Source organism: Dendropsophus ebraccatus, chromosome 8, assembly GCF_027789765.1.
Source record: "Dendropsophus ebraccatus isolate aDenEbr1 chromosome 8, aDenEbr1.pat, whole genome shotgun sequence".
Taxonomy (NCBI): Eukaryota; Metazoa; Chordata; class Amphibia; order Anura; family Hylidae; genus Dendropsophus; species Dendropsophus ebraccatus.
Genome location: NC_091461.1, coordinates 103,661,960 through 103,806,138, shown reverse-complemented (window position 1 = coordinate 103,806,138; position 144,179 = coordinate 103,661,960). Strand labels below are relative to the sequence as shown.

The 144,179-nt window shown below is 43.4% G+C and overlaps 2 protein-coding genes across 2 annotated transcripts; both read left to right on the top strand.

Moving 5' to 3' along the window:
* The first annotated feature begins 40,407 nt into the window (after positions 1-40,407).
* Positions 40,408-49,788, top strand: LOC138800105 (protein kinase C delta type-like). The gene is made up of 5 exons (XM_069981913.1): positions 40,408-40,848; positions 46,490-46,752; positions 47,853-47,915; positions 48,257-48,539; positions 48,930-49,788. Exons 1-5 carry the CDS (start codon positions 40,408-40,410, stop codon positions 49,218-49,220), a joined length of 1,341 nt encoding a protein of 446 aa, XP_069838014.1. The 3' UTR covers positions 49,221-49,788.
* A 26,515-nt stretch (positions 49,789-76,303) lies between these two features.
* Positions 76,304-140,469, top strand: USP24 (ubiquitin specific peptidase 24). The gene is made up of 67 exons (XM_069981309.1): positions 76,304-76,688; positions 95,719-95,884; positions 96,897-96,964; positions 97,198-97,341; positions 97,433-97,555; positions 97,928-97,963; positions 98,116-98,181; positions 101,456-101,521; positions 102,173-102,247; positions 103,203-103,361; positions 105,526-105,640; positions 105,742-105,845; positions 106,334-106,441; positions 106,734-106,829; positions 106,901-107,062; positions 107,576-107,683; positions 107,797-107,946; positions 108,864-108,995; positions 109,617-109,728; positions 110,848-110,924; positions 111,032-111,172; positions 111,258-111,311; positions 111,610-111,725; positions 112,801-112,867; positions 113,233-113,343; positions 113,872-113,970; positions 114,378-114,545; positions 114,727-114,812; positions 114,902-114,995; positions 115,098-115,247; positions 115,835-115,932; positions 116,546-116,641; positions 116,726-116,954; positions 117,045-117,207; positions 117,506-117,661; positions 118,010-118,080; positions 118,588-118,748; positions 118,930-118,991; positions 119,826-120,017; positions 120,116-120,233; positions 120,347-120,491; positions 120,591-120,710; positions 121,372-121,497; positions 124,459-124,557; positions 124,860-124,942; positions 125,777-125,918; positions 127,788-127,907; positions 128,010-128,224; positions 128,305-128,429; positions 128,526-128,667; positions 129,019-129,166; positions 130,198-130,293; positions 130,411-130,514; positions 130,696-130,809; positions 131,098-131,194; positions 131,278-131,394; positions 131,750-131,842; positions 132,051-132,153; positions 132,284-132,387; positions 132,470-132,583; positions 133,414-133,479; positions 133,562-133,625; positions 134,431-134,509; positions 135,100-135,175; positions 137,705-137,791; positions 137,919-138,029; positions 138,241-140,469. The coding sequence occupies exons 1-67, from the start codon at positions 76,440-76,442 to the stop codon at positions 138,301-138,303; spliced, it is 7,701 nt and encodes a 2,566-aa protein (XP_069837410.1). The 5' UTR covers positions 76,304-76,439; the 3' UTR covers positions 138,304-140,469.
* The last annotated feature ends 3,710 nt before the right edge of the window (positions 140,470-144,179 follow it).

The following is a 144,179-nucleotide window of genomic DNA, read 5'->3' as shown; positions in this document are numbered from 1 at the left end:
GGAGGAACTTATTTATCAAAAGGGAGGTGCTTAATAGTTAAGGGGAGGGGCTTAAAGAGAACCAATAACCACAAATTATACTCAAACACAGTTATTTCACAGTAGGGAGCAAGTAAATATAAAGGAAACATAAAACAAATTCCCCCCTGGAAGCATTAGGGATGTAACTTCTGTCATTATAAGGTAAGGAAACCAAGGAAACAGCTCACTGGAGCGGCCATCTTGAGGCTGGCAGTTGTACACATAGGCCACACCCCCAGATACCAAACCTGTGTGCCAGGGGCATAGCTAGGATTCATGGGGCCCCATAGCAAAAAACTGTATGCCCCCCCCCCAAATGCGTCCCAGGGTGGGGGAGGGAGGGAAAGGATCATTTCAGCGGAGGTGCTGCACTGCAATGGGATATACATAAGGGTATTATATACATATGAGAGGGGTATATATGAGGGTATTATACACGTTAGAGATACCCATCTATTAAGTATATAATACCCTCATATTTACCCCTCTCAAAGGTTTATAAAATCTTTATATATGAGGATATTACTGTATATACATATGGGAGAGGTATGTATGATGGTATTATATGTATATATGATGGTATTATATGCAAAGATGAGAGTATTATATACACATTAGAGGGGTATAATATATCCTCATATATACCCCTCTCATATGTATATTGTACTTTCATATATGCATATAATACCATCATATACACCTCTCCCTTATGTATATACATTCATATTCTCATATATACTGTATATTATATATGAGGATATTACTGTATATACATATGGGAAAGGTATACATATATACATTTGAAAGGGGTATATATGAGGGTATATTACTCTTCTAATGTGTATATAATACCCTCATATATGCATATATACCTCTCCCATATGTATATACAGTAATATCCTCATATATAATATACAGTATATGAGAATATTATATACATATGAAAGGGGTGTATGTAAGGGTTAGGGTGGTTAGGCTGCAGGTGATGGGGACCTCAGTGGAGTGTCAGGTCTTTGTATAGGGCTCCACAGCTGCCCTGGGTTACACAGCAGCTAAACACATCAGACCATAGGGAAAGTGACAGTGTACATAAATAATGTATATTGTACCTGCTGGTCCTGACTGCAGTGAGGTGAGAACAGCAGGCCACGTTCCAGGCCGTTTACTAGAAGATGCACACTCCTCAGCGGGCTGAAGGCGGCTGTGTTGGAGGAAGGCAGCAGCAGTAGGCGAGTGACGTGTGCCGCACGGGACGGACAGCAACGGGTATAACTACTGTCACAGTATGGGCCGAGGGGGGGGGGCTTAGGTGGCGGATCGCACTGTGACAGGAGTTCGGTGGGGTCTAGCTGATCACAATGTCACAGTCCGGGGGAGGGGGGGCTCTGTGCTGCAGGACTTCAAGCTTGTGTGCACCGCAGCCTCAGCCTCTCAGCAGCAGCAGCAGCAGGGTCAGGATTCTGGACTGTAACGTTTCTCCAGTGTAATAAACCTGTCATGTGTGATACTGTCTGGGGAAAAGGGGTATCTAACCTACAATATCGGATACTACTGGGTCATTGTATCCAAACATAATAGTTTATAGACCTAACACCAATAGATATACTGTGTATCCAATCTGGATTGGATACACAGTATATCTATTGGTGTTAGGTGCTTGAATCGATACTGAGTATCAGTAAAATATAGTTTGTTTATCTATGCAATTTTCTAGGAATATAGGTGTTTGTTATAATAGTTTATAGAGTTCCCTTTGTGCCTTTGCATCTAAACGGAGCTTCCGGCAGGTCTGTACTTACTTGCTTTGGAACAGAGAGCAGAGTTAGAACAGGAGTTTTGAAAAGTTTTCCTGCCGCTCGAACGAAATGGTAGGTACCATTTAACCCTCTGAAGGCCAAAAAGAAAACCCTCCCCCCCTCCCTATTTAATAACTTTTTTTCTTTGTTTTTCAGATACAGGTATCCTGAGGACTACTTTGGAATTGGTGCACCATGTTGACGATCAGCATTTTTTGTATATAATGGTAAACAAAGTGTGTGGGGGTGTTTTTATATTAATAAAAAAAAATTATCTGCTGTATTTTGTTGTTTTTTCTTTTCAATTTAGACACTTCCTGATGCTATCTGATAGACAATGTCCATTACTAAGCTGGAGCTGTTATCCTGTAAAACGGCCAACACTAACCATACCTAGTTATTTTGTAAGTACTCACCACCACAGGGATACTAGGAAGAGTCGGGTACCAGCAGACCCAGAACAGAGCGCTCTGGGTCTAGGCAGTGGCAGGCTGGGAAGGGCCAAAATAAATGGCTGCTGCTGGCTGGTCATTTTTTTTTATTTATGTTAAAAAAAACATGTATGATCCCCCTCTACCATAACCAACCAAGTAAAAACCAAACAGCAGCAGCCTAGTAGTACCAGGGTGGGATAGGACCATTTATTTTGGCCCTCCCCAGCCTAATAATACCAGCCTGCCTGACATCACAACACAATGTTATATTCAGAGCGTGTGACCATCTGTTCTGTGTAGAATGGCTGCCACCCTGTGTGATATGGTAAGTGGCTGCTACATATGGAAGAGGTGGTGTAGATTATATGACAGTACATCTCTAGCATTTTAATTATTAAAAATGGATTAAAAATTGAAGCCAAATCAAATATCCTGGACTCCTCGTACATTATATAAATTAGGGTGAGAACAAAAACACTTTCGCTGAACCTGACAAGCTCTAGTGGGAGCATTGCATGGCCTATAAGGCTACATATATCAGCTTGGTGGTCTTCTCAAGGAGACACGTTATCCCCTCAGCCTCATAAAATACTGGCCCCAGCATAATACAGACCCTAGAGTAAGACCCCAGTATGAGGCCCTCTGTATAATACAGACCCCACACTGCTTTCATCTATTGCACTGCAGACCAATAGGAAATACTGTCATGTAAAGAGCATTTGCTACTCCATAGGGAAAATTACAATTCCTGCTACCATTGTTATCAGTCTCAGACTGGAGTGGCTCGGGCCCAACAGAGGAATTCATTCTTCAGGCCCATCGTTTAGCCCTGCCCCCTGAAACAGCATTTATAGGCTATGTTCACACAATGTATATTTTCTATAAATCACGGCAGTTAAATTGCAACACTGGCTGTAATTAATAGAAAATGTACGTTGCATTGAAGTCAGAGGAATCCCAGCCAGATTCCTAGCGGCCGCAGGGGTTTCACTCCCCTGGCTGTTCAGCATAGGTGTTGGGTGTGTGCACTGATTATTGATTGACAGCTGACTTACCAGTTAGCTTTCTGTATCTGGCAGGACCTGGAGCCTCAGACCCAATCAAGTCTGGGGCTGGGACTCCAGGCTCCATAAATATCAGACCTGTGGTCTCATTTCTTGCCTGCGATAGAACCTGGTTCCTCCTGTGTATCTTGACCTAGCATTACTCTGACTTTGTACTTCTGATACCTGACCTTTTGGCTTGGACCTCGAATATTCTTTGGATCACGATTTTCTACCTATACTGACTGGCTGTTACCGACTCGGACCTCTGACTTTCCCTTGCTTGTTTGTTAGTCTTGTCTCTGTTTTTCGTGTATGCACTTTGCCAGGTTAGGGAACGCCGCCCAGTTGTCCGCAGCTGTTTAGAGCTGTCGCGGCAAGCAGGTAGGGCCAGCTGGGGTGGGTGCCAGTTCTAGGGCTGCACTCGTCTTGTTTTCCCAGACTCCTAGCGGCCGCAGGAAAAACTGACATGTCAGTTTTTTGCGGCAGCTATTCCTTGAATAGCAGCAGCACAGAAATGTCAGTTCACACAATGGAATGTCTGCATATGTAATTACAAGACATGTTGGTCTATGTAAGAGGTTCTGAATAAAGTAATTTCCCTTTAATTCAGGTTGTGGTTATTTGCAGTTGTGTGGTTTTTTTTAGACTTTTCATACTAAGTAAAATACAGCAAGCTCTGTCCGTGGAATAAAGTCTCACTAGTGATGAGCAAGCTTACTCCAATGACTATTTCAGTTGTCAGTTGTCGCTCGGCAACTTTTTAGAATTTGTTCCTGCAGAAAATATTCCAATGTAATCTACCAAAAATATAATGTAAATATGTCAGAGATTTATGCAAAACACATTATAAGTGAAGGCACAGAATACTTCCAATGGGCATCATGGCAGCCTCATTTCTATGAGTTTAGCATAAAGTTTGATAATTTTTGGTAATAATTTTGGGATATTTCGTTTAAATATCGGCTAAAGGAACGAAATATCCAAAAAATGTTTACAAAAAATGTAATAGCTTTATGCAAAACACCTTACAAATAAATGTGGTAATATTTGTAAAAGCCGGTACTCCACCTGATTTCAATGTGTTTAGTATCAGGCTATAACATTATCACATTGAACTTTTTGTGTATTTCGTTACTTCAGAGGATGTTTCTACGAAATAAAAAAAATAGTAAAAAAACAGTAATTGCTTTATGCTAAACACATACAAATGAGGCCGGGAATGCACTTTTGCAAGTATTTAATGTGTTTTGCATAAGATATTATGTTTTTGGCTCTAATGTTTGAATAATTTGTTGTAATATTCCTTGAAGGAACGAAATATCGTAATATATATATTCAGACCTTTTTCTTATGGGTGATGATGGTAAACTGGGTCAATCAATGTTTGGGGGTGGTGTGTAACTAGCAGACCCCCTGGTAAACTGCTTGAGTGTCTCTATGTCTTCAATGTGGCTCATTATAGTAGTGGAGAATTCCCTCATTGAAAAATTACTTTTATTAGTAGAATTTTTGAATAAGGTGTAGGTATAAATAGAGCATTAGAACTTTGGGCTTGTATATAGCAGTCTATATTATATTTATGATTTGAGTGGTTGGGTATTATGTAATAAGCCTAAGGTGAACTATAGGTCACTATTCACAACTGCTCACATGAACTTCTTTGCTGTAATGAATTACTTCAGCTCTAATATTACTTAGTAAATTGCCATGTTTGCAAAAACATTCACTGTGTATTCACTGGCTTTTACTTTTTCAATTTAAATATGTAGTAATTATTTTATTTTATTTTTTCCTCCATGGATGTTTATTTCGTTATTTAGAACCAGAGATGTATGTCAATAATATCCTGATCCCTTTGGTGGGTCCAACAGATCACGATAAATGGTTGGGGAGGTCACTGGAGGGATCAGGAGAGGTGCAAGTGGCATCATGAGAATGGGGTCACCGCCACTAGTATGAATGTGGAATTAAGAAAGTAGAGCTGGTTGGTCTGAACGTTCCCAGGTTGGGAGCAGGAGGACCATGGAGGACCATTTGGAAAATCTGTAGGATGGATGAGTTAGTTGTGATTATGGAGAAAGATGCTGGAGATAATGGTAACAATGGCCATAAAACAGTGTGGTTGGGGTGTTGCTTTGCTGTCTGGAGCACGGGCTGGATGTCATGGAGCCATAGATAAAAACCTTATATACTGGGGAAGGAAGGAGGAGAGGAATCTAAGTAGGTTACATAAGTTTAGAGTGAGTTATTGGTGACGACGCTGGATTGGCAGGTTCTGTGCAAGTTAAAAAAAATGGAGAAAAGTAGATCTCTCTTCTTGATTATGAATTGTTGTATTAATTTAGCTTGATGAATGCAACAGATCGGGCAAACACTATTATGTTATTGGTATCTTTCTGCCTAATGTTGGTATGATATATGATTTTCTTTTAATTTTTTTATGGAGAACATAATAAAATGATTAAATTATATGAACACGTAGTAATTGGCTCCTAGATTTATATTCAGGTAACGCTGGATTACTTCATTACAGTTCTTGTTAGACAGACAATGTGGCAGAAGCTGCTCTCTGTTGGACGCTCAGCTCTCTGCTCCCGGGATTTGACAAGAAAAGTGTTTCTATGTGAGATGGTATATTACAGTATATGGGAGTCAGAGGCTATATGACCGTATCTATATAGCGCTACTGCAATGCAATGTTGCAACTACTGTGTTTGGCTGTTAGCCCAGCTCCTTCACTTAGGGCCCTATTCCACCGGACGATTATCATTCAGATTATCATTAAATTGTTCGAATCTAAACGATAATCATTTGTTTTAATAGCAGTTAACGACTAACGACCGAACGAGAAATCGTTGATTGTTTAATAAGACATGGACCTATTTTTATTGTTGCTTGTTCGCAAATCGTTCGCATTGAATAAGTCGCCGTTCGTTCGTTCGCAGTAGCAACGAACGCAATAGCGACGACAAGACGACCGCAACAATGATCATGAGTAACGATAATCTTTCCATGTAAATGGGCGAACGATTTCAGGTTTTTCGTAATAGCGGTCGTTTGGACCGTTTATCGTTAACAATTATGCGAACGATTATTGTCCGGTGAAATAGGGCCCTTATTCTAACACAAAAGTGTTTATATATAAGCTCTTATTTACAGCGTCTGCAAACAGGAGGTCATATGATCAGAACTGATTACTCCCACTGATCTCTTACTGGACGGGTGACATATATACCTCTGCAATAATGGTGGAGTATTAGTCACTTCACTATACTTGGGTGCTAGCCACCAAGATACTAGTCAGTCACAGACTATTTAGGATATTCCAGTCTCTAGTCACCTGGCGTTGGGATAAGTATAGAGGCTGGCCCCTGTCTGCTTACCTCACTATATGTTATTGGGCAGTGGTGGGCACTATCCCCCTATCCCAGCATTGAAGAATACTCCACTCCAGTACTGCGGACCAGTAGTTAATGCTTGCTCAGTTCTAGTAATCTGGTATAAATTGTGGTCATCTTACACATCTCTGTCCATAAACATCTGTAATTTGCATATCTGTTGCTTGGCTTTCCACTCTGGATGCAGAGTGAATGGCTTTTCCCCAAACATTGTCAAAAACTTGTAGACAAATGACCTGCACAGCAAAAATGATACTGATGTGTTACAGTAGCCGAGACACAAAACAATGAGGTGTGGATAAGCCTCCATTTCTCCAGATAAATCTGTGCAAATATGGACTGTGCAATGGTTTGTTTGTTTTATGTTTCTATGCTAAACATTGTTGAAAATGGGAACACTAGAGATGAGCGAGTAGTGAAATATTAGACTTGTAAATATTAGAATGCGAATCGAATAGGCACAGAGATTCGACTATTCGAACGAATAATCAATCCCATTAAAGTCTATAGGAAAAAAATTTGCAGCACTTGGATATACAAATTGGACCACTTGGAGGTCACCAAGTCCCCCATTAAACCTCCCTAAACAATGCAAACACATCCGGAATGACACTGGGACATTAGGGTGAGCATGCCTGCGTGCACCCAACACCCCCAAATCGCAGTATAATGCCACTCTCCGCAGTTGAGAAGGAAAATTATTTGCGAACGCTTTACAAACGTGTATGGCAATGTTCACACATTTTGTTGGTACTTCTTGCGCAGCCTTACATACATGATTCCAATGTGCGTACGTGCATTCGCGCGTATCACGCATCATGCTGTACGAACGTTACTGGCACAGTACGTATGACATGCCTTTTTCTGGGCTACTGGAACAGTACGTATGACGTGCCTTTTTCTGGGCTACTGGAACAATATGTATCATGTGCCTTTTACTGGCCTACTGGAACAGTATATATCAGGTGCCCTTAGGGGGCTAATGGAAAAGTATGTATAACATGCCTTTTACTGGGCTACTGGAACAGTATATATCAGGTGCCCTTAGTGTGCTACTGGAACAGCATGTATAACGTGCCCTTGGTGGGCTACTGGAACAGTATATATCAGGTGCCCTTAGGGGGCTACTGGAACAGCATGTATAACGTGCCCTTAGTGGGCTAAACCCGGCACACTATAGGTCACTTGTACACACAGGTTACTGGAATGAATACACCTGCTGATGCTGATACTGAGGCTGCTGTTATATCATCTGAGAAGTGCTTTGGATGCAGAGATGACTTTTTCGCTGGATCTTAGCCCTGAAAAGAACTTTTGGGTTCTGTAGTAAGCCTGCCTAACCAAAACGCTATTAAACCTATCTCTCCCTGCTGCAAAATCTTTCCCTGGCTAGGTTGAAAGCGCATCGGATGTCGAGAGGCGGGAGCCAAGTATTTAAGATTCGAGGTCATGTGGTTCAGCCATCCAAGGAGGGTAGATGCCGTTTTCGCACTGCGTACATACTCCCAGGGTCCCTCACGGCCTCCCTGCATGGTGATTGGATTTTTAAAAAAACGTTAACTGCGATGGGAGGGCTTTCGAATGTTTTCCGCATATTCGCTACACTACTTGATTGAATTTGAATCTTTCGAATACCGCAATATTCGATCGAATACCATCTCGATCGAATCGTATTCACTCATCTCTAGGGAACACCTATATTCCTAGGAGAATGATACATATTTGGATTGCAAAAAGACACCTGGTACCAAAATCCAACTAACCAAAACCTATATAGACTATGAGGGACATTTATCATTTCCGGCGTTTTTTATGCCAGGCTTAAAAATGTCCCCGCAGCTCCGAGCTCAGGGGATTTATGTAGAGGCGCATTGCCTCTACATAAATCCCGATTGCTTAGAGCCTCTCCGTGTGAAGATTTTGAGACCTACGCCATCTCAGAGCTGGCGTAGGTTTCAGTATAATTTTTTGTAGCAAAAAATGATAAATGCAGTGGACCCAGAGTCCGCGCCCACCACCCCCTCCCCGCCCCACTGGCGAAGGTGGCGTAAAATGGCCAGATGCAAATATTTTAGTTGCAAAATGGCCATTTGCGAATAAATTAATTCGCATCTGGCCATTTTACGCCAAAAAATACCACTTTTTGCTTGATAACTTTTCCCCTATGTGTCCCAAATAATGATTACAGTCACTGAAAATTCTAATTTAATCACAAAACTTTATTAAATCCATCAAAAAAGAAAAACATAAAAATAAAAGACCTGGGAGGTGGGAGACCCACTACTGGGACAAGTACGTCATGGTGCCGCGGTAGGTGCTCTTAACGGCACCGATCCCGGCTGCAATCTGCAGCCGGGCAGTGCCTCTATTAGCCGGCGCGGGTCCCGTTGCGCGCCGGCTAATTAAGCACTTCAATGCAGCTGTCAAACCTGACAGCTGCATTGAAGTGCTTTGTACTGCACGTCCCTGGTGTCTAGTGGCACGGATCACTGGGGGAGATCCATTTTTCTGGCCGGCCCGGGTCTCAGCGTCGGAGTGACGCTGATCCCGACTCGGCAATAGATTGCTCTGGCCTGCAGCAGGCCATAGCAATCTATCACCGATTACAATGATCTTTGCTGTGTATATACACAGCATTGATCTCTATGAGAGATCAGTGCTGTCTATATACAAGTCCCCCAGGGGGGCTTCTAGTTTATGTAAAAAAAAAAGTAAAAATATGTTTTAATTAATAAAAAATCCCCTCCCCTAATAAAAGTCCAAATCACCCCCCTTTTCCCATTTTATAAATATAAATTAATAAATAAACAAATACATAAACATATTTGGTATCGCCGCGCACGTAATCGCCCGAACTATTAATTAATCACATTTCTGATCTCGCACGGTAAACGGCGTCAGCGCAAAAAAATTCCAAAGTGCAAAATTGCGCATTTTTGGTCGCATCAAATCCAAAAAAAATGTAATAAAAAGCGATCAAAAAGTCGTATTTGCGCAATCAAGGTACCAATAGAAAGAACGCATCATGGCGCAAAAAATGACACCTGACACAGCCCCATAGACCAAAGGAAAAAAGCGCTATAAGCCTGGGAATGGAGCGATTTTAAGGAACATATATTTGTTAACAATGGTTTGAATTTTTTACAGGCCATCACATAATATAAAAGTTATACATGTTACATATCATTGTAATCGTAACAACTTGAGGAACATGCATAACAAGTCAGTTTTACCATAGGGCGAACGGCGTAAATGCAAAACTCCCCAAAATCAAAACAAATTCGTTTTTTTTTTCAATTTGACAGCGCAAATGATTTTTTTCCGGTTTCGTAGCATGTTTTATGGAAAAATAATGCCTGTCATTACAAAGTACAATTGGTTTCGCAAAAAATAAGCACTCATATAAGTCTCTAGGTGAAAAAATGCAAGCGCTATGGACTTTTAAACATAAAATGGAAAAAGCAAAAGCGCAAAAAACGAAAATTGGCTTTGACCTATAATAAAGTGCGAGTGCTATATCACAATGCTATAGTATGCTGAATAGAGTGTTAGTATAAAGTAAAGTCATGCACATGTAAACAATATGTTACCAAGGGTATCTGGGTCCCAGTCCGCTGGCCTCCCACCTCACTCTTACACCGTTTCATGTTAAATATCCGCAGATGGCAGCAAGTAATTGGTGAGGGGCCCATCTTTTAGGCTATGCATGGACAATGGCCGCCATCTTGAATGTCACCATATTGGATCAAGAGCAAGTTTGTGTAAAGGGAAGGTGGTCGTGTAGCATATCAAAGACAAGAATTGTCTCTGAAATTTGAAGCTGCTAAAATATTTGCCAGATATCTTGTGTTTCATAAGTTATCATTATTTCCAAAGTTAGCAACAGTTCATAATGATTGGATTCAGCACCTTCAGCTCTGTGTTCAGCACCATGGACAGCACACTGATCATGTCAACTAGCTGTGCATTGCAGTGAACATTATGGGGGAGATTTAGGGTGGTATTACAGGGGCCGATAGGGGCCCGATAATACCTGTAAACGAGCAGCGATCTGCTAGATCGACGCTCGTTTACTGGACCTATTACACGGCCCGATAAACGTTAAACAAGGGCTGCAGGGACATCGTTACCGATGTCCTTGCAGCCCTTGCTTAAAGGACAACTCCCGCGGGACCCCAAAAAAAAAAAAAACACAGACACACACAGACACCATACTCACCATCTCTCCGGTGACGATCGCCACTCGATTCGCCCGCCGTCCGCCTCTCCGTCGCCGCCTTCCGCCATCCAGCGATGTCTCCAACTTCCGGGTCCAGGGGATGGAAAAGGCTGCCAGTGCGCTTGCGCACCGGCAGCCTTTTCATTGGCTGGAGCGCATCACATGGCTTCCAGCAAGCTCAGCCAATCAGGGCTGAGCAAGCTGGAAGCCATGTGATGCGCTCCAGCCAATGAAAAGGCTGCTGGTGCGCATGTGCACCAGCAGCCTTTTCATCCCCATTCACTTTGCATGAAGACGCCGAGGAGGAAGAAGACCCGGACCGCCCCTCGGCTCTGACGTCGTCGTCACCAGATGCCGCCCCGGAGAAGAGGACCGTGACGATCGTAATAGGTAATGTATACATTCCTTAACTTCCGGGGTGGGGGGTCGGGGGTCCGAAAGTGGGGGAAGGGGGCCAGGCCGGGTATTTAACCACATTACAAAGTTATATAACTTTGTAATGTGTGTTAAATGAGCAAAAAAAAATTTTTGTGGGAGTTGTCCTTTAACTATATACATTACCTATCCACGTTCCAGGGCTGCTGCTGAGGTCTTCTTCTCTACGAGTCCCACGCGCTCTAGCTTCAGAGAAGAAGACCGCAGCAGCAGCCCTGGAACGTGGATAGGTAATGTATATCGTCAGTCGCCGGCCGCGCAACGCTATTACATGAAGCAACGCGCGGTCGGCGTCCGACGAAAATAGGTCCAAACCTATATCAACGATCAGCCGATGATCGTTGTCATAGGCTGATCGTTGTACTTATTACATGGAGCGATAATCGGCCGAATCGGACCAATTCGTCCGATTATCGTTCCATGTAATAAGACCCTTATCAAAGGGTGTAAAATTTAGACTGGTGCAAACTGGCCACAGCAAGCAATCACTACTCAGCTCTCAGTTCTGATGAAAGGAAAGAGGAGCTGTGATTGGTTGCTGTGGGCAGTTTGCACCAGTCTAAATTTTACACCCTTTGATAAATCTACCCCTATGTTTTTTGTTTTGTATTATATTTTCTGTGCTAATATCTTCGGAAACGCATACTGGATACGATTGCAAATCGAAGAGCGGCAATTGATTTTGGAGACAATTCTGGGCCTCATTGAGGTTGCAACATAGCCACCTTCCCAGTATAAAAACTTGTCCTTGATGCAATATGGTGGTTTTTAAAATGTTATTAAAATTTTAGCCTTCGCTTACAATATAGGCTCCCTCATCCAATACCCATCAGTTTTTTAATGAAGCATTGCCCAAAAATCCTAGGCAGGCTCCACTCTGTGTGACATAATCCTAATTCACATGTCCTCACTTTGTACATCAGTAGTGGTCCGCTATTCACCAACCACTCCAATATAAACACTGACCTGTGATGCACCTGAGTGTCCTATTTATTGGCGGCACAGATCACAGACTATTCATGGTTCCTCAAAAATTGGCGATGTGTGATCAGCAACATACAGAACTATGTTCCCAAAATTTTCTCAAAATTGTGGATCCGCTATTATTGTAACATTTGGCGCGCGTGTAAATGAGGCCTGACCCTATTATGTGTTTTTGTCAATTAAAAAAAAAACTGGAGCAAAACTGATGGCACATTGATGTTTTCCCAAGGACCTCACTGATACTCGGACATACCCTACGAAAAATGGTGAGTACATGAGGCGGCAATGAAGAGCACTATAGCTGTGTATTCATAGTTGTCCGCAATGGCACAAACATAATCAGAGGTAAATGTACATGAAAGAATAAATTTCTCAAAAACTACGCTGAGGATCAAGGTAAAAAAAAAGGACCCACATCCTCATCGCTCCGTGCTCTATGGGAAGATAACAATAGGCTGGATGCTTCTAATTTGCTGATGTGTGTTTCTACATAATGATGATTAGGAAGCTGTTTGGAGACATTACAGCCCAATGTTATATTCAGAGCATGTGACCATCTGTCCTGTGTAGAATGGCTGCCACCCTGTGTGATATGGTAAGTGGCTGCTACATATGGAAGAGGTGGTGGAGATTATATGACAATGCTGGAATTTGTAGTACCACAATAAATCTCTAGCATTTTAAGATTTTATAAAGTGAAAAGATGAAAAACTAAAGCCAATTCCAATGTCCTGGGCTCTTCGTACATTATATAAATTAGGGTGAGAACAAAAAGACTTTCACTTAACCTGACAAGCAATAGTGGGAGCATTGCATGGCCTATAAGACTACATATATCAGCTTGGTGGTCTTCTCAAGGAGTCACATTATCCCCTCAGCCAAACTCATAAAACACTGGTAACCTGACTAGGTATACAATGCCATCTCACATTTCCATCAGACCAGACCTGCATAATACAGACCCCAGTATGAGGCCCTCTGTATAATACAGACCCTAGAATGAGACCCCAGTATGAGGCCCTCTGTATAATACAGACCCTAGAATGAGACCCCAGTATGAGGCCCTCTGTATAATACAGACCCTAAATTGATGTCATGTATTGCGCTGCACATCAAAAGGAAATACTGTCATGTAGAGAGCGTCTGCCACTCCATAGGGAACACTACAATTCCTGCTATACTTGGTCTAAGTATCAGACTGGAGTGGCTCGGGCCACCAGAGGAATTCATTCTTGAGGTCCTTCCTTTATTCCTGCCCCCTGCAACAGCTTTATAGAGTATTTATGTTTCTATTTTAACCCTATTAAACAAGAAGCAAGAAAAATAAAAAATTAAAAAATATATATATGGAAAATAATATCACCACACATGTTCCTGCTGTTCCTGTACTGACCAGTATACAGAGATCAAAAATACCAACAATACCAGTATACATGGGGCAAATATTATCACCATACATATTACCATCATAATATTACTGACCGAATCCTTTATACTAATATTACCAATAATACCAGTATACGAGGAACAAATAAATGTTTACTATATAATACCATAATGCCGCCACCATTACTACTATCCTGGTACTAAACCCCAGCACACACAGACCATCATTCCCCCATACAGTGAGCACATAGTGGTAGATAGCAGCTGTACACAAGCTCTGTATATCAGATAAGCAACAAATAACTGTCCCCTAACCAGTTACTTCTCAGCTGTTACCAAACTACAACTAATATCAAGCGTTATCCAGCATTATAGTTAACATAAAATCAGCATAAAAATTAAACGGCGCAAAAAAAAAAAAAAAAAGATGTGGTGTGCCCAACACGGGAGGCGAACCCTTGCCCAAGGGGTTACTAGTCTGTTGCCCTTCTTTCTGAGCTATTGCAGCACCCACATGGGCAGTTGGAGCTTTAGCAGTGTAGTGATTACATAGGCTATGGATGGGCTGCATACACATCTGCCTCCACCACAGAGTGTTTTTACTGCAGAAAAACTGAACAAGGGGGTGGGCTTGATATACTTAGGGGAGGGGCTTAATCATCAAAGGGAGGTGCTTAATAGTCGAGGGGAGGGGCTAAAAGAAAACCAATAGCCAAAAATTGTACTCACACACAGATATTTCAGAGTAGGGAGGAAGTAAATATAAGGAAACATAAAACGAATCCCCCCTGGAAGCATTAGGGATGTAACTTCTGTCATTATAAGGTAAGGAAACCAAAGAAACAGCTCACTGGAGCGGCCATCTTGAGGCTGGCAGTTGTACACATAGGCCACACCCCCAGATACCAAACCTGTGTGCTGCAGGACTCCAAGCTTGTGTGCACCGCAGCCTCAGCCTCTCAGCAGCAGCAGCAGGGTCAGGATTCTGGACTGTAATGTTTCTCCAGTGTAATAAACCTGTCATGTGTGATACTGTCTGGGGAAAAGGGGTATCTAACCTACAATATCGGATACTACTGGCTCATTGTATCCAAACATAATAGTTTATAGAGTTCCCTTTGTGCCTTTGCATCTAATCTCAAGATAATTAGTCCTGTGCTGCTGACCCCGTGTATCTAATCCTGTGGTAGTTCAGATACGTCTTAGTGAGCCAGTGTATCTAAACCCATGAATATCTCTGACTTTGCATGTACAGTATGCCTGTCTGTGTGATGCTGTCTGCTCGGCAGGTGGATCTTACCTGTTCTTGTTTCATTCTGTCTATTAGGCTGTGGTCACACATACACTTTCATACCGTTAATAATTCAATTGCAGTAACAGATAATATAATCGCCATCCAGCCGTCCTTCATTGCTTCACTACAATGACACTCAGTTCGCGAAAATACTCTTTAGTGTATCTAAGCCTATCAGAATAATCATGGGATTAGATACACATTCCCAGTATTGCTCTATAACTGAGGGTTGGCTTATATACACACGCTCAGCCGCACACTATCACTTATAATGAGATTAGATGTTCTGGCAGAATTGTATCCAACATAACAGCCTTAGATACACCAGATCTGCAGGAAGTATTCCACATGTGGTACCTCACATAAACAGTGGTACCCAGGAGCCCATGGCCCCCAAACCCCCCATATTATGAGAGTGGCCCTGTACATACCTCCAGGGTCCACAAGAGGAACGTCTGATGTGCCCTGAGTGATGTGCTGCACTGAGGCGCTGTCCCAGGTGAGAGCACTGTTCTATTACATGTTGCCTTTAAGGCGCACACATATTTGACGACTGTCAATGTGACCAGGAGCTTTGTCTCAGGCAAAGTCTGTAGCGCGCATTGCCTGTGCCGGAGGTCAGATGAGAAGAGGATTGTGTTGGGGGAGAAGGAGCAGAAGCAGTGGGGGAGCGCGCTGGGGGTTAATTTTTTCTGTTATAATCATGGGGGCCATCTACTAAAAAGAGCAAATGACACGGGGCCATCACGGGAAGGGATCATTTACTATAAGGGGACCATCTACTATATGGGGGATGTGCAGAGAGACCTAATACTATATGGAAGCTGCACAGAGGGACCTAATATTACATTTTGCTAGTCAGGCAGCGCAGCAGATCACTCTAAGGTCCCAGGTCACTATGTCTGCACACTGGGGAGGGGGGTGTCCCAGGTTAGGTGGACAGCCCAGGACCCGGGGTACAGTTAATCCACCCCTGATGGTACCTCACCTAAAAGCTTCCTACTATTTGTTATGAGCGGCAGAATACATTTTCAAAACTCACGCGGCTCTGCACTCCTAAAGTTCTAAAGTGAGAGCAGTACTGACCTGCCGGAGGCTCCATGGGCTGCACTGTAATACACTTGGGTATATACATACTATGGAGCTTCCTGCAGGCCTGTACTCACTTGCTTTGGAACGGAGAGCAGAGTTAGAGTAGGAGTTTTGAAAAGTTTTCCTGCCGCTCAAACAAAATGGTAGGTACCATTTAACCCTTTGAAGGCCAGAAAGAAAAGCCTCCCCCCTCCCTATTTGATAACTTTTTTCTTTGGTCCTTAGGATACATGTATCCTGAGGACTACGTCGGATTCGGTGGACTATGTCGATGTCTGGCATTTTTTGTATATAATGATAAACAAAGGGTGTGGGGGGTGTTTTTATATTAATAGAAAAAATTATCTGGTGTTTTTTGTTGTTTTTTCTTTTCAATTTAGACACTTCCTGATGCTATCTGATAGACAATGTCCATTACTAAGCTGGAGCTGTTATCCTATTAAACCACCAACAGTAACCCCCTAGCTATTTCCCCAGTACCCACCACCACAGGGATACTGGGAAGAGCCAGGAACCAGCAGACCCAGAACAGGGCGCTCTGGGTCTAGGCAGTGGCAGGCTGGGAAGGGCCAAAATAAATGTCTGCTGCTGTTTGGTTCTTACCTGGCTGGTTATGGTAGAGGGATCCTACACACTATATTATTTTTAATTTATGTTAAAAAAACAAAAGAAAACATGTATGATCCCCCTTTCTACCATAACCAGCCAGGTAAAAACCAAACAGCAGCAGCCTAGTAATACCAGGGTGGGAGAGGACCATTTATTTTGGCCCTCCCCAGCATAATAATAGCAGCCTGCCTGACATCACAACACAATGTTATTTTCAGAGCATGTGACAATCTGTCCTGTGTAGAATGGCTGCCACCCTGTGTTATATGGTAAGTGGCTGTTACACATGGAATATGACAATGCTGGAATTTGTAGTACCACAACAATATTTCTCTAGCATTTTAATTATTAAAAATGGATAAAAAAATTTAAGCCAATTCCAATGTCCTGCGCTCCTTGTAAATTAAATAAATTAGGGTGAGAACAAAAGAAATTTCGCTGAGCCTGACAAGCTCTAGTGGGACTGAAAATAAAGACAAAAAGAGGCACAGGCGCCTCGTGTGATACCAGAGGTAAACGTGGAGAGTGTAGGGGTGGTATTGTGCTCACCTTAAAGCCACTTGGGCTAGTAGCGTATCACCCTAATTAGGGTATATATCCAAGTCGGGGTCTCTCGCTTGCTAGCTGGATTCACAGGACTGCAAAAGCTGGTGGTACCTCTAAACGGATGCTCCCAGGGGGGGGCCCGTGTGTAAACAACAGTAAAAAGAAAAATCCAAAAAAATGGTATCATTACCAGCGCTGTCACTGCCAGAAAATCCAATTCACCAGGCGAATGAAGAAAAACTTGTTTATTTGGTTGCACAAAGCTCTAGTGGGAGCATTGCATGGCCTATAAGACAACCATATATTCCGGCGTATAAGACAACTTTTTAACCCCGAAAAATCAGGGTTAAAGTTGGTGGTCGTCTTATACGCCGGGAATGGTCAACCCATACGGTGGGGGCGCTCAAAAATTGCCCCATCCCCACCGTATGAGATGACCACTATAAAAAAAAAAAAACATTTGACTCACCTAGGGCCTGTTCCTCCGGTACCGTTCCTGGCGCATGCAGTGTGACATACACTACCGGAGTCAGAGATCGACGAACCTCTCCCCGGCAGTCGAGCGTCTCATCAGAGAGGCTCGGAGACACTCGGCTGTCGGGGACCTTCGGGAGAATGAGAGAGGCTTAGGGAACTTCCGGCGCCTCTCTCATTCTCCCGAAGCTCTCCCGGCAGCCGGGGAGAGTTTCGGCGATCTCCGTTTCTAGCGCAGGTAGTGTACGTCACACTGACTGCGCCGGGAACGGTACCGGAGGCGCGCGGAGGCCGTACGCAGACACGTTATCCCTTCAGCCAAACTCATAAAATACTGGTAACCGGACTAGGTATACAATGCCATCTCACATTTCCATCAGACCAGACCTGCAGAATACAGACCCCAGTATGAGACCCCAGCATAATACAGACCCTAGAATAAGACCCCAGTATGAGACCCCAGCATAATACAGACCCTAGAATAAGACCCCAGTATGAGACCCCTGCATAATACAGACCCCACACTCATACATGGACATGGACACGTCCCTAATCTCCCCCCATATCGTGTCCCACTGTATATACACACTCATACAGGAGGATAATAAGTATATAATACACTGCTGTAGACATACACTAAATGGAGATATATACACACCCATACAGGAGGAGGATAATAAGTATATAATACACTGCTGTATACCTACACAGAATGGAGATATATACACACATACAGGAGGAGGATAATAAGTATATAATACACTGCTGATCACTTACACAGCATGGGGAGATAGATAAGCCAGGTATGCAGCCAGTGTCTGACTGGGGAACCTTGGGCCCACCAGAGGACATGATCCTTGGGGCCCACCAATGAACAACCAGTAAGACACAACAGACTGACCTCCGCTCACAATCCAGGCTATCTCATTGACTTAGTGTGATGTCTTGCGCGCCTGTGCTCTCCGCTAAAAGAAATGACATGTCAATTCTTTGAGCGGCGGCACGTGAGACATCACATTGAGTCAGTGAGGTAGGCGGGATTCTGAGCAGAGTCTGTGGTATCTATCTATCTATAATCTCTCTCATATCTATCTATCATCTATCTGATAGATAGGAGATAGAACAAAATAGGAGAAAGACAGACAAAGAGCACAAGTAATCTTACTTACTGAAAGACCAGGGGCACAGGTAGGCATGGAAAGGGCCCCTGGACTTAATTGTCCCAATAAAACGGCAACAAAATCGCAGATTGTTCGAGAAACAATCATAAATGTTAAACACATTCTCCATTTTTTTTATTTTGCACCTTTCATTCAGCTATAAGGAATTATGAACCCCCCCCCTCCCCCGTGTGTTTGCATATGTAAATGGAGGACATGTTGGTCTATATAAGAGGTGCTAAATAAAGTAATTTCCCTTTAATTCTGAGTCTGAGTTGTGGTTATTTGCAGTCATGTCTTTTTAGACTTTTCATACTAAGTAAAATACGGCAATCTCTGTCCGTGGATAATGTCTCACTAGTGATGAGCAAGCTTACTCCAATGCTGAGCTAATTCGGCTGTCAGTTGTATCTCGGCAAAAATATATTAATCGATCTTTATAGAATTCTATCCTGCAGGAAATATTCCAACAGAATCTACCCAAAATCTAACCTAAAAATATGTCAGACATTTATGCAAAACACATTACAAGTGAAGGCACAGAATACTTCCAATGGGCAGCATGGCAGCCTCATGTCTATGTGTTTAGCATAAAGCTTGTTCATTTTTGGTAATAATTTTGGGATATTTCGTTTAAACATTTGCTAAAGGAACGAAATATCCAAAAACACTTTTGCTTCATGCAAAACACCTTATAAATGAATGTGGTAATACTTGTAAAAGCCGGCAATCCACCTGATTTCAATGTGTTTAGTATCAGGCTATTACATTTTCACATTCAAATTTTTGAGTATTTCGTTACTTCATAGGATGTTTCTACGAAATTTCTAAAATTTGCTTCATAAAAAGTAATAGCTTTATGCTTAACACATACAAACGAGGCCCGGTGGAATGCCCGTTTGCAAGTATTCAATGTGTTTTGCATAAGTTATTAGGTTTTTGGATCTAATGTTTGAATATTTTGCTGTAATGTTCCATGAAGGAACAAAATATTGAAAATGATAAATTTAGACCTTTTTTTTATATTGGTGATGATGGTAAACTGAGTGAATCAGTGTTTGGGGGTGGTGTGTAAATAGCAGACCCCCTAGTAAACTGCTTAAGTGTCTCATTGATTTCAATGTGGCTCATTATTGGAGTGGAACATTCCATCATTGAAAAATTACTTTTATTAGTAGAATTTTTGAATAAGGTGTAGGTATAAATAGAGACTTAAAACTTTGGGCTTTAATAAAGCAGTCTATATTATATTTACAAATGGAGTGGTTGGGTATTATGTAATAAGCCTAAGGCGAACTATAGGTCACTATTCATAACTGCTCACATGAACTTCTCTGCTGTAATGAATTACTTCAGCTCTAATATTACTTCATATTGCTATGAGCCTGGCTGTAGTAAATTGCCATGTTTGCAAAAACATTCACTGTGTATTCACTGGCTTTTACTTTTTTAATTTAAAAATGTTGTAATTATTTATTTATTATTATTTATGTGTTTATTTTATTATTATTTTTTTTCCTCCATGGATATTTAGTTATTTATTTATTTAGAACCAGAGAAGTATGTCAATAATATCCTGATCCCTTTGGTGGGTCCAACTGATCATGATAAATGGTTGGGGAGGTAACTGGAGGGATCAGGAGAGGTGCAAGTGGCTTCATGAGAACGGGGTCACCGGCCTAGTATGAATGTGGAATTAAGAAAGTGGAGCTGGTTGGTCTGAACGTTCCCAGGTTGGGAGCAGGAGGACCATGGAGGACCACTTGGAAAATCTGTAGGATGGATGAGTTGGTTGTGATTATGGATAAAGATGCTGGAGATAATGGTAACAATGGCCATAAATCGGTGTGGTTGGGGTGTTGCTTTGCTGTCTGGAGTACGGGCTGGATGTCATGGAGCCATAGATAAAAAGCTTATATACTAGGGAAGGATGGAGGAGAGGGGTCTAAGTAGGTTACATAAGTTTAGAGTAAGTTATTGGTGACGGCGCCGGATTGGCAGGTTCTGTTAGAAAGCAAGTTAAGAAAAAATGGAGAAAAGTAGATCTCTCCTCTTTAATATGGATTGTTGTATTAATTTATCTTGAAGAAGGAAAACGATCAGGTAAACAGTATTATGTCATAATTGTAAGAGATTATATTGTTATTGGTATCTTCCTGCCTAATGTTGGTATGATATATGCTTTTCTTTTATATTTTTAATGAAAAAAATTATTAAATTATTAAATTATATAAACTCGTAGTAATTGGCTCCTAGATTCGTATTCAGCTAAGGCTGGATTACTTCATTACAGCTCTTGCTGGACAGACAATGTGGCAGAAGTCGCTCTCGGTTGGACGCTCAGCTCACAGCTCCTTGGGTTTGACAAGAAAAGTGTTTCTATGTGAGATGGTATATTACAGTGTATGGGAGTCAGAGGCTATATGACAGTATCTATATAGCGCTAGTGCAATGCAATGTTGTAACTACTGTGTTTGGCTGTATGCCCAGCTCCTTCACTTATTCTAACACAAAAGTGTTTATATATAAGCTCTTATTTACAGCGTCTGCAAACAGGAGGTCATATGATCAGAACTGATTCCTCCCACTGATCTCTTACTGGGCAGGTGACACATATATCTCTGCAATAAAGGTGGAGTATTAGTCAATTTACTAACTAGTTGAAATACTTGGGTACTAGCCACCAAGATACTAGTCAGTCACAGACTATTTAGGATATTCCAGTCTCTAGTCACCTGGCATTGGTACAAGTATAGAGGCTGGCCCCTGTCTGCTTACCTCACTATATGTTATTGTGCACTAGTGGGCACTATGCCCCTATTCCAGCATTGCACAATAATCAACTCCAGTATTGTGGACTAGTATTTTAAAGTGACTCTGTACCCACAATCTGACCCCCCCAAACCACTTGTACCTTCGGATAGCTGCTTTTAACCCCTTAGCGACCCATGACGTACCCGCCGGGACCCCGCTCTGAACGGCACCGATCCCAGCTGCAATCTGCAGCCGGGCAGTGCCTCTATTAGCCGGCGTCAAACCTGACAGCTGCATTGTAGTGCTTTGTATTGCACATCCCTGGTGTCTAGTGGCACGGATCTCCCCCCCCCCCCCCGCGCGATGCGATCGCGGGGGGGCGGGGGGTATCCGTTCTTCTGGCCGGCCCGGGCCTCAGCGTCGGAATGACGCTGATCCCGGCTAGGCAATAGATTGCTATGGCCTGCAGCAGGCCATAGCAATCTATCACCGATATGATGGATCATTGCTGTGTATATACAAGTCCCCCAGGGGGGCTTCTAGTTTATGTAAAAATAAAAGTAAAAAAGTGTTTTTATTAATAAAAAATCTACTCCCCTAATAAAAGTCCAAATCACCCACCTTTTCCCATTTTATAAATATAAATTATTAAATAAACAAATAAATAAACATGTTTGCTATCGCTGCTCACATAATCGCCTGAACTATTAATTAATCACATTCCTGATCTCGCACGGTAAATGGCGTAAGCGCAAAAAAATTCCAAAGTGCAAAATTGAGCAATTTAGGTCGCATCAAATCCAGAAAAAATGTAATAAAAAGTGATAAAAAAGTCGTATATGCGCAATCAAGGTACCGATAGAAAGAACACATCATGGCGCAAAAAATGACACCTCACACAGCCCCAAAGACCAAAGGATAAAAGCGTTATAAGGCTGGGAATAGAGCGATTTTAAGGAACGTATGTTTGTTAACAATGGTTTGAATTTTTTTAAAAGCCATCAGATACAATATAAGTTATACATGTTATATATAGTTGTAATCGTAACGACTTGAGGAACATGCATAACAAGTCAGTTTTACCATAGGGCGAACGGCGTAAATGCAAAACTCCCCAAAATCAAAACAAATTCTTTTTTTTTTCAATTTGACAGCGCAAATGATTTTTTTCCGCTTTTGCTGCATATTTTGGAAAAATAATGCCTGTCATTGCAAAGTACAATTGGTTTCGCAAAAATTAAGCACTCAAATAAGTCTCTAGGTGAAAAAATGCAAGTGCTATGGACTTTTAAACATAAAATGGAAAAAGCAAAAGTGCAAAAACAAAAATTGGCTTTGACCTTAAGGGGTTAATCCAAGATCTGTCCTGGGGTCTGTTCGGCAGGTGATGCAGTTATTGTCCTAAAAAACAACTTTTAAACTGGCAGCCCTGTGCCCAATGGCCGGGGCTTAGATTGTGTACGCATTAGGCTGGCACACCCTCTCTGTCCCTCCTCCTCGCCCTCCTCATCATTAGGAATGCTCCAGGCAGATTGTCTCCTATTCATCAGCTGTGTAAATACTGAACATGGGCTGGATCGTTAAGACACATGTGCAATGTTCAGATAGCAGAAAAATGTTCCAGTGGCATTCCTAATGATGAAGAGGGTGAGGAGGAGCGAAGGAGGGGTGGTGCAACGTTAAAGCACAGATACTACAAGCCCCGACCGTTGGGCACAGGGTTGCAAGTTTAAAAGTTGTTTTTTAGGACAATAACTGCATCACCTGCCGAATGGACCCCAGGACAGATCTTGGATTAAAAGCAGCTATCCGAAGGTACAAGTGGTTTGGGGGGAACAGATTGTGGGTACAGAGTCGCTTTCAGCTCTATGTTCAGCACCACGGACAGCACATTGATTGTGTCAACTAGCTGTGCATTGCAGTGGATATTACACTTTTTTTGTTTTATATTTTCTATGCTGATAACTTTGGAAATGAGAGATTGCAAATCAAAGAGCAATTGATTTTGGAGACAATTCCGGGCCTCTTTGCGATACAACATGGTTTTAAAAATGTTTATACAATTACATACTTAGGGCTTCCTCTCCCATTACCCATCAGTTTTTTAATGAAGCATTGCCCAAAAATCCTAGGCAGGCTCCACTCTGTGTGACGTAGTCCTAATTCACACGTCCTCACTTTGTGCATCAGTAGTGGTCCGCAATTCACCAACCACTCCATTATAAACACTGACCTGTGACGCCAATGAGTGTCCTATTTATTGGCGACACAGATCACAGACTATTTATGGTGCCTCAAAAATTGGGGATAAAAAAAGCCACATTCAAAACTATGTTCCCGAAATTTGCTCAAAATTGTGGATCCGCTATTATTGTCATATTCGGTGCTCATGTGAATGAAGCCTGACCCTATTATGTGTTTTTGTGAATTGAAAAAAAGTGGAGCAAAACTGATGGCACATTGATGTTTTCCCAAGGACCTCCCTGATACTCGGACATACCCTACGAAAAAATGGTGAGTGCATGAGGCGGCAATGAAGAGCACTACAGCTGTGTATTCATAGTTGTCCGCAATGGCACGAACATAATCAGAGGTAAATGTACATAAAGGAACAAATTTCTCAAAAACGACGCTGAGGATTAAGGTAAAAAAAAGGACCCTCATCCTCAGCGCTCCGTGCTCTATGGGAACGTAACATTAGGCTGGATGCTTCTAACCTGCTAATAGTTTCCCTATAACTACTGGTTCTACATTTCATCCACAATCGTTAGTTAGGCCACGTCTGGTTAAAAATGAAATTTCTGTAAATAAAGATGGCGGCTGCCACCAGACTGATGTGTGTTTCTACATAATGATGATTAGGAAGCTGTTTGGAGACATTACAGCACAATGTTATATTCAGAGCATGTGACCATCTGTCCTGTGTAGAATGGCTGCCACCCTGTGTGATATGGTAAGTGGCTGCTACACATGGAAGAGATGGTGTGGATTATATGACAATGCTGGAATTTGTAGTACCCCAACAATACATCTCTAGCATTTTAAAGTCTTATAAAACAAAAGAATTTAAAATTGGGTCCGATTCCAATGTCCTGCGCTCTTCGTACATTATATAAATTAGGGTGAGAACAAAAAGGCTTTCACTTAACCTGACAAGCAATAGTGGGAGCATTGCATGGCCTATAAGACTACATATATCAGCTTGGTGGTCTTCTCTAGGAGTCACGTTATCCCCTCAGCCAAACTCATAAAACACTGGTCAGCGGACTAGGTATACAATGCCATCTCACATTTCCATCACACCAGACCTGCAGAATACAGACCCCAGTATGAGGCCCCAGCATAATACAGACCCTAGAATGAGACCCCAGTATGAGGCCCTCTGCATAATACAGACACTAAATTGATGTCATGTATTGCGCTGCAGATCAAAAGGAAATACTGTCATGTAGAGAGCGTCTGCCACTCCATAGGGAACACTACAATCCCTTCTATACTTGGTCTAAGTGTCGGACTGGAGTGGCTCAGGCCACCAGAGGAATTCATTCTTGAGGTCCTTCCTTTAGTCCTGCAACAGCTTTTATAGAGTATATATGTTTCTATTTTTAACCCTCTTAAACACACAAGAAAAAAAAAAAAAATAATAATAAATAAATATATATATATATATATATATATATATGGACAATTATATCACCATACATGTTCCTGCTGTTCCTGTACTGACCAGTATACCGAGACCAAAAATACCAACAATACCAGTATATAAAGGGCAAATATTATCACCATACATTTTACCATCGTACTATAACTGACTGAATCCTTTATACTGATACTACCAATAATACCAGTATACGAGGGACAAATAATACCGCCACACCATGACCACATAGTACCATCACATGAGTAACAGAATAATAAGCGGTTACTATATAAAACCTCATGCTGCGACCATTACTACTATCCTGGTACTAAACCCCAGCACACACAGACCATCATTCCCCCATACAGTGAGCACATAGTGGTAGATAGCAGCTGTACACAAGCTCTGTATACCAGATAAGCAACAAATAACTGTCCCCTAACCAGTTCCTTCTCAGCTGTTACCAAACTACAACTAATATCAAACATTATCCAGGATTATAGTTGACATAAAATCAGCATAAAAATTAAAGGGCGCAAAAAAAAAAAAAAAAAAAATGTGGGTGTCCAACGCGGGGAATGAACCCTAGCTCAATGGGTTACTAACCGGTTTCCCTTCCTTCTGAGCTATTGGAGCACCCACACAGACCTGAGGAGCTTTAGCAGTGTAGTGAGTACATAGGCTATGGATGGGCTGCATACACATCTGCCTCCCCCACAGAACACTCTAACTGCAGAAAAACTGAACAAGGGGGTGGGGTTGATGTCCTTAGGGGAGGGACTTATTCATCAAAAGGGAGGTGCTTAATAGTTAAGGGGAGGGGCTTAAAGAGAACCAATAACCACAAATTATACTCAAACACAGTTATTTCACAGTAGGGAGGAAGTAAATATAAAGGAAACATAAAACAACGCCCCCCTGGAAGCATTAGGGATGTAACTTCTGTCATTATAAGGTAAGGAAACCAAGGAAACAGCTCACTGGAGCGGCCATCTTGAGGCTGGCAGTTGTACACATAGGCCACACCCCCAGATACCAAGCTTGTGTGCACCGCAGCCTCAGCCTCTCAGCAGCAGCAGCAGGGTCAGGATTCTGGACTGTAACGTTTCTCCAGTGTAATAAACCTGTCATGTGTGATACTGTCTGGGGAAAAGGGGTATCTAACCTACAATATCGGATACTACTGGCTCATTGTATCCAAACATAATAGTTTATAGAGTTCCCTTTGTGCCTTTGCATCTAATCTCAAGATAGTTGGTCCTGTGCTGCTGACCCCGTGTATCTAATCCTGTGGTAGTTCAGATACGTCTTAGTGAGCCAGTGTATCTAAACCTATGATAATCTGTGACTTTGCATGTACAGTATGCCTGTCTGTGTGATGCTGTCTGCTCGGCAGGTGGATCTTACCTGTTCTTGTTTCATTCTGTCTATTAGGCTGTGGTCACACATGCACTTTCATACTGTTACTAATTCAATTGCAGTAACAGATAATATAATCGCCATCCAGCCGTCCTTCATTGCTTCACTACAATGACACTCCGTGTGCGAAAATACTCTTTAGTGTATCTAAGCCTATCAGAATAATCATGGGATTAGATACACATTCCCAGTATTGCTCTATAACTGAGGGTTGGCTTATATACACACGCTCAGCCGCACACTATCACTTATAATGAGATTAGATGTTCTGGCAGAATTGTATCCAACATAACAGCCTTAGATACACCAGATCTGCAGGAAGTATTCCACATGTGGTACCTCCCATATACAGTGGTACCCAGGTGCCCATGGCCCCCAAACCACCCATACTATGAGAGTGGCCCTGTACATACCTCCAGGGTCCACAAGAGGAACGTCTGATGTGCCCTGAGTGATGTGGTGCCCTGACGCGCTGTCCCAGGTGAGGGCACATTTAGTTCACCCCTGGTGGTCCCTCACCTAAAAGCTTCCTACTATTTGTTATGAGCGGCAGAATACATTTTCAAAACTCACGCGGCTCTGCACTCCGTTGTAAAGTGAGAGCAGTACTGACCTGCCGGAGGCTCCATGGGCTGCACTGTAATACACTTGGGTATATACATACTATGGAGCTTCCCGCAGGTCTGTACTCACCTGCTTTGGAACAGAGAGCAGAGTTAGAATAGGAGTTTTGAAAAGTTTTCCTGCTGCTCTAACAAAATGGTAGAAAGAAAACCCTCCCCCTCCCTTTTTAATCATTTTTTTTCTTTGTTTTCAGATACAGGTGTCTTGAGGACTACATCGGATTTGGTGGACTAGGTTGATGTCTGGCATTATATATATATATATTTTTTTTTTTTTTTTTTTTTTTTAATGGTCAACAAAGGGTGTGGGGGTGTTTTTATTTTAATAAAAAGATTTATCTGGTGTATTTTTTTTTCTTTTCACTTCACAAGCTTAGTAGTGGATGCTATCTGATAGACAATGTCCATTACTAAGCTGGGGCTGTTATCCTATAAAACTGCCAATAGTAACCCCCTAGCTATTTCCCCAGTACCCACCACCACAGGGATACTGGGAAGAGACGGGTACCATCAGACCCAGAACACGGCGCTCTGGGTCTAGGCAGTGGCAGACGGGGAAGGACCAAAATAAATGGCTGCTGCTGTTTGGTTCTTACCTGTCTGGTTATGGTAGAGGGATCCTACACACTTCTTTTTTTTTATTTTATGTAAAAAAAATAAATAAATAAATAAATAAACAAACATGTATGATCCCCCTCTCTACCATAACCAGCCAGGTAAAAACAAAAGAGCAGCAGCCTAGTAATACCAGGGTGGGAGAGGACCAATACCAATTCTACACAGGACAGATGTGACCATCTGTCCTGTGTAGAATGGCTGCCACCCTGTGTGATATGGTAAGTGGCTGCTACATATGGAAGAGGTGGTCAATATCTCTAGCATTTTAAGATTTTATAAAACAAAAAGATAAAAAAATTCAAGCCAAATCCAATGTCCTGGGCTCCTCATATGTTAAATGAATTAGGGTGAGAAAAAAAACCTTTTGCTTTACCTGACAAGCTCTACAGGGATCATTGCATGGCCTATAAGACTACATATATCAGCTTGGTCTTCTCAAGGAGACACGTTATCCCCTCAGCCAAACTCATAAAACACTGGTAACCAGACTAGGTATACAATGCTATCTCACATTTCCATCAGACCAGAACTGCAGAATACAGACCCCAGTATGAGACCCCAGCATAATACAGACTCTAGAATAAGACCCCAGTATGAGGCCCCAGTATAATAAAGACCCCATATTGGTTTCATCTATTGCACTGCAGACCGATAGGAAATACTGTCATGTAGAGAGCATCTGCTACTCCATAGGGAACACTACAATTCCTGCTACCATTGTTATCAGTGTCAGACTGGAGTGGCTCGGGCCCAACAGAGGAATTCATTCTTCAGGCCCATCGTTTAGCCCTGCCCCCTGTAACAGCTTTTATAAGGCATATATATATTTCTATGTTGCACCCTTTTACACAAAAATGATATATATATATCTCACAGACCATTACAAAGTGTATACATCAGCTTTCCCAAGCTCCCACTTTACATACGTATTGAAATAACATTGGCAGCAGCCCTTGTCATGTCCAGCAAAGAGCTACCTACCCATGCAGCCGCCAGCATTTCTGCAATGTGTGTGTAAATCAGGAGCTTGAAAAAGTTGGGTGGTTTTTTTCCATGAAAAAAAAGTCAAGCTTTTTTTTTGTTCTTACTAAAACTGAGATTAATATATATGCAGGAGCGAGAACTATACACCTCATTTTATCAATGTTTTCCCCCAGCTTTCTAACATGTTGCACCCTCTTACACACAAAAAAAAACACAAAATAATAATAAGGGGTTACTATATAAAACCTTATGCCGCCACCATTACTACTATCCTGGTACTAAACCCCAGCACACACAGACCATCATTCCCCCATACAGTGAGCACATAGTGGTAGATAGCAGCTGTACACAAGCTCTGTATACCAGATAAGCAACAAGTAACTGTCCCCTAACCAGTTCCTTCTCAGCTGTTACCAAACTACAACTAATATCAAGCGTTATCCTGTTATGTGACTTGTTTAGTATGATGGTACATAGAGAGGATGGTGTATGCCAGTCAGTATATGTGTAGGCATTATGCTGTAAGGATGTTTCAAGACAAAGCTGTATATACTGTGTTATAGCTGGTGGAAGTGCTAGCATTATAGTTCACATAAAATCAGCATAAAAATTATAGAGGGGGGGGAAAAAAGACACAAAATGCGGTGTGCCCAACACGGGGCGCGAACCCTTGTCCAAGGGGTTACTAGTCCGTTGCTCTTCTCTCTGAGCTATTGTAGCACCCGCATGGACAGTTGGAGCTTTAGCAGTGTAGTGATTACATAGGCTATGGATGGGCTGCATACATATCTGCCTCCCCCACAGAGCGCTCTAACTGCAGAAAAACCGAACAGAGGAGGGTAGTTGGGGAGGGGCTTAACCGTCAAAGGGAGGGGGCCTAATAGTCAAGGGGAGGGGCTTAATCTTCAGCCAAGAAAAGTGCAGATGGAGGTCACTATACCGACACTTATGATGTAACATGAGATGTTTTTCTTACAATAATTGGATAATGCATTGGTATTTGATATATAGAGATAAATATGTATTTAAAGGAAATCCAAAGATAACTCAACACATGGTTATTAATGTCTAAACCCTTGGCAACAATAGTGAGAAAATGGCCAAATTGTACCCAAAAAGCCATTCCGGCTGCCAGGTGTCATGTGACTTGTTATTGTTACAATGTCTCAGGTGTGAATGGGGAGCAGCCGTGTTAATGTTGCTGTGATCGCTCTCACACTCTCTCATACTGGTAACTAAAAGTTCAACATGCGCCTAATGGCAAAGAACACTCTGAGGAAGTAATGGTTGCTCTACATAGAGATGGCCTCAGCTATAAGAAGATTACCGACACCCTGAAACCGAGCTGCTGCACCGAGGTCAAGACCATAGAGAGGAGTAACAATACAGGTTCCAGATACATCATTCTTGCCGCAGTTGACCAAAGATATAGGCTGAAGCGCACGGGCTCCACATCATGTCCAGAGGTTGTCTTTTCTAACTAGACGTACTGCCAGATGTGCTGCAGAGGATAAAGCGGTGGGGGGTCAGCCTGTCCGTGCGCAGACCATACACCGCACACCGCATCACATCGCTCTGCACGGCTGTTGTCTCAGAAGGAAGTCTATTCTGAAGATGATGCACAAGAAATATCAAACGTGTGATTTAAATGTGAATTTTTGACCATTTTTTTTCCAATTTTTGTAGAAGATGACCACAGTTAATTCTAATGATTTTTTTCCCCCAGAATTTACTAAAATAAAAATGATTCAACTTTTATGGTACAGGTAAATATTGGTGGTACTAATCATGTATGGACTTTTCATAACTTAAGTTTTTTATTTTATTTCTCTAATATGTATTTATTTTTCTAATATATATATATATATATATATATACAGTGGTGCCTTGGATTACGAGCATAATTCGTTCCAGGACCGCGCTTGTAATCCAAATCCACTTTTAAACCAGACAATTGCAGACAATTGGTTCCACACTCGAAAAATTTATATTTATTATTCTGAATAACATGTAAAACTAATGAAACAAACATTCAGAAACAGCAGAATATGTGATATTATAAGTTACTGTACAGTAATGGAGAGGATGGAAAACACAAGGACTGACAGAGACTGCAGGGAGCATGAAGGAATGAGCAGGGCAGATGTGAGCACAGTATCAGCACTCTCTGTCCGGGGAGAGAGGGGTTACAGATATGGAGAGATTACCTCAGCAGTCCTGTCCTCTGATGTGAGCCCCAGCCTGAAGTGGATCTGCTATGATTTGGAAGGTGAGGGCGACTTCCTGGGTCAGAGTACAGTGCTAAAGACCCCGCTATACAGACCATGTCCCTCACCACTCGCGCTCCCACCCAGTACAGGGAGCTCTTAAACCAAAGCAATGCTCTTAAACCAAAACACTCTTAAACCAAGTTACTCTTAAACCAAGGTATCGCTGTGTATACATATATAAAGAAGGCAAGTGAAGGACCGCATCTCCTCATCAAAGTGCTATTGCTTTATTGTGCCAGTTTGCATAGAAAATACGGTACAACATTTCAGCTCTATTCCATGAGCCTTTGTCAAGTATATATATATATTTCTAAAAGTTTTTTAGCACTCGCTCATTTTTTCCATGCTGTTCAAAAGCTCACAGACTTTAGGTAAATGAACCTGGCAGATTGTTTGTTTGTTTATGCAATTGTTTTCTGCTTATTTTTGTCCAACAAAAATTTGCTAAGAAATTATGCCAGATTAGGATTGGAATACTGACATGCTAACATGATTAGGATTGGAATACTGACAGCTAACATGATTAGGATTGGAATACTGACAGCTAACATGATTAGGATTGGAATACTGACAGCTAACATGTAACCAATCCCCCCCCCCCTTAAACAGATAAAAATATAAAATGGCACAGACGTTGTTAAAATCTGAGAAATAGTGCAAACACCTTAATAAATGTTAATTAAAATCTTACACTATGTGCAAATATGCCAAATTAGCAGGAATTCTGCAGACAAAGAACTTTCTATTTTTCAATTCACTTTCTAAATGGGCGCTGTCACTTAAAAAAAATGTTGTAGAGACATTTGAACAGTTTTGATAAATTGGGTGTCTTCAGGCTAGATTGCTAGAACAATCCTGGAGTGGTGTAATCTAAGTGTGATACCGAGACAAAATCCCAATGTAAGTCAATGGGACAGGCACAGAGAGAAGCGAGAAGAGACACACATTTCCCCTGCTAGTTCTAGTCAGCGCTCCTGGTCTGGGGACATGTAAAAAAGTGTTTCATTTAAACGGACCGGTACAAATTAAAACCAAATGGAAACCAAAGGCCCCAAAAATAGAGAATGTGCATACAAAGCTGCACCTTTACGGCATCAAATATAACTTAGTGGATAATTATTATGTCAGCTAATGCACAGAAAAGTGACACCATCTAGAAACACAAAAAGTGCAAGAAAAACAGAAATTCCAGGAGCACAAATCCTGTAAATACCCATACAGTGTCCTGTGCAAAAATACATTTCCATGTATCAGAGAACAAGCAAAAGAACGCTGCATCTAATCAGATTAGGCTTAGTCACAGCAACGAGAAGTACAAAAGCGAAAAATAGACATGTATAAGTAATAGAGATGAGCGAACCTGGAGCATGCTCGAGTCCATCTGAACCCGAACTTTCGGCATTTGATTAGCGGTGGCTGCTGAACTTGGATAAAGCCCTAAGGCTATGTGGAAAACATGGATATGGTCATTGTCTGTATCCATGTTTTCCAGAGAACCTTAGAGCTTTATCCAAGTTCAGAAAACACCTATAAAACTAGGACCAAAAAAACTATGTAAAGGACTATATCACTTGTCCCCACATGTCAAACCTAAATCAGACTACACCGAAAACTCATTTGGGGAACCCCAAATAATAAAAAAAAATATAAATTCAGACCTTAATCATCAAAATGCAAATTTTATTAAGTCAATCACAGAAAAAACAACACTAAAAAAAAGACCTGGGGAGGTGGGAGACCAAGTTGCTGGGACAAGTTATTTAAAGTGCCAGTGCATCCATATATATAATATTGTAAACTACATGTTATAATTCATCCAGCATAACGTGCATAATAAAGTGCCAATTGCTACAGTATGCTGATAAGAATCACATATAAATAGACAAATCCATATGGATGAAAAGGTAGTTACCAATCTATAACACAGGTCCCAGTCCACTAGTCCCCCACCTCACACTCCAACGCCGTTTCGCTCTCTTAGCTTCGTCAGGGAGTAATGAGGTGGGGGTCCAGGGGCCTTAAATATACATCCAGTGACAGTGATTGGCCATTGTATATGTATAACACCTGGGTTGCATAATACCTGGCGATCCTGTGACGCTGAACGCCGCACGCTCCGAGCCCGCCGGGAGGAAGTGACGTCAGGCGTGATTACGCCGTCCGCCACCCACGCCCCCCTCCCCACGCCTCAGAGCGCACGGCGCATGCGCACCGGATCGCACACGACCCGGTGGCCATCTTGGATGTGGGAACCAGTATGGGCAAATGAATAACACATAAATACATAATAAACATCAATCATTATCGCCAAAGCTGCATGATAAACCAAAATGACATATAAACAGTTAGCCAGAGGGGGAATGAGGTGAATGTGCAAGGAACAAATGTGCAAAAAAGAGAATAAAAAGTGCAATGTGCAAGGGCTAGTGCAAAAATGTGCAAATTAAAGTGCCAGTGCTGCAAATAAGGTGAATCGGAATATATGACAATAGTACACAATTGAAATAAATAGCATAAACCAAAATTAATAGTACGTGTTAAATGGTACTGTATGTGGAAAATGAAATGAGTGTGAGTGTTTAACCCCTTAAGGTCAAAGCCTATTTTCGTTTTTGCGCTTTCGCTTATTCCATTTTAAGTTTAAAAGTCTATAGCGCTTGCATTTTTTCACCTAGAGACGTATATGAGCGCTTATTTTTTGCGAAACCAATTGTACTTTGCAATGACAGGCATTGTTTTTCCATAACATATGCTGCGAAACCGGAAAAAAATCATTTGCGCTGTCAAATTGAAAAAAAAAACGAATTTGTTTTGATTTCGGGGAGTTTTGCATTTACGCCGTTCGTCCTATGGTAAAACTGACTTGATATGCATGTTCCTCAAGTCGTTACGATTACTATGATATATAACATGTATAACTTATATTGTATCGGATGGCTTGTAAAAAATTCAAACCATTGTTAACAAATATACATTCCTTAAAATCGCTCCATTCCCAGGCTTATAGCGCTTTTATCCTTTGGTCTATGGGGCTGTGTCAGGTGTCATTTTTTGCGCCATGATGCGTTCTTTCTATCGGCACCTTGATTGCGCATATACGACTTTTTGATCGTTTTTTATTACATTTTTTCTGGATTTGATGCGACCAAAAATGCGCAATTTTGCACTTTGGAATTTTTTTGCGCAGACGCCGTTTACCGTGCGAGATCAGGAATGTGATAAATTAATAGTTCGGGCGATTACGCGCGCGGTGATACTAAATATGTTTATTTATTTATTTATTAATTTATATTTATAAAATGGGAAAAGGGGGGTGATTTGGACTTTTATTAGGGGAGGGGATTTTTTTATTAATAAAAACACTTTTTTACTTTTTTTTTTACTGTAACTAGAAGCCCCCCTGGGGGACTTGTATATACATAGCACTGATCTCTCATAGAGATCAATGCTGTGTATATACACAGCAAAGATCGATTAGATCGGTCATAGATTACTATGGCCTGCTGCAGGCCATAGCAATCTATTGCCGAGCCGGGATCAGCGTCATTCCGACGCTGAGGCCCGGCACGGGCAGAAGAACGGATCTCCCCCCCGCGATCGCATCGCGGGGGGGGAGATCCAAGCCACTAGACACCAGGGATAGTGTGTACAAAGCCTCTAAGTGCAGCTGTCAGGTTTGACAGCTGCACTTAGAGGCTTAATTAGCCGGCGCGGCAACGGGACCCGCGCCGGCTAATAGAGGCACTGCCCGGCTGCACGTGTCAGCCGGGATCAGCGCCGTTCAGAGCTCTGAACACCCCGAGCGGCACCATGACGTATCAGATACGTCATGGGTCGCTAAGGGGTTAATGATGTAATATTGTGTATTAAGCAAAAAAGACTGTGCAAGTGATAAAATGTGATTATAGTGTAAAAATTGGCCATAAACTGTTATAAAAAAGCCCACTATGATCCCATATAAGCATGACATAAGTGACATGTGATATATGTGCATGTATATCAATTGCCAAGATGCCATGGATATGTGAATAGATGTAAACCCATCTGTTGTTAAAGGAAATTTGTATATACTGTATATATTATGCCGGTCCCTGGGCCACCAGTACTACAGGTCAAAAAAATTTTAATTTTTTTTTTCTATTTAAATACTTTAAAAGCAAGAGGCAGCATGACTCGATATATCAGATATTATTCATAAATATAATTCTAACCCTATTGTTGTCATGGTGAAATGAGAACTGTATGAAGAACTGCTGTTTAAGCAAAGAGAAGAGATATGTGGGGAACAGATAATATAATAAGGTTGTAAGGCCATGAATGTCAATCATTGTACAAACCAACCCACAAATTTAATGTATCTGTCTCTAATCCGTCTATCGCCCATAATCAATACATCGCCCATCTAGGCCGCAGGACAAGGAAAGAAGGTGTGAGACCATCACACTAAAAGCATAATGGCAAGGATGAATATGTATGTGCATGAATTATAGTAATACAGCAAGGGAAGAGGAGCACTCACATAGGAGGTGCACAGTAAGGCACCTGCATAAGGGATCTAGAACTGAAGAATATGTCATCGCTATGTGTGATAAGCACTATGTACCACTGATAACAGGTATAAATGTTGGTAAGCATGACATGTAATGTGAAAATTGCATATGAGATAGTACATAGAGTGATCACAACAAACGAATATATCCTGGTGGCAACTATACCGGTATTGGGACATATGCGGAAACATGCCCATCATATTATAAGTCAACATGCTGAGAATAGATGATCATGTTCATAAAAAAGATGCAAAAGAAAATCTCTCGTTCAAACCTCTCGGCTGTACGGTTTTCAGTACAGTCATCCATTTACTTTCTATTTGCAGTAAACGTCTTGAGATGTCACCGCCTCTGATTCCCAGGTTTACACGGTCAATGACACGGATCCTGACTTTTAATTGACATGAAGTTATTCCTATATATAACAGGCCACACGGACAAGATGCCTGATATATTACTCTCTCTGTTGTACATGTGATATGATGGACCACTTTATTCTCTTTTTGTCCTGTTGAGTCAAAAAAGCTGTTACCGGTATTCACATACGGGCAGGCTGTACAGTTGTTACTTAAAGGCTAGGTTCACACTCTGTATCTGTCTGGCTGTATTGCGGGCGGTAAATCATCGGCCGGATTTTTCCGGTTCATGCGTACGCTGGAAAGTATACGATATACGGCTGCACAGTGCACACTATGTATGAATCTACAGCCCGATCGTAAACGGACCCGTAAAAAATGAACAAGACCATTGTTTGCGGCTGGAAACGCGGCCGTGGATTGACAGGCGGTCCGTACGGAGTACTTCAAAAATAGCCGGCAATGATGCCAAATGCCGATGCCTCTAATAGTTAATATATTGAATTAATAAAACACATTTTCTTTGTAATAAAGTCCCTTTCGTTGTTCAATAATTTAATTCTAACGAATCCATCATTGTGCAATTAAATATACTGTTAAAATAAATATATATATAAATAAATGTATATTTATATATATATTTATTTTTTGACAGTATATTTAACTGCACAATGATGGATTCGTTTAAATTAAATTATTGAACAACGAAACTGATTTTATTTCAACGAAAATGTGTTTTATTAATTAAATATTAATTAGTACAGGAAGCTCCAGTAAGCTGTTAATTCATATTGCCGGCAATAGAGCTTTCTGTACTAATCATCACTTTACTTTAATTAAAACATCAAATGTTTCTTCTAATTATGTTATCACAATAGCATTATTAGAAGAAACATTTAGAATTATATGGCTAACACTAACCCCCCATTATTACCCCAGTACCCAATGCCACCAGGGGTACTGGGAAGAGCCGGGTGCCAGTGGTCCCGGAGCGTCAAAATTGGCGCTCCTGGACCGGGCGGCAGCAGGCTGGTAAGATTTAGGCTGGGGAGGGCCTAAACCAATGGCTCTTCCCACCCTGGTGTTACCAGGCTGCTGTCGTTTGGTTTTTAACCCGGCTGGTACCCGGCTCTTCCCAGTACCCCTGGTGGCATTGGGTACTGGGGTAATAATGGGGGGTTAGTGTTAGCCATTTTATACCGGCTAACACTAGGCCCCGACTTAGTAATGGATTCCGTCTATTAGACGGCTTCCACTACTAAGTCTATAAAGTAAAGAAATAAAGAAAAGACACAAGTTAAAAATTTATTTTATTCAAATAAAAACACCCCCACACCCCTCATTGACCATTTTATTAAAAAAAAAAAAAAAAAAAAAAACAACCGCTGGTCATCGACGTAGTCCACGTAATCCGACGTAATCCACAGGATACCGATATCTGAAAAACAAAAAGGGAGAAACACACAAAAAAACACACAAACAGGAGCACAACACCCATCATTGTGAGCGGTGTTGTGCACCTTACAGTATGCAGCATCTTTACAGATCGCTGCTTACAGTCTGGCCCCCAAGGGGTTAAGGGAGGATGTATTGCATCCCCCTTAACCCCTTGGGGGCCAGACTGATGTCAGACTGCACCCATTCCAGCAAGGAAGGGGTTAAGTGACCCCCCCTTCCTTGCTGGGAGGGGTGCAGTGCTGGGGAGGGGGTGGGGAGAGCTCTATACTCACCCCGATGTTGTCTCTTCGCTGGTCCGCAGCACAATGAAGTCACTGTGCTGCGGACCCGCTAATTATATGTGCGCTCAGCCGATCAGCCAATCAGCTGAGTGCACATATAATTCTAAATGTTTCTTCTAATAATGCTATTGTGATTAGAAGAAACATTTGATGTTTTAATTAAAGTAAAGTGATGATTAGTACAGAATGCTCTATTGCCGGCAATATGAATTAACGGCTTACTGGAGCTTCCTGTACTAATTAATATTTAATTAATAAAAACACATTTTCGTTGTAATAAAATCAGTTTCGTTGTTCAATAATTTAATTTAAACAAATCCATTATTGTGCAATTAAATATACTGTCAAAAAAAAAAATATATATATATATAAATATACATTTATTTATATATATATTTATTTTAACAGTATATTTAATTGCAAAATGATGGATTCGTTTAAATTTAATTATTGAACAATGAAAGGCACTTTATTACAACGAAAATGTGTTTTATTAATTCAATATATTAACCATGAGAGGCATCGGCATCGGCATACTGCAGAGGATCGCAAACCCCGGTAATAGCGATTCATGTAAACTGTTTCCCTGCTTTCCCAGATGCATCCAGAGGTGTTTGCATCACTTTCTTAAGATTTTATTTGTTAGTTTTAGTTGAACCAGATTTCCAAGTAAATGACCGTATGTTTTGAGCCGCATGTCTATTTTTTTCCACGGCCGTAGTTTCAGCCGCACATTTCCAGCCAAGTAAAAAAAGAAATAGAGAAAAGTCAAAAAATACCACACTCCCCAATACACACACCCCTTGTTGACCATTTCATTAAAAAACATACAATGATGTTCATCGACGCAGTCCACAAAATCCAACACAATCTTCTGGATACTGATATATGAAAAATACAAAAAAAAGGCTAGGAGCAGAACACCTATCATTTTCCGAGTACCATCTGGAAAACAGGTATACAGCCTAGGTAATAGGCTGTATCCCTGTTTTCCAGGCGGTACTCGGGCTGTCTCCACCTTCCCCACGGAATGGGAAGGCAGCAGAAGTCAAATGCTGATGGTTCGGGTTTGTACGAACCTGAACCTCGGCCCTGTTCGATCATCTCTAGCCGTGACTACAGACCAGGAGCCGTGACTACAGACCAGGGGCCGTGACTACAGACCAGGGGCCGTGACTACAGACCAGGGGCCGTGACTACAGACCAGGGGCCGTGACTACAGACCAGGGGCCGTGACTACAGACCAGGGGCCGTGACTACAGACCAGGGGCCGTGACTACAGACCAGGAGCCGTGACTACAGACTAGGAGCCATGACTACAGACTAGGAGCCGTGACTAGGTGAAGGAGAGGTGCCGCCCACATGACTAGTTAGGAGGTGATTTGTATACAGCGCAGGAAGGAATAAAACTACATTTTCAGGGAGATGGAGACAACAACAAACAAGCAGTTTATATGGTGGGAAACACTGCAGCTTTCTTCAGAACATCAATATTGTAACCTGGAACCCTAAATCCTTATGATAAGCTTCTTTTAAACATTACAAAAAAAAAGTATCTATAGACCCTGATGACTCTGCCCTTCCTTCTGGAGACTGCTGGAATATGCACATAGTATTATATATACCGCTAACCTCTATAGAGACAATGTTTGGCCCTATATGACACTAATACTTATACTTACATGGCAATGATTTGGGCACAGTATTACTTATACATTTACAATGCTTGGCAAAATGTAAAATGTTTATGTGACACCGATAGAAGTGAATATTGTTGATATGAGGTGGTAAATTGTAGTGTTTGGAAGTGTAGGTATGGCCCCATAGTCACATAAGATTGACCCTACCCCCTAATGACAGGTTATAGACACAGCAGCCATACACAGAGGTACATATAGTGGCAGTGTATATCACAGATACCACATTTTAGTGCAAGACAGTAGAAAGTCACCAGTTTGTCATTGTCTACAAAATTACAATATTCTTCCACCTGAGTGACCCTCTCTACCTCTGTGCCCCATAGTGGCTACTGCAGGTACAGCTGAAGCCATGATGGCATTATTTGGCTGCTGTATGTCACACTGGTGGTGAATGGCCATATAATGTGGGCAGTATGTGCCAGTTTTCTTTGGATCCTACATTATCATGTTATTTGGGCAGGGTATGCCATATACAAACACATAGACAATATGGTATAACCTGACAGATTATTATAATTTACAGGATATGATGAGATATTACCAATTGTTGACTATTATTGAGTGTTATAAAACTAAGGCTAATGCGTTCCTGTAACACCAGTCGCTATAATTACTAATTAAATAAATTAAGGCCAGAATGGAAGGAAATACTAGACATTAACCCACTGATGATAATATTAAAACATAAGGATAGAAATAATCCCTATAGAGAAGAAATGATGGCCCATGTAACCCTATAGCACATAGGAGTGAATCTGATTGGTCAGTGGCATGCGGGCAGTTAGGATGTTTTGAATGGCATTTGGTTGCCAGGCGACAGTTGAATGCTGAGCGGCTTCAAGGAGCAGCGATCAAATATGGAGGAAAAGGAGACTGGACGAAGAGGACAGAAGAGGAGAAGGGATGTCCATGACGCATCGGATGATGAAGAGACGTCAAATGGAGAGGAGAGAAGAGATGTCATTGACTCATCGAAAGATGAAGAGACGTCAAGAGGACAGAAGAGGAGAAGAGATGTCCATGACCCATCAGAAGATGAGGAGACATCCATGAAGAAGCGGAGGATCGGCACAGGACCGGAGATCATCTGGGTGAGACATCATGAAGAACAGGAAGAAGGACACGGAGGAGAGGAGAAGGTGATCCCTATCCCAAGTGAGAAGATGATTTCTTCAAGCAACAAGGAAGAGGAAGTGAAGGACAACCCCAAGGACCCATCCTACCCCGGCAGCACAATCTCCGCTAACATCAAGAGACTGACTTTCCACCATGTGCTTGGCCGGGGTAGCTCTGGAAGGGTAAAAAGGATAATGTAGAGCAAGCTATTGTCATAGACTGTAACACACTGGTAGTATATGTAGTATTATATGGTGCCCATTTAAACAAATGGCCGCTCATGTAATATATTCACAAAGGTCATAATAATACTTGAATGTCTCTAGAAATACAATGTTACTTGTATTACTTTCAATTCAACTGATGGCAGAAAGTTGTAATTTACTTCTATTTAAAAATGTCAACTTTTCCAGTACTTATCAGCTGCTGTATGTCCTGCCGTTAGCGGTGTATTCTTTCCAGTCACACACAGTGCTCTCTTCTGCCACCTCTTTCCATGTCAGGAACTGTCCAGAGCAGGAGAGGATTTTACATTAGGCTTTGCTGCTGCTCTAGACAGTTCTTGACATGGACAGAGGTGGCAGCAGAGAGCGCTGTGTCAGACTGGAAAGAATACACCACTAATGGCAGGGCATACGATACAGCAGCTGATAAGTACTGGAAGTCTGAAGATTTTAAAGAAGTAAATTACAAAACTGCCCTCGAGGTCTTTGCCCAATACATTGTTTTCTGCTGTCTAATAGACAATCATAGAAGATTTTATTCCTAAAAACTGTGACTACAATACACTCTTTATATGTGTTTCTCTTCTCTTCCTTGCCTTCTAAGAGCCAGAACTCATCATTTTCCATGTACAGAGCTGTGTGATGGCTTATTTGTTGCTTAATCAATTGTACTTTGTTATGACTCCTATCACCATACACATATAGTACAAAAGTAAACTGAATAAGAAAACACAATAATGCAATATTCGGGAGGGGGGGTGTAATTAGAGAATTAAGATAACACGTCAGTTTTACACTTTACAGTAAAACTGACGTGTTATCTTTATTCTGTAGACCAGTACAATTACTACAGTATCTATGTATGTCATCTGTATTATTTTAATTCTTTAAAACTACTTCCGGACAGAACAATTATAGCCCATGGCTTCTAGAACTGTGGAACAAAGCATCACATGTATTGTAAAGGGGAACTATCAGCAGATTAGATAACTTACTGATAGATGCCTAGTTGGCTCGGGGCGCTAAGGATGAAGGTATGTCTGTTACCTTAATCCTTCAGTCATTAAGAGCACTAGAAGCGAGAAACCACCCCCACCCCTCTCAGCACTGTGACAGCCTGCCCCCTCCATTGATGAAGTGGTACCCCCCATGATTATCAATGGAGAGGGTGACCCGGATCGGTGCTCCTAGCGCCTTATTGTGCAGAAGATTTCACAGCTAACAGCACAGGAACGGCACCAGGGATGAAGGTCAGAGACATACTTTCATCCTCAGCGCCCACTAGGGAGCTATCAGTAGGTTAAGATTCATCTAACTGGCAGACAGTTCCCCTTCAGCTTTATGTGCTTCTGATCAGGAGCACATACAGTTAGAGAGCAAGATGCGGCACCAGAGGGCACTTGCCCACGTGTTGACGCTGGCCCGGGTTGGTTAAAGGGGTTGGCCACTTTATAGTAAAGTAGTTCAGTGTACAGTATTAGTAAGTGTACTCACTATATATACTGACAGCAGCCCCCTGTGTACCTCATAGAGCTAAAATCAGACTCCCCTCCTCCAGGCTGTGCTGCCCTGCTCTGTGTTGAGTCCGTAGGATGGCCAACATGGAGGAGCATGTGACTATGCCCCACCTCCAGTGTCCACCACTGAGCCTGTATACTGTATGCCTATGGAAGACACTGGGGGCGGGGCATGGTCACATGCTTCTCCATGTCGGCCATCTTATGGACAAAATCACAACAGAGCAGGGCAGCACAGCCTGGAGGAGGGGAGTCTGATTTTAGCTCTATGAGGTACACAGGGAGCAGCTGTCAGTATATACAGTGAGTATAGTTACTAATACTGTACACAGAATTATATAACTATAAAGTGACCAACCCCTTTAATAAAGGGGGCTGTGGGGCAATTGGGGCGTGAATTCCAGAGGAAAATTTGACAGGATCTATAAAATCCTGACGTATTTTCCAAAACGGAAACCCTTCAGGAAAAATCTTGAAGGGTGTCCATGCCAGATACAACCAGGAAATCTATTCGGTTTCTGGATAGTTTTTCCTGATGTGTGAGCCTCAGGTAAACTGATTGAGATCCCCGCAGAGTAACTCGGTCAGTGACAGGCACCACTCCTGTCACTGACATTTAACCGGTCCTCCCCTTGTATGAAATGAGCTCACCTCATCATTATGACGTACCAGTACAGCATGTGCGGTCATTGGCTTTAATGGGGGAAGGGGTTTAATCTCCTGGAACTATAATATGACTGCAGTAATGACAAAGTGGATTACTACTGATCCTAGGGTTCTCACATACAGTGTTTCATGGAAAAGTATTTTTAGCAGTTTTTATGCAAAAAGCCAGAAGGGTATGTATGCCTCATAAATCCTTAAAAAAACTAAAAAATGTATCTATAGGCTGGTTTCACAGTCATAAATTTTTGCAAAACGCAAAACAAAAAAAAGACAAAACACCATGTTGTTTACTTTACCAGGAACTCCAGAACTCCCGCATACAGATTTTAGCTGGAAGTCAGCAGAAATTTATGAAACTCACATGGCAATTTTTTCCTGTGGAGTTTTTTGGTCTTTGTGGCGGTTTTTCCATAACGCAGCATGCTGCGGGTGTGGCCTTTTTTTTTGCAAACTGTAACATTTCTTTACCTTAGACATCAATTGAATTGCTTGTTCATCTCAAACACACCAGTACTTTTGTGTTTGGCGTTTTTTAATTCCAAGATCAGCTTTCCCATTTTTTCAGGTGTGTTTTTGGAGGCCAGAAAAACTGTGTGTGAAGCCGCCCTAATGCTTCCTTCACACACAGCATTTTGTGATGTTTTCTTTTGTAATGATTTTAATTTTTTACAAGACTTTTGGGGGGATTTGTCCACACTCACTTTTTATCACTGTTATAAAACCTAGCGAGCACCACCGGGTAATGTAATACCGAGTGCCGGCCCCCATGCTCAAAAGAACATATGTAACAATATAGAAGAAAAATGCTAGTACAAAAAGGACTGCACCTTAAAAAATATACGTGTTCCTTCCAAAGGACTTCATCAGGGGTAAATTACCTTCTTCTATATATATGTATCCCACAGGTTGTGTAATTGGTGTTGGGTAATAACCAAACACCAGGGTATACGAGTGGTACATGTTTATAATTAAAGATGTTACATTGTAAATACCTCTCCATGTCTTTTCCCTCCCGGCGTTCTGATCCACGCCAAAGCACGCTGGATGGCGCCATAGAACAAACAATCAAGTTTCAGATCACATGATACAATCATGTGACTAAAATCTCGGTCAAATGGTAATCAAAAATAACACGATGGGCACAATAATCCACAGTATCATGTGTGAGGCCGAAGGCGCATATAGTACTAGCATTACGTGGTATAACCATGTGATCACAGTCTCTACCACAAAATGTATTAGAGTGACGCAATGCGCAGGAGCATCCAGTCCCATCTAAAACTGTATAAGGGCCCGTTCACACTATGAATTTGGTACGGAGATTCCGCCAGGAACCTCCATCCGCAGACTCTGCACCAAATCCCTACTGCTATGTCTTTGAATGAGAGGGCTCGCATGCCTCCACTCTCCGCACCTCTCCGCTCAAAGAATTGACATGTCAATTCTTTGAGCGGAGGTGCGCGAGCTCTCCCATTCAAAGACATGGCAGGAGGGATTTGGCGCGGAGTCCACGGACGAGGTTTCCCGGCAGAATCTCTGTGCCGAATTCGTAGTGTGAATGGGCCCTAATAGATAGTTGCCTCTTGCAGTAACATACATACTGCGCATGCACCAGGCAATAAAGCATAAAAATGAATCTTGTATCCTGCGCGTGTGTGTTGTACGGCACTTTAACTGCATAGTATATTCCCCATTACACCACACAAACAAATTATGTGCAACCAGGTTGCAAAACTCTACAGCTTTGTCCCACAATAGATCAATGTCCAAATCAGGTTCATATTATAACATTGATGAGTTAACATAAAATGCACTTGCACAATGGAGCATAGAACGGCCCGCAGATCAATAGTTAAGACCACAAAAGGCATGATCAGACCAAGACCAGACCTGTATGGACACACAATGCCCCATCATTGGTGCTGCCGATGTAGTTGTTAAATTAATCCATCCCACATTGTATAGTAATCCATTTATAAGGTATATGATTTATATATTCCCTGATACTTATCATAACAATGTTCCACACTGATTTACTATAATAAATATTGTACAATATTTTGCATTGGCTACATTAAAGTAATTGAATTATCATTAATATACTCAAAAATCAACATGGACCAAAGTAAATGCTCAGTTCATTATGACATCTGCACATGCGCTTCATATAATATATAAATAATTAGATATATGCGCTCCTAAAAGAAAACAGACTTTTTTCTCATTATTTTTGCACTAAACCAATATATACGATAAATGCGCTCCTAGATATAAAGAGAATTTTTTCTCATTATTGCTGCGTTAGGCCCGTCACCAAGGGATGGAGAGACACTAATAGGTAAAACTACCCTCCCGAATAGAATACAAACAAAGACAGTTATGGGAAAATAACTATTATACACTTATTGCAACATATGGTGCTATCTATAAAGCACAAAGTACAGACACATCGCTGCTCAAAGTATACATATGATACAATAACAATGATCCTAAATGTAGTCCATGCTATAATTACATCGCTACTCAGATCTAAATCCGACTGGCTACCTCATTGGTAGTCCATTAAAGGGAACCTGTCACCTGGCATTCTGGCGCAGAGCCCGCACGACCTCCCGGTGGAGCCCCGGATACTTACCCTTTGCTGCAAGTCCCGCTCCTAGAACCGGTCCCTGGACGGAGATCTCGCCGTCGGCAGCCGTGCGCACGCTCCAAAGATGCAATGCCCATAGAGAATGACGGCACCATTCATTCTCTATGGGCATCGGACTCATCTCTGGTAATTAGCATACAGAGCGCGCTCACCTTCCGGCGCCGATATCTCCGTCCGGGAACCGGGTCTAGGAGTGGGACGTGCAGCAAAAAGTAAGTATCCAGGCTCCACTGGGGGGTCGGGCGGGCTCGGTGCTGGAATGCCGGGTGACAGGTTCCCTTTAAAGTTTTTTATTCCCTAAACACTAAAAAACATAAAATAGGAAAATGTGCATAAAAAAGAAAGACATACCCCCTTATAAACTTCCAGCTAAGTTCTACCCAATATGTGTGTGTGTGTGTGTGTGACACTACCCATAATGGGGTATTCATCACCTATTCCACAACAAGTTGGAGCACCCTGTGATATGAAGGTTGCACTTACTATTCTTGCACAAGGAGCATCCCTATGACAATGAGGTAATATTGGTGGCTGCAGTCTACAACAATCTTCTGTAAGTCCCTGCACCCGGATACAGAGGATTCTCGCTGTCAGCTCCTCATTCCCCAGACCAAATAGGCTCTAAAGGAAAAAAGAAAGTGTTTCAGATATAAGTATATGAGGACTGAGGAAACCAAATCTTCAGTACTCATCCCTGCAGTGTATGATTATTACTATAGATATAAGGGGGAACTCTGCTGAGCCTGACTGATGACTGTTTCTCCAGGTGGTGCTGGCAGAAGACATCTACACCCGCCAGCAATTTGCTGTGAAAGTCATCAGCAAGAGGAGCCTGCTGACCGAAGGAAAGGAGCACGCGACGGTGGAGCGGCAGGTCTTACACCTTGCATCTGGCAGCCCCTTCCTCATCCATGGACAATTCGCTCTCCAGACCAAGGGACACGTGCTGCTTGGAATGGAGTACATCAAGTGCGGAGACTTCCATCAACTCCTGCAGCAGAAGGGACGTCTGAACATCGCCAATGCACGGTAAAGTAGTCGTAGTCTAATAAAATCCTCTACACTATAGACATTAGGGGACATTGCATGGCTTTAAATATTAGCTAAAACAGGGTCCTGTAATAGTCTGTATTGATTATAGGGTAAGTAACATGAGCTAAGAAGCGTGCTACATAGGACCGGAGACACAGGGAAAGAAGAGAATTTCCTTACCTTCATCCTAATCACCATTTTCATTGAATCTTCTCTTTTATTAATATGTCATTTAGGTGGATCAGTGCACTGGGGACCGGACTGCGTCTCTCACAGCACTTCCCCGCCCGTCCGCTGCCTCCTCATGAATATTGTGGTGGTGCTTCTTAGTGACGTCACTTTGGTCGCTCATCATTGCAGAGAAGCGGATAACTATTAATAAGGAGGCAGTCGATTTGGGCGGGATCTGTACTGTAGCCCCGCCCCCAGTGCAACAAACTGCCTAATTTACATGTTAATTAACAACAATGAATACAACGCTGAGCATAAGGGTAAAAAACATACCATCATTCGCAGCGTCTTCTATCCTGCTGTTAGTTCTCTTTTTATGGACAGTATATGAAATCCAGAGTTTTCCCCAATGTACGTGTACAAGGTCCAGTGACAGCCTCCATTTATAGGAAAGCTATCACAGAACATTATAAAATATTAGGCTTATCCAGTATAATGGCAGCTGGTCTTATATTTCACTACAAGCCAGGCAAGACTGACATAGGACTACACCTATTAAGAAAACATATTTGTATCCCTGACATTCTTATGAAATTACAAAAATATTCTCTTCTGTCACATGCCACATTTTACTACATATGATCCCTCAGAGACACCATAGGGCGACACACAGGATGCTTCCTGGTCTGTAATATGGATCCAAAAGGGTTCAGCCCTACACATCAGCCCCATGTTTCTAGTAGATGGAGTAAAGGAGGTTTAGCAGGACAGGTAGCATGAAGAATAAGATAAGTGTAGTTGTCCCATCAGTCCTCAGTATAGGTATCACATGGTTAGATATTCTGCCTGTCTGCTCTGTACTATGTATTTCCAAGAGCTTTCTGTCATCCTCTAGATACTATTAACTTCTCTTTTCTTTGTGCCAGAATCTACGCCGCAGAACTTGTTTGTGGACTTCAATATCTTCATTCCAAGGGCATTGTCCACCGGTAAGTATATTCCTATTGTCTTTAGTCAGGTCTAGAATCCCAGATAATATTTATATAGTATATTCAGTATTATACGGAAGGTGTGTGTACAATGTACATATCCCTGGAGTCCAGTATAGACATCATCCTGCTGACTGCAGTGACTCCCTAGATGGTGCAGGCTCCTATTAATGGTCTCCTGGTGATATAAAACCTCTTGGTCCTTGTGGCTGGTAATGTAAACTACAGGTGTGATAACCTAGCAGATTGTGCCGGATATCCAGGTATTAAATGCCAATATACACAGATAACTAATGGTAAGACGGGCAATGACTTTAACACCTTTTTTCTTTATTTCACAGAGATCTCAAGCCCAAGAACATCATGCTGACTGACACTGGCCATTTGAAGATTGCCGACTTCGGACTGGCACTTCTGAACATCTCTGAAGACCGGATGGCCGAAGGATCTGCAGGAACACCAGGCTTCATGGCCCCTGAGATGCTGGCTGGGGAGGAGTACGACGCTGGAATCGACTGGTATGCATTCGGCATCATTCTTAACATCATGGTCACCGGTAAGTCCAGATACCACCGAGGACGATTCAAGGCCTCCAATATGGAGGCGAAGATCATCATCAAAGAGGTGAGTATTCTCTATATGTAACACTGATCATACTATAACAGTAGTTTACTCAACAGAAGTAGATTGTCTTAAACCTAAGTATGAGTCCCAAAAAGTATATAAGCAGAAATCTTAATCATGATATATTTCTACTAAACATTATGGGGGAGATTTATCAAACATGGTGTAAAGTGACACTGGCTCAGTTGCCCCTAGCAACCAGTCAGATTCCACCATTCATTCCTCACAGACTCTTTTGAAAATGAAAGGTGGAATCTGATTTGCTAGGGAAAACTGAGACAGTTTCACTTTACACCATGTTTGATAAATCTCCACCTATATCCTTCTTACTTCCTGACACTGCTCCATTCCTATCTTCTCATCACTAAATTTCATCTGTTTCATTTTCAGCTCCTCCAGGAAGATCCGGACCAGCGCTTAGGAGTCCACGGTAACATCAGAGCCCATGCATTCTTCCAGGACATGGACTGGGACAAGGTACAAGCCCTTGGGATGAAACCACCACACATTCCATCAAAACGAAACAACCAGCGAGGCTTCAGACCGTTTGACATCACCAAGATGGAGGCAGAAGATGAGGAGAACGTGCCCGTATCAGCAGACGACCAGGCGTTGTTCGAAAGGTTTTCATTCATCACCTCCACCTGGAAAACCCTGGACAGCACCCCAAGAACACCATGAGGAAGAAGACGACCATCAGGAGGAAGCACACCATGGAGAAGACCACCAGGAGGAAGAGGACCATGGAGAAGACCATCAGAAGGAAGCACACAATGGAGAAGACCATCAGAAGGAAGTACACCATGGAGAAGACCATCAGAAGGAAGCACACCATGGAGAAGACCATCAGAAGGAAGCACACCGTGAAGAAGACTATCAAGAGGAGGCGTACCATCAAAAGCAGAACATCAGGAGAAGCAGAGGAATAAACATCAAGCCATCAGGACACGATAAGGAGAAGATCAGGACATCATGAGGAAAAGGCCCAGAGTTATCATCATTGGATGACGGCTTCCAGATTACTAACATCAATCTGGTGTAAGGAGGTGAGATTTTTTATTTTACTTTTACTAAACTTTGCATTTGGTTGTGCCTGATCATATCAGACACACCAAATGCAGACAAGAATCTTATGATACTATATATATAGTGGTACACTATATATATACTTCATAAAAGACTAAAAAACTTACAATTACATTTACCGGTAACTACCGGTGAGTGTAATTTCACATTCCCCCCTCTTCTATGATATCTATGGTCATCGGCGAAGGGGAAATGAGGTGCGGAAAGGCCGGCTATTAAGGGGTGGAGGAGGCCGGACCTTTTTTTTTTTTTTCTTACATTTAATAAAATTGAAATATGTTACAGCATGGAGAGAAAGGAACTGCTGCACATCACACCTATGGCTGACACTAATGCCACTCGGCTACATATTCGGCTAACAATTGTCAGGATGTTGGTATATAATTTGATCAAACCATATTGCCCCATGTACCACATGCCGGTCTCCTGGTTCACATGGGTCCCTACACCAACTCCACACTGTGTCGGTCAGCGAACGCTAACCCAGCAAAGCAAGCACAAACAGGGAAGGGAGGCCACAGAATGGCCCTGCAACGCCAATGTCACAGGAAGAGACCCAAAATGCCCCCCCAAAACCCAGTTGTCACCACCGGCGGAGAAAGCTGCCGCCAAACAACACAAGTGTGAATATGCTCTTGTACTCACCATTACTGCTGCAGATAGAATGGGAAAGATAGGAGGTACTGACATGTGAGCGCAGGTGTATCCTGCTAATTTGGGTACAAGAGCATATTCACACTTGTGTAGTTTGGCAGCAGCTTTCTCCGCCGGTGGTGCCAACTGGGTTTGGGGGGGGGGGGGGGTTTGGGGGTTTGGGTTTGGTCCTGTGACATTGGGGTTGCAGGGCCATGGCCTTCCTTCCCTGATTGTGCACGCTTTGCAGGGTTATCGGTCACTGACTGACACAGTGTGGAGTTAGTGTAGGGACCCATGTGAACCAGCATACCGGAACGTGGTACATGGGGCAGTATGGTTTGATCAAATTATATACCACCATCCTAGCGTTGGTTTTTAAATGTAGCTGAGTGGCATTAGTGTCAGCCATAGGTGTGATGTGCAGCAGCTCCTTTCTCTCCATGTTGTATTTTATTTTTTTCCCTTTTCTGAGCAGTTGGCACTCCCCTTTGTAAGACCCACATGACCCAAATTAGCAGGATACACCGGTGCTCACGTCAGTACCTCCTATGTTTCCCATTCTATCTGCAGGAGTAATGGTGAGTACAAGAACATTTTCACACTTGTTTTGTTTGGCGGCAGCTTTCTCTGCCAGTGGAGCCAACTGGGTTTTGGGGGGGCACTTTGGGTCTGGTCCTGTGAGATTGGGGTTGCAGGGCCATTCCATGGCCTCCCTTTCCTGTTTGTGCACGCTTTGCGGGGTTAGCGGTCACTGACCGACACAGTGTGGAGTTGGTGTAGGGACCCATGTGAAAGAGGAGACCAGCACGTGGTACATGGGGCAAAATGGTTTGATCAAATTATATACCAACATCCTGGCATTGGTTTTTAAATGGAGCTGAGTGGCATTAGTGTCAGCCATAGGTGTGATGTGCAGCAGCTCCTTTCTCTCCATGTTGTATTTTATTTTTTTCCCTTTTCTGAGCAGTTGGCACTTCCCACTGTAAGACCCACATGACCCAAATTAGCAGGATACACCGGTGCTCACGTCAGTACCTCCTATCTTTCCCATTCTATCTGCAGGAGTAATGGTGAGTACAAGAACATATTCACACTTGTGTTGTTTGGCGGCAGCTTTCTCCGCCGGTGGAGCCAACTGGGTTTTGGGGGGGGCACTTTGGGTCTGGTCCTGTGACATTGGGGTTGCAGGGCCATTCCATGGCCTCCCTTCCCTGTTTGTGCAGGCTTTGCGGGGTTAGCGGTTGCTGACCGACACAGTGTGGGGTTTGTGTAGGGACCCATGTGAACCAGGAGACCGGCACGTGGTACATGGGGCAATATGGTTTGATCAAATTATATACCAACATTCTGACGATTTTTTTAAATGTAGCCGAGTGGCATTAGTGTCAGCCATCGGTGTGATGTGCAGCAGCTCCTTTCTCTCCATGCCGTAAAATTAAAATATGTGCCATGCCATGAGAACTTTATGATACTATTTATATAGTGTTTCACTATGTGTATACATAATTAGGAAATAATCATACAGTTTTATTTACTGGTGATTAGCAGTAAATGTAAACTACTGGTTACTGAAGTGAAGGGTGAGGGGGCTGAACATAGAAGGTGTGCGGCAGTGCAGCTTAAAGAGATCTCTGACTTGAAACATAGTTGGAGGCTGCTAATACCACGACTCTCTCAACATACGCACAGCACCTCTGTCACCAGCTTTTAAAGTGACAAGGGGCTGTGTGTTCGGAGCTCTATATACACAGCACCTGTGTCAGAATGAAGCTGCTGACATAGGGACTGTGTAATGGGGAAGCTGGTGCCCCCCAAACTTTGCATCCCACCTATTGCTATGCCCCTGCCTATCGGTATTGGTAATGGAAAAATGAGGTTAGTGATGGAGAACTTTTAGGACACCCTGAATTTTGGCCTTAAGAGCCAGGCTAATTTTCGTTTTTGCATTATTATTTTTTTCATCCTCGCCTCTAAGAGCCATAGTGCTTTTATTTTTTAACCTACAGGGCTGTAAGGGGTCTTAATTTTTGTGCCACGATCTCTAGTTTTCACTGCCACCATATTTGTATAGGTAGGGTGTTTTAAATGCTATTGGTTTTTTTTGTGACATATAATGTAACAAAAAATCAGCAGTTCTTTTTTGCTTTTTTCATTTACGCCATTCACCATACAGGAACACTATTGTTGTATTTTAATAGATCGGACAATTACGCACACTACCATACATAATATATGTATTTATTTATAGGTATTTTTAAGTGTTTTATATATAAAATGGGAAAGTAGGGTGATTTAAACATTTATTGGGGAGGGGCTATGGCATGTTTTTTAAAACTTTTTTTAATTTTTTATTTTACACTTTTTAAGTCTCTCTTGGGGACTATTACATTGATTTAGTACATTATATACACTGATCAATGCTATGCCATACCATAGCATTGATAAGGTTTATCTGAGGTCGGACATTGACAATGACACAGCATTGATCAGTGTTATCTACTAAAAAAAAACATCCTAATATTCTACAAAATAATCCCAAAATAAATTAAATTTTGTCCAAATGTTGTAATGTGGTGTCAAGGTGAGCCCAGACTTTGGGAGACATGTTATCCCCATCTGCCCCTAGAAATACATCAAAGGGATCACATATATGGCAGAGTAGTAAAGGCTTCTTAAAATTTGGGCAAAGTCAATGCCGCAAGAGCCAGGTGGCACTTCAATGTAAGAACTTTAGCAATAATAAGGAAAACAATGTGAATGAAATAAAAAGCTTTCTCTGAACTGCTCCAGTAACAATGCGATATATGCAATGCGCTGCACAGAGTGTAACAAAGGGTATATAGGCTGGACTTCAAGAAAAATTAAAGGTCAGAATAGCAGAACATACATACAACTTTGCACATACAAGCAGTAGACGTCCATCAGCAGCGTCTAAGCACTTTTCACAGATGCACCATGGCTCTGTGGGCACTTTCAGGGCATTTGCATTGGAACGTGTCATATTGCCATTGAGAGGTGGGGAAATCACACAAAGGCTTCAGGATCGCGAGGCCTTTTGGATTTTCCAGATTGGAACCTGTGAACCAGATGAATAAATCCAGGATAATGCTTCTGCATTATTAATGTACCGTATAGGACATACATAACGTTATAATGTGTACAGTGATATGTTCTCATGTGCATCCATGGTTCATACATATTATATCTTACATGAAGTTTTGTAATCAGTTTAATATCAGTGTATATGGATACAAAATGCACGTTTGTAACAGGTCAGTCGGCTACGACAAAGGATACAAGCTGAAACACATGGGTGTCTGCCTGCGATGTTGGTCCATGGGGTCTATATGGCTTTTAAGGATCTATAACTAAATATCAACCTGCACTAAACGCGGAGCCCAGCAGTTCCTTTTGGATATACTACATGTGGTTGGAGTGAGGACTCATATGTACCAGGTGTGAGGAGGTGGTGAGCTGGCTACATCCTTTTGCATTGCACAGAGGTAAGCATTAGAGATGAGCGAACCTCGAGCATGCTCGAATCTATCCGAACCCGAACTTTCGGCATATGATTAGCGGTGGCTGCTGAACTTGGATAAAGCCCTAAGGCTATGCGGAAAACATGGATATAGTCATTGGCTGTATCCATGTTTTCCAGACAACCTTAGAGCTTTATCCAAGTTCAGCAGCCCCCGCTAATCAAATACCGAACGTTCGGGTTCGGATCGACTCGAACCCGAACCCGGTTCGCTCATCTCTAGTAAGCATGTAACCTCCAGCAGTCAGAGAAAACAATCAGGACCCCCGCAGGCGTCCTGATCGGACAGTGGCAGAAGCGCAGCTCCTGTTGCTGATGCCTAAATGCTGCAGCGTTTCATGGTAAAGGGGTTAATGGCGGCGTCCGTGCGATCGCTGCTGTCTGTCATTATCTGTGAGGACCCAGCTGATAGCAGCCGCTCTCTATAAAGTGACCACAGCTCAGTACGTCTTATTGCGGGAAGTCGCTCCTTTCAGTGACGTGCAGGTACGTCATTTTGTGTCAATGGGGTAAAGAAGAGAAAGGAGGGAAGATTTTTTTTTTCATGTTTTTATTTAAATTTTAATGTGTGGCATTGGATGTGTCTGGCCATACCAGGAGCACCACATGTCCAGATGAGAGCATTATAATACTATATATAGTGTTGCACTAAGTGTATACTTCATAATAACATAATGTCATGTAACCATGACAAGGTGGCATCCTCTTCGTCTAGAGGAAAGAAGGTTTCACCACCAGCACAGACGCGGCTATTAAGAGGTGGAGGAGGCCATGCTTTTTTTTTTTTATAAAATTGAAATTTGTGGTGAAGTTGTGCCTGACTATACCAGGAGCAGCACATGCCAGCTGAGAACATTATCATACTATATATGTGTGTATTAAACTACGTGTAGACGGAGCCAATTTTCATTTTTGCGCTATCGTGTTTTCCTCCTCGTGTTTAAAAAGCCATAGTGCTTGTATTTTTTCACCTACAGACCCACATAAGTCTTTAGTCTGATTGTATTTTGTGCAGTGAAATAATAAAATGCCATTATTTTTTTTATTTGGGGGGGGGGGTTGTGTTCACGTCATTCGCCCTATGGTAAAACTGACATGTTATGTATCTTCCTCAAGTCAGTACAATAGGAGACTTCCATAACTCTTATTTTATTTGACAGCTTTTAAAAAATTTAAACCTTTTAACCTCTGTACTTTCTATCGGTACTTTGATTGTGTATATGCAATTTTTTTCTGGATTTGATGCAACCAAAAATGCACAATTTTGTACTTTGCAATTTTTTTTTCCACTTGCGCTGTTTACCATTCTACATTAGTATTGAGGTAATTTAATAGGTCGGGTGATTACGCACACGGTGATAGCAAATATGTTTATTTATTTCTCTTCATAAAATGGGGAAAGCGGGTGATTCAAACCTTTACTAGGGGTGGGGATTTTTTATTAATAATTTATTTCTTTTTTTAACTTATAAAGTAAACTAAAGTCCCCCAGGGGGGGCTTCTAATACAACTACACTGATCTATCATATAGATCAGTGTAGTATACATAACACAGCACTGATCCATTACATCAGTGCTGTAATACTCTGGTCTGCTGGAGACCAAATCTGTAGATTACCGACCCGAGACCAGCATCATGCCCACGCTGAGGCCCGGGCTGGTAAGAGAAAGGGACCCCCCCTTCGGCCGTTGCATCGCGGAGGGAATCCAGCCACTAGACCACCACTGATCCCCTATAGAAGACGTTTCGAGTCCGCATCAGACACCAGGAAGCGGGGACGGAGAGCCGCGATACGAGACCCACTGCTGGAACCGGGGAGGTGAGTGACATCGTTTCCCTCAGCCAGATCCCAAAATAGCCCCCCCCCGCTGGAGTACCCCTTTGATGCCCAGGGCCTATTTTTCAAATCTGACCTGTCTCTCTTTATGTAGTGATAACTCTGTGATGCTTTTAACTATCGCGGTTATTCTGAGATTGTTTTTTCATGCCATATTCCTCTTTATGTTTGTGGTATACTTTGGTTGATACAGTTTTTTGTTAAAAAAAAAACACATTTGCGCAAAAATTTTAAACATTTACTATCCTTTATATTCAAAATTCTCTTTTTCTGAGAAAAATTGTTATGTCACATTAACTAATTATTACTGCAACATCTACAACATGTCTAATTATGGTGACGTCATTTGGTGAACGTCCTTTTACTTTTTAGGATGTTAGAGGGCTTCGAAATTTTGCAGTGATTTTTCAAATTTTTATGAAAATTTCAAATTCAGATTTTTTTAGGGACCAGTTCAGTTCTAAAATGGATTTGTAGGGACCTGTATGTTAGTTACCCCCATAAATCTCTCCACTGTAAAAACTGCACACCTCAAAGTATTCAAAGTAACATTTCATAAGTGTATTAACCCTTTAGGTGTTTCGCAGAAATTTAAGCACGTTGGAGGGGAAATTTTACATTTTCATTTTGTTGGCAGATATTCCATTTTAATCCATTTTTTTCCTCTAACACAGCAAATACTAAATGAAAAATGAAACTCAATATTCATTCCACATGTTTTAATGTTTCTAGAAATCCCTCATATGTGGCCGCAATGCATCACCTGACTCAACCACAGGTTTCAGACATGACAGAAGCCTTGTGTATATTTGGGGTCTTTTCTTATTTCTGTTTTTTTATAGCCATTATACCATGTCGCAGAGGCCTTGCGGTGTCAAAATATTAGTGTAAGACGAGTTGATGTTTCCATCGGTACCATTCAGGGGTACTTGTGACACCCTGATCATTATTTATTACATTTTTTATGAGGTGGTACGAATAAAAAACACAATGTAGCAGCGGTGTTTCATCATTTTTTTGTACCCCATTTACTATACGTCACATATGTCTATAGATGAGCAAATACTGCACTATTCGAAAGATTTGAGTTCGATCGAATATGTGATTGAATTTCGAATCTAAAATAACTTTACTAAAACAGCTAAATAATTGTTTAGCTGTTTTAATAAAGTTTATGCTCCCTGGGAAAGCAGGGAAGCAGTATTACCGAATGGTATTACCGGCAATAGTAATTGCCGGCAATTATACCGTTCCCTTTAATAGTTAATGTTTAATTAATAAAGCAAATTTTCGTTATAAGAAAGCTATTTTCGTTGTACAATTGTATAATTAAATGAATCAATGCTTTTGCAATTAAATATACTGTTAATAAAAAAAATAAATATATAAATAAATATATATATATTTATTTACAGTATATTTAATTGAAAAAGCATAAATTCGTTTTAATTATGCTATTGTACAATGAAAATAGCTTTCTTAGAACAAAAATGTGCTTTATTAATTAAATATTAACTATTACAGAAAGCTGTATTATTGCTGGCAATTACTATTGCCGGTAATACAGTTCAATGTAATACATAATTAATACTTTACTTTAGGGTGCGTTCACACCTACAGGATCCGCAGCAGATCAGCAGCAGATTTGATGGTGCAGATTTGATGCTGTGTCCAGTTATTTAAATGAAATCTGCTGCGGATCTGCAGCAGAAAATACTCTGCGGATCCGGTAAGTGTGAACGTACCCTTAATTAAAACAGCAAATGTTTCTTTTAATTATGCTATTTTTTTATCACAATAGCAACATTAGAAGAAACATTTTGATTTATATGTCCGGTCGGCTGAGCGGACATATAAGGAGTCAGAGCTGGCACACTGAGCTCAGTGTGCTAGGGACCGGCGAAGAGAGAAGACAGAAGAGAGAAGAACTGGGAGGGTGAGTAGAAAGCTCTCCCCCCTCCCTTGCACTGCACCCATCCCAGCATGGTTTGGGTGCAGTCTGACATGTCTGGCCCCCAAGGGGTTAAGTGGGGACCCTTACTTAACCCCCTGGGGGTCAGATTGTTCAGTTTGGCACCCAAAGGGTTAAGGGGGATGCAATGCATTCTCCCTTAACCCCTTGGGTGCCACACTGTTAGCAGAGATCTGTAAAGATGCTGCATGCTGTAAGGTGCACAACACCGCTCCTGTTTGTGTGTTTTTTTGTGTATTTCTCCCTTTTTGTTTTTCAGATATCGGTATCATGTGGATTCCGACTGATTCGGTGGACTACGTCGATGACCAGCGGTTGTTGGGATTTTTTTAAATAAAATGCTCAACAAGGGGTGTGGGGGTGTTTTTATTTGAATAAAAAATATTTTTCACTTGTGTCTTGTCTTTATTTCTTTACTATATAGACTTGGTAGTGGAAGCCGTCTAATAGACATTAGCCAGTATAAAATGGCTAACACTAACCCCCCAACTATTACCCCAGTACCCAATGCCACCAGGGGTACTGGGAAGAGCATCAAAATTGGCGCTTCTGGACTGGGCGGCAGCAGGCTGGTAATATTAGGCTGGGGGGGCCAAAATAAATGGCCCTTCCCACCCTGGTGTTACTAGGCTGCTGTTGTTTGTTTTTTAACCCGGCTGGTTATGAAAATAGGGGGAACCTTACACGTTTTTTTTAATTTATTTATTTTTTTAAATGCGTAGGGTTCTCCCTATTTTCATAACCAGCCGGGTTAAAAACCAAGCAACAGCAGCCTAGTAACACCAGGATGGGAATGGCCATTTGTTTTGGCCCTCCCCATCCTAATATTACCAGCCTGCTGCCGCCCAGTCCAGGAGCGCCAATTATGACGGTCTGGGACCACTGGCACAAAGCTCTTCCCAGTACCCCTGGTGGCAATGGGTACTGGGGTAATAATGGGGGGTTAGTGTTAGCCATTTTATACCGGCTAGCACTAAGCCCTGACTTAGTAATGGATTCCGTCTATTAGACCTCTTCCACTACTAAGTCTATATAGTAAAGAAATAAAGACAAGACACAAGTGAAAAATATTTTTTATTCATAAAAAACACCCGTACAGTCCTTGTTGACCATTTAAAAAAAAATAAAAATCCCAACAACCGCTGGTCATCGACATAGTCCACAGAATCCGACGTCATCCACAAAATACCGATATCTGAAAAACACCTTACAGTATGCAGCATCTTTACAGATCGCTGCTTACAGTGTGGCACCCAAGGAATTAAAGGAGGATGCATTGCATCCCCCTTAACCCTTTGGGTGCCATACTGAACAATCTGGCCCCCAGCGGGTTAAGTAAAGGTCCCCACTTAACCCCTTGGGGGCCAGACAGCTGAGCGGACATATAAATCAAAATGTTTCTTCTAATGTTGCTATTGTGATAGAAAAAAAATTGCATAATTAGAAGAAACATTTGCTGTTTTAATTAACGTAAAGTATTAATTAAGTATTACATTGAGCTGTATTACCGGCAATAGTAATTGCCAGCAATAATACCGCTCCCTGTAATTGTTAATATTTAATTAATAAAGAACATTTTCATTCTAATAAAGCTAAATATACATTTATTTATATATATATATTTTTATTAACAGTATATTTAATTGCAAAAGCATTGATTTGTTTTAATTAAGCTATTATACAACGAAAATAGCTTTATTAGAACGAAAATGTGTTTTATTAATTAAATATTAACAGGGTGCGGTATTATTGCCGGCAATTACTATTGCCGGTAATACCATTCCCTGTAATACTGCTTCCCCAGATGCATTCCAGAGGTGTTTGCATCACTTTCTAAAGATGTCTTGGACTTGGTGACCTCCGATTTTTCGAATCTTGATTTCCAGGTCCCAAGGATTTTTCTCCCATAGACTATAATGGGTTTCGATATTCGATCGAATAGTCAAATATCGGGAGCTATTGGTATAGAATCCAATTGAATCGAATATTTTACTATTCGCTCATCTCTACATATGACATGTTATCTTTATTTGTCAGATCGGTACGATTACAGTTATATTCTATTTATATAGCTTTTGTTATAGTTTATGGCATTTATACTATAAAAACTGTTTGTGTCTTGCATATTGTAAAACCTGTACTATTTAAATTTGTTCGCCAATGGAGTTATGTATTTTTTTTGCGGCATAAGTTGACGCTTTTAGTGGTACACCTTTTGGATACATGTGTCGTTCTTATTTCTATATTTTTTAGGAGGCGGGATTAACAAAAAATTTTTAATAAATGTAAAGGGTTAGGTAAATAGGTAAATATGTGTACTTTAGTTATAGGGGATCATTTATTAAGGGGGATAGGGAATGTGCATATTTATTTATTTTAATTTATTTATGTATTTATTTAATTTATTTGTTTTAATTAATTATTTATTTATGTATTTATGTGTGCGTGTGTTTTGTTTTTTTACACTTTTCAGGTATATATATAGTATAATGCATTACAGCACATGATGTGTGCTGCAATGCATTATACTGTATAGTGAATGAGCTGTCAGCTATACAGCTGGCAGCTCATTCAAACGATCACGTCCCTGCATCAGTGCAGGGGCCTGATCGTTATATAGCATAGCAACCCAGGCGCACCGGGAAGCGTTTGGGTTACTATGGTACGGGGGGGGGGAGAGACAGAAGAGGAAGGGGGGGCCAGAGGGAGAATTAAGCAGTGGCGGCGGGAGGAGGCAGCGTGTCGCAGCCTCCTCCCGCCAATCGGGTCACAGATCTCCCCATGGTCGCATCAACTGCGGCGTCTATGCTGTTAAAGCGACTCCGTACCCACAATCTGACCCCCCCCCCCCCAAACCACTTGTACCTTCAGATAGCTGCTTTTAATCCAAGATCTGTCCTGGGATCCGTTCGTCAGGGGATGCAATTATTGTCATAAAAAACTTTTAATCCAGCAGCGCTGTGTCTAACGGCCGGGGCTTACATTTGTATATGCATTAAGCTGGCACAACTTCTCTGTCCTTCCTCCCCACCCTCCTCATCATTAGGAATGATCCAGGCAGATTGCATCCTATTCCCCACCCGTGGAAGCCCGGCACATGGGCCGGATCGTTAATACACCCAGGTCCGATTCTTGCTTTTCTGCTGCCTGAGGCGAAAATTTAAATGGCGCCCCTCTCTGTTTTTCAGTTCACAGCAGCTTCTGTGCAGGCATTAATTGGTAGTTGCTTGCACTTTTTCCCATGTAAACAGGAATGCGTGGGTAACTATCATGAAGTTATCCAGAATTCAGCTGCTTTCTTGCAAAAACAGTGGCACCCCTGTCCCAAGATTGTGTGTGGTAATACAGTGCAGCTCCATTCATTTCAATAGAAGCACCACACACTATGCGCACTGAATATAATACCACACACTGCAACTCCTGGATATAATGCTGCCACACATGGTGTACCCCCTGAATACACTGCTGCCACATACCGTGCCCTCTGATTTAAATAATGCCAGACACAATGTGCCCCCTGAAATGTAACACATATATAACAGTGAAAATAACTGTGCCCATATTACTGATGCCAAATATATTAGGCCCTAAGAAAATTATAATGTTACATGGGAGCTAACAAATACTGGTCAAGTGCCCTCCTGAGACAGGGCAGTGTCTCACAATAAATGATGGCTCCTTTCACTAGTGCCTAACCACAATCTGAGTTTCCCAGTGATGGTGACACAGTATGAAGAGGGGAACACACATTAAATGAATGTCTTACGGGGCTGCAAGATGTACACTGTGTCCCAAGCAGCAGAGGAGGGAATCTGCACTTTCTGTTTCATGTGCCGTGACTGTGAGCTCCCTGACCCCATCCCTCCCTGACCTCACTGACCCCATCATGATCACTCACCACACAGCGGCCTCCCGAGTCAGCACCTGCCCAGAGGAGGACGACAACAGCAGCAGCAGCAGCCGAGGAGGACGACAACAGTTAGCAGGAGCAGTGTGGTCAGTAAGGGGGAGGGGGACACCAGCAGCCTGCTCTGCACTGTGAGGAACGTCCTGACATGTCAGAAGCCGGAGCAGAGCGCCCACCAAGCACAGCCCCCGCCTCCAACCACAAATTAGGTTCAGGACCTGTGTGTGACACTTACGCTGCACACACACAGGTCCTGAACTTTATTATTCTAAGCGCAGGGGTGGCTTGGGAAGGGGGGAAGAGAGCACATGCTAAATAGATAGGGAGGCTGCTGTCCGCTGCACACACCAGAGAACACTGAGTGAGTTGGTCTGACTGACTTAACTAAAATGTCGGGCCCAGTTGCCATCCCTCAGACACCTGAAAATCTGCCGCCTGAGGCCAAGTGCTCACATGGCCTCATGGCAGAAACGGCCCTGAATACACCTGTGCAAAGCTCAAACAGCAGTAAATGTTACTGGAGTATTCCTAATGATGAGAAGGGTGGGGAGGAAGGACATAGAGGTGGTGCCAGCCTAATGCATATACAAATGTAAGCCCCGGCCGTTAGACACAGCGCTGCCAGATTAAAAGTTGTTTTTATGACAATAACTGCATGCCCTACCAAACGGACCCCAGGACAGATCTTGGATTAAAAGCAGCTATCTGAAGGTACAAGCAGTTTGGGGGGGTCAGATTGTGGGTACGAAGTCACTTTAATTGACCAGGGGGGAGCACGGCTCCTCTCTGGGCAGTGGCAGTGGGAGGAGGCTGTGTGAGACAGCCTCCTCCCGCTGCCCGATCTCACCTAGGGACAGCAGGGGGAGGCAGAGAGAGTATGATGTCCAGGGACGTCATGATGCAGTTTGGCACTGCTTTTCATGACGTCCCTGGATGTCATATTGGGGGAAGGCGTTAAAGAAGCGATACAGATTTTGTTCAAAAGGGGCCAGCACCAAAGTCGCTTCAAAAGGGCTCGTATCAAAGTCGCTCCTAGAGTGTTGGTAACAAAGTTACCCCTTAAAGGAGAAGTCCGGCCAAAACTATTTTTTAATATGTTATTACTTATGGAAAGTTAGACAAATTTCTAATGTACATTAATTATGGGAAATGCACATATAGGGCTATTTCCCTTAATTTAGTAGATCAGGGAGACTTCAGATTCTCTGAAATATTGTGACATCACGAACCGGGGGTGTAATTACAATGAAGTGTCCAGCAGGGGGCGCACTATATATATAGAAGTCAATGAGTACCATTGACTTCTATATATAGAGCGCCCCTGCTGGACACTCCATTGGATTTACAATGGATGTGTATGTAAATGTAATACAGTATACAGTGTTTTTGATTGATTACATTTATGGAATACTTTGGGGAGCAAGTGTCTTTGCTCCCTAAAGTAATCCATAAATGTATTTAACCAGTACATTTGGAGGGCACCTGCTCGCTGCTGCTGCTGCCACATATACACAGTACTACTCCTCCCATTATCTGCTCCCCCCCCCCCCCCGCAGGGAGCACGGCGCTCCCAGTGCTTCCTGTCCCTGGCCAGCATGCAGTACGGACCGGGAGGCGGTATGTGGGAGCAGAGAGCGGCGGGCAGCGGCGGCGGAGAGAGGCGGGATAGTTAGAAATTGTTAGCTAGGAGGGGGAGCGGCGGAGGGGGCATGCTGAAGCCCTTGTGAGGAGCAACTGTGCGGCGGCGTTATGGGGATAGCACAGGTACTACTCCCCCATTATCTGCTCATACTATGAGCAGATAATGGGAGGAGTAGTACTGTGTATATGTGGCAGCAGCAGCAGCACCGAGCAGGGAGGGAGACGGGAGGTAGATGCATAGGTACATCTCTGCCCACCTGCTCGGTGCCCTCCAAATGTACTGGTTAAATACATTTATGGATTACTTTGGAGAGCAAGGACACTTGCTACCCAAAGTATTCCATAAATGTATTCAATCAAAAACATACTGTATATTACATTTACATACACATCAATTGTAATTCCAATGGAAAGTCCTGCAGGGGTGCACTATATATAGAAGTCAATTGTACTTATTGACTTCTATATATAGTGCGCCCCCTGCTGGACACTTCATTGTAATTACACCCCCGGTTTGTGACGTCACAGTATTTCAGAGAGTCTGAAGTCTCCCTGATCTACTAAATTAAGGCAAATAGCCCTATATGTGCATTTCCAATAATTAATTTACATTACAAATTTGTCTAACTTTCCATAAGTAATAACATATTAAAAAATAGCTTTGGCCAGAGTTGTCCTTTAAAGGGCCAGCACCAAAAAGTGCCCGTACCTAATACACCGTTAACAGAAAGTAAGTGCCATGGGTCGTTAAAGGGTTAAAGTCCGCAGGGGCACTCTGGAAGTTACAGTTAAAGGGGCTCTCTTTTGAAGCACTTTGAATTTTCTCCTGGAAATACACATCTAGTTTTATGTTCTGTTTCTTTTTCTTGTATACCGATTGACCATTTCTTAGTTATGGTCTTTATATACTTTCTATTTACATTGAAAGAACTTTTCCTGTTACAGCTGTATCTCACCACTGCAATGTTTATTGTACTCCTTGTAAAATGTAATAAAACATCCGTTTATATGGTCATACTGTATATTCTGTCCATACTGCAGTTCTTTCCTGCTTGAATCCAAATGGTAGCGGATGTGACATAGACAGAAAGTACAGCCATACAGTAAGTCGGGAAAAAATTCTTTCTCCTTGTGAGGAGCCAGCTGGCAATGGATGGACTATTAGGGTCCTATTACACTGAGCGATTATTAACGAATAACGACTAACGATAAACGATCACATTAACCTGAAATAGTTCACCACATTACACAGAACGATAATTGTTAATTACGATCGTTACTATGGTCGTTATTGCGATGGTTACTATGATCGCTTATTCCTTCTAATCCCAGAAAAACAATGAACAATGTGCAATTACACTGAACGATTAGTGAAAAAACGCGGAACTTGAGTGAACGAACGTTGAATTACAGCGGAAAATTAGCAAACGATTAGCCAACGATTAACGATAATCTTAGGTTCAGATCTAAATAAACGATCAACAACATTTCGATCGTTGCCTGCAATGACACAGGAGGATTATCGTTTAAATTCGAACGATTTAACACTTTTTCGCACGGTAATATTATCGTTTGCATAATCGTCAACTATTAACGATCTCAAACGACCGCTATTGCGAAAGACCTGAAAACGTTCACTCATTTCCATGGAACGATAATCATTACTTATGATCGTAATTGCGATCGTTTTTCTTCGCTATTTCTTCACTATTGCGTTCGTATCTACTGCAAACGACCGAACAACATCTTATTCAATGCGAACGATTTGCGAACGTTTTGCGAACGAGCAACGATAAAGATAGGTGCAGGTCTTATAAAGCGATCAACGATTTCTCGCTCGGTCGTTAATCGTTAACTGCATTTCAACCGAACGATTATTGTTTAGATTCAAACGATTTAACGATAATCTGAACGATAATCGTCCGGTGGAATAGGGCCCTTAGGGTCATGCTATCTGATTGGAATAATTAACACAGTTTTCTTCCCAGATGGGAGATCTGTGTCTCCGGTGTCAACATCGAACTCTTAAAGGGGTTATCCAACGCTACACAAAAATGGCCACTTTCTTCCAGAGACAGCCCCTCTCTTGTCTCCAGCTTGGGTGGGGTTTTGTAACTCATTTCCATTGAAGTGAATGGAGCTTAAATGCAAACCGCACCTGAACTGGAGTCATGCTGTCTCTGGAAGAAAGTGGCCATGTTTTTGTAGCACTGGATAACCCCTTTAAGGGTGCCTTCACACGTACCATATCGCGTACCATGTGCGTATTTATCACACCAAACTCGCACAAAACTCGCATGAAAGTAGCTGCGTTTTTTGTGGTGTTGAACTCGCATGTAAGTTCAATAAAAGATCCAATAAAAATCGCACCAAACACGCAGCGAGAATACACATACATTGACTTGATAGCAAGCAGTATCGCTGCGGATTTATGTGCGAGAAACTCACACCGATAAATACGCAGCGAAACGGTACGTGTGAACAGACCCTAAAGGGTACAAACACACTGGGCATATCCGCAGAGGATTTCCCGCTGCAAATTCGCACCGAGATCCGCAGCAGATCTGTGCCCTGTACACTCTATGGGCAGACAAATTGCTGCGAGTATGTCAGCAGCCCCACCCCTGTTAACCACCCCGCTGCCAGAGTGTATAAATCACCTGTTCCCCACTCCGGCTTGCTTCGGGGGTTGCCGACACGTCCTGGTCGGCCAATCAGTGCACTGCCCCACCGCAGTGCACTGATTGGCTGAGCGGAGCGTAAAGACACCGGGAGCCCAGAAGCAAGCCAGAGCGGGGAGCAGGTAAAGTATACACTCCGGCGGCAGGGGGTTAACGGGGCAGGAATTCGCAGCGAGAAAATCCACTGCGGATACACCCAGTGGTGGAGATTTATCAAACATGGTGTAAGTGAAACTGGCTCAGTTGCCCCTAGCAACCAATCAGATTCCACTTTTTATTCCTCACAGATTCTTTGGAAAATAAAAGGTGGAATCTGATTGGTTGCTAGAGGCAACTGAGCCAGTTTCACTTTACACCATGTTTGATAAATCTCCCCCAGTGTGTTTGTACCGTAATAGGCCAAGCCGTAAATACCCTTATACAAACAATAGAGCACAGGGATGTTTTACAAAACCCTAGGGGATAAGGGGTATGTTTTGTGAGTACAATGTGTTGGATCTATTTTGGGCACTTTAATAATAAATATAGCCATGAAAAAAAAAGTATGTCCCACAGGAAGTGGGGTATTTTTTCAGTCTGAAACAGTGCTCCCTGCTGCCACCTCTGACTGTGACAGGCCAGACCAGTAGCAAACTTCCGTAAAAAAACTCTCCTCTTCTGGACAATTCTCATCAAGGACAGGTGGCAGCAGGGAGTGCCTTGCCAGACAGGAATAAATGCAGTTTCCTGCAGGTTAACAGCAGCTGATAAGTACTGGAAGAGTACTGGACAAGATTTTTTAAATAGAAGTAGAATAGAGAAGTCTGTATACCTTTCTGGCACCAGCTGATATGACTTTTTTTCCTCCAGAGTATCCCTTTAAATTTTAGGGGTATATTCATATGTGGTAGGTTGTTGCAGAAATGTCTACAAATATTCCATTGATATAAATGCGGTTTGCACACATCTATGTCATTATCATAGAGTAAGGGTACTATTACACGGAACGATTTTTAACGATTAACGACTAACAATAACGCAACCGAGATTGTTTATTGTTAACCTGAAGTCGTTCACCATATTAGGGTGCGTTTACACAGAACGATTTATCTGACAGATTTTGGAAGCCAAAGCCAGGAATGGATTTAAAAAGAGGATGGATCACAGTCTTTCCTTTATGACCTGATCCCTGTTTATAGTCTGCTCCTGGTTTTGGCTTCAAAGATCTGTCAGATAAATCTGTCTGTGTAAATGCACCATTACACAGAACGATAATCGTTAGTTATAATCGTTTATTCCTTCTGATCGCAGCTAAACAATGAACAATGTGCAATTACACTGAACGATTAGTGAGAAAGTGCGGAACTTGAGCAAACGAATGTGGAATTACAGCTAAAGATTAGCAAACGTTTAACGATAATTTTAGGTTCAGATCTAAATCAACGATCAACGACATACGAATGATTTTTCGATCGTTGCCTGCAATTACACAGAACGATTATCATTTAAATTCGAACGATTTCACGATTTTTCTTGTAATAGGGCCCTATGGGTTAGAAAATGGGTGGAAATGTTTTTCCACAGAAAAGATTATTTATCAGGATACAATACACACTATTATATATTTATTTCAATAAACATCCTTATTCCCATGAAGTAATGGGCAATGGTTTTCTAATATACTGTATTTAAACCCTTCACGACCCATGACGTAAGTGTACATCATGGCACCGCTAGGGGGTTCTACGTGACCCCGCTTTGAACCACAATCTGGACCATTTAAATGGTGCTGTCAAAACAGGTCTCCCAGACCATTACAGAGTGTCCATATAAGCCAGGGCTTTCCCCTGGAAACTTGGGTGACATTTTTGTTGTTGATCCTCATTGCTTGTGTACATATGATTGATCCCCACAGGTTAATAGCAAACATTGTCAGCCGCCCTAGTCATGTCCAGCAGAGAGCTAGCTACCCATGGAGCCACTGGCATTTCTGCAATGGGTGTCTAAATTGGGAACGTAAAAAAGTTGGGTGCTTTGGCCACGAAAATAAAATAAAGGACTATATTTGTTCATACTAAACATGAGGGGGTCGATATATATGCAGGAGCGCAAACTATACACCTCAGTTTCCAATGAGAATAACACCCAGCTTTCCCCTATTTTGCACCCTCTTAAATACACACAAAAAATACATAAATTTAAATATATACACATACCGTATACCTATCTCACAGACAGCATAAGGCAATGTTCTATATATGATATGGAATACTAATGCAGCACTACAATTATCAAACAATATCTGTATAACGTGGAAAAATAATATCACCGTACAAGTGTTTCTGCTGTACATTACTGACCAAAAATACCAACAATACCAGTATACAAGGGGCAAATATTATCACAATACATATTACCATCATATGATTACTGACCAGTACACCGAGACCAGAAATACCAAAAACACAAGGGATGAGTGAATTCACAATACTAGCAAATTGCTTTGCTAGGCTCCGCAGTCAGCTTGTCAGCCTGCTGCCTTTGAAATCCGAAGATTCCCAGAACTGGATCCAGCTTTTCCAGGCACTTGGAGCAGAGCGGCACGAAGTTCAAAGGCAGCTTGCTGGCAATCTGACCACCGATATGGCCCAAAAACATACTTTGTACGTCTTAAGTAGGTATAGGGGTGGTCCTCAGCTGCTACTAACTAGTCACGCCTGGCGGGCGGGAAAACTCTTGGTTAATCACACCTCAGGGATGGCCCCTATATGTGACGTTCCTATAAACTGACATTGTAAGGAAGGCTGATTAAGGGTGCCTTCACACACACCGAATCCGCAGCGGATTTAGCGCTGTAGATTCGTAGCGAAATCCACTGTGGATCCAGTGTCTGTTCATCCCTATGAGAATACATACTCGCAGAATTGACATCCCGCTGAGAGTATGTAAGTTAACCCCCCAGGGGCCAGAGCATAAGTCGCCTCCTACCCGCTCTGGCTTGCTTCTGGGGTTCCCGGCATCTGCTCAACCCGCTCAGCCAGTCAGTGCGCTGCCCCACCACAGCCACTGAATGGCTGAGCGGGACGTCCAGCCGGGAACCCCGAAAGCAAGCCAGAGCGGGTAGGAGGTGATGTATGCTACGGCCCCTGGGGGGTTAACCTATGTGAATCCCACTGCGGGTATGTATTCTAATAGGAATGAGCTGACACTGGATCCGCTGCGGTCCGGTGTCTGTGAAGGCACCCTTATGAAGAGTTTTCCCGACAGCCGCGATTAGTGAGGAGCTGAGGACCGTCCCAAGGGGTATTCTGTGCGCTATACAATTAAAAAGCATTATTATAAAAAAAAAAAAGCATTATTATTATTATTATTCCAGGAAAAATACACTTTCCCCCCATCCACAGGATAGTGAAAAAAAGTAGGAGATCATGGGTGGGGGTCGACCTCTATACCCCCACACTGATGTCCGTATCAGGCCCCCGGCTTCTGTATTATAAATAGAGCTCTTTCTGTTGGCTCCATAGAAACGAATAGAGCTGTGGGCCACTTTCCGTACCTGTGGCTCTATTCATAATACAGAAGCCGGGGCCCTATACAGAGATCGACAGGGGGTACAGAGGTCGGACCCCCTACGATCTCCTACTTTTCCCTTATCCTGCGGTAGCCGCCCCCTTAACCCTTTCAGCTGCCGCTTGGCTCCAGTGCTGTCTGTGCATACATTACCTCTCTTCTTGCTGCATGGGGTCCCGGCGTCCTGCTCTCCCGTTCAGCCAATCCGTGTGTTGCCCAGCCGCAGCCACTGATTGGCTGGGCAGGAGGGCGGGAGAGCAGGACGCCAGGACCCCATGCAGCAACGAGACAGGTAGTGTACACTTAGACAGCGTGGGAGCCGAGCTGCAGCCGAAGGGGTTAAGGGGGCGGCTGCATTACATACTCGCAGTGGTCTTCGGACCGCTGCAATTATGTAGTCCCAGGGACCTGCCAGGACCTTAACTCGTAGCGGATCTCGCTGCTAAACTCGCAGCGAAATTTCCGCTGCGAGTCGGTATGAGTGAACCTACCCTAAAGGCGAACTATAAGTAGGTTCGGGCGTAGGACCTCTAGGGCACCGTTTGGCCCTCCGCTTCCACCACTCACACCTCCTGATGCATGATCCATATTCCTGCCTGTTTATGGATATGTATAAGAAGGCGTGAACGGTGGAGACGGCGGTGGGCAGGCCGAGAAACGCCCCCAGTGCTCCTAACTATTGAATTAGCATCAGGCTATCATGAGGGGATATCATGAGGGGGCATCAGGCTATCATGAGGGGATATCATGAGGGGGCATCAGGCTATCATGAGGGGATATCATGAGGGGCATCAGGCTATCATGAGGGGATATCATGAGGGGGCATCAGGCTATCATGAGGGCATATCATGAGGGGGCACAGGGCCGGCCTTAGGGTAGATGGCGCCCTGTGCGAAACCGTCTTCTGGCGCCCCCCCCCCACCCCCCCCCCAGGACAACATAATAAAATTTTATATATATATATATATATATATATATACACACACACACACACACACACACAGGGACGGAGCTGCTGCTGCCCCTGTGGCTGTGCTGTTTCTGCAACAAAGTAGCTGTCCTTTCCAATTTTAGACAACCCTATTAAAGGAGTTATCCAGGATTAAAAAAAACATGGCTACTATCTTTCATAAACTGCTCCTTCCCAGTCCTCAGGTTGTGTGTGGTATTACAACCCAGTTCCATTGGTGTGAATAGAGACAAACTGTAATACCACATACAACTAAAAAATAATAATACATTAACATACGACAATACTCAATACTACACTCACAGGGGGCGTTTTCTCTGTATGAATGGCAGGTGATGTTTTTGCAGGCCCTTTTTCTTTTCTTCTTGTTTAGACCATCATGGAGACTTTTCCTGGTGACACCTCGGCTCCGCAGAATCTGCCAGAGAAACATATTAGGCTCCTCTCTAATGCAGCACCATCCTCATCGCCATACAAATCCTCATCTGTATCACTTCACACAGTAACAGAGACCACTCTGTGCCCCCATATAAGCAGTATGCCCAATACATGCCCCCAAATAGTAGTCAGGCTGAGCTGTGCCCCCATATAAGCAGTATGCCCAATACATGCCCCCAAATAGTAGTCAGGCTGAGCTGTGCCCCCATATAAGCAGTATGCCCAATACATGCCTCCAAATAGTAGTCAGGCCCCCTCTGTGCCCCCATATAAGCAGTATGCCCAATACATGCCTCCAAATAGTAGTCAGGCTGCTCTGTGCCCCCATATAAGCAGTATGCCCAGTACATGCCTCCAAATAGTAGTCAGGCCCCCTCTGTGCCCCCATATAAGCAGTATGCCCAATACATGCCTCCAAATAGTAGTCAGGCAGCCCTGTGCCCCCATATAAGCAGTATGCCCAATACATGCCCCCAAATAGTAGTCAGGCTGAGCTGTGCCCCCATATAAGCAGTATGCCCAATACATGCCTCCAAATAGTAGTCAGGCCCCCTCTGTGCCCCCATATAAGCAGTATGCCCAATACATGCCTCCAAATAGTAGTCAGGCAGCCCTGTGCCCCCATATAAGCAGTATGCCCAATACATGCCTCCAAATAGTAGTCAGGCTGCTCTGTGCCCCCATATAAGCAGTATGCCCAGTACATGCCTCCAAATAGTAGTCAGGCCCCCTCTGTGCCCCCATATAAGCAGTATGCCCAATACATGCCTCCAAATAGTAGTCAGGCAGCCCTGTGCCCCCATATAAGCAGTATGCCCAATACATGCCTCCAAATAGTAGTCAGGCTGCTCTGTGCCCCCATATAAGCAGTATGCCCAGTACATGCCTCCAAATAGTAGTCAGGCTGCTCTGTGCCCCCATATAAGCAGTATGCCCAGTACATGCCTCCAAATAGTAGTCAGGCTGCTCTGTGCCCCCATATAAGCAGTATGCCCAATACATGCCTCCAAATAGTAGTCAGGCTGCTCTGTGCCCCCATATAAGCAGTATGCCCAATACATGCCTCCAAATAGTAGTCAGGCTGCTCTGTGCCCCCATATAAGCAGTATGCCCAATACATGCCTCCAAATAGTAGTCAGGCTGCTCTGTGCCCCCATATAAGCAGTATGCCCAATACATGCCCCCAAATAGTAGTCAGGCTGCTCTGTGCCCCCATATAAGCAGTATGCCCAATACATGCCTCCAAATAGTAGTCAGGCTGCTCTGTGCCCCCATATAAGCAGTATGCCCAATACATGCCCCCAAATAGTAGTCAGGCTGCTCTGTGCCCCATATAAGCAGTATGCCAAATACATGCCACCAAACAGTAGTCAGGCCCCCTCTGTGCCCCCATATAATGCACAAGCGCACTTATTTGTCACTTGAGCACCAGAATGTCAGAGCAAGAGCGATTTCCTGAGATAGATCATAGAGAGAGGGAATTGGCAGTATCGGAGAAGGAAAGAAGGGCAGGGAAAAGATGGAAATAAGAGGAAATTTGGGGAAAGATGTAAAATGGCGGTTAGCCATTACAAACAATAGGAGAGAGATGAGAGGAGGGGGATGAGGCTGGTGGGCAGGGCTGCTGTACAGATAGGAGATGGGGGTAGCTGTAGATAGGTAGGTGTAGGTAGATAGTTATAGGTAGGTTGCTGTAGGTAGTTGTAGGTAGCTGTAGGTAGTTAAAGGTAGCTGTAAGAAGATAGCTGTAGGAAGGTAGTTATAGGTAGCTGTAGGTAGGCAGCTGTAGGTAGGTAGTTATCGGTAGCTGTAGGTAGATAGTTATAGATAGGTAGCTGTAGGTAGTTGTGGGTATCTGCAGGTAGGTAGTTATCTGTAGCTGTAGGTAGATAGTTATAGATAGTGAGCTGTAGGTAGTTGTGGGTATCTGCAGGTAGGTAGTTATAAGTAGCTGTAGGTAGTTGTGGGTAGCTGCAGGTAGGTAGGTTATAGGTAGTTGTTGGTAGGTAGTTGTAGGTAGTTAGTTATAGGTAGTTGTAGGTAGGTAGTTATAGGTAGTTGTAGGTAGGTAGTTGTGGGTAGCTGTAGTTAGTTATAGGTAACTGTAGGTAGGTACTTGTGGGTAGCTGTAGGTAGGGAGTTGCCACCCCATCCCCTCCCCATGTAGGCACTAACAAACACACATACAAAAAAAAACAGACACTTTAACTCACCTGGCTCCCCGCCGCACATCTCCTCTCCTCAGCTCGGCAGGCGTCGCTCCAGTGACGTCACTCATCCGTCGGGACGCACGAGACGCTGGCGATCAGCCATACAGGCGCCTGGGCAGAGAGGCAGCTCTGTATACTTATCTGGTGTAGAAAAGATCACTGTATGTCTGCAGGAGCGCCGTTAGAAACCACTGTATGAGCAGGGTGCCGGGCGGCCAGCAGGGGGAGCGATCGGGGCCGACAGACCTACACAACATGCATTATGTGACAGTGTCGTGCTGTGTATGTCTGTCGGCCCCGATCGCTCCCCCTGCTGGCCGCCCGGCGCCCTGCTCCTACAGTGGTTTCTAACGGCGCTCCTGCAGACATACAGTGATCTTTTCTACACCAAAGATAGGTATGCAGAGCTGCCTCTCTGCCCGGGCGCCTCTATGGCTGATCGCCCTGCGCCTTCCTCCTCCTATAGTGTGCCTGCGCTCCTGCAGACAGAGACAGCACACATTTCTATAGCTAAATGTGCAGCTGTCACTGTCTGCCAGAGCGCCCCCCTGCTGGCCGGGAGTGATGCGCCCTGTGCAACCGCACAGGTCGCACACCCCAAAGGCCGGCCCTGAGGGGGCATCAGGCTATCATGAGGGCATATCATGAGGGGGCATCAGGCTACCATGAGGGGGCATCAGTCTATCATGAGGGGATATCATGAGGGGGCATCAGGATATCATGAGGGGGCATCAGTCTATCATGAGGGGATATCATGAGGGGGCATCAGTCTATCGTGAGGAGATATCATGAGGGGGCATCAGGCTATCATGAGGGGATATCAGGCTATCATGGTAGGATATCAAAAGGGGATCTCTGTCTTTCCTGTCACACAGTCCACCCTTTACCTTACAATGTTCAGCACACAGAAACCTGATCATAGTCACTCACCATCTGTCACAGCTGCTGCTGCTCCTCTTCAATCTTGTTCTGTCAGGCCATATAGTGAAAGTATCCTCCAGCCGCTATAACATCCATGTGGTGCTCAATTGCTCTACCTCCTCCCCTCATAACACTAGGCTGTGCAGATTACCTCAGGATCACTGAGGAGAGGAGGGGGCGGGCCATCAGCAGTTTGGAATGTGAATTGCAGCTGACATATTCCAAGCCAGTTCACACTGAGCAAAAATGGCCGAATGCGCGCCTCCGCTCTCGCTGCTCTCCGCTCAAAGAATTGTGTGAACACTGAGCAAAATCGGCAGAATCCTGCTTGCCTCAGTGTCAAACAGTGTGTCTATGGGAGGGCTCGCGCACCTCCGCGCCTCTCCACTCAAAGATTTAGATGCAGGATTCCGCGGCAGAGTATTCACCCTGCAAGATGAATAATCTTCTATTTTAGTAGTTTACATTAACATATAGGCTGATATCAATTATGTAAATTTTTTATTTAAAAATGGGGGAAGGGGGGGTTATATATTTTTGAGGGTAGCTTCACACGTACCAACTCGCAGCATTAATAACTCTGCGAGTCGGCTAGGTCCTGGCAGATCACTTTCACTACATACACACAGCGGTCTGTATACAGAGCGAGAGCCAGGCGGCAGCTGAAGGGGTTAGGCGGCCGGCAGAATTACATACACGCAGCCGTCGTTCAGACCGCTGTGTGTATGTAGTGAAAGTGATCTGCCAGGACCTAGCCGACTCGCAGCGTTATTAACGCTGCGAGTCGGTACGTGTGAAGCTACCCTGAAACTGTATTTAAAGCGGCACTATCAGCAGGTTCTTTGCAGAGAACCTGCTGATATGCCACTGTAGCTGCCTCCCTCAGTAGTGGATTGCAGTTAGTTACAGCCCTGTACGACCCCGCATTGTTTCTTAAAAACGCTAAATGCTCCTATGCAAATTAGTAGCATAAGAGCATTTAGGGCGTTGCTCTGGGCCAGAGAGCATCGCCGCGGCCCTCCCCCTGCCGTCCCACCCACTATGCATATTCAATATGCATATTAATATTTTCTTTTACTGGAGTAGACCTGTACTGTATACTGTACCTAATAGGGGGGCTTACCTACTCCTCCCCAGTAAGGGTATGTTCACACTACGGAATCAGCAAAAAATTCCGCCTGTCCCATTCAAACAATAGGATGTTTCACGCGCACTCCGCCATCCGCCCAAAGAATTGACACGTCGAACTCCACTTCTTACATTCTGTACTGATTCCGTAGTGTGAACATACCCTAAAAGGAGGGGGAAACCTTCACTGATAAGAGAAGATGTCTCCTATAAGTAAGTGGATGTTACTGCACTGTAATCAGTTATATAGGAAAGAGGATTGGGGGTGCAATTAGAATTAGATTATGGGGGGGGGGGGGGGCAATCAGTTTTTTTTTTGTTTTGTTTTTTTGCATAGGGCCCTCTACAGTCTGTGTCCACCCCTGGCCATGGTAGAAAGTAAAATCATAAAGTCATATTCATCAGTGCAAAAACTCAGCATGACATGACAATATAAAGGGCACACTGCATCAAAGTATAGTAATGGTGGCTCAGAGGTATGTATCACTGCTATTCCAGATAAAGGCTTAAAGAAGATGTACCACCTGGTACATCCTCTTTAACCTGAACCCACCTATCACACGGCGCCGGCACGGGGAAGCCGGTGCCGCGGTCCGTTTTTCGGACCGAGGCCCTGTTCCCGTGCACGTTCTATGCACGGGAACCGGCCGGTGCTCAAGCACTGGAGGCCGGCCGGCCGGCCCGCCCCCAGTGGGAGGGAATTCCCTCCCCTGTATGACGCGGCTCCCTTAGAATGAACAGAGCCGCGTCATACAGGGGAGCGCATCTTTTGTGCTGCCTTTAATTTTATCGCTATTGGACGCAGAGCTTTCTGTGTAAAAAGAAGATGTGCGGCCAATAGCAAACGGAAACTGAGACCTGCAGACAATAAGTATACACTGCTTGTGTGATCTGGAAACTGACATATACATTTATATATACATTTCCGCAGTTTGGCAGCGGTAAGAGGTGAAAAGCTCAATGTTCATGTCAGGGCTGTTTAGGCAGGCTCTAGTTCCCACACACTGCACTATTGATACAGAGCTTCGCAAAATCTCATAAATATATATATTTGTTTAAATTATTAAAAACATCATTCTGCCCTCCACAACATGGCCGCCGTCTACACATAGACTGTTGGGCACTGTGCCATCCATAACATGGCCATATACACTTCCCTTACATCCAACCGGAAGGGCGTTCTTCCAGTCACAATATGGCTGCTCGATCACCTGACCCGTCAGGTGACAGGGTAAGCACCGCCCTCGTTTCCAGCCGAGTGTGGGCGTGTTCCGGGGCGGACAGTGAGGGCTGCCAGTCAACATGGCGGCGCACTGGAGCTCTCCCGTGAGGTACAGAGCGTGATTCCCGGTGTGTGGAGTGGGGCGCCCCCCGGAGGCTGCAGCATGGAGACGGAGGAGGAGCAGCACATGACTACGCTGCTCTGCATGGGCTTCTCAGACCCGGGCGCCATCCGCAAGGCCCTGCGCCTGGCAAAGAACGATATCAATGAGGCGGTGGCTCTGCTGACTAACGAGCGGCCCGGCCTGGACTACGGCTACGAGCCCATGGATAGCGGATCCCGGGGCGACGGCGGCGGCAGGAGTACAGGCTTCGACCCGCCCCCCGCCTACCATGAGGTGGTGGAGCCCGAGGTGAGAGGAGGAGGAGGACAGAGCTGTCAGAGGGCGCCGCCATGTGTGAGAGGGTGGGGGCAGGTGTGGGGGGCAGATGGGTGATGGGAGGAGGTGGGGGCAGGTGTGGGGGGCAGATGGGTGATGGGAGGAGGTGGGGGCAGGTGTGGTGGTGTGGGGGGCAGATGGGTGATGGGAGGAGGTGGGGGCAGATGGGTGATGGGAGGAGGTGGGGGCAGATGGGTGATGGGAGGAGGTGGGGGCAGATGGGTGATTGGAGCAGGTGGGGGCAGATGTGTGGGGGCAGATGGGTGATGGGGAGGAGGTGAGGGCAGATGTGTGATGGGGAGGAGGTGGAGAGGGTGGGGGCAGATGTGTGATGGGGAGGAGGTGGGGGCAGATGTGTGATGGGGAGGAGGTGGGGGCAGATGTGTGATGGGGAGGAGGTGGGGGCAGATGTGTGATGGGGAGGAGGTGGGGGCAGATGTGTGATGGGGAGGAGGTGGGGGCAGATGTGTGATGGGGAGGAGGTGGGGGCAGATGTGTGATGGGGAGGAGGTGGGGGCAGATGTGTGATTGGAGGAGGTGGAGGCAGATGTGTGGGGGCAGATGTGTGACGGGAGGAGGTGGGGGCAGATGTGTGATTGGAGGAGGTGGAGGCAGATGTGTGGGGGCAGATGTGTGACGGGAGGAGGTGGGGGCAGATGTGTGATGGGAGGAGGTGGAGAGGGTGGGGCAGATGTGTGACAGGAGGATGGCTAAGGGGGCAGGGAGGAGGTGGGGCAGATGTGTGATGGGAGGAGGTGGAGAGGGTTGGGCAGATGTGTGACAGGAGGGTTGCTAAAGGGCAGATGTGTGACAGGAGAAGAATAGGGTGCCACAGATGTTTGATAGGAGGAGGAGTTGGGGGGCACTTGTGTGGCAGGGTGGAGGCAGATGTGTGATGGAAGAGAAGGAGTGGGGGTGACAAGATGGGGAGGTGTGTTATTGGAGATGGATAGAGAGTAGAGGAGTGGGGGAGAGATGGAGGAATCAGGTTTTTGACAGGAGGAGGAGTGTGGAGGGAGGTGTGTGATAGGGAGGTGAGGTGTGTGTGACAGGAGGAGGGTGGGGCAGGTATCTGATGGGGGGAAGAGTATGGGGACAGGTATGTAAGGAGAGGGGGGCAGGGTGTTTTATGGGAGGGGGAGCAAGTGTATATGTGATTGGAAGATTTGCCACCGACCATGTTCACAATCCAATATAATGCAGGGAGCGGTGAATCAGTTTCAATCTTCGGGCTACAGTGCTAACATAGCAGCTGTGTCAGTATTGTAGCGCAAAGATTTAAACTGATTCGGAGCTCCCGGCATCATAATGAATCGTGATGCCAGGAGCTCCTTACTCTGTTCCGTAGCACATCATTCATATTTACGGACCATCCCCGAAACATGGGGATAAGGCGTAACTCAGGATAAATACAGGATAAGTGATATATGGACACATTGGGGGGGATTTATGAAAGGGTGTAAATATACACCTGGTGTAAACTGCTCACAGCAACCAATCACAGCTCAGCTTTCAGCGCTGGTAAAATATAAGAGGAGCTGTGATTGGTTGCTGTGGGCAGTTTACACCAGGTGTATATTTACACCCTTTCATAAATCTCCCTCATTGACTCCACCAGCAGAATAGTGAGTGCAGCTCTGTAGTATAATGCAGGAAATACTTATTACTTGTGTTCAGGATATAAATTCTCAGTTAAAGGGGTTGTCTGGGAAAATTCATACTTAGCTCTGCTGCCTGTGTCAGTGTCTTCATATCATCTGATGATGTCCTGTTCCCATAGGAAATGGCCAGTCAGTATAGAGAGTATGCAGAGGGGACATTTCCGGTGGGGCTGACACAACATAGGGCTTTTCTGTTCAAGTGAAGAGCGGTTACAGATATCTTCTCCCTGACAGAGGGACTTTGCTATTTTGCATTACATAGATAACATGTGGATTTGGATGGACAGCATGTAAAGCTTCTTTTCCCCTGTGGTGGCGCTGCAGGTTATTTACACGCCTTCTGCTAGGTTTCGTATATTGGTACATGGCCTGTATACCTTGCCAGAATATCAAAATAGGACAGTATACCTAAAGTGACAGACGTAGTTCCCATGCACTTCAGTGGGCTAAATGTAGGCAGCTAGTGGCTAATGTCACAATAGCAATGTGAATGAGCCCTTTAAATTGCCGAGGGAACATGTTCCAAGCTTCTTGTTTGTGGACTCTTCTAACAGGCAGTTTCAATTCTTACCACTAGGCCTAAACGTAAGCCGAGGCGTCCGGTTTTGCCTCACGCATGCCCTGTTCTGTCTGTGATAATAAGGAGCAAACTGAAGGAAAGTGATCTGTACAGCATACAGTGAGAGGTGACATCAGGAGATAGAGAAGACAATAGATATGAAGCACACAGCTCAGCCTCTCCCTCCCTGTGGATTGAGCTCTTCAAAGGTCACAAAGTACGCCCAGTAACATCTTTTTGTCAATGGACCTGATCCTTTTTATCTATATCCATGGGGCTTGCTGTAAAGCAAATCAACAAATGCTGTTAAAAACAGCTCATGCGAGATGTAGTCTGTGCATCCCCTTTAAAGGAGAAGTCCGGAATTTTTTTTTATTACAGTATTGTATTGCCCCCCAAAAGTTATACAAACCACCAATATACTCTTATTACAGGAAATGCTTATAAAGTGCTTTTTCCCTGCACTTATTACTTCATAAAAGGTGTCACTTCCTAGATAGCATGGTGATGTCACTTCCTGGATAACATGGTGATGTCACGACCCGACTCCCAGAGCTGTGCGGGCTGTGGCTGCTGGAGAAGATGATGGCAGAGGGATGCTCAGTGTCCCCCCAGTGCCCTGTGTCCCCCTGCCATCATCCTCTCCAGCAGCCACAGCCCGCACAGCTCTGGGAGTCTGGTCGTGACATCACCATGTTATCCGGGAAGTGACATCACTGTTATCCAGGAAGTGAAGCCTTGATGCAGGGAAAAAGCACTTTATAAGTATTTCCCATAATAAGTGTATATTGGGGATTTGTATAACTTTTGGGGGGCAATATAATACTTTACAATATTTTCGCTGGACTTCTCCTTTAAGAATGTCAAACCTTCCAGTATTTATCAGCTGCAGGAAGTGGTGTATTTTTTCCAGTCTGACACAGTGCTCTCTGCTGCCACCTCTGTCCATGTCAGGAAGTGTCCAGAGCAGGAGAGGTTTTCTATGCGGATTTGGTACTGCTCTGGACAGTTCCTGACATGGACAGAGGTGGCAGCAGAGAGCACTGTGTCAGACTTGCATAGAATACACCACTTCCTGCAAGGCATACAGCAGATGAAAGTACTGGAAGACTTTAGTGTTTTAGATAGAAGTAACTTACAAATCCATATAACTTTCTGACAACAGTCGATTAGATTTTTGTTTTCTCCTGAAACTGAAGAAAGGGACCTATATGGCGGCTTTTGGATAAAGCACAAACTTGTACAGACCGAAAAGTCAGGGTATTGTTCTGCATTGATTTACAAGCAACATCTGGATGAATCCTTTTCTGCTGCTTCTGCCACCAGATACTTCCTGATCCAGGACTGGAATCCAAAGTTCCCCTTTAAATTAGCATGCTAGATATTAAATCCATAGACTCCCCTATATGAACCTGATTCTACAGGGGAAGGAAATGGACCAGCATCTGGGGTCAGCAAAGCTATGGCGTCCTGTATGGCAGTGTTCCCTAACCACACTACATTATGCCTTTAGCTTTCAGGGCATGTTGGGCCTTGTAGTTCTGCAGCAGCTATAATTCCATAGGATGCATTGGTGGATACATTGAAGCCTGTTGGTGCATTGTGGGAGTTGTAGTTTTGTGTTGTTGCTGGTGACGCTGTCACATGATTACTAGAGCGTCCCCATAGTCCTAGAATAATAGTTTGTTTTGCATTGTATGCGCAGCATCCCCCACCCATTGCTTACTTGGTTTCACAACATCTGAAGAGTCCCTCCCAGCATGCCTTGTCTGCAGCCTGCTGGGAATTGTAGTTTCACAACAGGTTGTAGTAATTATGTGCTCACTTGTTCTCTGCTTCCTGGAGAGCCGTGTCGGCGGTGGTGAAATCATCCCTGGACTTGTTTATGATTAAAAGATGTCGGGGAAAAAACGGCGATCAAAGGAGATAATCTCATTTCTTATATCCACACAGTGTGAAGACGGAGAATATCACATTAAGATCATTGTCAGAAATCCCTTTACACTAAGACGGGCTCAGAGCCGCCTGTAAGCAGATTGGGCTGTGCGGATACTTGGCGCCATAGTGAAAGTTATCGGCTACTAAAACTGAGGGGAAAATAGACCATAGTGAGGAATTAAAGGGTCACTACACCTATAGACAGACTCTTCTAATAGTACTGATATTTCTTCTGGACTGTTATGACTATTATACATGGTTATATCAGTGCTGAAGCGTTATAAGAGGAGCATGTGATGGGAGGCTATAGCAGTACAGGAGCATTATAATATACGCAGCTGATATTGGTCGTGTGATATAAACTTCAAAAATTACAATAAGCTGCTGCTAACAGTCACGTATGATGTAAAGTCTCTGGGGGTTATATCAGTACTGGAACATAAGAGTTGCGGCTGATATCAGTCATGTGATGTAATGTCTGGAGGTTATATCAGTACTGGAATATTATAAGAGAAGCAGCTGATATCAGTCATGTGATGTAATGTCTGGAGGTTATATCAGTACTGGAACATTATAAGAGAAGCAGCTGATATCAGTCATGTGATGTAATGTCTGGGGGTTATATCAGTACTGGAACATTATAAGAGTTGCGGCTGATATCATTCATGTGATGTAATGTCTGGCGGTTATATCAGTGCTGGAGCATTATAAGAGGAATGACTGATATCAGTGACATGTGATGTGATATCTGGAGGTTATATCAGTGCTTGAAAATTACAAGAGAAGCCGCTGATATCAGTCACATATGATGTAATGTTTGGAGATTATATCAGTGCTGGAGCATTACAAGAGAAGCCGCTCATATCAGTCACATATGATGTAGTGTCTGGAGGTTATATCAGTGCTGGAGCATTATAAGAGAAGCCGCAGATATCAGTCACATGTGATGTAATGTCTGGAGGTTATATCAGTGCTGGAGCATTAAAAGAGGAGCTGCGGATATCAGTCATGTGATGTAATGTCTGGAGGTTATATCAGTGCTGGAGCGATATAAGAGGAGCGGCTGATATCAGTCATGTGATGTAATGTCTGGAGGTTATATCAGTGCTGGAGCATTATAAGAGGAGTGGCTGATAATGGTCACATAGGATGTAATGTCTGGAGGTTATATCAGTACTGGAGTGTTATCCGTTACATATATAATGTATACATCTCTGGAGTCCTGGAGACGTGGGCTATACACTTGAGATCATGAAGGATTCTGAACATCAGTGGTCCTATAGAAGACATTACAGTCCCTTGGCACATTACAGGGATGTATAGTGAATGGGAGGTAGTTTGGGGTTGATGTGCCTGTGAATCTGTGCCCTGTGTGTGGCAGGATGAGGCAGTGAATGGTCACGTTACATTTGTCTGTAGAAGGTGCTGACTTTGCAGGGCCGCCCCGGGGACGTGCGGTGCTCCTCTGTGTGCTGTGTGCACTATTAATAGAGAGGAGTGCCGGCCTGTATGTGCAGGAGAGATCACAGCGCCTCCCGGGGGACATCACAGGACTATAACCCTGCTGTGTTATCTCATGCTCGGTGATGGCAGGCATTCTAGGTGTGATAAGTATTTGGTCAGCTTATGTCCCTATTCACTGGCGGCAAGCAGAGATCCCATATTACAGATCCCATATTACATGTAAGGTTCTGCATTTATACCGGATGGTTTTCTGGGTCATAAGATGGATTATATGGTTCTTGGTTTTCTCTTCTGAGGATTTCTGTATTTTCAGCTTGGTGTCATCCTATAATACTCCTCATTTCTATAGAAGCTTTTCCCCCTGGGTTGTGATCTGATGCAAGGACTTGTCAATATCTTTCTCTCTTGCTGCACAGACGTGTCTGCTCCAGTCATTTAAGAAGTTGTTTAACCAAAAATGTTTTCTTTGAAATCAACTGGTGCCAGAGAATTGTAGTTTACTTCTATTAAAAAATCTCAGGTCTTCCATTACTTATCAGCTGCTGTATCTCCTGCAGGAAGTGGTGTATTCTTTTTAGCCTGGAGAGCAGGAGAGATTTTCTATGGGGATTTTCTCCTGCTCTGTACAGTTCTTGTCACAGACAGAGGTGGCAGCAGAGAGCACTGTGTTAGACTGGAAAGAATACACCACTTTCTGCCAGACATACAGCAGCTGAGAAGTACTGGAAGAAGGCTGGGCAAAAAAATAAAATCAAATTTTTTTTTTTTATAAATGTAATTTTTATTGGTGTTTTTTCCAATATAAACGTACAAAAACAACAGGTAAAGTTCCAGTTGGTAAAGCAATCTATCACATACAGTAGTGATCAAGTGTCCCAGAACGGGACTTAATCCATATGTCAAAACTAGAACATGGGCTGCATGTAACATTATAATAACCTGCAATAACACTGAATCAACGGACGGACACTAACACACCACCAGACAAACTGAACTTCTAAAAGAAGTTCGGCCATGACAAACAAACTAGACGGGGGGGGGGGGGGACAAAGGGAAAAAACAGAAAGGGGGACAAGGATAGGTAGCAGAATCCTGTCAGTTACAATCGAACAGGGGGATAGTGTTCATCCCAGGGAGCCCATATCTGATCAAACAACTCCAACTTGTTGTTTAGAGAGGCAGTGAGGCGCTCCAGAGATCGTAGTTCTTTCACTCTGTCAACTAGGCATGAGAGGGATAGAGGGGAGGTCTGCTTCCAGGATCTAGCAATTAAGGACTTAGCTGCAGTCAGTATCACTAAAAGTAATTTAGAGGCTTTTTTCCTCAACTGTTTGGGGGTCAGGTTTAACAAGCAGACTACCGGGTCCATACTGATGGAATAATCGAGAATTCTAGTGGCAAGGGAGCAGACCTCCCTCCAAAATCCGGTGATCAGTGAACACTCCCAAAATATGTGGAACAATGTCCCAGTAGCACCATTACACCTCCAACACAGGGAAGAGATGGAGCTATTCAGTCTATTGAGAAGCTCGGGGGTATGGTACCAATGCATCATGACCTTATAGTGTGTCTCCTTATAAGTAGTACATATGGAAGAGGTAGCCGCCCTGTCCCAGATTATGCTCCAGCACTCGGGAGAAATCACTCTGCCCACGGCAGCCTCCCATCTGTCCATATATTTATGTCTTACGGGGGCATCAGAAACAGGCGAATTAAGGATGCTATAGATGGCTGAAATCAGTCCAGTAGTCGAAGTGCCCATGCGCACCAGTTGTTCGAACGCCGTCGGTTTAGTAACCGTAAGCGTCCCCAAGCGGTGAAGCATGAAGTGACGAATATCTGAGTAGAAGGGTCTGTTCTCTTCCAGAAGTTCCTTCCTATCTACCAGTTTTTCAAAGGGGTCGACCACGTCCGCGAACTGGAACAGTTGCCTCGTGCCCCAGGCCCTTACAGTGCCCGAATCAAGACTCGAAGGAAAGTCTGGAAAGAGTAGGAAGGAATTGAGAGGGGAAGCAGAAGAAGAGAGGCCAAATTTCACAGCACAGGAGGCCCAGACCGATAAGGTGAACCGCATGGGACCTAGGAGAGACAGGTGGGAGTAAGAAGGAGGAGAAACATGCCATAGAAATGAGTTGGGATGATACGGTGCAAACCAGAGTTTTTCTATTTCTACCCACTTTTTGTAAGCATGATATTTCGACCAAGCAGTTATTTGTCTCAAGTGGGCAGCCCAGTAGTAGTGGAGGATGTTTGGTACTGCCAGGCCCCCTTGCGTCTTACTGCTGGTCATTACAGTTTTAGGAATACGATGTCTACCCGAGTGCCAAATGAACTTAAACATGGCACTCTGCATCGCTTTCAGTTCATACAAAGGGACTCTGACTGGGAGAGTTTCAAAGAAATAAAGGAGTTTGGGCAAGATAGACATTTTGACCGCTGCTATGCGGCCTAAAAAGGAGATATAATGGCCCGACCATTTAGTCAAAAGGGATTTTAACTCTCGAAATAGAGGGGGATAATTCACACCATACAAGGCGGAATATGTGGGAGATAAACGAACACCCAGGTATTTGATAGAGGAGGAAGACCAGCGAAACTGAAAGGTGGATTTTAAGTGGGCTACCATATCATCAGGCATGTTAAGGGGCATTGCTTCAGACTTGGCCGTGTTGACCCTGTAGCCGGAGAGAGTCCCAAAAGCTGTCAACAAGTCATGTAGAACAGGTAAAGTGGTAATCGGTTCCGACAGAGTGAGGAGAACATCATCGGCGAACAACATGATTTTATATTCCTTACCTCTGACCAAAACTCCCCTAATATCAGGGCAATTCCGGATGGCAGCCGCCAGGGGTTCAATGCATAGGACAAACAGTAGGGGCGATAGTGGACAACCCTGGCGAGTGCCATTCGAAAGAGCAAAAGTTTCAGAGAGCATATGTGGGAATTTAAGTGTTGCCGAGGGGCATGTGTAGAGGGACTTAACTGCAGTTAGAAAAGGGCCTGAAAGCCCAAAATGGGCTAAAGTGTTAAACAGGAATGGCCTTTTTTTTTTTTTTTTTTTTTTTAACATTATGGACGATTCTCGATTTAAATCTCGTTTTTTTTCTAAATGTATCACTATCTGTACCTATCCCTACTCTTCCCTGCAGTATTCCCCCCCCCCCCCAACTGCCAGTAGCTGTATATACTGTGTTAGTAGAGTGACTGTATAAACAGCACCAGAGCCAGCACAGTGTACATGGAGGAGACAATACAGAGTCTGAATATACTGTGACAGTCTCCTCCATGCATGGAGGACTATACATATGAGGAGAGAGAGTGTGCACTGTATATATATATATATATATATATATATATATAATGTGCACAGTGCCACTGTGGTCTCTATAAGGTGTGTGCACTGTGCATATATATATATATATATATATATATATATATATATATATATATATATATATATATATATATAATGAGCACAGTGCACAAACCTTATAGAGTGAGACCACAGTGCACACACTCTCTCTTTCTCTCTCTCTCTCTCTCGAGGAGACTGTCACAGACACACACACAGCACACCTTAGAGGTGAGAACGGGGGCTGTGCGGTGGCCTGGCAGGCTGACAGCGGAGTGTGTGTGGCTAGGGCCAGAGGCTCTGCAGCGGTGGCCTAGAGAGTCCCCCTCCAGACTCCCGGAAGCCAGACCGGCGTGCCCCCCTGTATGACGGTAGTGGTGGGGGTGCAGGTGTAGCGGGCAGCGCAGAGGCTGTGCAGCGGCAGCCTGGAGAGGTTTCCCCCAGACTCCCGGGAGGATGGCCAGTGTGTCCCCAGCGCGGCTGTTTGAAGATTGCGGCCCAGCAGCGATCTCATTGGTGCGGACGGGCTGCCCAGCAGGTGGCGCTCTGACCTGCAGGAGAAGCAGCTTGCCCTGCTCAGGCCGCTGTTAACTGCACACCCAGGCTCTGCGCGCCACTGCTTCCTTGCCGGTTAGAGCGCACTTTTTTTTTTTTAATTTGAAAATCGAATTCTGATTCTAATTTGATTAATCGCCCAGCCCTAACTGGAAGACAAGATTTAATAGAAGTAAATTACAAATTTCTGGCACTTTCTGACACCAGTTGATTTGAAAGAATTTTTTTTTTTTTTTCAGTGACCTACCCCTTTTAAGATAAGACTGTATCTGCATCTAACACCTCTGTATACCAGAATCCCTCCACCTGTGCTTCTACAGCTGAGTACAACTCCCATCATGTCCATGCTCCAGGTCAGGGAACTAGCTCAGTATTTGGTTATCTCCCCCCTAGAGGTGGCTTTAAAGGGAACATGTCACCCTCATCATGCTGTTGCCTAACTACAATTCCCATCATGTCTAGGCAGCCTTCGACTGTCCAGCATGGTGGGAATTGAAGTTTTACAACATCTTTAAGGCCATGCTTTTGACACCTGTGTTACTTACCATAAGGATCTGTCATCCGCCCTTCTCCTCAATCGCTACTTTCTGTTTTTGTTTTATTGAAATCCTGTAATTTTATTCCTCTGCACTAGTATAAGACTTGAGGTCTTAGTTTTGCTTAGCTTGTGACGTTCTTGGGTTTCTTTCCTGTGGACTGAGCCTGAGCAGAGAATCGGATCCTTCTGACCTTTTATAACCTCTGGTGCAGTTGTTTGTGTTCCTGACACTTGGCCTTTGTCCATCTGGTGGTGCGGGCCATAGTCCTGTTCTCTTCTACCTGGATTAGGGAAGGACTATTTCTTCTAAGTCCTCGTCTTTTCTCATGTCTCTTGTAACTACATCTATTTACCACCATTACATTGCGTTGTGATCCAGCTTTCTGCATATCCTGAATGACATACAAAGCCAGCTTCCCTTTCCATTGCAGGGTTTTGCATGTAGCACATGTACTTTTTCCTCTTGGATTGCTGTGGATTTGCGGTTGCATGGGTGCCGGATAATCCTAGCTATAAGGCTGCAGAGCAGTGCAGGAATCTCCGGATCTCTCCTTGCTCCCTCAGTGGACGTCTGATAATGGCCGTTAGCTTTTAAGTGCTGCCTTGTGGGGGCATTAACAACCGGCCTCTTAATTATTAACCCGCACTTTACAGCCCATGTAATACAATACAATACAGCGGCCCTTTACCCTACTGATGCGTGCTGCAGGCTGTTTTGGTAGCAAAATCTGTAAAAGAGTTAATAAATATGACGTCCCTTATTAGGAATATTAGAGGTATAAGAGAGGTCTCCTGTCTATTACCCATTGAAGTGAGTGGCTGCAAAAAGCCTTAGGTTTCTATTACACAAGGCGATTATCTGTCCAATCAGGCCGATCCAGGCAGATATCACCACGTGTAATAAAAACAATAATCAGAGAACCAGATTATCGGCTGATCGTTGCCTTTCAGCACGATTTTTAAACGTTTAAAAGTCTGCAGCCGCTGATCATACATTGCTCCGTGTAATGGGGGGTATGTGGTTAATGAAAGTGCAGAGAAAATAATAAATCTATACTTTACCTCTCCATGCGAGCATTACGAGCATAATTTGTTCCCAGGACCATACTTGTAATCCAAATCACTATTAAACCAAAGCAAGCTTTCCCATAAGAAATTACGGATATGCAGAGAATTGGTTCCACACCCCAAAAATAATCAGCATGTGGTCTATAATGTATAGTAAGTGCATAAACCAGGAAAAACAGCAGCAGATAAAGGATGGAACTGCAGATCCCCACAATGCAGTTTTGTAGTACAACAAGGGAGAATAGAGAAGCAGGGCTGCTGTCAGAGGTCTGTGTGGTCACATGACAGTAATGGGGAAGGGTGTGTGTTCAGCATGGACCAATCAGGAGGTGAGAATCACAGAGCTGTGCAAGAGGACAGTGACAGAAACTTTTCTATACAGCAGTGTGAATGGCTGAGTGTAAGTGCAGACGTATTATAGCAGCAGTGTGTATAGCTGAGTGTGAGTGCAGGCACATTATAGCAGGAATGGAGAGGATGGGAAACACAAGCGCTGACAGACACTGCAGGGAGCACGAAGGAATGAGCAGGACAGATGTGGGCACAGTATAGCAGAACACTTTATCTGGGGAGAGAGGGGTTACAGCTACGAAGAGATTACCTACACAGTCCTGTCCCCTGATGTAAGCCCCAGCCTGAAGTGGATCTGCTATGATTTGGAAGGTGAGGGAGACTTCCTGGGTCAGAGTACACTGCTGTAGACCCCGCTATGCAGACCATGCCCTTCTCCCACTCCCCCCTCCCACCCAGTACAGGGAGCTCTTAAACCAAAGCAATGCTCTTAAACCAAGTCAAGATTTTGAAAAACTGTGAGCTCTTCTTGCAAAACGTTCTCAATCCAAGTTACTCCTAAACCAAGGTGTGTGTGTGTGTGTGTGTATATATATATATATATATATAATATATACATATACACACACACACACACACACACATAGTTCTTGCTGCGCGATCGTCTAACCGTGTAATAGGCTTGGTAAGCAAGAGCCTATCTAGCAGATCGTCGCTCGCCTAAATAGAATATCGGGCCGTGTAATACTGTCCTTAGCATGGATAACCCCTTTAAATCTTTATTGTGTAATAGTGGTGGATCATGATGCTTTGGCGTTTCTGAATTACTATGTACTTAGCAAATACGGCTGAAAACACAAAACAATAGCATTTTGTTTCCTTTTTAATAAGATGCTATAGGAAGTATGTAAATCTCTCCAAGTCGTCTTATACAAATCCCTTAGTGATTGCCACCAAGAGCGGGTATTCCTGCCCTCTGTGTAGGGACGGGTTATGTTGTACATGTGGAGACACGCTGAGTGTATATGGAACATAAGATGCTAATAAGCAGAGGTTGCATTATAAACTGTTATTATATAAGCTGTCGGATCCTGCAGATGTACAAGCTGACTACATGACTTGTGCTGATAGTCTAAGCGTCTGGGACCCTTTAATTGTTTGGGGTCTTGGTACATCTTTCTTTTGGTGGTCTCTTCAGAGATTTCACTTATGTTAAAGCTGAGCCATGTACGGTGCGCCTCAGCCTTTCGGTGTAGATGAGTGTCATGCATTGCAGTCGTGCACGCTCCGCTCTTTGTGTCGTGAAGTAATTCCCTAATCCCCACTTATACGCTCTTGGTTACCAGCAGCGACGTCTCTTCTCCGGAGCTCCTTCTGCCTTTGTTCGCTCTTCTCGATGGGTTGGGGCGGGGATGCGTGAGCGCTCTCTGTTTTGTAGAGAATCTGTCATAGGCACAAGGCCTCCTCGTGAGATGTGAGGGACCCGCTGTATCGAGTAAACGCCATTCCTGTAATTTCCTTGTCTGCACCCACAGGATGCAGAGTGTAGGCCAAGGTGTGTGTGTATATGTATATGTATAATATATTATATTAGACCTATATAGTATACTATAACCTACCTGCTACATGCATCATTCTCTTTGCTGCCTTTGGCCCTGGGGGGGCAGGAAGAGTCTGGCATTGTGTATATAGCCACATCTAGCGAGGCTGTCAAGGTACAGATGACCATAAGTAGCTTCGATATTAGTTGTAAGCATAGTAATAGCTCTGCATTTGGCACCCTGATTATTAAGGTCTATGGAAATTGCTCCTTCTTAGGGCAGACGTTTAATATATATGATGCATAAAATTATTACCATGATTCAACCTAAAAAATACACCAGAAACATATGCACTTAATACCTATAGACCAGTGTGTGTAGTTTACTGCAGTAGCATTGTCAGCTGTCAATCGTACATGACAGTCATGTGACCCGCGCCTTCACCTCAGGCGGACCGCTCATGAAAACTGCACAATAGTCATACTTATTGCGAAAGGAAAGTGTAAGTAGCTGAGTCTCTACATGAGTATACAGAGTGGAGGCCACAGATGTGGACGAAGCGTCTTTGCTATTTACCACACACTTCCTTTATGGTAGAATAGGAAGTTGTCTGTAGTGTGGGAGGAAACTGCTACAAAACCCCTTGTTGTGTATACAGACACCGACTGCAGGGGTCACCTCTGGAAACCTCAAAGCATGTAAAATAGATTTTTTTTTTCCTCAGTAGTGTTAGGACTAGATCAGTGGGAGTCTGATCCTAAGTTACATCCTGTATTATACCCCAGAGCTGCACTCACTATTTTGCTGGTGGGGTCACTGTGTACATACATTACATTACTTATCCTGTACTGATCCTGAGTTACATCCTGTATTATACTCCGGAGCTGCACTCACTATTCTGCTGGTGGGGTCACTGTGTACATACATTACATTACTTATCCTGTACTGATCCTGAGTTACATCCTGTATTATACTCCGGAGCTGCACTCACTATTCTGCTGGTGGGGTCACTGTGTACATACATTACATTACTTATCCTGTACTGATCCTGAGTTACATCCTGTATTATACCCCAGAGCTGCACTCACTATTCTGCTGGTGAGGTCACTGTGTACATACATTACATTACTTATCCTGTACTGATCCTGAGTTACATCCTGTATTATACCCCAGAGCTGCACTCACTATTCTGCTGGTGAGGTCACTGTGTACATACATTACATTACTTATCCTTTACTGATCCTGACTTACATCCTGTATTATACTCCAGAGCTGTGATCACTATTCTGGCATTTGGTGGTGCCTTTGGAGATGTGATTCCTGTCTTGTCTCTATAGATTTTGAAGTGCAGGGTGTCTTTGCCCTTTAATAAGTGAGGTCTGTACCCCATGAGTAGAGCTCTGCACTATTATTACCATGTTAGTTCACGCCTGGCTGCCCTGTAATTGATGGCTGGACCTGTGCCCGGCCACTGCCTTGGCAGTGGTTGCACCTTTCCTTCTTCCTGTGTGTGTGTGAGATATATATATATATCACACACACACATACACACACACACAGTGGTACCTTGGTTACAGAGCGTTTTGGTTTAAGAGCCCACAGTTTTTCAAAATTGTGACTTGGTTGAAGAGTATTGCTTTGGTTTAAGAGCTCCCTGTACTGCGTGGGAGGGGGAGTGGAGGAGGGGTATGGCCCGCATAGCAGGGTCTACAGCTCTGTACTCCGACCATGAAAGTCTCCCTCACCTTCCAAGTCATAGCAGATCCACTTCAGGTTGGGGCTTACATCAGAGGACAGGACTGTGGAGGTAATCTCTTCATAGCTGTAACCCCTCTCTCCCCGGACAGAGAGTGCTGCTATACTGTGCTCACATCTGCCCTGCTCATTCCTTCATGCTCCCTGCAGTCTGTCAGCCCTTGTGTTTCCCATCTTCTCCATTACTGTACAGTAACTTATAATATCACATATTCTGCTGTTTCTTAATATTTGTTTCATCTGTTCTACATGTTATTCAGAATAATAAATCATTATTTTTGGGGTGTGGAACCAATTGTCTGCATATCAGTGATTTATTATGGGAAAATTTGCTTTGGTGTAAGAGTGGATTTGGATTACAAGCATGGTCCCAGAACGAATTATGCTCGTAATCCAAGGCACCACTGTATGTGTGTGTGTGTGTGTGTGTGTATGTATATATATATATAATGTCTATACATCTATTTTCTGTAAGGATCTGGAGCATTGAGCGTCTCTCCTGTATATGCAGGCTGCAGCGTCTCCTGTCACCGCACTGTAAAGAGATATCTTAGATCATTGAGCAGTCGTCACCGCTTAGTAATGGCTGCGGAGCCAAGGGCTGCAGAAACCTAAAGCAAACAGGGGAGGATTTATGGTTACAATGTGCAGATGCTAGATTGTGTTAAAGGGATTTTCCACCAAAGCCACGGCTCCTGACACCACTTATGATGATCGACATCTTAAAGGGGGTATTCTCATAGAGGTGAATGTAGACAGAGGTGCTTGTATGTGCAGCCACTATGCCTGACACTTATTGCAAGAGATTAGCTTTTAGTATGTGGGACTATGTTTCCTGTCAGTCCGCACGGTAGTCCTTGCATTTTATTCTTGATCACCGCTATAGATCCTGTGCATTGTTATTGCATATGTGAGTTGTCTCTGCAGCTCATCCTGTATCCGGTATAGATGGCGGTGAGTCACCGGACGTCCTGCAGGATCGGATAGAGCGCAGCTTTGTGATGACCCTGTTAGCGTCTTTTCTATGCTGCCACTTCTCACACTGCTGCTCTGTTCCCCCAGCTGTGTGGATGGCGGGGGGGCGTCTCGTGCATCATTAATAAGCAAACACAGATAATCCACCCGTCAAGTGACCAGAGGAACGTCGCAGATCACCGGATGTTGGCTGTAATAACACAATGAATAATGGATGCGCTTGTGTCTGATTTACAAGCAGGCCTTGTACTGACGGCAGACAACCCCTCCCCCCCAATAGAACAGGGAATATGAGATGGAATCGTCCTCATTGATAAAGATTCCACTTGGTTATTAAGTCTACCTGTTCCTGAGAAAGCTGGGTGACAGGCAGTAAAGTTACCTCTCAGCTTTTTCTTGGTTATGGAGAGAGTAATTCCCTGTCCTGCCACTGGATAGCTGGCCAGATCTGCTGTCGGAGCTCCGTGACAGCCCCCTATTGCCAGCCAGAGTGGCAGCCGTATTGATTGACACCAAGCCATACCCAGGACAGTACAGGATCTGGTGCTCGTCAACAGCACCTGACAGCTCCACGTTCTTACGGCCATAATTTTCTGCATCTATTCCTCCAGTGCAGGTGGAGCGGGAACCTGGCTGACAAGTTGTATGGTTGCTACTGCAGCTCCCATTGTGCTACTACTCAGATTCCCCCGATTCCTGACCTGCAATCTTGACGAGTTCTGTAAAACTATAAGAAGGCTAAAAAAATTTGTATTTTCTAGAACAATCCCATCCAGCTTTCCTAGCTTCCGGAATATCAAATCTTTCTAGTGATGTATAATAGCTGGGAATGTCCAAACTAATAGGCACATTTTGTATTCTGGATACTAGAAAGGCTGGGTCAACTAGATGGGATATTGTCTATTCCAGCACAGGTTCACCCAGCTTTCCTAGAGTCCTGAACAGCGGCTGTGCCAAGCAAGGGAGTTGTACATTATTAGAGCTTATATTGCCACATTAATGGGCAGATTCTGGACCTGGGAGACACAGTTCTATCTAGCTGCTTTTTAGTTTTCTGGAATAGCTCATTCAGCTTTCCTAGTGTCCAGAACGGTAACCCTGCTTAGTAATGCAGTTAGTTATTGTATTGCTACATACAGTCACCGGCCACTTTATTAGGTACACCTGTCCAACTGCACGTTACCACTTAATTTCTAATCAGCCAATCACATGGCGGCAACTCAGTGCATTTAGGCATGTAGACATGGTCAAGACATTCTCCTGCAGTTCAAACCGAGCCTCAGTATGGGGAAGAAAGGTGATTTGAGTGACTTTGAACGTGGCATGGTTGTTGGTGCCAGAAGGGCTGGTCTGAGTATTTCAGAAACTGCTGATCTATTGGGATTTTCACGCACAACCATCTCTAGGGTTTACAGAGAATGGTCCGAAAAAGAAAAAACATCCAGTGAGCGGCAGTTCTGTGGGCGGAAATGCCTTGTTGATGCCAGAGGTCAGAGGAGAATGGGCAGACTGGTTCGAGCTGATAGAAAGGCAACAGTGACTCAATTAGCCAACCGTTACAACCAAGGTAGGCAGAAGAGCATCTCTGAACGCACAGTACGTCCAACTTTGAGGCAGATGGGCTACAGCAGCAGAAGACCACACCGGGTGCCACTCCATTCAGCTAAGAACAGGAAACTGAGGCTACAATTTGCACAAGCTCATCGAAATTGGACAGTAGAAGATTGGAAAAACGTTGCCTGGTCTGATGAGTCTCGATTTCTGCTGCGACATTCGGATGGTAGGGTCAGAATTTGGCGTCAACAACATGAAAGCATGGATCCATCCTGCCTTGTATCAACGGTTCAGGCTGGTGGTGGTGGTGTCATGGTGTGGGGAATATTTTCTTGGCACTCTTTGGGCCCCTTGGTACCAATTGAGCATCGTTGCAACGCCACAGCCTACCTGAGTATTGTTGCTGACCATGTCCATCCCTTTATGACCACAATGTACCCAACATCTGATGGCTACTTTCAGCAGGATAATGCGCCATGTCATAAAGCTAGAATCATCTCAGACTGGTTTCTTGAACATGACAATGAGTTCACTGTACTCAAATGGCCTCCACAGTCACCAGATCTCAATCCAATAGAGCATCTTTGGGATGTGGTGGAACGGGAGATTCGCATCATGGATGTGCAGCCGACAAATCTGCGGCAACTGTGTGATGCCATCATGTCAATATGGACCAAAATCTCTGAGGAATGCTTCCAGCACCTTGTTGTATCTATGCCACCAAGAATTAAGGCAGTTCTAAAGGCAAAAGGGGGTCCAACCCGTTACTAGTATGGTGTACCTAATAAAGTGGCCGGTGAGTGTAACTGGGCAGAGTTGTCATTCAGGGGCTTAGGCCTTTCCTGAAATAGAGAACTCTAGACACTAAATTATTTACAAGAGAAATGGTGGTGGGATTGATGCCCCCTGTGAGTCTGTGTCTCCGCTGTGACCGTCTCTTAATCTCTTTTCCCATCGCTGTCCCCCTGACAAAGCTTCTCTGTGCTGCTTTTGCCGCCACCGACCTAGAATAGACCCCGCGCCAACCTGTGACCCAGCCAAATGCTGAATGCATTCAGCTCCTGTGACGGCAGATACTCCCCAGGATCAGGGGCCGGCCACAGGAGAATCACTCGTCACTGATGGACATGAAAGTTTTTTGCAGCTTTCTAATAGGCTTTGTTTGTGTTTTCAAAGACCATGTGCTTGCTGTCAGTGGATGTGAGCCTTGTGTATATATAGCACAGGTGTCACACCTGCGGCCCTCCAGCTGTTGTAACACTACAATTCCCATTATGCTTAGTTTGGCTGTCCAGACATCATAGGAATTGTAGTTTTGCGACAGCTGTAGGCTCACGAGTTTGTCACCCGTCATATACAGAGACTGCTGATCTTCTCCAGATGACGCCGGTGTCAGAGCTTTAAATAGAAATGGCAAAACGGAATGATGACACATGTAGAAAGCTGTCGCCGTAGATCAGGGATGGGGAACCTTCGGCCCTCCAGCTGCTGCAAAACTACAATTCCCAAAGGCTGTCCAGGCATGATGGGAATTGGAGTTTTGCAGCAGCTGGAGAGCCAAAGGTTCTCCATCCCTGCCATAGATGATGCCTTACTGCACCAGTACCCAATGCTGCCACCATTTACATGTCCCCATTGTTTCTGCATATATCATGCTTTAGTAATAATTTTGTTTACATAGCACCAACATGTTTTAAAGCACTGTATAAATAATTTCTAATTTTATTTGTTATTTTTACATCCTAATTTTAGAAAAACGATGAGAATGGAAACTGCCCTGGAGAAAGCATTGAGTTCCCAACCACTAACCTTTATGAACTGGAGAGTCGGGTGCTGACTGACCACTGGTCCATCCCCTACAAGAGAGAAGAGTCACTGGGAAAATGCTTGATAGCGTCCACTTACCTGGCAAAGCTCGGTAAGTTAGCCCCTTTGAGTATGTTCACACTGAGTAAAATCGGTGGAATTCCGCAGTGGCGCTCTCTCCCGCCTGCCTCAGTGTCCCACAGTATCTCTATGGGAGGGCTTGTGCACCTCTGCTCCCGGCAGCTTTCCCACAGTGGAGAGCGATGGAGGCGTGCGAGTCTTCCAATAGAAATACTGTGGGAAGCCGCAGCGGAGAGCTCTGCCGCAGGATTCTACGGATTTTACTAAGTGTGAACCTACCCTTATTGGTGGTGTCCTTCCATTACATATGTTTAGATCATAAAAAGTAAACAGTGTTGGACATTTACATAACTAAAAAAATTATCCAGTAAAGAGCTATGGCAGCACCTGGTGGCCAGTGTATATTAGTGGTTCCATCCATCTAATGAGCCGAGTGCTGGAGGGGATGCACGGGCAGTCATTGTTCTGTCCACCAGAAGAGCTGAGTGCTGGAGGACGCACATGATCAGTCACTGTCTTCACATCCAGGTCTCTGTATAGTGATCCTCTGGTCACTAGATGGCAGCCAATAGCTGTCTGCTTGTCAGGGAAGAAGCAGAGCCTTTGCAGTAACATGGCAGTATAGCTGAGAAGACTCCTGCAGCGAAAGTAAGAACTACCGTATGTTATTAGCTGCCAAAGGGGGAAGAAGACTGTCCAGAAACACTTGTATCGTATATGACTGATCTTATTTACGCCTCCAGTAACACTCATATTGTGCTTCAGACCTTAGATGACTGCCCCATCAATAATAGGGCAAAATGAGCACATTGTTCAAGGGCTTATCCAGGATTAGAAAAACATAGCAGCTTTCTTCCACAAGTAGCACCAACCCTGTCTTCAGGTTGTGCGTGGTATTACAGTTAGGCTCTATCCACTTCATTTGAGCTGCAGTTGAACACTTAAAACTGAGAAGTGCGGGGCTGTTTCAGAGCACAGCTTGTGTTTCTTCATAGCATGTTCTAGTGGCTGACATTCTCCCCTCTGTTGCTGTCTTTGGGCAGGTCTGTCAGATTCTGATGAAAATTGCAAAAGGTTCATGGAGAGATGTATGCCGGAGGCTTTCAAGAAGGTAAAATAGGGAAAAAAATCTTGGAAAGCATTGCTTCTTGTTGTAGGCTGGCTGTCCCCTATGGAAAATAGTGCATGGGGAACCCCACCCTGTGACGTCCATATTCTTTATTGGGCTGCCCATGGACAAGATACTTAAATATAGCCTAATGTCAGCCATGGTGTCAGAGTTCAGCAGTCTCTTAGAAGGGCCTAGCTCTTACAGTAAGTTGCTTCTGCTTTTTCTTCTTGCAGCTTCTAACATCCAATGCTGTCCACAAATGGGGCACCGAGATCCACGAAGGAATCTACAACATGCTGATGCTGCTGGTAGATCTTGTGGCAGAACGAATCAAGCAGGAACCTATTCCCACCGGGCTTCTGGGCGTCCTCACCATGGTAACTTGTCTAGATGGTGAAGGATGTTTTATGTGTGGAATTCACTGACCTACATGGATAGTTCTGTATACGTCTTCCTTTTGTGTTCTAGGCCTTTAACCCAGACAATGAATATCATTTTAAGAATCGGATGAAGATGTGTCAGAAGAACTGGGCTGACGTCTTTGGGGAAGGAAACACTTATGCCGTGTCACCGGCCAGCAGTCTGCAAAAGGTGCAGATATTTATCATTCGTAAATGAATGACAGACGATTGTACTTCAATTGTATGGTGCTTTATAGGGATATTCCCACATGGTGGCTTAAGATTGGCAGGAATCCAACCTCTGGGACCCCAACAGATCTTAAAGGAGAAGTCCGGCCTGGAAGTATAATATCTTTACAAGCAGGGGGTGGGGGGAAAATAAAAAACAACTTATAGTTACCTGTCCCGGTGCCCAAGCCACATCCCGCTCCATGACCCCGCCGGCTTTCTTCTAAGCTCCCAGTCCCAGGCTAAGTCACGACCCGGCTGACAGATGCCCTGCTCAGCCAGTCAGTGACTGAGGAGGGACTTTGTAAATATTTCTCTTTTGTGTCTTTTACAGGAACCGCACGGCTGGCTGGTGGACCTAGTGAACAGGGTAGGTGGTGGAGAAAGGGGGTCTTATACTATAACATTATTTCGTTTATGTGGCGCTGACTGGGAATGTAAGGGCAAGGGAGAACAGTCGTGTGGCATGTAATTGATTCGTATTGATTCTAATTGTGTGTTTTGCTTTTCTTGTTCCTGCAGTTTGGAGAACTTGGAGGTTTAACAGCAATTCAGACAAAGCTGAACTCTGAAGAAATAGAACTTTCGGTGAATATCTCTACTTCTCTTTATGTTTTACTCTTTAAGGGGAATTCCACTCCAAGCATTCCACTGATTCATCATTCATTGTAGTTACATTGGTTAAGACTGCAATCTCAGATCACCATTGGCTTTGAGATTTAAAGGTCCATTGATTTTACTGCTCATAGAACACCAGTCCAGAACACTGCTTTTTACTGCTCATAGAACACCAGGTTTCAGCTCTGGGACCATATCTATGACTGCAGAGTAATGCACTATTTCTTCAGGATCTGTATATGATATAGAGCCCCCACAGATACAGAAGCGATAGTTATAAGTCACGTCGCATACATAAAAGAAAGTTTAATCCTGGTGTAATTAATATTTTCCTCACTTTTTACCATACTAAATCTGTGTTTTTAATCCTTTTTAAATGTTGCAGATAAAAATGGGTTAGACATGATAAACTCCCTCCCCTGTAAATTATCCATCCATCTCCATATAGATGGAGAGTGCAGAAAGATCCCAGGATGGGTTTAGCAAGGTTCCTTTAACGTGACACTGTCGCCCCCTTTCTGGATGAGGGCTTCTCTACACAGCTGTAAAGCCTAAATTCTGCAGTTTTCATATCTTTATTATAGATTTCTTGGTGCTAGGTTCAGTAAAAAATGCTTTTTATCCTTGGTGGTTTGTGCCACCTGGCAGGGGCTTCACGGCCATGGTGCCACTTAGCCCTGCCCACACCACCATAGTCCCCGCACCTGCGTGGCACCATTGGTGTCTAGGCCCCACCCCCTCTAGGTCAGCCCATTCCAATGGTCGCCAATGGTGGAGCATAAATGATGATGTCACGGAGGAGCGTGGCCTATGGCAATGTGGGCAGGGCTCAGTGACGCTACGGCCATGAAGCCACGCCCAGGTTTAACAAACCACCTCACACAGAAAGGGGATGACAGTGTCACTTTAAAGATTACCTATCACTACAGCCACTGCTCGATTAGCAGTTAATTTCTCTTGTAATCTGTAAGTTTGGGTATCCGTGACAGTGAATCCCGCAATGACAGAAATGCACACAGCCTACATTATATCAAGGGAGGTCACTCCAATTTCAGATTGTGGTTTGTTGCCATAGGTACTTAAAGCGTAACTGTCATGTCAGGGCCATTTTTCTGAAAACATTAAATATCAACAGTACAAGCGATTTTAAGAAACTCTGTAATAGGTTTTATGTACTAAAAGAGTTTCCTTCTGTACTGAAAAAGCAATCTCCCAGCCTCCCTCCTCACATCAGATGAAGCAGGATTTCTGTCTCCATTATGTGGCTATGGAGAGCGGAGGGGCTGTTAGGAGTGACTGAGCACTGAGCAGTCTTGCAAAGCACAACACCCTGCAATCTTCTCTCAGTAAGTTCATAGATAAGCACTGACCTTTCTGACCCCTGAATTTAGCGTTTTAGGTGCCCAGAGAGTCTACAAACAGCTGACCTTCATGTCACCTCTTCCTGCTCCCTCATCTCCCTCAGCCCCTCCCCCCTTCATAGGCTTACAATGGAGAGAGCAGAACCCGTCTTCACTGGCTTCTCTGTAATGAAGACGTGTTTGCCTGATAATGCACAGATAAGAAGTCAGGGGGGGGGGGGGGGCTGGGAGATTGCTTCTTGAGTACAGAAGGAGGCTTTTTTGGCTGATGAAACCTATTACAGAGTTTCTTAAAATCGCTTATACTACTGATTTCTGCAATAAAAAAAACATGACAGTTACGCTTTAACCTCTTAAGGACATAGGACGTACCGGTACGTCCTATGTCCTCATTAGCACTTCAAAGCGGGGCCGCGCGGCGGCCCCGCTTTGAAGTGCCGCGATCCCGGGTGCCGCGTGTAGCCCGGGACCGCCGCTATTAGCGGGCACGGTCCGATCGCCGTGCCCGCTAATTAGCTAATCGGAGGCAGCTGTCAAAGTTGACAGCTGCCTCCGATTACCGGAGGCAACCTTTCCCTGGTGTCTAGTGGGGGAGATCGCTCCTCCGGGACCTTGTCCCGGAGGAGCGATCTCCGTTACTGATGCCGGCCGGGGACGCGTCCAAGATGGCGCCGTCCTCGGCTCGGCACTCGTTTGTTTCCGGCTGCAGCAGCCGAAAGCAAACGAGTGCCGATCTCATGGATCTCTGCAGCATATCTATGCTGCAGAGATCTCTATGAGAGATCAAAGTGTATATACTAGAAGTCCCCCTGGGGGGCTTCTAGTATATGTGTAAAAAAAAAAAAAAAACGTGTTGTTAATAGTAAAAATCCCCCTCCCCTAATAAAAGTCTGAATCACCCCCCTTTCCCCAGGTTTTAAATAAAAGTAAACAAATAAATAAATAAATAAACATGTTTGGTATCGCCGCGTGCGTAATCGCCCGAACTATTAATTAATCACATTCCTGATCTCGTACGGTAAACGGCGTCAGCGCAAAAAAATCCCAAAGTGCAAAATTGCGCATTTTTGGTCGCATCAAATCCAGAAAAAATGTAATAAAAAGCGATCAAAAAGTCGTATATGCGCAATCAAGGTACCGATAGAAAGATCACATCATGGCGCAAAAAATGACACCTCGCACAGCCCCATAGACCAAAGGATAAAAGCGCTATAAGCCTGGGAATGGAGCGATTTTAAGGAATGTATATTGGTTAACAACGGTTTGAATTTTTTACAGGCCATCAGATACAATATAAGTTATACATGTTGCATATCGTTTTAATCGTAACGACTTGAGGAACATGCATAACAAGTCAGTTTTACCCCAGGGCGAATGGCGTAAAAACACATTTCCCCCAAATAAAAGAAATGCGTTTTTTTTTTCAATTTCACCACACTTTGAATTTTTTTCTGGTTTCGCAGTGTACTTTATGCAAAAATTCAGCCTGTAATTGCAAAGTACAATTAGTGACGCAAGAAATAAGGGGTCATGTGGGTTTCTAGGTGGAAAAATGCAAGTGCTATGACCTTTTAAACACAAGGAGGAAAAACCGAAAACGTAAAAACGAAAATGGGCCATGTCCTTAAAGGGTTAAACTTCGGGATTATGAGAGAAATTCACAGCTCGTAGTGACAGGTATCCTATAGCCGAGTAATCTAGAAAGTCTGCTAATTTGGCAGGTTTCATTCATGCACAATTGAAGGAATTTTTCTTTGGTGCTGGTAACACTTGGACTTTAGCGTTCTTGTTTGGGGTTGTTCTAGATGCAGCTTTTAGATGGGGAGGTTATACTTATGATGCAGTTTTTCCCTTCTTAAAGAATGTTATATTTTTCCCAACAGGAAGTGTCAGCATTGGTTCAACCCCTTGGCGTGTGTGCAGAATACCTCAATTCCTCCACTGTACAGGTAAATGGTTGCTTATTTGTATGGAAAATAGAAGAGGTCACAGCTGCAATGGTGCAGTCATGCTGTGTAAGCGCTTGGAAAGTTCCCATCTATGTCAATTCTGTCTGAGGTGAAGAATGTCAATGTACATTAGTCCCCACACACACATACACACACTTTTCTGCTTACTAAAGCTCAGGTGTTACTTATCGCATGTGTAAATTTTGTAAAGACTACGCAGATATCTTTATGCTTTATGCTTTAAGCGATAATTCGCCCGATCGTACGATTAACGATGTCGGAGTAACGATTTTTTTTTTCATAACGATCAGCATTTAGACGGAACGATATATCGTACGGAAAAATCGTTTTAAGATCGCCCAGCCCCCCGCTCATCGGCAGCCCGGCCCCCACTCATCCGCAGCCCCCTGCGTCGTCTCGATCGCCACCCCCGCCGCTCCGATAGCCCCCGCCACGAGCATACCTTACCTGCTCGGCGTAACGGGTGTTCGAAATTCCCGGCTCCCCTCTACAGTGCATTGATTGGCTGACGAGGGGAGCCGGGAATTTCAAACCGCTCCTCTTCAGCCAATCAGTGCTGAAGAGGAGCACCGATTGGCAATTAGTTGTTTAGGACATGATGTGAATGTGCTTTGTTTCTTTTCCCATCAGCCAATGCTAGATCGAGTGATACACAAGATGATAAAATATGTGCAAAACGTGGAAGAGAAGGATCTGAAGGACAAGGTACAGCTTTATACATCTCACCAGGAGTTGCCTTGCGTTTTAATGCAGTCCTAAATGAAGCTAAATCTTTACAAAGTGAAAATAGACTTGTTGCTTTAGTTCCTCACCATCTCTGCTGTCAGAGAATGGGAAACAGTTTTTGTTCATAGGCTGAAAACCCATTTTGACTTAGATTAGCTCATGAAGCTAATGCCATGTTACGGTGTAGCAGACCAGGCAGTGATTGACAGTTATCCCCTCTTGCTCTGCTACCCAGTGCCATGCCTCCAGCGGCAGTAACAGACAGCTTTCCCATGGCCGCCTCCTGCCCCTGATTTATCAAGGTTTAAACCTGGAAACAGATGTTAACCAGGCAAAAATCTACACCTGCTTAAGAGCAGGTTTAGATTTTAGTGCAATGCCTGCGTCGTGCACTACTAAGAGCCGTGTGCCTCTTAGTAAAGGGGATATGGCTTTAAGACTGGTGTACTCTAACACCAGTCTTGATAAATGTCCCCCTAAATCTCTTGGAAAGGTTATATAAGTTTTATTAGGTGTAATCGGAAAATCCCTGTACTGTAATTCTGTTGCTGTTAAAGGTAGAATATGGCGAGTCTGCATTATTATAGTGCACTACAGGTTAGTGCAGGGTCACATGGTTTATCTGATGCAATTTTTTCATACGAATAGAAGATTTTGCAAGTAGTAAGATGGGGAATTCCACATTGCTCTCAGCCAAGTGCATGTGAGTCCTGTATGCTGTGGTGATGCATCCTCCTCTCACAGATGGGTGCATAATAGTACAGATTTGTGGCTTAAAGTTCTAGGAAAGCTGAGTTGTAAACCATTTGGGAAGCTATAATGATGCTAATTGACTGTGATTCCAGAAATGGACTGCAAGGGGTGACTGAGGGTCTTCTGTTTACTGAGGGTATTTGTCTAACATAAGCTTTGTCTGTCACCTCCCTCCCCGCAGAGGCTGGTCAGTATCCCTGAGCTCCTTTCCGCCATCAAATTACTCTGCATGCGATTCCAACCAGACCTGGTGAACGTGGTTGATGACCTCAGACTGGACATCTTACTGCGAATGCTTAAATCTCCTCATTTCAGTGCAAAAATGAATTCTCTTAAAGAAGTAAGTGCACCCTGGGAATTAAGGTTAATTATTTTCATTTTTAAATAGACATGTGCAAAACTAAAGGGATACTGTAGCTCTTTAAAACTTTTTGCGTAATGCTGCACTTATATGTAACATAACAAACCTCTTATTGTACCCTCCTCTGGTGTCCTCCTGCGGTGTCTCCCGGTCCCCTGCTGACAGCTGTTGCCACCATTTCTAAGACTGTATTGTCTTGGCAGTGACAGCGGTTTAGTCAATCAGTGGCCAAGGCTCTATCCTGTCTTAGGGCTCGTTCACACAGAGCAAAAGCAGCTGAATTTCTGCGCTGAATCAGCGCTGAAATTTCAGCCGTTAAAATAGGTGCAGAGCTAATTTCCATTGTGTTGAATGGAAATTCTGCTCTGCAGTTCACACAGTGGAATTTCCGCACTGAACTAATCCGCTTTCCGCCAGAAGAATGAACATGTTCATTCTTCCGCTAGCAGAAGCCTATACAAACCAATGGGGCTTTAATTTTCTGTTTCAGCGCAGAATACAAGCGTAATACAAGCGGAAATTACACGCTGAATCAGTGCGGAAATGGGGAAAAAAGGGGGAGAGGAGGATTCTAGTATATATTCTGGTATAGTCTAGTTTACTCGCCAAATACTCGCTGAATTTCAGCGCTGAATGCATGCGGATTCAGCGCGGATTCCTCGAGTATTCCGCACTGAATTTGTCAAGAGCTGATTACGAGCTGAACACTTTCCTAGCTGAATACGCAGGGATTCTGCTTGCATTCTGCTTATATTCTGCTCGGAATTCAGCGTCAGTTGATTTCAGGCGGAAATATTTCCTCGTGTAATCCGCCCCTTTTGCTCTTTGTGAACGTAGCCTTAGTCAGTGATTGGCTGAGCAAGCTGCCACTGCCAAGGCATGTCCAACTCTGAAGTGGCAGTGGCAGTGGTCAGCAGGGGACCCAGAGACATCACAGTAGGACACCGGGGGAGCACAGTGAGGTAAGGATAAGATGTTTATTATGAGAAATATATATATATATTTATATAAGTGTGGGAGTACCCCTGTGGCGGAAACCGACAGCTCAGATGTCAATTAGCTAAGTCTGCATAAATTATTGCTGCTTTCAAAGTGCTCTGGTTGTCCGGAAAAGTCCAGGATGACAGTCTTATGTCTCCGGGGACTACATCTATCCATTCCGAGCAACTTGGAGCACTATGAAAGCCGATTTTATTCATGCAGATTAAAGTAATTGACATCCGATTGTCAATTGTTTCTGTTCCGGATGCATTTAATGTAATTTCAACAGACATTTCATGTGTGGTGTGTAACCTGCCATGTTTTTTTTCTGATGCTGGAGAGCTCTAGCAGCAAAAAATAAAATCAAAAAGAACATAGCATGTAGTTATGTGGGTGTGGTATGTAAGGTGTAAGAGACCGGCTGTTCCGTGACCGTGCAGTACCGGCCGGATGATCTTTCCTGCCGCAGAGTTCTGATGCGGGCGCATCAGTGCACGCCCGCATCAGAACTCCCCATAGCACATTATGAAGCAATGGCCACTATTCACTGAACAGCGGCTGCAGAAAACTGACATGTCAGTTGTTTGTGGCGCCGCTAGGGATCCCGGCCGGATCGTATACCCTGTGATTGCAACAACAGCCTTATAAATACGAAAAAATATGTTGTGTGAACATAGCCTAATAGTGTATGCGTTTTTGTGTAGTGTGCAGCAGCGCGCGTGGCCAGTAATGGTGGGTGTATAATTTTACATATTGGGTTGTCTTTTTGAAATAAAGCTTCATCATTGTTTTATAAACATTTCTGCAACTTTTTAAAATGCGTAACCTTTCCTCATCATTTCTCAGAACTTTTCCCCAAGATTTCACCACTTTCATTGTAGCAGGGGTAAATTTGCAGCACAGTTTGCGTGCGTTATATGTGAATGTATCATTAATTTGTGATGATGTCCACAGTAGGAAATGTTTGCAGGATTTGAACCTACCCTTTATCGGGAAAATGAAAGTTTATCCCATGAACTAAAGCTATACTAGGGATCCTCATGCTTTAAATAGTCTGAGAATCACAGCTGAGGTTAAAATAAGGACTTGGTTACCTATTCCTTTTTTATTACAATGTGGCTGAATTCGATTTTTACATAGTTTTAATATTTTTTTCTTTCAGGTAACCAAATTGATTGAAGACAGCACTTTATCGAAATCTGTGAAGAATGCCATAGACACCGACCGGCTACTAGACTGGCTTGTAGAAAATTCTGTCCTTTCGATAGCACTGGAAGGTTTGTATCCATTTTATATGTTACATGAGCTGCTGTGGGTAGTTATTGGTCTTGGCAAAGTTCTATGAAATCCTCACAATGTTATTCTTATCTCTCATCAGGTAACATTGACCAAGCCCAGTACTGTGACCGGATAAAGGGAATCATTGAACTTCTCGGCAGTAAATTGTCCTTGGACGAGCTTTCTAAGATCTGGAAGATACAGGTAGTTTCATTTTATGCTAGGTAGAAAAATTAGTTTTACCTTGCTGATATTACGCAATGAAAATGATGCAGTGCACATACAAAAATAGATATGTGAATTGTCAGATTTCATCCGGATTTTTGTTGCTGTGGGCAAATCACACCAGTGTTTGTTTTTCACAGATTTAACAATCTTGGCCATTGTGTGCAATATTCATATATAACATATAACATAGAGATTGATATAGATATAAGTATAAAGATTAGATTGATGCATAATGGGAAATGTAGTTTTGCAACAGCTGGATAGTCAAATGTTGAACACTATCATAGAGGACGCAGATCCAGTCAGTGCATGACTGGAGTGGTAGTTGAGGAACACTGCTATAGAACATGTTATTAAACCTATTCATCTACTAGAAGCAGTTATGGATCAATAAAATAAGAGTTTGTGGTATTTATTTCTATCTTGTCCTAATGAAAGTATTTGTCACTTTTCTTCTTGACCAGTCAGGACAATCCTCCACTGTGATAGAAAATATCCACACCATCATTGCTGCTGCAGCTGTAAAATTCAGTTCTGACCAGCTCAACCATCTTTTTGTTCTTATCCAGAAGGTAATGTTACCTAATTTGCACCCAGCCTGCTTGGTTTTAGCACTAGTATTGCACATCCTTCTGTGCATTCATGAATCATTAAGCTTCACAGTTGTCTGCACTATACGAGAGGCCAGATGCAATAAAAAAAATTCTGCTTTAAAAGGGGCGCAATACAATTTCTTGTCCTGCTAATGATAAAAAAATAACTCATTGTGCTCTCTTTAAGCTCAACAAAAAAGGCGACATGCTTGCTTTGAAAAGTGATCCAGATTATTCCTGTGTAGTGATCTTTAACCCTTCCTCTTCACAGAGCTGGGAGATAGAGTCTGACCGGGTTCGTCAGAAATTATTGAGCCTTATTGGTCGTATTGGAAGAGAAGCACGCAATGAGACCACGACCGGAAAGGTGAGTGTCTGAAACTAACAAGTGGCCTCTCAACCCTGCCGGTCACACAACTCACCTCTGTTTTCTTACAGGTCTTAGAAGTCTTATGGGATCTCGCCCACCTACCCATTCTGCCATCTAACTTAATCCAACAAGCCTTAGAGGAACACCTGACAATCCTTAGTGATGCCTATGCAGTCAAAGAGACCGTCAAGAGGAGCTACATTATAAAGTGTATAGAGGACATTAAGAAGGTGAGTTTATTAGGAATGGTGTGAAAGTGTAGCTGTCATTTTAGAAAACAGAGGGGGAATTTATCATTAGCCTCATTTGTACAGCCATTCTTGTGTGATTGTTAGTTGATTCTCTCTCTTTTGTTTTTGGTGGAATAAAAAAAATCTATAAATTATGTACGCCATGAAAAGATTGTGGCTAAAAATGGTGCAAGGGTGGAAAATAATTCACAGGCCTAAATTTGGAGACTTGTTTAATATTATACACTTAAGGTCTTATTACTCAGATAGATGTCTCCCCGTGTAATAGAGACAGTGATCAGCAGAATGCAGAATATATTTTCTGCTGGTTCCATGTCAGTAAATCACGACGCACAGACTGATACTCCAGATAGAATATAGGCGGCTGTAGGCAGCAGTATGTTTACTTCCTGATTACAATATGGTCCGCAAACCTTTAATTCAATTAACTAGAAGTGGCTATACAAAATGAAAAACTTTTTTATTCACAAATTTCTTTATCTGTTAATCTAGTCATCTCAGCACAACAACCCGCATGTGGTGTGGGTGGTGCCCGCCTTACGTCAGCTCCACGAGATAACACGCTCATTTAACAAGCAAACCTATCAAAAGCAAGACAAGGTAAAATCTCACACTTAGAATTGTATATTTAGTCTGACTTACGTCGCTTCTGCTCCAAACCTGGTGATTTGTGAAATCCATTTATTTTGCTTATGTTTTTTTTCTTTCCCCAGAGCATCATTCAGGACCTGAAGAAGAACTTTGAAATTGTCAAATTAGTGACGGCGAGTTTGGTCGCGTGTCACCGATTGGCAGTGTCCACTGTTGGTCCTGGTGGACTGGCTGGATCCTCTTTGGTTGATGGCAGATACACTTACCGGGAGGTATCTGACATTGAATGTCTTGCTGCAGGAAAAAATGCAGTGTTTAGTAATAGGAGAATCTCTAATGTCCTATAGTCCTTTTTGTTATTTTACGGATGTAAATATTTCTTAGTTATATCTTTTTCTGGCAATGTGGGATTATCACTAACCCAGAGAATGCAATCCTGCTTTATAGGTACCTAGATTTGCACCATAGCTTCTATTGTGCTATTCAGGGTGCTTGAAGGTTGAACATATACATTAGAGTAGTCCTAGGGCTATTTTACATAGAAAAAAAAATGTCCCGCTGCTCAGCATTTCATGAAGGCAGAAGGAAGTGCTCACTTAATCACTGACTGAGGCAGGACATTGCTGCCTCATTGGGTACCTTATAAATGGTGGCAGCAGGAGATCGGGAAAGGCCAGTACAAGTGTTTTGTGTTTTTTTTTTTGTTTTTTTTTTACCCTAGAGTATATTTACTTAGAAAAATAACAGGTCCTGGACTACCCCTTTTAAAGTTGGCTGAACTATTTTTAATGTGTCTGCAATGTCCTTGTTCCCCTTGCGAGAACGGAGGAGATCTGCATATTTTGGATTTGTTCTCCCTTAGGTAAACCACTGTGAGGGGTATCTGGCAGCAGCTTTCTTTCCTCTCCCCTATGAAGAGTACATGCACACTAATATATGATTGGGAAGGATTTACAGCTATCTGAATTGTATGGCCAGCTTATCACTCTGTAGTTTGTTTGTTATGTGGCATATGTGACCTGATCATGTCCTGATAATATAACTTCAGTTCAGGAAACATTAACTAGTGAGGGGTTGTTCTCCTATTTGGAATGTGTAGAAATAAAATTTTGCATCTTTTTGTCTTAGTTGTTGATTTAGTGTTTTGCACTCAGAAATAAAATAATACCCTGTCTGTTACCTATTTCAGTATTTGGAGGCACATCTGAAATTCCTGGCATTCTTTCTTCAAGAAGCCACCCTGTACCTGGGCTGGAGTCGTGCCAAAGAGATCTGGGAATGTCTAGTGACAGGACATGATGTCTGCGAACTGGATCGGGAGGTAAATTATGAGTTAATCTTAAATTCACATTGTCTATCACTTGCCTTTGATCCCATGTCCTTTAAGGGTTAATGGACTGACAACATTAAGTATTAGGATTGTATATAGGAGATAATTAGACTCTGTATTCCGAGCTATTCACAGCAGCCTGTAATAACAATTGTCTTTAGTTGCTTATTTGTTGATGTTTTTAGGTAAGACCATATAAATGTATGAAAGTGTTTGTCATTTGTAAAAAAAACATTTTACAGCAGACGTGTGTGCTATGAGTCAGGGTTTCAGTGCAGGCCCCCTACAGATCTGGAGCTATAGCTGGAGACGGCTTCTATAGACCTTAAAGAAGTTGAAATAATCCTTGTTCATGTAACCCTCGCCTTCTAGTGATAGGACCCCTGTATGTGTAGCCTTGTAGTAATAGGACCCCTGTATGTGTAGCCTTCTAGTGACAAGACCCCTCTATATGTAGTGTTCTCCTTCTAGAGACAGGAGTCCCCTGTATGTGTACCTTCTCTTTCTAGTGACAGGACCTTGCACACACAAATGAGACATCTTTTCTCTGCATTTTCATCTCTTTCCTTATATTCTGTGCCTTTTATTATTGCACTTGCTTCTTTCTTCCAGATGTGTTTTGAGTGGTTTACTAAAGGGCAGCATGATCTTGAGAGCGACGTGCAGCAGCAACTTTTTAAGGAGAAAATTCTGAAGTTGGAGTCTTACGAAATCACAATGAATGGTATGAAATCACAATCAATGGGATGTCACAGAAGCAGCCTGTTGGAGGCGCCCTTGTAAATTCCATTGCATGTATTTGTTATGACGTTTTATTATGGTCTCCTGGCCCTCTGAACCTTTCTTTAAGTAACCCAGAATATCTGTCATTAAAGGAGTACTCTGGTATTTATGAGCTATGGCCGGCAAAAGGGGTGGTTATAGACCGCGGCAGTCACCTCCCGGTTCCAGTGTTGGGTCCCAGATCGCGCAGCCCCATACACCCGTCCCGCGGCCGCTTCCTGGTGTGAGTTGCGGCATGAGACGTGACGTCTCAAGGCAGCTAAGTCATTCAGGAGTCCCGCCTCGGCCGCTGAATGGCTGAGCTGCCTTGAGATGTCACGTCTCATGCCGCAGCTCACACCAGGAAGCGGCCGCGGGATGGGTGTACAGGGCGGCTGGAACCAGGGAGGTAAGTGACCACCACCGTGTGTAACCACCCCCTCCACGGCCATAGCTCAAAAATACCCCCGGGCCGGAGTACCGCTTTAACCCCTTAAGGACAGAGCCAATTTAGATTTTTGTGTTTTAGTTTTTTCCTCCTTGTGCTTAAAAGGCCATAGCACTTGCAATTTTTCACCTAGAAACCCACATGAGCCCTTATTTTTTGCGCCACTTATTGTACTTTGCAATGACAGGCTGATTCTTTTCATAAAGTACACTGCAAAACCACAAAAAAATTAAATGTGTGGTGAGATTGAAAAAAACCAACGCGTTTTGTTTATTTGGGGGTTATTTGTTTTTACGTCGTTCGCCCACTAGACAGCAGGGATCGGCTGCAACTAGTAATCAGATGCAGCTGTCAACTTTGACAGCTGCATCTGATTACTTAATTAGCAGGCACGGCGATCGGACCGTACCCACTAATAGCCGCGGTCCCGGGCTCCATGCAGCATTCGGGACCACGGCGGCTGCGCGGCCCCGCAGTGAACTCCCTTAACGGCCGCAGGGCGTAAATATACGCCCTGTGTCGTTAAGGGGTTAATGCAGGAGTGAACAAGTTCTCTGTTAATGTTAATAGATATGATGTAGCCCTATCCCATGTATAGTAGTTCATCCATCTCTCCTCCTTTACGACTTACAGGTTTTAATTTGTTTAAGACTTTCTTCGAGAATGTGAATCTCTGTGACCACAGGTTGAAGCGGCAAGGCACACAACTGGTAGGCACTTGCTGATATTTGGAATATTCTTCCTGTTTTTTTTCTGATTGCCAGATCTGTGTGAACGTGCCCTAATAAGCTCTGTCCTTTTCACTATCCTTTGGCAGCATGTCGAGAAACTTGAATTGATCGGAATGGATTTTATTTGGAAAGTCGCAGTTGAGTCTCCAGATGAAGAAATCGCGAATGAAGCCATCCAGCTGATCATCAACTACAGCTACATCAACCTGAACCCAAGGCTGAAAAAAGTAAAAGAAAGTGTATTTAATTTGAAGGAATAGAAGTTAAGTATGTGTGAGCCTTACAGGAATTCATTGTCACTTTATTTTGCAGGATTCTGTTTCTCTGCACAAGAAATTCATAGCCGATTGTTACACACGGTTAGAGGTAAGAAATGGTTTTATATTGTGCATACAGTGCGTAGGATAAAGGTGTTATGTAATTTCAATGATTCCTGCAGCACAGAGTGTTTCAGGTGAGGAGTGTGTAGGTGTTTTAGGGAGCAGGGACTTATGATATTAGTTAGGACAGGGGTGTGGAGACAAGTGGGGGATTGAAGCAGACTGTTACATAGTGGTATGAGAAGGACGCTCAGCAGCACAGAGTATTTCAGGCGTGCTGATCTTATGGGCAGTAATATGTCTATTCAAGATAAGCAATTCTAAAAATGTTATCTGGTCCTTAGGCAGCAAGTTCTGCACTCGGGGGTCCCACGCTAACCCATGCAGTCACCAGAGCTACTAAAATGCTGACTGCCACCGCTATGCCATCAGTGGCCACCTCTGTACAGTCCCCATACAGGTGAGCTTCCGCAGAGGAGATAACTGTTGTTCTTGTTCTGTGTCATCTGATACATACACTTTACCTGGGTCATTGTTACAGCTGCTTGGCTCAGGCAGTGAGGTAGAGACCTGTCATGCAATTATTAACCACTTATTACTACTGAGACAAATTTAACCATAAACTTTAAAACTAAAAGCTGTTGTGTTCATCCCCATGACCATGTTCTGTCTGAAGATACAGTCCAAAGCACAGATGTCAAACTTTGGCTTTCCAGCTGTTCCAAAACTACAACTCCCCATCATGCATGGACAGCCAAAGCTAAAGTTTTGGCTGTCCAGGCATGATAAGAACTGTAGTTTTGGAAGGGCTGGAGGGCCTGAGCTTGACACCCCTGGTCTAAATGTTAAAGCTGATACCATATTTGTAAAATCATTGTTGGCAGAAAAAGCCCCAGACTGTTCACCATTTTTGTAGCTTGTCTTTGCAGTGGGTTGTTATGAAGACACACTAGTTTGCGTAGCAGCTGTAGGCACCAGACTGTAGGACATTTTTAGTAAAGACTATTTGCAGAGTTGCTTTATTCTCATTTTAGATGCATTGATGCAATCAATTGGATTTCAGGGTGTACAGTAAATAACACAAACTGGTTTTCTGGGTGCATTTCCTGTATTACAAGGGCCGACTGGTGAGGTCTGCTAGATTGGCACTCAAAGCCCTTTTCTATAATCAGCCATTAGCCTTGACTCTCTTATTACATGGAGTAATGTGCAGAAGATTTTTATTTATTTATTTTACATGTTGAAAGACCATTACCCGATGAGCGTTTACTGGCTCATCTGGTGACCCCTGGCTCTATTACATATGTACAGATATCTGCCTGATTTTAGTAGATAATCTCTCCATGTAATAGACCCTTAATGCTTAGTGTCCCCTTAAAAATGCAATTAATATATGTGTCTTGAACTAATAAAGGAGCATTCTATACTTGAGCTTTTAGAAGAGGGGCCACACTCCCATGGGATGTACAGTATATCGATTAGTTTTTACCTTTGTATAAAATCTGTAGTAGTTTTTTTTTTTTTTTTCCCTGCAGGTCAACCAAATTGGTGATAATTGAGAGGCTTCTGTTGCTGGCAGAGCGCTATGTGATCACTATAGAGGTAATTGTGTGTTCTTTACAAATACAGTAAAACACCTCTGTATGAGATTTCCTGCACAGCACATTTATACACAGCGGCCTTAGCAGGTGGGAGAGAATCTTACATGGATGACCTCTTTTCAGACACGTTTGACATTCGTTGCCATTGTGTAGTATATTACCACAGCAATTTACTATCATTCTATTAATCCTCATACAGAATCACAATAAGATTGTCCCTGCCAGCTGTTATTGGAAAATATAATGCACATTGGTGCAGCTACATGTGAACATAGTCTGCTTAATCCATTGCAAGTCTCATCTCCTCCAAATCAGAGCTCATCTTCTTAGATTTGGTAATGACTTGTTGTTTTTTTTTCTCTGCAGGATCTCTACTCTGTTCCCAGAACTATTCTACCTCACGGGGCTTCCTTCCATGGTCATCTCTTAACGCTGAACCTTACATATGAATCTACCAAAGATACATTCACCATAGAGGTTAGTCTTTACTCCCTTATTTAGTTCATTAAGGCAAAAGCCCTATTTGTGAGTAAGTCTACTTATGTTCCCGATTTAGGCAGGGTTCATACTACGATTGTGCCATCCAAGGCACGAATACTTCCATGTCCGGAGTGTAGTCACTAGCTGTATATGTTCAGACCTTATAAGCACCTGAGGTCTGTGCACAGATACTTTAGCACCCGACTTTGACAGGTTGCCGATATATCCGAGTCTTGGAAGGCAAAATTTTGGTGTGAATGCACTCGTATATGCAGTGTTAGCTTCTTATTAACAGGTGATCTTCAGGGGAACCTATATTTAGGGCTACACTTTTTTGAAAAATGTGGGGTCCTTGTTCATGTCCTGTTCATGTTCTGTGGGAAATTACATTTGTAAGCGGTATTAACTATGGAAACACACCGTGCAGGATAATGAAGACCAGTTTGGTTGCTATGGAAGTATTTTTCTCTTGATTTGTTGTTTAATGTTTGTTTGGACAGATCTGACTTGTCATTTATGTACTAGGCCCACAGCAATGAGACTATTGGAAGCATCCGCTGGAAGATAGCCCGGCATCTGAACTGTCCTGTGGAAAATATGCAGATTTTTGCAAACGAGAGTCTGGTGAGTAATGACAGAATTGTCCGGTTCCTCTTCTAGGAAAGGTATAATTCTGTTCAGTCCTTCTATTCGAGAGAGTATGAGCCTGTCAGACCTGATATCCTTAGTTGAGTTGTATAAAAGTAACCATATGCTTTATTTGACCTCGTGCTTTGGAAATCCTGATGAACCAGCAAGTGATGTAATTGCTGAATTAGCAGGAAGTTTCCTGATAGTTTCCCCTCTATCTAGAGATCGGCTTCTGGGATGTCATTGTATAATTTTAGAAGTGCTTAAATGATAGGTCTCCTTTAAATGACTTGCTGCAAATCCTTTAACCATATTCATTGTGGACTATACAGCATATACCAGATAAAGAATAGCAACTTGCCTTTTATGTCTTCAGTAACTTAGCGTCTGCTCTGCTGTAGTTGACAGTGAATAAAGACCAGAAGCTGCTCCATCAGTTGGGGTTCTCAGATGACCAGTCACTCACCGTGAAGACAACGGGCAGTGGTACCCCATCCGGAAGCTCTGCAGAAACCTCTTCTGCTTCCAGCAGCAGCGCAAGTTTCAACTCCTCTTACGTAATGGAACAGGTATGTAGGGCAAAAGCCACACGCCCTGATCCCAATAGAGTCCAGAACCATCAGGAAGGACCAGTGTGTTGTTGTTGCTGATGCATACAGGCTGCCCTATAAAGGGGTACCGCCATTTCTGTATATCGTATTATCCATGTTTGGGTCCCTTTAAAGTCCATATAACCTTTCTTCTTATCAGGAAAAGTCCCTTCCAGGAGTGGTGATGGCATTAGTGTGCAATGTGTTTGATATGCTCTACCAACTAGCCAACCTGGAAGAACCCAGGTAAGTTTGTCTTCCTTTAATACTGAACGTACTTCCCTATTGGGTTTATAGTGACTACAGGATGCACTGACAAGCATTTGTTTCTACAGAATTACCCTAAGAGTACGGAAACTTCTGCTGCTGATCCCTACAGACCCGGCAGTGCAGGAAGCTTTGGATCAGCTGGACTCTCTAGGCAGAAAGGTAAATTAATACGTTTATAGCCGCTGTGTCCAATAATCCTCCACCCCCCATGACCTCCCTCTGCACATTTTTCCACATAATGATTGATCTTTTTTCACTTAGAAGACGCTTCTATCAGAATCACAGCCCTCAAAATCCCCATCTTTGTCTTCGAAACATCATCACCAGCCCAGCGCCAGCTCCATCTTAGAAAGCCTGTTCAGATCATCTGCCCCGGGCATGTCCACTTTCCGCGTGCTGTACAACCTGGAGGTAATTGAATAACATTAACTGAGGATTATTACAGTAATGTACAGGATCAAGGGCAAGTTTTTCTAATGTAGCATACCGAAGAAGAAAAGTTGATTGCTGCAATATATCTTGTGGTTCAGAAGTTATCAACACAGAAAGTTGCAGCAACAACCAGGGATGTTCCCTTTGACACGTTCAATGTGTTGTCCATGGTGCTGAACACAAAGTAACTTTGTGTTATTAACTTTGAACAGATATTGCAAATCTGATTCTGATTTCTTAGACCATATTCTTTGATATGCTACATGACCACTTTCCCATTGGAAAAACTTGCCATTGATCTGGTATGACAGCTTTGTTCTGGACAAGAATAGAACATTGCGTGTGGAGTTGGTTTTGTGTGCATGCAGTTCTCACACCGTGCATTTGCTCCCCTCTCTACTTTGATGATGGCCAGAAGGGGAAAAGTGGCGCATCGGAGAGCAGAATAGGTAGAACCTTTTCTGCTCTCCAGATCACTTTAATGTTTAGTGACTTAGATACACTTTTTGCAGGATACAAAAAGCAGTGAATTTTCTAATCTTGTGACTACTTTTGCTAAATTACAGGTCCTCAGCTCCAAGTTGATGCCAACTGCTGATGATGAGATGGCGAGAAACTGCGCCAAGTCCTTCTGTGAAAATTTCCTCAAAGCTGGTGGCTTGAGGTCAGTCAATGTTCTCTGTGTAGCCTGTTCCTTGATTATGACATATAAGAAGTGGAGAAAGATTACGGCCTCTCTTGTAGCTTTTACAATATAAGGCTATGTTCAGACGTTGTATAAGACCGGCCGTTCTGTGACCCGACCGGGTCATGAAACGGTCGGTCTCAGAAAAGATCATCCCGACTGGTACTGCAGTACTAGCTGGATGATCTTTAGCTCCACTGAGTTCTGATGCGGGCGCATCCGTGCGCCCCTGCATCAGAACTCTCCACTGCACACGATGCAGCGTGCAGCCAGAGCCATTCGCTCCATTGTGTGCACTGACAGGGTTTTCTGTGGCCACTATTCATTGAATAGTGGCCGCAGAAAACTGACATGTCAGTTTCTCGCGGCGCCACTAGGGATCCCGGGTGGAGTGTATACCATGTGTATTCACTCCGGCCGGGATTCCCTCAGTCTGCAGCACAACGTAAGTACCGCAGAAATCAGAGCCGTTGTAAGAATGGCCGTGATTACCGCGGAACTTACATTGTGGGAACATAGCCTAATGATAGATTAAAATGTATATGTATTTTATTTATATTTTTTCATATTGTCAAATTTTCCTTCCTTGCAGTCTGGTAGTAAATGTCATGCAGAGAGATTCGATCCCTTCCGAAGTGGACTATGAGACGAGACAAGGCGTCTACTCAATCTGTCTGCAGCTCGCCAGGTTTGTACATTACCACCGTTCATGGACTAGTAACCAATGAGGTAGAATATAACTGTATTGTGACCTGAACTGTTTCTCACTAAGGTTTTTGCTGGTGGGACAGACAATGCCAGCCACATTAGATGAAGACATGGCAAAGGAAGGCGTAGAGGGGCTGTCATCAAGACCTTTCCGGAATGCAGGCCGTCAGTCTAGTCGACAGATGTCCCTTTGTGGAACACCAGAAAAATCCTCACATAGGCAGCTGTCTGTCTCAGACCGGTCATCTATCAGGGTGGAGGAGATTATACCTGCTGCCCGAGTTGCTATTCAGGTGATTTCTGATTTTAGGATATGTCATCTATTGCAGCTTTGTGTCATTCCTAACTAAGTAAATGTTTCTTCCCCTTTTATATCTCGACAGACCATGGAGGTCAGTGATTTCACACTCACTGTGGCTTGCTTCATGCGGCTATCTTGGGCTGCAGCTGCAGGGAGATTGGATCTTGTCGGTAGCAACCAACCTATCAAAGAAAGTAACAATACTCTGTTTCCTGCTGGGCTACGTAGCCGACTAAGCAGTTCAGGTAGGAGGCTTCTATATAATAGTTGACTACTTATCTTGTACTAATCCTTAGTCTCCAGAGCTGCACTCAATCTTCTGCTGGTGGGGTCACTGTATACATACATTACATTACTTATCCTGTACTGATCTGAGTTACATCCTTTACTATACTCCAGAGCTCAACAAAACAGAGCAGCAGTTTTTGCAACAGCGGATTTTTGAGCAGAAGAATCTGGTGTAAATTCATTACTTTTCTTAATTCAAATATTTAGGCCTTTGCAAACAGTGAAAAAAACACACAGGTTTTTTTTTTTTTGCAGGAAGTAACTGCAGCTCTGGAAGTGAAGGAGAAGCCACATCATTACATGCCTGGATATGTGTCCGCCAGCAGTCAGTGTCCACCAAAGATGCCATTATTGCTGGGGAGGCCTTGTCTCTGCTGGTCACTTGTCTTCAGCTCCGCAGCCAGCAGCTGGGTAAGTAGTTGACACTGATAATTTTTTGTCCTACTTAAAAAAAAACAAAAAAAAAAACAAAACTGTGGTCTTGGTCCTAAGGAGAGAATTTGCATCAATTCTGAGAAATTTTGTGAAATATCCCTCAGAGGATCCAGAGTTTCCAGGACGCCTGATAAGGAGCTCTGCAATCATTCTCCATAAAAAAAAGCATTACAAAGATGACACAGCTGAGACTGGAGAGCCACATTAATGAGCAGAAATTCCCTTTCACTCCTCCCACACAGCTTTTTGCATATTGCAGGCTCATATTGATGACATTTCTTTACTTTTCATTTTTTTCTCTTAATTGTCTCTTATTTGTTGCAGGATCCTTCTACAATCTACCTTCAGTCACTGACTTCACTATCGATATCCTGCTGGGGTCTCCCAGTGCGGAGGTAAGTTATATTGGGGACTGTTCCCACACCAAGTCCTGTTTATTTCTTTAGAGGTGGAGCTATTGCCAATATAATATACTGCAGTAGTAGCAGCAGCAATGTTATGCCTTTATCGTGGTATATGCAGATAGCTGACCTGGTGGCCTAACCCCTGGCTGCCTTTGAAACCTGTTGACAACCCATGAATTTGTCATGGGGTGGCATGGGTAGGGACATAGGAAGCCACCTCCCTCTGTTTTGGATGCTACAGTACTATTACTGCAGTATCTGAAAGATCAAATCCGTAAATGGGGTTATCCCTGTTCCCTTCCAGTAAAGCAAAATGTCATCTGTAATACATAGCTAACACTCACTGTCCATTGTTGTGGGATGACCCCTGAACCTATGCCGTTGCGATAACACCAGCTCTATAGATGTATGGTGTGCTGCATAAAGAAGTTAATGTCTCGTATATCATGTAAATCATATGTAATCAATAACAACTTCACGTTTCGCGCATCTCCACAGATCAGACGTGTTGCCTGTGACCAGCTTTATACCCTGAGTCAGACGGACACCTCCGCATACCCTGAAGTTCAGAAACCCAACCTGTTCCTGCTAAATGTCATCTTGTCCGCACAGCTGCCGCTCTGGTCACCGACCAGCATCATGAGAGGCATCAATCAGAGGTAGGCTTTATGACCATGTGAGCACTGCACTTACACAGTGCTATGTTATGGTCCTAGTTTATACTGTGTAGCTGTATTTAGGTGCCATCTCTAATAAATAATTGCTAGCTGTTTGTTGCACACAATTATTGTTCATCAGCTTATATAAATACAGACCTCACATTTCTACCCTTTGTTTCAGATTATTGGCCCAGTGCACAGAGTATTTCGATTTAAGGTGTCAGCTACTCGATGACCTGACAAGTAGGTGTAGTGGCACTCATTAATTTTTTATGTTGATAGTATTGACATTTTATCATTTTGAATTTGTGAATCCTAGAAGAGATACTGTAGAAAAATGAGTTGGTTTACCACGCTACTGGAGGAACATCAAACATGGGTGTACACCCTGCCTACTGGGGGTGGTAACACTGCTTGAAGGGGTACTCCGGGCAGGGTCATTTTTAGGGTATGGCCGGGGAAGGGGTGGAAATAGAGGCCGCTGGTCTCTTACCCCAGCCTGGAGTACCCCTTGAAGCTTATGCAGAATTGAGACTGCTTTTGGCTGAAGGTTCTCTCCAACAATGATGCAGCCTAGAGATTGAGCATGTCATCTTAAGGAGATCCATAGCACTTATGTCTTGGATTAGTATCCAATAATAACAATTAATTTATTTAAATATGAAAATGGACCCTACAATAAATATGGGGAAACAATGTTCCAGGTAAAACCCCCTCAAAAGACAAGGGGTACTGTCTCCGCCTTGAGAAGGAAAAGATTGTCTCCATATTTGACAAGCCTTCCTTACCATGAGAACAGTGAGTCTGTGGAACAGTCTACCCCATGACCTGGTCACAGTGGAGGGCTTCACAACTGGCTTAGACAAATTCTTTTACCAAAATAACATAAATCCATATGTATAGAATGTATAATTTATCCATCCCCCGTCCCTTCATCCATCCCCTCCTTGGTTGAAATTGATGGACCTTTGTCTTTTTTTTTTTTTTTTTCAACCATGCTTACTATGTAATAAATTGTGCATTCATATAAAATCAAAACATTATGACCCTGAGCATATTTTTTTTTATTCCTCTCAGATTCTGAGATGGAGCAGCTAAGCATCAGCCCGGCAACCATGTTGGAAGATGAAATAATGTGGCTGGATAACTTTGAACCAAACCGGACAGCAGAGTGTGAGACCACCGAGGTGGACAATGTGTGGCTGGCCGGTCACCTCAGACTCATCAAAACTCTGCTCTCACTGTGCGGAGGCGAAAAGGAGATGCTTGGTGAGGGCATAAATTAAAGTTACCGCCACCTTTGAAACAGTCATCTGTGTCGAATCATCGAGTCGAGTCATGGCTTTCTCTGTATATGCTATACACAGGTCCTTCCCTTATTAAGCAGCTGTTGGATGACTTCCTGTTCCGTGCATCAAGAATCATTTTGAACAGCAACTCGCCAGCTGGTAGTGGAGCATTAAGCCAACAAGACTTTCACCCAAAGTGAGATTTCATCTGTACCTCTGACTGGTTAAAGTTCAGCTTAAAGGGGAGAGCAGAAACGGTCCTATCTGTTGTATTATTCTTATCATTGTGCTTTCTCTCTGTCGCTCTAGGTGCAGCTCGGTGAACAGTCGCCTGGCAGCATATGAGGTGCTGGTGATGCTTGCAGAGAGTTCTGTCGCCAATCTACAACTCATCACCAAAGAGCTGCTGTCTATGCACCATCAGCCTGATCCTGCACTCACCAAGGAGTTTGATGTGAGTACAGTGGCTTGCTGATACTGATCTGTTTTTTCTTTTTCCCTTTAGTGTCTTTATTAATCGTCTCATTCGATTTTTCCTTTTTCGTTCTTACAGTTTCTGCCTCCAGTTGACAGCAGGTCCAACTCGGGGTTTGTTGGCCTTAAGAATGGAGGAGCCACCTGCTACATGAACGCTGTCTTTCAGCAGCTGTATATGCAGCCCGGTCTTCCTGAGGTCCGGTAATCACTTAAAATCTGCTTTTGTGACACAACGCTTGCAGAAGCAAACATTATGAAAACTCTAATATGTTATTTTATTATATTTAGTTCACTATTTATGCATTAAAGAAGAAGTCCTGTGAAATTAAAACAAATGGGAGGAAGGTGGTGGTGGTTTGCAGGAAAATAATAGGCAAAGTAAAGTTACCCATCCCCATGACTTTGTAGTGCTGCTCCCGGTTCACGTTGACACAGCCCCATGCCACCTGCAGCTTTTCCTGCTGCAACTTCACGGCCTGGCTAAGAGATTGCCCACTCAGTTAGTCAGTGACTGGGGAGGTGTCCTGACCCAGTCACTGATTGGCTGAGCGGGCTTTCAATCACCCAGGTATGTGATGTGGCTACTGGAAAAGTTGCAGGTGTCCGTCAACTTTCAACAGGACAGGGCACGGGAACCAGTAAGAATACTTTTGGTTAAAATTTTCCCGCACTTCCCTGCATTTTTCAATTTCACAGGACTTCCCTTTTACGTTAAACTATGTTAAACTCTCAACATACATTGAACAACCGGTTTATAGTCATATGTAGGACTAACAGTATGCCTATTCTATGCAAGAACCTTGGCTATAGCATTTCTTCTTTTGCCTAACATAGGATCTCCTTTTTGTCTTCTCCAGGCCTTGCTCTCAATGGAGGATGAAACGGATAATCCGGATGACAGCGTCTTCTACCAGGTCCAGTCTCTGTTTGGCCATTTGATGGAAAGTAAACTGCAGTACTATGTCCCGGAGAACTTTTGGAAGGTGATTCCTCCATTCATGTGATTGATGCCAGTTGTCCATATGAAGTGAAAAGAAACCTTGCATTCATTCCATTTTTCATTCATCGGAAGAAGCTGATTTTAGAGCAGCAAATATTACTATGTTTTTATTCAAAACACTTTTACTTAAAAAAACTTTTGACATCTCACATAGACATGTGAAAAGTGTGATTGTCAGGGTCTGGGGTTTTAGACCCACTCTGAGCGCTAGATAGAGGTGGGAGAAGCAGGGGGCTGAGTGCTTCACTCTTTGGTTTGCTGGTTTCCCTGTCTTATTGTATAAAATAGACTCCATTGTAAATCTATCAAGCCAGCCAGAGATTTTCTGAAGACATTTTCTCTATTTTAAGATGTGAGGCTGGGTTCACACTCCCGTTTTTGCAATTCTTTTTTTTTTCATCTGTGTTTTGCAAAAAACTGATGCAACTGTGTGCATCCGTTTTGATCCGTTTTTCCATTGTAAAAAAAAAAACAGATCAAAACGGATACGTTGTTTTTTTTAAGCGTACACAAAAATGTGGTCAACCTCATTTTTGTGTCCGTTAATAAAAACGGATCCGTTTTGATCCTTTTTTTTTTGTTTGTTTTTTTATAATGGAAGTCTATGGAAAAACGGATGCACACAATTGAATCAGGTTTTTTTCATCAGTTTTTCAGCTTTTTTTTTTTTTTTTTTTTTTTTTTCCCCGAAAAAAACTGATTGCAAAAATGTAGTGTGAACCCAGCCTTATTCTGCTTTTCAGGGTTTCATTGGTTATAGTTTGTTCTCCTTGATTAAACATTGTACTGGTTGCCCTTGAAAACAGACAGCAGGGTTAATTCCACCTTGTAAAGTGATAGTAATTTGCTTAGGGCATTCCATGACTTTATGATTGGTTAGGGTACATACTCTGACCTAGGGCTGGGCGATAATGGCCTAAATCTATATCGCGGTTTATCGTACATATAACTGCGGTAACGATAATTGAGCGATAATTATGACACGCCCCTTTTACAAGCCACACCCACTTGGTTGTGCCAAACGCAATATTTAGTTTCAATAACGTAAAAAAAAATAATAAAAATTAACTGAGCAGCAACCAAGGCTATGTACACACTACAGAACATGTATAGACAGGTATACAGCCACTACAGGATGTGTATATACAGGTATACAGCCACTACAGAATGTGTACACAGAGGTATATAGCTATGTACACAATACAGGATGTGTATACACAGGTATACAGAGCATTGTCTACACTGGATACAGCTGAGCGCAGGACTAGCCATGTACAATGTATCAGTCTGGAGCTCACAGAGCATTGTCTACACCGAATACAGCTGAGAGCAGGACTAGCTGTGTACAATGTATCAGTCTGGAGCTCACAGAGCATTGTCTACACTGAATACAGCTGAGAGCAGGACTAGCTGTGTACAATGTATCAGTCTGGAGCTCACAGAGCATTGTCTACACTGGATACAGCTGGCCGCAGGACTAGCTATGTACAATGTATCAGTCTGGAGCTCACAGAGCATTGTCTACACTGGATACAGCTGAGAGCAGGACTAGCTATGTACAATGTATCAGGCTGGAGCTCACAGAGCATTGTCTACACTGTATACAGCTGGGAGCAGGACTAGCTATGTACAATGTATCAGTCTGGGGCTCACAGAGCATTGTCTACACTGGATACAGAGCAGGACTAGCTATGTACAATGTATCAGTCTGGAGCTCACAGAGCATTGTCTACACTGCATACAGCTGGGAGCAGGACTAGCTACGTACAATGTATCAGTCTGGAGCTCACAGAGCATTGTCTACACTGGATACAGAGCAAGACTAGCTATGTACAATGTATCAGTCTGTAGAGCTCACAGAGCATTGTCTACACTGGATACAGCTGAGAGCAGGACTAGCAATGTACAATGCATCAGTCTGTAGAGCTCACAGAGCATTGTCTACACTGGATACAGCTGAGAGCAGGACTAGCTATGAACAATGTATCAGTCTGGTGTCCAGGCTGTTTGTATCCAGTGTAGACAATGCTCTGTGAGCTAGACTGGGGCAGGATGGCTCTACTGGCACTAAACAAGCTAGGAACAGACAAGGATCTGATCATGTAGGGAGGGCAGAACACATGTGTGGTGTGGACTATGGGACCGGGCTGAGTCGCGCAGCGCTCCGTGTGGTATCCACGGGACATGAAGGGCCGCATCGGACGACTGGGGTTTGCTCTGCTGTGGCGGGCGAGTTGGGGTCAACTGTGCCAGCCGGGGGCTGCTCTGCCATGTGGGGTGAGTGGGGACCCGCTGTGCCGGCCGGCCGGGGCTGCTCTGCCATGTGGGGTGAGTGGGGACCCGCTGTGCCGGCCGGCCGGGGGCTGCTCTGCCATGTGGGGTGAGTGGGGACCCACTGTGCCGGCCGGCCGGGGGCTGCTCTGCCATGTGGGGTGAGTGGATGACCGCTGTGCCGGGTGGGCGGAGGGCTGATACCTGTGTCGGGCAAGTGGATGACCGATATGCCGGGCGGGCGGCTGCTCTGCAGTGTCGGGCGGGTGGGGGCCGCTCTGCTGTGCCGGGAAGACCGCTGTGATATGCCGGACGGGGGAGGATGGCAGGGGCGCTCTGACACACGGTGCTGGTCTCCTATGTGCAGTCCGTGCATCTTTGCACAGACTGCACATAGGAGGCTTCCTCCGGCCTGTGCAGCGCTTAGGGCTCAGGTAGGAAAATAGTAAAAATACCGCAGATACCGTCCTGGCAAAGTTGAGGTCGGTTAACCGACGCCAGAGACGGTATCGGTATTTTGACGGTATACCGCCCAGCCCTACTCTGACCCCATGACTAATACGAGAATGAAGGGAACTGCAGGATAGCTCCCCACGATTTTATATTATGGAACATTTTTTGTTGCACAGACATGTTCCAATACATGATCTAATTCATTACTGACAATCCGTAGATCTTCAAGATGTGGAACAAAGAGCTGTATGTCCGGGAGCAGCAGGATGCCTACGAATTCTTCACAAGCCTCATAGATCAGATGGATGAATACCTAAAGGTACTGGTACGATGTTCTCACAAACTCTACACAACTGCAAAGTATTTTTGTGCTTTCCTATGTTGATCACAGATGTGAACTTGTGAGCCATTTTGTTCTTTATGGCTTCAAATAAAGTTGTGCCATCAGGATATCCCTGTCTAAATGGATTAATGTCTTTCCTTGGGGCCCAAGTATGTCCTTTTCCTGGAATATCTGGTTTACTGCAGGAGAAAACAACCTTTTAAATGTCTTACACATGTCTGCTCACTTACTAAATACTGAGTACCTACTGAATACAGTTATATTTTATTCATCTACAGAAAATGGGGCGTGATCAACTGTTTAAGAACACCTTTCAAGGGATTTACTCCGACCAAAAGATCTGCAAAGATTGTCCCCATAGGTGAGTTCTGAGAACTGACAGTACACAGTGTGGTATCTGTCCCTTCAGGGTTGAACTAATGGTTAGGGCCGTATAACACGGCCCAATGTTCTGTGTAAGCAAGCGCTGGTCTGCTAGATATTGTTAGTGATGTCTGTGCAGCTTTTGCAGCATATATAGAAAATAATAAAGCTATACTTTACCTCTCCACGCTCCCTGGCTTCCATCCTTGTGCCTTCTCCCCGCAGCTGCCACTGGCACTTCTGAGACGTCTCTGAAGTGACAAGCCGCTTAGCCAATCACTGGCTGAACAGGGACAGAGCTGTGGCCAGTGTTAGGCTTAGTGGCCTATCACTGCAGAGATGTCTTCAGAGGCTTCACCGGTGGCTGTGAAGGTGGACGGGTAAGGTATAGCTTTATTTTCTCTGCATTTTCATTGGCCTCCGACCCTGCACCTCCTATTAGACGGAGTGATGCACACTCAGCGTCCGATGATTATTAAACCTGCTGAAAGACAACGATCAGCGAATGATTGGGTTATCTGCTGATCGTTGTTTTTATTACACTGCGCGATATCTAATAGGACCATTAGTTAAGACTTTGACAGAACTCCCACATTACAATCTGCATGTGTTATATTTGGATTTACCATGTGCCAAATTTATGGCTTTTTCCCTTTTTTTTTTTTTTTTTTTTTTTTTTTTTTATTTGGAACATCTACATGTATCTATCTGAATTTTACTGTAGATCTGCTATCCAGAATCCGGACAGCAATTTCAGCCATGTATGAACTTTTCCCGATCCTCATTGTTTTCCAGTTAACTTTGTGTCCTTACCTTGACGTGTCTTTTGCAGATATGAGCGAGAGGAAGCGTTTATGGCTCTGAATTTAGGGGTGACTTCCTGCCAGAGCCTTGAAATTTCTCTTGATCAGTTTGTGAGGGGAGAAGTACTGGAGGGGAGCAATGCATATTACTGTGAAAAATGCAAGGAGAAGGTGAGTATGGGGACGATAAAGAAATACATTAATTTTTATTGAATAAATTCAAAGTTTATCAACATTTTATTTTCTTATTTGCTGTTACACTGAGTTACAGCCTGTATTACACTTCAGAGCTGCATTCAAAATTCGTCTTCCTGTTAAAATCTTTAGTTCATGTTATTTAGGGTCCTATTAGACAAAGCAAAAACTGAAATAATTCACCATCACATACAGCGATAGTCCTTAGTTACGATTGTTACTACAATCTCCTGATTCCAGCAAAAGAATGAAAAATTTGTACAATTAGCAAATATTTAGTGAAAGATTACCAATGATTTTAAGGTCAGCCTAAAAGATGTGTTCATTTTTCGATTGTTGCCTGCATACACACAAAAAATTATTCTTTAACCCTTAGACGACCCAGGGCGTATAGTTACGCCATGGAAGTCTGTCCCCAGACGACCTAGGGCGTAACTGTACGCCCTGGGTGTTTCTCACGCTATGAAGCGTGCTCCGGAGCGGAGCGCGCTTCATAGCAGGTGGGGGCCGGCTGCAATCAGCAGCCGGGACCTCACCGGCAATGACACGCTGCAGCGATCGCGCTGCCGCGTGTCATTAACTCCTTAAACGCCGCGATCGCGGCGCGACCGCGGCGTTTAAGTGTAAGTGACAGGGGGAGTCCCCTGTCACTTACCGATCGGGACCCCCGCAGTGTGACTGCGGGGGTCCCGATCGGTAAAACGGGCCGCCGGAGCTCTCTCACCTGCCTCCGCGCGGTCCGATCGGCGATCTGCTGCTCTAAGCCTGCACAGGCAGGCTCAATGAGCAGAGCGCCGATAACACTGATCAATGCTATGCCTATGGCATAGCATTCATCAGTGTAAAAATCCAAGTAGTGAATGTAAAAGTCCCCCAAAGGGACTTCAAATGTGTAAAAAAAAAAAAGTTCAAAACACTAACACACTACCCCAAAACCCCTCCCCCAATAAAAGTCTAAATCACCCCCCTTTCCCATTATATAAATAAAACATATAAAAATAAATAAATAGATAAACATATAATATACCGTAGCGTGCGGAATTGTCCGATCTATTAAAATATAACAAGCGTCATTGCGAACGGTAAACGGCGTACACGAAAAGAGGGAAAAAAGTGCGCGGATTACCGATTTTATGTTACATTATATATATAAAAAAATTAATAAAAAGTGATCAAAACGTCCGATCTTCACAAATATGGTATTAATAAAAACTAGAGATCATGGCGGAAAAAATGACACCCCATACAGCCCCGTAGGTGAAAAAATAAAACCTTTATAAGCGTCACAATAGTCACATTTTATTTATAATTAATTGCCAAAAAAAAGGATTTCATTTAAAAAAAATATATAACATTAGAGAATCTGCGTAAACCTGCATATGGTTGTGTTCGTACTGACCTATAGAGTAATGGTATCATGTCGCTTTTACCATATAGTGCATTACGTAGACACAGGAACCCCCCAAACGTTACCATATTGCATTCTTTTTTGCGATTTCACCAATTTATATCTTCATAAATAATATATTTGGGATTCCATCATACATGTTATGGTAAAATGAATGACGCCATTACACAGTACAACTATTCCTGTAACAAATAAGCCATTACATGGCCTGTAGATAAAAAACTGAAAGTGCTGGAGCTCTTAGAAGGGGAGGAGGGAAAAACGGAAACACTAAGATCAAAATTTGCGCGGTCCACTGGGTCATTTTGGGCCTGGTCCTCAAAGGGTTAAATTCGAATTATATAACAATTTTTTTATAGTTAAAACTATGTTCTCAAACCACACACCATAGTGAATTAAAAGTCCTTTTCATTAATTTTAATTTTTTTTTTTTTCAGAGGACGACGGTGAAGAGAACATGCATCAAATCTTTGCCCAGCGTCCTGGTCATTCATCTCATGAGGTTTGGATTTGACTGGGAAAGTGGGCGCTCCATTAAATACGATGAACAGATCAAGGTAGGATTCAGAAATACGCCTATTAGGCAAATACAGTCTATTTAGTTAAAGTTGAAGGTGAATGCAGACTGTATGTTCCATCATTTACCTCACTGTTTGCAGTTCCCTTGGATGCTGAACATGGAGCCATACACAGTATCCGGCATGGCCCGCCAGGACTCTTCCTCAGAGGGGGACAATGGGAGACATACAGACCCCAGCGGAGGCTCCCCACGAAAGAAAGTGGCCCCGACTGAAAACTACGAGCTGGTTGGTGTGATTGTGCACAGTGGCCAGGCCCACGCCGGTCATTATTACTCCTTCATTAAGGATCGCAGGTAATTCAGCACAAGACCATTAAATGTCCCAGGAATTACCACTGCATCATTGTCTCATCACTGCGTGTTTTCTGTTGCAGGACCTGTGGTAAAAGCAAATGGTATAAGTTCAATGACACTGTGGTGGAGGAGTTTGATCTGAACGATGAGACTATTGAGTATGAATGCTTTGGTGGAGAGTATAGACCTAAAGTCTACGATCAGTGTAAGTTGTATATCTCCTGTAGTAGCTTTGGGGGTAGTGCTTAAAGGTATTAAAAGACACATGTGTTTACCAAGCCTTGACCTACCTTCTGCACAGCAAACCCATACCCTGATGTGCGTCGTCGCTATTGGAATGCCTACATGCTTTTCTATCAACGTGTGTCTGACCAGAACTCCCCAGTCTTACCAAAAAAGAGCAGAGTTAGTGTTGTGCGCCAGGAGGCTGAAGATCTCACCCTGTGAGTATTGTTCTCCTGCTAACTTTTAATGGTTGTGTTAAGTCCCTCAGCTGCTCGGGGTTTGTATGTTTTCTATGGATTTGCATGTGCTATCTCCTAGGGTAATTGGAACTCTATGAAGTTTTATATGCACTATTTATTAGAGTGTAAGCTTCTGGGATCAGATAATTTGAAGTTATTACAACCCATGTGCACATTTAATTTAAATCTCCTGCTTCCACCTTACATTGTAGTTCTGTGCCAGACTACAGGAATTTCAGCCTATCATTTACTAACTTTTTTGAAGGAAGCATTGCCTATATTCTCCAGCTGATTTAAACAATAAAATACATCTGATGTCTTGTTTTTAAGGTCTGCACCATCATCTCCTGACATCTCACCCCAGTCCTCTCCTCGGCCTCACCGGACCAATGACCGCCTCTCTATATTAACCAAGCTGGTGAGAAAGGGGGAGAAGAAAGGTCTGTTCGTGGAGAAGATGCCTCTTAGAATATACCAGGTACCCGGCTGAGAACTTCTGGGAGTCTTTTGTGTTCTCTTGTGTCTACTGGACTTTTCCCACAGCTGAAATTTGGGGATTTTTAGAATGCCTGAACAATGGTAGAAATGTCATGTATTTAGAAATGTGCCACATTGTATGTGTTGAATAGAGATGAGTGCAATTCAAGCATGCTCAAGTCTGGCTGTTTGGCATTTAGAGTACTGATGGCTGACGAAGTTGGCTGCCTGGAAAACATGGATACAGCCATAGACCGTCTATGTATGTTTTCCTGGACTCCCTAGGGCTGCATCCAACTACTTCAGCCACCGGTATTCAAATGCTGAACTATTGGACTAAAGCATGCTTGAGTTGTGTTCATCTCTAGTGATGAATATCCTGTTAATTGGCGCTGATTTACCCACAATTAGTTAATTGTGTAGGCAGAGCTGTCATCTGCCATTGGCCAAACATTCCCTATTACACGGGGATGTATGTGGCCAATGAACAATTATGTTTCGTAAGGGTCCATTTACACAGAGAGATTATCTGACAGATTATCTGCCAAAGATTTGAAGCCAAAGCCAGGAATGGATTTGAAAGGAAGAGAAATCTCAGGCTTTCCTTTATGACCTGATCTCTGTTTATAGTCTGTTCCTGGCTTTGGCTTCAAATCTTTGGCAGATAATCTGTCAGATAATCTTTCTGTGTAAATGGACCCTAACCTGTCAAAATGACCTAATCAGCCTGCCGAACAAGTGTTTGCTCATTTGTCAGCTGATCGCTGGCCCTATTTTATAGGGTAATGTCGACCTGTTCAGCAAATAATTGCCCTGTGTAAAGGGGCTCTTAGATCTGAGAACCATCAAATCTGAATGATCGCTGCTAATGGAGTGTATGGGGGCAGGGGGCTATATTGGGCTTTTTCACAGGGAGGACTCTGTCTACCTGATACTTGTTGTCCTATGCAGCTTATGGGCTCTAAACAGATTATTATTCACCATGGATATTGGATTACATTTGTAAATTTTATTTATCTGCTTCACTTTCAGATGGTTAGAGATGAAAACCTTAAGTTTATGAAGAACCGCGACGTTTACAACACTGACTATTTTAGTTTTGTGCTCTCCCTGGCGTCAGTGAATGCAGTAAGTAATATAATGCATCCCTATGATTTGTGGCACAGATATGGACTTGTTATACCTCTTATACTTTGCAAGCTGTAGTTTCTGTTCATTGGTTCTTTATTTCATGTTTCCCTGTAGACAAAGCTCAAGCATCCAAACTACCCCTCAATGGCCAAAGTTAGTGCACAGCTGTCCATTCAGTTTCTCTTTCACACCTATCTGCGGACAAAGAGGAAACTCAGGTGAGGAATCCAATTCCCTTGTGATGGATATACATAAAGCAACCTTAATTCATTGACAATATATAGAAATAATACATTTAGCAACAGCTGCAATCATTTTTTAATAACTTTCCTTGTTTATACTTGCCTGCTTGCCCACTTACTTTTAATGTTATGCAGCATCCTCTGTATTTGCTTGCAGGGCTGACACCGAGGAATGGATTGCAACCATTGAGGCCTTGGTTTCTAAGAGCTGTGACGCCTGCCAGTGGCTTGTGGAGTACTTTGTAGGATCGGAAGGCAGGGAACTTGTCAAGTATGTTTAAATCTTTGCCAAAATTCTGCACTGATTTATTTTTAATGTCACTTTATTGGGGCTTTGTTTTCTTCTGATTCAGAGCTCTGAATCCTGTGTATAGTTATGTGATACAGTTCTTCTACCTGCAGCCACCAATAGAGGGAGGGGTGCTGCATACTGACGTGTTTTTTAGTGTATACACACTGTGAACTCACTATTGGTGGCTATAGGCAGCCAGTATGCTACACGTATGTTGAATATATTGGTGTGTGTAATATAATTTACCTCTGGCATCCAACCCAACAGGGTTTTTCTTCTCGAGTGCTGTGTCCGAGAGGTCAGATGTGCTGTGGCCACTATTCTAGAGAAGGCACTAGATGGCGCTTTACTTCACAGAGATAAGGTAATGAGTGACATTTGTGCATGTTCTGGGAGGCAATAGAGAACCTAAATTTCACTTAAATATCAATTTTTTTAATGCCTCAGGTTAATGGAGTCCATCTGATGATAGAGATGCTGCTCAGCCTGCTGGATAAGGATGTACCCGAAAACTGCAAGAACTGTGCTCAGTACTTCTTCCTCTTCAACAACTTTGTACAGAAGGTATATTAAAAGAGCCACCGCACTCTTATGTAATGCATGCTGGGCCTTTTTTTTTTTGGCTATATGACCAATCCAGACGGCAGTCCACGTCAAAATTATACACTGTGTCTTTACCCAGGGTATTCCTATAGCAAAGTATTTCCCAAAAGCAGATAGACCGTGGAGTGCCTTGTAGTGTAAGGGTTCCATAAAGCTTAGGGGGGAGCCCCTTTATGGTCAGCCTAATGTAGTTAATGACTAACATTGCAAACTCCAAAAAACAGTGGACTTTTGGCGTTTTGTTACACCCCCGTAAATTATCAGTACATTGTAATGTAATAATGTTTTTTCTAATCTATAATTCTCCCACATCCAGCAAGGAGTGCGCGCTGTAGAACTTCTACTAAAGTACTCCGCCCTGCGACATTTCATCAACTTCCTGCTCGGCCCCAATCGGAAGAACAACCAGGTAACCAAGTGTACTACTTCATACGGTAAACATATACATTGTCATCACACTGAGAGTATCATTCTGACAGCCATGTCCACTTTGAGTGTTATTACCCTATTTTGAGCATGGCGCACTGCTTAAATTTTCCTAATTTGTTAAATCTGTCTAATAACCTTGAACTAGTTTCTAACTACTGATTCAAACTACTCATTTCATGTATTCACAGAATCGCCGGTGGAGCCCGGCACAAGCTCGTGAGTTTGGGTTCTTGCACAATACAATAGCGCTGCTGATTCTGCATTCTGACATTTCTCCCCATCGGACCATAGGTAAGAGGTGTTCACAGGTTTTATATTGATATAATGTAAATGGTGTACATACATTACTTATCCTGTATTTTGCACTTTACTGCTATATACCGATTACTGATATATGTGAATGATCTTCCACTTGTATCAGCTTCTGGGAAGCCTCTGGTGGGCACACACGGTCCTCTGCTGCCGCTCCATTCGGAGGTGGAAACCCTGATGTTTATGCAGGAAGGGAAGCCTTACTTGCTGGAGGTAGGCAACAGCTATGTGCCTTTTATTTTGGGGTTCCTCTTTGTTTTGGGGTTCTCTCATCAGTACCTGCATCCTCTTCTAGGTGATGTTTGCCATGCGGGAGCTTCCTGGGTCGCTCTCTGTTCTCATTGAGATGTTGGTCTATTGCTGCTTCTGTAATGAGAGATTCTCTCTCACAGTTCTGAACTTCATTAAGGTAAGTGATGCTGCCATAAAAGCATATGGTCTGACCACTTATAAGTCTAGTGAGTGTAAGAGCATGTAAGCTGCTCTTACACTGCCATTAACAGTGGTTTTATTTTACATAAGTCAATGCCAAAACATTCCGCTGGGTCGTCACCATTTATACAGGCCCTCATAACCACAGTTTGTACTGTCACTATGACCTGGATGTCGGAAACCAATATTAAAGTGTCACTGTCATTTAATTTATTTATTTATTTTTGTTGAGAACTCAGTAGTACAAGCAATTTTAAGAAACTCTGTAATAGGTGGTGTTAGGGAAAAAAGCTCCTCCCCCCCCCCCCCCAACCATACACACCTCAAATCTGTGCATTATCAGGCAAAGCCGTCTTCATTACAGAGGAGCAAAATGACCCATAACCTATGGAGGAGGGAGGGGTCAAGGGGGATAAGTGAGCAGGAAAAGCAGACAAGTAGCCCCTGCTGTTTGGGTACTGTCTGGGCAGATAAAGCTGGATTCGCAGGTCAGAAAGGTCAGTGCTTATCTGGGATCTTGGTGAGAGAAAATTGCAGGATGATTTGTGCAGGGATGCCTTTTTTTCTCCTCTCCGTGCTCCCTCATCCCTCTTGGCCTCTCCCCCCTCCAAAAAGCATAATGGACACAGAAATCTTGCTGCTTCTGAAAGGGGGGGGGGGGGGGGGTAGAAACACTGCACTTTAAGTACAGAAGGAAACTCTTTTGCTTAATAAAACCTATTACAGAGTTTCCTTAAGTTGCTTGAACTATTCATACTTATTGATTCCTGAAAAGTGACATTTATTATATCTAACATTTTCCTCCAGAATCAGCTGGAATCTGCTCCTCCGCACGAGCTAAAGAACATGTTCACTCTCCTACATGAGATACTGGTATGTAGCAGCCTGGCAGCTCCTAGAAGGATTCTTCCTGCCCTTAATAGTTACTGACTTCATCTTGGTTTGTTCCTTTAAGGTAATTGAAGATCCCATCCAGCTGCAGAGGCTGAAGTTTGGTTTTGAGTCTGATGGGCTGCTGGGTGAGTCTCAGTCTTCATAAAGTGTCGCTCAATAAAAATATATATTAACCGACCAATTTGATTTAGTGTATAGGATCCACTCATCAATATGAATAATAGCACTGTATGTCACAGAGTAATCTCAATAAAAAATTACTTTTATTCCAAATTTTCTAAAAAGATCCAGATATGGAGTTGAACTGTTCTAGAAAAATTCAAAAAGTAAAGATAATATGTACATGTAGTAATTGGACATGCTTTAGACCAGTGCTTCTCAATTCCAGTCCTCAGGCCTCACCAACAGGTCATGTTTTGAGGATTTCCTTAGAATTGCACAGGTGATATAATTATACTCAGTGCATCAGGTATTCTCACAGGTGTCCTTTGTGTGGGAACTCCTCAAAACTGATCCTGAGGACTGGAATTGAGAAGCACTGCTTTAGACTGCTACACAGCGCATCGGCATTTCCATAGCTAAATGTATTTTACAAGGATGACATTGCAGCAAAATAGTAGTTTAAAGGGTTGTCTCTTGGAAGCCTACAAAGCGATCCCCTGATCTGTGGAGCTGGCACCTTCTACCCCAAGCAATCATGGAAGCTTCATCTGACCCCAGCGAAGGTCCATCCACATTATAAATGGAGGCTATGAACTCGCCTGTATAGAATGGATTTCTGTTTTTGAGGATATTAGGTTAATTTACATGAATTTAGTCACATCCCAGGTTGTCAGGACCATAAAACTCTGGGTCAACTTTACATCTGTAGATTTAGGACTATACGATATGTTATTGGAATCGCTTAATCTTTCTCTTCTCTTTCTGCAGCGTTAATGCATCACAGCAATCACATAGACAGCAGCCGCTGCTACCAGTGCGTGAAGTTCCTCGTAACCTTGGCCCAGAAGTAAGTCTGAAGTATCTGTATGGATCATAAGCTTTTAGGGTCAGATCTCTCTTACCTTATTTGTACATTTGTGTTCCTTTTGTTTGTATTCATTATGTTACATCTGATGACACTTCCACACTCCACCTTAAGGGTACAAACCCACACACCGTATACGCAGCAGATACGCAACAAATACGCAGCAGATTTGATGGTTTAGATTTGATGCTGTGTTCAGTTATTGAGATCTAATCTGCTGCGTATTTGCTGCGTATTGCAGCAGTAATTACGCTGCGTATACGGTGTGTGGGTTTATACCCTTAAACTTAAACTTCACCTCCGCCCTGAGACTACTGGGTTCTCCTGCCATCCTGGCTGCTGAGAAGTAATAAGAACAGGGATGTCTATTTTGGATTGTTTACCACAGTTTTTTGTGATCAGGTTTCTTAGTGATTTGCTACCAGCACCCTGGGTGATCAGCCGTAATCAGTATTCCATCTATGTGTCTTACGTTGGAGCCAACTTGTCCCCAGCATAAGCCACAATTAATGTAAGGAAAGGTGTTCACTGTAAATGAGAAACCCTCAGTTATTGTCTGTGTTTGGTGACAGGTGCCCTGCTGCTAAGGAATACTTCAAAGAAAACTCTCAGCACTGGAGCTGGGCTGTGCAGTGGTTACAGAAGAAGGTAAGGAGGCAACTTCATTCATCCTCTGCCATAGCTATGTCTACCCCTACAGGGCTTGGTGCAATGTTGGCAGTGGGTTTACAAGGATTTTGAAATAGAAAGGAAGGGATTATGGCATGCATACACACTAGGGAAAGGTCAGCAGAATCCACTGATATCTTGGAGTCTGGTTGACTGTGTTCAGTGTATGGGGTCATTTAAAGGGGACCTGTCACCCCAGCTGCGCCCATAGTGGATGACTGCTCCAGTCATTCTCTATGGGCGTCGGACTCATCTCTGGTCAGCGCGTGCACGGTTCCTGACGGGAACTTCGAGGAAGGGGTAAGTATAAGGGGCTCCACCGGGGATTCGGGCGGGCCCAAACCCGGCAGCAGGAGTGACAGACTTCCTTTAAGTCTCTGTAGACATGGAATCAGGGAAAATAAAGGTTTTAATTTGACTTTTCATGTTGAATCCTTTTGTTTTCTCTGGAGATGAGCTGTGGAAAAAAAGGAACTGAGGGATCTGGTGAGGGGGCAGCAGGGTCTGGAAACCCATTGAAAACACATGCATGTTTTGACAAGATGAGTGTGCATGTGTATTTAAAGAGGGGGGTCAGGAGGAATAGCTGTCAAACAAAAGCTGCTTCTTGCTGGATGGCCTTCAGGCTGTGGCTAAAAATATTGCATCAAAAGCTGCATGTGTTATTACACTAGATAGTTTGTTACAATGTATCAATATAACTATCTGGACAGGAAGAGGTAGGTGCTGCTGATTTGTTTACATCGCAGAGGATTGTCAAGAGTGGACACAAGTGTAGCACCCCCCCCCCTGTCAGATAGTTTACTGAATGTAAAAGGAGAATGTTCTTCTTTCCTGACAACAAGCAGGAGCCTAGTATCAAGTCTTTCAGAAAGTTACAGATTTTATTTATTTTTTTTTTTTAAGTGTACCTATCATGAAACAAAACATTTGACATTTTAGGGAGACGTCAAAAGTTTTTATCAGTCAGGGTCCCAGTGTTCAGACTTGCATTATATCTCTAAAATAATGCTGACAAGATATATACACATGCATATATAAAAATCACAGCTGCTCTGGCGCAACTCACCCTCTACTAGAGGTCAGGATCATATAGAACCAGATATAGTCCCCACATGCATTCAAGTCCTCAGTAGGTGTCGATGGCAGATCGTACTAAAAAAGGAGGAAAGCTATAGATATCTTGCTGAGATAGTACAATCACTTATAACAGTACAATCACTTATAACAGAGCTATAGTCAACGCACTAATCCATCAATCAAAGCTCACTAATGTATCTCGATATAAAACCCTGACCAGCGTAAGAAAACTAATGTCCTACCTGGGTATACAGAGTTGACATCATAGACATGCGGGGCAAGACGTGATGGTCCGCAGTGCGGACATATATAGTCTGTAATGCGGTCTAGTCCAGGCGGCGTAGTGTGATTGCACTGAAGTATCAGAGAACCATCTCCCGATCTGCAGTAATGGTGCGGAGTGAAAACTGTGGGCACGCTCCGGCCGGCAACGTGCACCACTTACTTCCGCCCTAAAGGTGAGCTTGTGACGTCACAAGCAAAAAAGTACGGAGGCCGTGGGTGTGCATCTGTGCATTTCCGAAACGACGTTGGAGTTTTTTGTGGTCACCCACGGCCTCCGTACTTTTTTGCTTGTGACGTCACAAGCTCACCTTTAGGGCGGAAGTAAGTGGTGCACGTTGCCGGCCGGAGCGTGCCCACAGTTTTCACTCCGCACCATTACTGCAGATCGGGAGATGGTTCTCTGATACTTCAGTGCAATCACACTACGCCGCCTGGACTAGACCGCATTACAGACTATATATGTCCGCACTGCGGACCATCACGTCTTGCCCCGCATGTCTATGATGTCAACTCTGTATACCCAGGTAGGACATTAGTTTTCTTACGCTGGTCAGGGTTTTATATCGAGATACATTAGTGAGCTTTGATTGATGGATTAGTGCGTTGACTATAGCTCTGTTATAAGTGATTGTACTATCTCAGCAAGATATCTATAGCTTTCCTCCTTTTTTAGTACGATCTGCCATCGACACCTACTGAGGACTTGAATGCATGTGGGGACTATATCTGGTTCTATATGATCCTGACCTCTAGTAGAGGGTGAGTTGCGCCAGAGCAGCTGTGATTTTATATATGCATGTGTATATATCTTGTCAGCATTATTTTAGTTTCTTTGGACAGTGGTAGGCTGTGTCCATTGCTCTGTGCAGCACCATCTAGAGGGGTGTGGCGCAGCTTAGGTCAAGTCTTTTCTAGACTAGCCTTATACAGATTTTGCATTATATCTCCTCACGTGATATAGACACTTCTCCCAGATCGTTCTCCCGATCAAACACTCTCCCACGGATCAAAACTTTTAACATTTCTCTCTGATGTCAAAAGTTTTGTTTTGTGAGAGTGCCTCTTTAAACCTAATGTAACTTGTATAAACCATTAGGATTGTAGAATGGCATTAATGATCTTTGCTGTGTTTTCTGCTGTCAGATGTCTGAGCACTGCTGGGCACCACAGAGCAATGTGTCCAATGAGACGTCTACAGCCAAGACCTTCCAGCGGACGATCTCTGCACAGGTAGTGTACAGGGAATTGGCGTACAGGGGCATGGAAATTAAACGGGTGACGGGTGTGTACTCTATCCAGGTAGCAGTATGTATGTGATGTGTTAATGATATGCCAGCTAACTGCAGTCTCTATGCAGGACACCTTAGCCTACGCCACTGCCCTGCTGAATGAGAAGGACCAGTCCGGAAGCAGCAACGGCTCAGAGAGCAGTCCAGCCAATGAGAACGGAGACAGGAGCATGCAGCAGGTATGGAGCCCTGTGATTGGTCCATTGAATTGATAATAAGGGGAGGGCGGTGTTTGGTGTCAGTGCAATCATTTCCAATTACAAAGCAAAAAATGGCACAATATAATGAAGGTGACGCAAACAGAGGTTCTTGGTCATGAATACAAGATAAACATGGGTCCCAGAGCAAGGACATTTAATTATTCTGCCATTTTTATATATGTATTTCCAGGGCCCTGATTCTCCAATGATCCTTGGAGACACAAAAAGTGACCTTGAAGATGTAGATCCTTAAATCCAGGTACAAAAGACGATGAGATTCTCGCCACGCTGTGAAAATAAACGCACTTTGAAGACAATTCTTTCTGGAGCCTGTGGCTCAATGACGGGGCCCCCCTCCCCAAGTCTCCCAGACTCTTACCACAGCAAACCCACACCGCCAAGGTCATTTCTAAAAGTCGCAACAAGAGAACTTTAATCGTATTGCTGCAAAAACAACGGATACAAAGTATTTTTTTCAGAATTTTATGAAACAAAAGCAGCAAGTGGCTGAAAAAAAAAAATCCCCCCTAATTTTTTTTTTTTTTTTTTTAAGTTTGTGAGCATTAAAGGAGTGAATGTACAATTGTTGCTTTATCTGTAATGCTGCGGAAATTCTTTTTTTTTTTCCTTTTGGTTTTATACAAAGTGTAACAAAATCCTGGAGCTGCGTTCAGCAACTTTTTAAAACTTTCGATATTATTAGGAATATTAAAATGATTTAAAACGATGTATAAATATGTGTAAGAGACTAAAACTTGTACAAATCTAGTTTGGAATCGATCTTTTAAAGAAAAAAGATAAAAACGACACTTTGTATTTAATGTCTCCTATAATTTATATAGCGCCACAGGAATCCACGCCCGCCCGATCGTCTCATGTGTTACAGACTTACCTTGTATCTACTGCAGTTTTCCTCCCAACCTGTGGCTTTCCAGACATTGCAAAACTAAAACTCTGCTGCATCATGCATTGTCAGGGTGTGCAAGGGGGTTATAGCTTTGCAACAATTGTAAAAGCTTTGTAAAATTTGTAAAAAAAAAAAATGCAACGTTGTCATTTTACTGCGTTTTTCAGTCAGGGCTATTTGGGAGTTGTAGTTCTGCAACATTTGTGAGAGTTATAAAACTTTGGCAACATAGTTTCCCAGCAGGTTGTAGATTTTCAACAGCTTGAGAGCCACAAGTTGGGGAAAGTGTTGCTGATGCCTTATTCACAGTGGAGGTAACCAATCAGAATCCTAGGATGCATCTGTGGGCGGAGTCATGTATCTCACGTCTGCACATTGCAGTAGTATATGGAGGAGAAAAATTAATTTAAAGGGCAAGTTCAGCCAAATAATGTATGAGTTAAGAGTCTAAGAGTTTGCTTCACCCGTCTTTGGCCCTTACTAGAAATCTATACCATCATAATCTGAATTGATTTGCAAACCTGTCTATGTTCAGACTTGTGCATCTAGAAATACCTCCATCAGGTATATGGCCAGAAACACTTAAAAAAAAATAAATAAGAAAGGTTTTGGGTAAAATGCATTCTGTAACGTTCACATGTTCCGTGTATAGATCCGCCAAATGTTTTAATTTTTGTATTTTTTTGGTAAATTTTTGTCTCAATCATGGCAGTTGGTGGGCGTTGTGTTTGTATCATATGATCGACCTCTGTGTCGCGAGGTGATGTATACCAGGGCTTTATTCTGCATTGTGTAGATATCAGGCCTCCTGGGTTACTTCAGCTCCTCGCCACAGCTGCCCGTTTTTTAAGAACAGCCTTTTCTTTTTATTTTGTCATGAAAATAAAGAATTTACAAAAAAAAAAACGCTAAAATTTGCATTGAGGAAAAGACATGCCCCCTCCCCCACTCCAAGAAAAGATCTACACTTTATGGTGTATCACAGAGCCGGGCAAGCATGGTCTAATGCCATTATTTTTCAATTCCTGCAGAGAACATTGGATATAATAGTCAATGCAGCAACTTTGTTATTGGCAGCTGTAGAACTAGAGTCAGTCGCCATCTTGGATTCTAAAACATAATGACCTGTCATCCTATTTCATTAGTGTAGGTTGTGCAGTCTGTGTGCCATTCTATCCATTAGGCCAAGAAATAGAACCATCCCAACCACCAGGGAGCAGGAAATTAGCGCACAAAACATATCCAACATATTGACATCCTGCATGTGCCTATGTATTGCTCCCTTACCTAATCCGTGAAACTGGAGGGTTCATGCTGGGAAAACAGAGGTGACAATATTTTCTGAGTAACAACACCTTCTCACTGGTGAAACTTAAGTCACTATTACACGGGGCGACTAGAAGAGCAAACGGACACTGCCAGCTCTGATTTGCTCCTCGTTCCCTGCTGCTTTTACATGCATTGGCAGCGAGCTAGATGGTCCGTGCAGCCCATGAAGGATAGCGGTGGTCTGCTGCCTATTCCACAGAGCGACGCCAGCAGATCATTGCTATCACAGTCGTTTGTCTGTTAACATATTGAATGACAAACAACTGCAACGATCAGCTGACATCGTTCGTCAGCTGATGTTGCCTTCTATTACATGGGACGATTATTGGCCAAATACGGACGATAATCAATCTGTGTTATAGGGCCTTTAAATGCCAACTCAATAATGTGACTGTATCTTAACTATTGATCAGTGAAGCGGTGTTTGTGGCTACTGATCACATGTCAGAAATAGTAGTGAGAAAGACTTGGTGTGTATACACCAGTACCTTAGCACCTCCGGACAGCTGTCCTTCATATATCCGGATTCTTTAGGAAAAGAAATCCCCAAACTCTGGTCATAGATCCATATGCAGACGTGCTTTATTCAGGGTGCTGGTACAAACAACGCTCAGAAGGCTGTAACATTCACCCAGCCTCCACCTGTTGTCCTGCGGATAAGCTCCTCCTTCCTCATGCGCGGGGTGGACGCTGGGTGAATGTTACAGCCTTGTGAGCGTTGTTTGTACCAGCACCCTGAATAAAGCATGTCTGCATATGGATCTATGACCAGAGTTCAGGGATTTCTTTTCCTAAAGAATCCGGATATATGAAGGACAGCTGTCCGGAGGTGCTAAGGTACTGGTGTATACACACCAAGTCTTTCCCACTACTATTTCTGACATGTTGTATTAAGTGGGACGGAGTGGAAGTCCCGAAGTGAGAATTCATTGGATATATACAGTGCGGTTTTGCTGTTTTCTGTACGTGGCTACTGATCACAGCTTTGTTGCACTTCACTCACCCTTCATTAAATCACATCCATGATCGGAAACTAGAGATGATCGAACTCGAACTTTCGTCATTTGATTCTTTATGTCTTCCCGTTCCGTGGGGAAGGTGGAGACAGCCCGAGTACCGCCTGAAAAACAGGGATACAGCCTATTAGATGGGCTGTATCTCTGTTTCCAGGCGGTACTCAGGCTGTCTCCACCTCCACCTTCCCCACGGAATGGGAAGGCATCAGGAATCAAATGACGAAGGTTCGAGTTTGATCGAACCTGAAAATTCCCGATGTTCGATCATCTCTACTGGAAACTACATGATGAAAGTCCCTGTATAATGGTGCGTTTACACAGAGAGATTTATCTGACAGATTTTGGAAGCCAAAGCCAGGAATGGATTTGAAAAGAGGAGAAATCTCCTTGGAGCATGGATGGTGAATGCCTGCCCTGGATGGCATGATATATCAGCATCATGCCAGGAGCAGAGAAACTGTGTGGCTTTACAGTGCTGCAGAGATTCAAACAGTTTCCCCACTCCCAGCATGATGTTGATATATTATTCCATCCAGAGCAGGCATTCACCATCCATGCTCCACGGAGCGAACACACAATGTGTAAATCCAGCTAAGTATCTTGAGAATGGAGGTCTCTTGTCCCCAGAGTTAACGTAGCAGCTGTGCACATGCTTAACTACTACTCCATTGACTGGCTGTGTGAGGAGTGGTGATCCAATGTGCTTTCCTGCTCAGTTATCTTGGTGGGACAAGGACCCCCATTCTTGGCAGAAGCATCAGCTAGTTATTCCCTATCTGGTAGATGGGGGATATCCCCTTTAAATTACATTAGCAGTCTTTCCATATATTTACCTAGTGCAGTATGGATGTGAGTGTCTCTGTATTCCAGCATCCTGGTAATATTACAAAATTGATATTAAAGCAATTTTTAAATAAATTCTTGTAGTTTAGAATTACCCATGGTAATGATATGATTGTCGTTTAAGCAAACTGGAAAAAGCTGCCCCTTTCTAAGTTGTTGCATTGACCAATAAGTCTTGTTACAAACTTTATACATTGTTACGAAACTTAGATTTCTGAAATATTTTGCTCCTGGTGTCTGTAACCTGCACAATATGGAGATTTCTGACTTTTTTTTTTTTACTTAAGACTCAGACTTAACTGGAATTGATCTGAACCCCCGGCGATATCATTGTGCAAAGGGAGCTTAGAACGGGGGCCGGACCGAAGCGTTTATATGTTTTGTGCCAATTGATTTTTATTCATTGTGTTGTAAATTTTAATTTTTTTGGTTTGTTGCACTGATATTTTCTTATTTTTAGGTCTTTTCCCAATAAATGCACCATATTATTCATACTCTCCCCTCCTCAGTTCCATTGGTACCTGACTGCACTGTTAATCTTCCACAAAGGCTTTCAGGGGATCCTGGGAACTATAGTTTGGCAACAGCTGTTGAGCTACAGGATCCCCATCCCTGCTCTCCAATGCACCCCTCACTGTGACTATCCCTAAGAAATCAGGTTGCCATGGATACTTCCTATGCCAGGAGTTCTGTGCTGCAGTGAAAATGTATTAATGTTCAATGATTGTGTTATTTTCTGCAGTGTGTAGATGGGACTATATCAAGATTACCCTACTGATTAGTTTAAAAAAAAAAAAATCTCACTAACAGTTATTTGTAGAAAGAGAAATGTTCATGTTAACATGATTAGAAGCAACCATTGAGTTAAAGGAGACCTGTCACCCCCCCGTGCCAGGGTGACAGGCTCCCAACCCCCCTTTACATCCCCCCCTATACTCACCTGATCCCGCCAGGGCCCGCTTTTGGATCTGGTCGAGTTACAGAGATATCAGCTCCCGAAGCCCGGGACAGAGCATCGGATTCCCCATTCATACTCTGAGCGTCCTGTCAGCGCGCGCGCCGGGCTTCGGGCGCTCATATCTCAGTGACCGGACCAGATCCAAAAGCGGGACCCGGCAGATAAAAAAAAAAAACAAACACAAACATAGTTTTACACTTACTATCCCCCCAGAGTCTGGTTGAATTTACTGCTGTTTGCAGGTCCGGTGAAGCTCCAGTTGTGACTTAATTTTTTCCTTGCTTCCTGGTTTGGGCTTTCTCCTGTGAATTTCTGACTGACTGAAGAATTGTTAGATGCCTTACAGCTTGTTCAGCCAATCAGAGCTGAGCAACCCGAGTCATCTGACAAAGGGAGGCTGGCCTAACAGGGCTTAGACCCGCCTCCTTCTGATGATGTTATTGTCACAAAATGGCTGCCACAGAGTAGCCTGGGGTCAAGTCATTAGGTAAGAGTTTACTTCACTTCCTGGTGGGGGGTTGAGAGGGAAAAATATAGGGAAGGATGGCAGATAGGTGATTGAAGCTTATTACACAGTTATATAACTTTGTAATGTGTTTCAATTACTGGGAAAAAGCTTTATCGGAGTACCACTTTAAAGGGGTTATCCAGCGCTACAAAAACATGGCCACTCTCCCCCTACTGTTGTCTCCAGTTTGGGTGGGGTTTTGAAACTCCGTTCCATTGAAGAAAATGGAGCTTGATTGCAAACCACACCTGAACTGGAGACAACAGTAGGGGGAAAAGTGGCCATGTTTTTGTAGTGCTGGATAACCCCTTTAAAGTGGTACTCCGATAAAGCTTTTTCCCAGTAATTGAAACACATTACAAAGTTATATAACTTTGTAATAAGCTTCAATCACCTAACTTTGTAATGTGTTTCAATTACTGGGAAAAAGCTTTATCGGAGTACCACTTTAAAGGGGTTATCCAGCACTACAAAAACATGGCCACTTTTCCCCCTACTGTTGTCTCCAGTTCAGGTGTGGTTTGCAATCAAGCTCCATTTTCTTCAATGGAACGGAGTTTCAAAACCC

What these genes read in the sequence shown, in the direction of transcription:
- LOC138800105 (XM_069981913.1), top strand. Translation starts at nt 40,408, where the DNA reads ATGGAGGAAAAGGAGACTGGACGAAGAGGACAGAAGAGGAGAAGGGAT. An exon ending in CTGAACATCGCCAATGCACG is followed by an intron (nt 46,753 to 47,852) that starts GTAAAGTAGTCG and finishes TCTTTGTGCCAG; the next exon opens with AATCTACGCCGCAGAACTTG. An exon ending in CGAAGATCATCATCAAAGAG is followed by an intron (nt 48,540 to 48,929) that starts GTGAGTATTCTC and finishes TTTCATTTTCAG; the next exon opens with CTCCTCCAGGAAGATCCGGA.
- USP24 (XM_069981309.1), top strand. Translation starts at nt 76,440, where the DNA reads ATGGAGACGGAGGAGGAGCAGCACATGACTACGCTGCTCTGCATGGGC. An exon ending in ATGAGACCACGACCGGAAAG is followed by an intron (nt 106,830 to 106,900) that starts GTGAGTGTCTGA and finishes GTTTTCTTACAG; the next exon opens with GTCTTAGAAGTCTTATGGGA. An exon ending in ATTGTTACACACGGTTAGAG is followed by an intron (nt 111,312 to 111,609) that starts GTAAGAAATGGT and finishes TCTGGTCCTTAG; the next exon opens with GCAGCAAGTTCTGCACTCGG.